The sequence below is a fragment of the Nerophis ophidion genome, linkage group LG25 (assembly GCF_033978795.1).
Source record: "Nerophis ophidion isolate RoL-2023_Sa linkage group LG25, RoL_Noph_v1.0, whole genome shotgun sequence".
Classification (NCBI taxonomy): Eukaryota; Metazoa; Chordata; class Actinopteri; order Syngnathiformes; family Syngnathidae; genus Nerophis; species Nerophis ophidion.
The window spans coordinates 21,411,041-21,540,698 of record NC_084635.1 but is presented as its reverse complement, the minus strand read 5'-3'; the positions used below and the strand labels follow the sequence as shown (position 1 = coordinate 21,540,698).

Sequence of the window (129,658 nt, the reverse complement as noted above, 5' to 3'; positions counted from 1 at the left end):
TGTCACCGATTCTGTTCATAACTTTTATGGACAGAATTTCTAGGCGCAGTCAAGGCGTTGAGGGGTTCCGGTTTGGTGACCGCAGGATTGGGTCTCTGCTTTTTGCAGATGATGTGGTCCTCATCTGACCGGGATCTTCAGCTCTCACTGGATCGGTTTGCAGCCGAGTGTGAAGCGACCGGAATGAGAATCAGCACCTCCAAGTCCGAGTCCATGGTTCTCGCCCGGAAAAGGGTGGAGTGCCATCTCCGGGTTGGGGAGGAGACCCTGCCCCAAGTGGAGGAGTTCAAGTACCTCGGAGTTTTGTTCGAGTGGGGGAAGAGTAGATCGTGAGATCGACAGGTGGATCGGTGCGGTGTCTTCAGTAATGCGGACGTTGTACCGATCTGTTGTGGTGAAGAAGGAGCTGAGCCGGAAGGCAAAGCTCTCAATTTACCGGTCGATCTACGTTCCCATCCTCACCTATGGTCATGAGCTTTGAGTCATGACCGAAAGGACAAGATCACGGGTACAAGCGGCCGAAATTAGTTTCCTCCGCCGTGTGGCGGGGCTCTCCCTTAGAGATAGGGTGAGAAGCTCTGCCATCCGGGAGGAACTCAAAGTAAAGCCGATGCTCCTCCACATCGAGAGGAGCCAGATGAGGTGGTTCGGGCATCTGGTCAGGATTCCACCCGAACGCCTCCCTAGGGAGGTGTTTAGGGCACGTCCAACCGGTAGGAGGCCACGGGGAAGACCCAGGACACGTTGGGAAGACTATGTCTCTCGGCTGGCCTGGGAACGCCTCGGGATCCCCCGGGAAGAGCTAGACGAAGTGGCTGGGGAAAGGGAAGTCTGGGTTTCCCTGCTTAGGCTGTTGCCCCCGCGACCCGACCTCGGATAAGCGGAAGAAGATGGATGGATGGATGGATGGATGTATATTAAATAAATAAATAAATAATTATAAAAAAAACATCTCCTGTAAAATTACTTCTACAAAGCTTTTGACTCGATCCAAAATGAATTTATCTCCGAAACACTTGACAAATTTGGCTTTGGAAATTTTTTCCGCAAAACAATCGAGACTTTGTACTGCAATGGTAATAGCTCGATAAAATTAAAATCTGGCACATCTCCAAAATTCGAATTAAAACATGGAATACGGCAAGGTTTTCCTATATTTCTGTATCTATTTTGTTAGCCATCCATTAATGTGGACCCAGACTTAAACAAGTTTAAAAACATATTCGGGGGTTCCCATTTAGTGGTCAATTGTACAGTTTTTGATTGATCGAGTAAAACTTGTATTAGTAGATTGCACAGTTCAGTACATATTCTGTACAGTTGACCACTAAATGGTAACCCCCGAATAAGTTTTTCAACTTGTTTAAGTCGGGGTCCACATTAATCAATTCATGGTAAAGGAATGGTAACGGAACATGTACTGTGCAATCTAATAATAAAAGTCTCAATCAATCAATCAATCCAATTGTTATCGGTTCATCAAAAACTAGTCATTTAAAGGAGATCTCTATATTAGACAGAGAAATAACTATGGCTGATGACACAACACACATTTTTTAAAGGACCATTCTCAAATTCCTTCTGCTTTGAATGTGATTCATGTATTCTCTTTGGCTTCTGGTCTTCATTTAAATGTGAATAAGTGTGAACTAATGGCTGTGAAGAGATGTGAAATGCTTTCTATATGTAACATTCCAATTAAGGAGAGTATTAATTACCTAGGAATACTTAAATTACTAAAAATCAAAGTTCTAGATCGGTCTTGAACTTAACTACAATTGTAGAAAAAAAACAAGAAAAAAATTAACCAATGGCTACAGAGTGTCAGGACTTGGACTATGGGATGGTTTGTTTTTCCGATGCAAAGGAAAGTTGGCACGAGCAAGGCGTAAATGAAGGTACATCTTTACTTATACATTAATAAACTACAAAAAAGGCAAACAAAAGGCGCGAACAATGGCAGTACAAAACTAGACTATGAAAACAAACAAAGCACAAAGGCAGGACTAAAAAATACGAAAAACTTACGTGGCACGGGCAGGAGGGATTAAACAGCATGGCATGGCATGAAGGAAGTATGTGTAAAGTTGCCAGGCTGACCACCTGGCAACTACAGGTTTAAATAATAGCTATGATAAGTGCAAACAGGTGTGAGACATGAAGACAGGGGGCATGACATGAGGACAAGGTGAAAATTAATGAGTTGGCATGGTAACAAAGCAAACAAGGAAGTGCAGGAACAGGAACTGATTGTCCAAAAAAACAAAAACAAACATGACCAAAACAAAACATGATCCCATAGACGTGACACAGAGAGATTCATCGTTAAAAGGCAGAACATTACTCTCCTAAGCAGAAAGTATCTCCGGCCAACGTATGCGGCTATTGGATAAGACACTACTAAAACGGCCTTCTTTCATCTCTGTAATATTGCTAAAATTCGCTCCATTCTGTCCACTAAAGACGCTGAGATCATTATCCATGCGTTTGTTACGTCTCGCCTCGACTACTGTAACGTATTATTTTCGGGTCCCCCCATGTCCAGCATTAAAAGATTATAGTTGGTACAAAATGCGGCTGCTAGACTTTTGACAAGAACAAGAAAGTTTGATCACATTACGCCTGTACTGGCTCACCTGCACTGGCTTCCTGTGCACTTAAGATGTGACTTTAAGGTTTTACTACTTACGTATAAAATACTACACGGTCTAGCTCCATCCTATCTTGCCGATTGTATTGTACCATATGTCCCGGCAAGAAATCTGCGTTCAAAGGACTCCGGCTTATTAGTGATTCCCAAAGCCCAAAAAAAGTCTGCGGGCTGTAGAGCTTTTTCATTTCGGGCTCCAGTACTCTGGAATGCCCTCCCGGTAACAGTTCGAGATGCCACCACAGTAGAAGCATTTAAGTCTCACCTTAAAACTCATTTGTATACTCTAGCCTTTAAATAGTCTCCCTTTTTAGACCAGTTGATCTGCAGTTTCTTTTCTTTTTCTTCTATGTCCCACTCTCCCTTGTGGAGGGCGTCCGGTCCGATCCGGTGGCCATGTACTGCTTGCCTGTGTATCGGCTGGGGACATCTCTGCGCTGCTGATCCGCCTCCGCTTGGGATGGTTTCCTGCTGGCTCCGCTGTGAACGGGACTCTCGCTGCTGTGTTGGATCCGCTTTGGACTGGACTCTCGCGACTGTGTTGGATCCATTATGGATTGAACTTTCACAGTATCATGTTAGACCCGCTCGACATCCATTGCTTTCCTCCTCTCCAAGGTTCTCATAGTCATCATTGTCACCGACGTCCCACTGGGTCATTATTGTCACCGATGTCCCACTGGGTGTGAGTTTTCCTTGCCCTTATGTGGGCCTACCGAGAATGTCGTAGTGGTTTGTGCAGCCCTTTGAGACACTAGTGATTTAGGGCTATATAAGTAAACATTGATTGATTGATTGATATTTGAAAGATCCTACCTCAATATGGAACTGCGTTTCTCACCATGTATTTTCTAATATTGGAGGCCTAAAATATTTGTTGTTGTGCAAGTACGACATTGATAGGATTCCTGTTGCTCTTTCAAACTTCCAAAAACAAGCCCTGCTGGCATGCTCGCTTTTCTAAGAAATACTTCTTCTTGAACAATAATACAAGAAAATCTCTTTTCCTCAACATTTGGTTCAAGAACGGTATTATTTTAGTGAGTGACCTTTTCAAAAAGGGAGGTCAACTTTTTAATTACCATTTAAAGGTTCCTGTGACTCCCAAACCATTTGCCATTGTATTTGATGCCATTCCAGCAGGTGTTATGTTGCACAGGGCTTACTTATTTCCTCTTTCTGCTGTAAAAAATGTGAATGATCCGCTTGACACTCCTCCTTAAAGGCCTACTGAAACCCACTACTAGCGACCACGCAGTCTTATAGTTTATACATCAATGATGAAATATTAACATTGCAACACATGCCAATACGGCTTTTTTAGTTTACTAAATTGCAATTTTAAATTTCCCGGGAGTTTCGCCTTGAAAACGTTGTGTAATGATGACGTGTACGCAAGACGTCACGGGTTTTTAGGAAGTATGAGCGCTGCACACACACACAGCTAAAAGTCGTCTGCTTTAACGGCATAATTACACAGTATTTTGGAGATCTGTATTGCTGAATCCTTTGCACTTTGTTCGATTAATATTGGAGAAGTCACAGTAGAAAGATGGAGTTGGGAAATTTTAGCCTTTAGCCACAAAAACACACGGTGATTCCTTGTTAAAAATTCCTGGAGGTGAAACTTTACTATGGATCAGAGCGCGGTCAAGCGAACATGAATCACGACGGAATGTCAACCAGCAGTTTTCGGTGAGAAAATTGTGGTTAAAAAGTCGCTTCTTACCGGAGAAAAGCTGAGCTTGTGCCGTCCATAAAGCTGCCGTCGACTCCCCTGAGACACTGCGCGTCAAGACACCCGTGGAGACACCCTTCCGACTATCAGGTACTATTAAACTCACTAAAACACTAGCAACACAATAGAAAGATAAGGGATTTCGCAGAATTATCCTAGTAAATGTGTCTAAAAACATCGTAATCCCTCCCAATGCAATCGCGTTTGTTTTTTTTCCTTCTAGTCCGTCGCTATCAATATCCTCAAACACGAATCTTTCATCCTCGCTCAAATTAATGAGGAAATTGACGTTTTCTCGGTCCGAATAGCACTTTTTGTTGGAGGCTCCCATTAAAAACAATGTGAATACGTGAGGAGCCATCAAACATGTGACGTCATCGTCTGCGACTTCCGGTAGAGGCAGGGCTTTTCTCTTAGCACCGAAAGTTGCGAATGTTATCGTGGATGTTCTCTACTAAATCCTTTCAGCAAAAATATGGCAATATCGCGAAATGATCAAGTATGACACATAGAATGGACCTGCTATCCCCGTTTAAATAAGAAAAACTCATTTCAGTAGACCTTTAAAACTTTGTTTTGATCAGAAAAATAACAGAAAAGTGTCCGACTGTATGTAATTGCGCTCTGCAATAACGTTGTGAATGACATCTGCTGGGTCAAAACATGGTCTCTTCCTAACGAAGTCAAAGAGATTGATTTCAAAATAATTCCTGGTTATTACCCTGTAAAGACTGTGATGGTTAGATATAAGAAGGACATTAATGATACCTGCTCTTTATGTAACAGGCATCCAGAGAGTGTTTACCACCTCTTTCGGACTTGTGAAAGCACTCCATGACTATGGCAGGGCATATGTCGCTTCATCCTGGACAATATTCATGACAAATGTGTGCTTTATTTTAAAGATGTTCTATTTGGACAGTATGAGAAAAAATTTGCAACTTCATTATACTATTGGCGAAGTTTTGTATTCATAAATGTGAGTTTCTCAATACCCAACCTGGTTATTTGTGCCTTCAATAAAAGAGCTATAGAACTTTACTTTAAAACGTTTTCGACCTCTAACGACCAAAAAGTTTTTGAAAACTGTGATGCTGTGCTCCAGATTTGGATTATTTACGGAACTTGCATGAGCCTATAGCTTTACGCTTTACACACACACACACACACACACACACACACACATACATATATATATATATATATATATATATATATATATATATATATATATATATATATATATATATATATATATATATATATAAATATACACATCATATTTAGTTGGTGACGAACCCCGAGATGCAGAGATGGAGGCAGGCATGGAGTGAGAAAACATGATGTAATAAAAATACTACAACAAAAACGAACAAAAGGGTACAAACAAAAAGCACGCATGAGGCGGATAACAAACTAAGAAAGCTACCATGGGAGCTAGAAAATAAAAGGAGCTTACCATGGAGGCTAGCATAAACAGAACCGGGAACAGAAGTCGTTACGTGTTGTATAAAGACAAATTGGAAGCAGAGAACAAAAAACAGTAAGCTACAAACATCTAACGAAAATATGGCTTACCGCTACGCTGCAAGGATACGACCCGACAGGTAGCAACGACAAGAGCGACATGTGGGAACGACAAGACTAGAGGACAAAAACAGACTCAGAAAGAAGCGGGCCGATTGACTCCAGGTGTGGCCAGGTGCCAATCAGCCGCAGCTGAGGGAAAACAGCACACAGGGGAAAAAAACAGGAAACAGACAAAATAAGAGCGCTGACAGGAACTAAAAACAGGAAATACTAAACAAACACAGGAAAAACTAAGAAACGGTCAGTGGCAAGCCTGACAATATATATACCATATATATATATACTGTTGGCCCTGCGATGAACTGGCGACTTGTCAAGGGTGTACACTGCCTTCCGCCTGATTGTAGCTGAGATAGGCGCTGGCGCCCCCCGCGACCCTGAAGGGAATAAGGGGTAGAAAATGGATATATATATATATATATATGTATGTAAATAAATGATAAATGGGTTGTACTTGTACAGCGCTTTTCTACCTTCAAGGTACTCAAAGCTCTTTGACACTACCTCCGCATTTACCCATTCACACACTGATGGAGGGAGCTGCCATGCAAGGCGTTAACCAGCACCCATCAGGAGCAAGGGTGAGGTGTCTTGCTCAGGACACAACGGACGTGACGAGGTTGGTACTAGGTGGGGATTGAACCAGGGAACCTAGGGTTGCGCACGGCCACTCTGCCACTGCGCCACGCCGCCCCTATATATATATATATATATATATATATATATATATATATATGTGTGTGTGTGTGTGTTTATATATAATATATATATACATATCTATATATACATATGTATATATACATATCTATATATTTATACATATATATATATATACACATATATATATATATATATATATATATATATATATATATATATATATATATATATATATATATGTTGCTTTATTGAATTTACAACCCCTTGGCGCTGTTTTGTATTGTTCTCGTACTGTTTCTGTACTTGTCTTGATTATTATTATTTCTTTGATTAATGTTGAATATTAGGAAGTTTTCGGGAGAAAAAAAAACAGCTTGTTTAAAATGGTGCTTTAAATTTTGATGTATTATTAGCATAATTAATTAGAAGTAAAGCTGTATTTTTTACGCAGATGCGTTTACTTTTTGTCCTGTTTCAAGTTGTATGTGAATTCTACACTGCGATATGGAGGGAAAAAGAAAAGAAATCCCAGGTTTATGCGCCAAAATGTGTCCTGTAAGCCAGCTTATTATAATTCAATCAATCAATCAATGTTTACTTATATAGCCCTAAATCACTGGTGTCTCAAAGGGCTGCACAAACCACAATAATTGAATATACTGTTCTAAATATCCATCCATTTCCTACCGCTTGTCCCTTTTGGGGTCGCGGGGGGTGCTGGAGCCTATCTCAGCTGCATTTGGGCGGAAGACTGTGTACACCCTGGACAAGTCGCCACCTCATCACAGGGCCAACACAAATAGACAGACAACATTCACACTCACATTCACACACTATATTTCACATATTATTATTATTATTATTGTATGTTATTTAAATTGCCAGGTTTTTCGCCCTTAATTACTCTGGAAAGCCTGACGTGACATATTTGTCAAATTCGCTTAAATGCTAAAAAGCCACTCAATACATTTCACTGTTACTATTATTTTCAAGTCATATTTTATTTTGCCCGAGTCAAAGTAAATTTCTAAAAAGTGTCAAGTTGAGTTAGTTTAGTTTAGTTTTACACAAGAAATAAGCCGAGAACAATTTAACATATATGCATCAGCACTCATTTTTTTCATAAATTAGTATTTTTAGAAAAAAAACAGGAATGGGCTCTACAGAAATAGGTCTGGGTTGTTGTAATATTGTGTATTTCATTATTTCCTCCCTGAAAATTAGGTGATATATAGGCTACGTTTTAATTGTCGGAAACTGCTAAACATTTAAAGTGTGCGCTCTGAGATCGGTAGGTTGTGAGTTCAATCCCCAGCCGAGTCATACCAAAGACTATAAAAATGGGACCCATTACCTCCCTGCTTGGCACTCAGCATCAAGGGTTGGAAATGGGGTTTAAATCAACAAAAAAGATTCCCTGGCGCGGCCACCGCTGCTGCTCACTGCTCCCCTCTCTTTTAGCGGCGTATTGATAGCAGTGAGCTAGTTCTAGTTTACACTGCTATTGTTGACACACTTTTGCTTTGTCTCAAACTTGCTGAAAGTAAATTCTAGATTATGATTAATCGATCTCTCAACCGATAGTAGACCAATGTGACCATGGACCGACGGGCTGGTCAACTTTCACGTCCCTGAGATGGCCCCAAAAGACGCTTCTGCAGCAACCTTTTTTTTAACCCTTAATGAGGATTGTGATTAATTCCTCATCTAAACTGGATTATGTGAGAGTGGAAATATTACAGTAAGTGTTTGTTTTATTTTGTTTTTCTATGTTATGTTTTGTTTGTATGTTTAGCACCTAGCAATGCTGCGGATTTTATTGCGTCACAATGAAACGGCATCCATCACATCTTATTGCTCGTCCTCTTTATGTACAGGCTCAAAAATATGAGGTCTTGGATGACAATCTTTTCCAAAAGTAATTGTTGTTGGCTTTCACAAAGTCTGGTTGATTAGCATTGTTGTTGATGGGGAAGGGCTCTGTTTGTAGCGCGATGTCACGTAATCACGTGACGGGCTTCCACAGACAACATTCACACTCACATTCACACACTCGGGCCAATTTAGTGTTGCCAATCAACCTATCCCCAGGTGCATGTCTTCTGAAGTGGGAGGAAGCCGGAGTACCAGGAGGGAACCCACGCAGTCACGAAGAGAACATGCAAACTTCACACAGAAAGATCCCGAGCCCGGGATTTAATTTAGGACTACTCAGGACCTTCGTATTGTGAGGCAGATGCACTAACCCCTGTTACACCGCGCTATTTAAAAAACATACCGTATTTCCTTGAATTGCCGCCGGGGCGCTAATTAATTTAAAACCTCTTCTCACTCCTGCGCTTACCAAAGGCATGCAGTAAAAGTAAGCATGCGCTAATTATTTTAAAACCTCTTCTCACTCCGGCACTTAACAAAGGCATGCAGTAAAAGTAAGCATGCGCTAATTATTTTAAAACCTCTTCTCACTCCGGCACTTAACAAAGGTATGCAGTAAAACTTTGAGTGTGGCGTTAGCTTGGACTTTAAATCCTACTGAATAGCTCTTAATCTTCTTCCCTTTATGCGATTTCAAATTACCGGTATTGAAATCAGCCTCCTCCATTTTGAAAATGATGACCAGGCGGTCATCAAATTATTTTGGGAAGCGAGTTTGACCCGGCAGTAATTCAAGACAGGCGCATACTATATGCCCTGCGGCAATTCAAGGAAATACGGTATATATTATTATTCAGATATTATTCATTAATAATTTAGTTAGAATGTAATTAATTTAATTTTAAATTTATTTATTTTTTGTGGCTATTTCAGTCCTTTCTTTTGCAGTATGTTTAGTTACTATTTAATTTTGTGATCACCCTGACCTAAGTTTTGATAATAATCTTAGCAGTTAAAAGATGGTTTCATATAATTTGATACTTTATCCCGTTAAACTGTAAGTAATGATTGAATATGATTCCAATCATCAGTGAGATTACGAATTCAGTCTTGAGATTTGCATGGGCCTCAAAGTCAGAAAGGTTAAAAAAAAAAAACCCTGACTTAAACCAAACACACAGTCTGCTAAAACTTTTTAATCCGGCCAGCAAAACATAACCAAACTATTTTTCCAAACCTTTGAAACTGTAGCAGGTAATAGGATATCCCATGCTATTTGTAACTGTGGCCTATAAAACCTTTTCCACTGGTTTATGATCTTAGAAGAGCATTTTTTATTAGTCAACTTAATACAAAACTAGTTACCAAATTTACCAACACGTTGTATATCCATCCATCCATTTTCTACCGCTTATTCCCTTTGGGATCATTGGTGCCTTTCTCAGCTACAATCGGGCGGAAAGCAGGGTACACCCGGGACAAGTCGCCACCTCATCGCAGGGCCAAAATAGATAGACAAACAACATTCTCACTTACTGTGAAAGAATTAAGCCGTCGTCACTCAGGTTCTATGGACCACTCAGGAAGGACATGCTTGAGCAGGTTTGACTCGTTTATTTTACTTTCAAGGAAGTCTTTTGTGCCGTCGCTGCTCCTGCTGCTCGCTTCTAATTGTCGCTCGGTTGGCTGCGTTTACTGTCGTACTTACTCTTCTCCTTGCTTCTGCTGCAGGCTCTCCTCCTTTCCTTTTGATCTCTCCTCCATTTCCCCTTTTATACATCACAAGGATATAAGTTGTGTCCCGGTGTGCGAGCCACGCACCTGATTTCACTCGTAGCGTCGCTCCGGGCACGCCCCGCCTCTCCGCTCATCCACATTCTCCGCCTCCTCTCCGCCATCTTGGGCCGAGCTCCAGCGTGCCCTGCCGCTCTTTCGGACCGTCGGCTCCGCCTCTCCACTCACATTCACACACCAGGGCCAATTTAGTGTTGCCAATCAACCTATCCCCAGGTGCATGTCTTTGGATGTTGAAAGAAGCAGGAGTACCCGGAGGGAACCCACGCGGTCACGGGGAGAACATGCAAACTACACACAGAAAGATCCCAAGCCCGGGATTGAACCCAGGACTACTCAGGACCTTCGTATTGTGAGGCACATGCGCTAACCCCTCTACCACCGTGGTGCCCACAATGTATATGTGTATCATAATATTGTGAGATTATTGCCAATAAAAAAAAAAAGCACAATACTTTTGCAATTCCAAATAGACTTTAATTAAGTAAGGACACATTCAATGGTCCAATACAGAAAGCAAGTGAGGGAAGCATTTTCGCTCAGGTTATTATCCTTGTGACATTTTCCCCAAGAATTAGTAGCCGTGCAAGCTAAAATGAGTGGCTTAGTTCAAGAAGTGAATCCCAACCACTTTATTGTGGCACATTTGTGTGCCTTGAAATTAAAAATGATCCAAATGAACTTACATTTGTCCAAACATCTCAAATTATTGTTTCCACCTATCTATACTAGCAACATGTAGTGACAGGCAAAACAATGATGCTCTTCTATTAGATGGCAGAAGGTACCTATTACTTTGTGATATTTTAGTTTGGTGGTATGCATGAGATTTCCAATGTAGATGATGTGCATTGGATCCATCAAGGTTGGGTAACATTGGGCTAGAGGACACATGTACTGTACATGACAGGAACATAGATATATTCTCACAAGCAAACAAACATCACCAAATTGTTCACGGGTACAGTAAATAAAGTGATGCATAAACTGTAGAAAATTGGATTTGTATTCAGTCTTGACGGCCAGCAAATGCATGACGCGCTGTCCATCTACAGACTTGCAAGGCCTCTGGTGAGAGATGAACAACTAGGCAAACATGGTCCATTGACAGTAACATCCCGTGCAAATAACCAAGGCTTGTCTGTTATTTGAAACATAAATACATAAGTCGAACCGTCAAAAGGTGGCTGTTAAAATAGTGAGGCTAGGCAATATGAAACAGGAATAATTACATGTAAATAACTCTAGGAAGTAAAATATATACTGGTCTAGCTGATTAGAAACCTGAGTGCGCTATCATAGCCTCAGTGCAAAATATTCTATATGAGCTAAGATTAAATGTATCATGTTATATGTTATATTTAGTCAATTTTGAGCTATGAGCATGTTTTTTTTCTAAACTCAATGATAAAGAACATAACTCTTAGGTCTTCTTCTTCAGCTCTTCAAAGCGTCTTGTCAGATCATCAAAGTCGATGTCGTCCGAAGTTGTGGTTTTCCCGCCCAAGGAGGATGACGGGAGCGTGTCCGGCACAGAAGGAAGCTCCGGGAGAGCGTTGTTGTCAAATATTTGTGGTGAAGGACCTGCAGCAAAATACAGAGTGGCTGTAAGCATCGCCGGGACTTAAATCCTATCGCCTAAATGCTTAATAAACTTGATCAAAAAAGTAAAGTACAGCAATACGAATACACTATCAACTACAACATTTTAGGTTTGCCTATATTGCTTGAACACAAATTACGTTTAATGTCACTATTGTAATTAAATGCAATATTAATGCTGTATGCAGAGCATTACTGCCTGAGTTTGTAAACACTAACAAAAACAACCACAACATTTTTTTTGTAACAAAAACAAGTAAAATAAATTATTGTGAAACTAGGGTTGGGCAATATATCAATATACTCGATATATGGCGGGTTTGTCGCTGTGCGATATAGAAAATGACAATATTGTGATATTCGAGTATACGTTCTCACGCAGTTGCTTTTAGCTGCTGGCATTACACTCCAAGCTCTTCCAACTCTTTCTTGTCTCTCCTTCTCAAAGACAGCAAGCGCACCTTCTTACATACGTCACATACTGTCATGTCATACGTCACATACGTATACGCCCTCGCGGAACAGACATGTAGCAGCAAGGGTAACGTTAGCTGTAATGCTAGTGGAGCCGTGCGAGTGGTAATACGAGAGAAAGAAGGTGTGAATCTGGTAACAAATAAAGGAAGAATTAATTCCCAAGAAAAACAGCAGGGGGTCTGGCGGTGGTTTGGCTTTAAGTGGGAATATGTCGAACAGATAACCGTAATTTGTCAAGTGTGGCGCAAAAGCGTTGCTACAAAAAGTAGCATTACTGCTAATATGTAGCATCATTTGAAAAGTCACCTGCTAAAGAATGAAGAGTGTTTACTATGCATGTCAACATCTCCATTCTGTGCCACACGACCACACCATCAAAATGCAGAGGCAAATATTTCCAGATCAACACCGTATGAAAAAAATAGTCAACAACAAAAGGAAATAATGTCCGCAGTAAACAAAGGACAGACACTATTTGATTTCCTATTATGCAGCTAATTTTCATTTGACAGTTATTGAAAGATCTTGTGTGACATCATGCACACAAGTGAACTTTATTTGTTTTAAGCTATTGTAGTGGCGTACTGTACAAAAAGTGCACTTTAATTTAGTGCTGTTTTGATATGTCATCTTGGGTGACATCATGCACAAAAGTGCACTAATAGCTTGTTTTAAAATGTCTGTGACAATCTTGCACTTTGTTTTGGAAATGACATGAATGTTTGTGCCACTGCTTAATAACTGTTTAATAAATACACTTTTGCTAAATTGACTTAGTTGTGATTTCCTTCTCTGCATGAAAGTTTAAAATGAGCAAATATCAATGCAGTATCAAGAAGAATGTTTTAATGTAGACACATAGAATCATCATATTGCTGTGATTATATGCATCAAGTGTTCATTCAAGGCTAAGGCAAAATATCGAGATATATATCGTTTATCGTGATATGGCCTAAAAATATTGAGAAATTAAAAAAAAGCTATATCGCCTAGCCCTACGTGAAACCTTTAACAGTTTTTCTCTCGTCGTTTTCCTTTGAGTAATCTCTCTTCATCATCCCTTCCTTGTACACTCCCCCCACATGCACACGCAGGCCACATCACCGGTGCTGCTCTCTATTGGAGCAGTTTTGGGCCTATTTTACTCATTCAACAAATGATCTAAGCAACACAATACAAATCAATGCTTTTTTCTAATTGAATTAATCGATTTACTCGATGAACCATTGCAGCCCTAACTGCGACACAGCTGTGCTAAAGATTGGCTGGGCTAGGCAGCTCATCAGCCAATCACCGATTAGTTAAAAAAGAAGAAACTATCTGCCCCGATCTGATCCCGATCATTTCTAATAAAAACACAACCTAGCGTGAGAACACTTTGTACCTGGTTTACGAACTTACTGGAGTGATGGCACAAATGTTATGTGGTGAAGTACTAGATATTGATCCTACATGCAATGGAAGTTAATAAAGATTTATTAAAGAAAAACACTGATGTCCTACATTTATCTAATTTATGTTTTGAAATGCTTATTCAATCATCGCATTACCTGACACACTATTTTGTCAAACATATCAATCAATCAATCAATGTTTACTTATATAGCCCTAAATCACTAGTGTCTCAAAGGGCTGCACAAACCACAACACAAACCACTACGACATCCTCGGTAGGCCATAAGGGCAAGGAAAACTCACACCCACAGTGGGGACGTCGTGATATGTGATAAGTTATAATCAGCATCTACTTACTAATATTTACATGGTGTTTATGTCAGCATAACTTTAAATGTTTTTGAAACATTTGTCTGGAAATACAACAATTAATCTGTGACCTAACTTCGTACATGTTTTGACTTGAAGGTCAACCGCTTCTTTGCACCCACTTTAGAATTACTCTCGTTAATTTGTGTAAGCCCAGAATATATATACATATGCATATATATATATATATATATATATATATATACATATATATACATACGTATGTATGTATATATATATATATATATACATACATACACATATATATATACGTATATATAGATATATACACATATATGTATGTATGTATGTATGTATATATATATATATATATACAGTGAAGAAAATAAGTATTTGAACACCGTGCTATTTTGCAAGTTCTCCTACTTAGAACTCATGGAAGGGTCTGGAATTTTCATGTTGGGTGCATGTCCACTGTATGAGCGGTAACCTAAAAAGAAAAATCTAGAAATCACAATCCATGATTTTTTAACAATTTATTTGTGTGATGAAGCTGAAAATAAGTATTTGAACTCCAATATTAGTATTTGGTAGAGTAGCCTTTGTTTGCAATTACAGAGGTCGAACGTTTCCTGTAATTCTTCCCCAGGTTTGCACAGACTGCAGGAGGGATTTTCGCCCACTCCTCCACACAGATCTTCTCTAGATCAGTCAGGTTTCTGGGCTGTCGCTGAGTAACACAGACTTTCAGCTCCCTCCAAAGATTTTCAACTGGATTTAGGTCTGGAGACTGGCTAGGCAACTCCAGAACTTTGATATGGTTCTTACAAAGCAGCTTCTAGGTTTTCCTGACTGTGTGCTTTGGGTCATTGTCATGTTGGAAGATCCAGCCACGACTCATCTTCAATGATCCGACTGAGGGAAGGAGATTTTTGGCCAATATCTTACACTACATGGCTGCAGTCATCCTCTCCTTAATACAGTTCAGTCGTCCTGTCCCATGAGCAGAAAAACACCCCCATGGCATGATGCTACCACCCCCATGCTTCACAGTAGGGATGGTGTTCTTAGAATGGTACGCATCATTCTTCTTCCTCCAAACACGCATAGTGGATTTATGACCAAAAAGGTAAATTTTGGTGTCATCTGTCCACAAAACCTTCTTCCATGAGTCCTCTGGATCATCCAAATGGTCATTGGCAATCTTAAGACGGGCCTTAACATGTGCTGGTTTAAGCAGGGGAACCTTCCGTGCCATGCATGATTTCAAAACCATGAGGTCTTAGTGTATTACCAACAGTGACCATGGAAACAGTGGTCCCAGCTCTTTTCAGGTCATTGACTAAGTCCTGCCGTGTAGTCCTGGGCTGACTCCTCACCTTTCTTAGCATCACTGAGACCCCACGAGGTGATATCTTGCATGGGGCTCCACTCCGTTTGAGCTTGACCGTCATGTTTAGCTTCTTCCATTTTCTAATGATTGCTCCAAGAGTGGACCTCTTTTCACAAAGCTGCTTGGCAATTTCTTCGTAGCTCTTTCCATTCTTGCAGAGATGTACAATGTTGTCCCTGGTGTCTTTGGATAGCTCTTTGCTCTTAGCCATGCTGAAGGTTTGGGTCTTACTGATTGTATGGGGTGGACAGGTGTCTTTATGCAGCTAACGACCTCACACAGGTTCATCTGATTCAGGATGATACAGTGGAGTTGAGGAGGACTTTTAAAGGTAAACTAACAGGTCTTTAAGGGTCAGAATTCTAGCTGATAGACAGGTGTTCAAATACTTATTTTCAGCTGTATCACACGAATAAATTGTTAAAAAAATCATAGATTGTGATTTCTGGATTTTTTCTTTTTAGCTTATCTCTCATACAGTGGACATGCACCTACCGTGTAAATTTCAGACCCCTCCATGATTTCTAAGTGGGAGAACTTGCAAAATAGCAGGGTGTTCAAATACTTATTTTCTTCACTGTGTATATATATATATATATATATATATATACACATACATACATACACAAATACATATATATGTAAATATATATATACACACACACACCCTTATTTGAATGTAAAATGTTGCCCCAATTAAATCAATACTGTAAAAACATTCTAACTTAAAAGGTTAAACGTGTCCATTAATGTCAGGCTATTTTCTTTTTGAGTTCTGCGTGGCGCACCAAGGTAGTGCACCATGACTCCATCTCTCCAACCGATTTTCACCTGTGTCTCTGTAAAGTTCCGCATTCGTAAATCACTTTACAGTTAACTTCAAGAGTGGAGTTAAGGCATGGAGAGCGTGTGACAAGTGTGGGAGATACTTGCACACACTTTCTAATTCAAATTGCATGGAGGTTTGCGTAAGCCAGGTTTTATAAGTCTGAATACTTTCTGAATACATAATTCCACGCACAGTTATATAGATGAGGCCCTTGGTCAGCCAGGGAATAAGATGACATATCAGTGTTGCCAACTTAGCAACTTTGTCCCTATATTTGGCGAGTATTCGAAGTTCCCTTAGAACACCTTTCTCTCCGTGGTGTCTCTATATTTCCACTAATTGATGACCACAAATGTCTTTGGACCTCCAGAATTTGCATTTTACATAGTATTACTACCCTTTTTTTTTACCTGTCTGGCTCTCAATGAAGGCGGTTGTATTTCCCTCATCTCTCCATTATCACTTTTGCTTTGCTTATTGTCTTGTCTTAACTTTCTCAGAGCCTCTCTTTTGCATTGTCCGAAAATTAAAAAATTTACTTTATTAACTTGATGCTCAACTCAATTGATAAGATCTTCTTGACAACAATGATGGGACATTTGCTGCTGGATAGATGAGGAACTCTTGGGAAAAGTGTCGAATCCTGTAGCTGTCAGTTCTTTCTGTTGAGAACGTGAAAGATATCTATTGTATCTATTTGGAACTGTGATAACAGGGCATCTGCTGATTGCATTGAGCAACGCCCTGGTGTACCGACAAATTCGAAAGACGACGGCAGCCGTTCAAGGAGCCCAACGGCTGCCCTTCGCGATGGATGGTATTGGTAGAGCTGTGGGCACTCCGACTTTGGTCAGCTCAGAATTTAATTGCAAATTGGATAACATCTCGGAGCTTTGCACCCAAAAATTATGATCAATTTGAAAACCAGAATGGACAATTAGATCAGACAAGTCCATTGTAATGTGTTTGCTTGCCCGAAACCAATAACAATTCTTATCTACAATTTGGCTCCCTCTGTAAATGACCTAGGCAAGGATGTGCTGTAAACATCGTAGTTCGACCAGTGCAGCAAAAGACACTCTGAAACCCTCCCCCCTTCTTCAAGAACACCTGTGATGTTGCCACTGTTTGTGGACACAGAGAGGAGTGACATCCATGCTTATAGATAAAACGTGCACCCATGGATCACTGCTACAAATACACACACACTACCCTGCCCAGGTTTTTTATCATCTTAAACCACGACCCCCGTCGCCTCCAGAGTACAGGAGGTGTTTTTTATGATCTCAAACTGAGCCCGCCCAGGGAGGTTAGTTTGGGATCTGCTTCTCCCCCTCACCACCATGTTTTACCTTTCCTAGCTATTTTACTGGGTGTTTACCATAAGTGGCGATCTATCAGTCATTCGGTCCTGTATTCCCCTGTAAGTGTTTATTGTACTGTATGTCTGCTCTTGGGCAGTTGTAGTGAAAACAATTGATTTTTTATTTCCTAAGTGGCAATGACAATAAAGTTATATTCTATTCTAAATAATATTCCATATCTAGATACAATTGTTGGTTGGACTCACCTGTGGCCTGGAAAGGAAGAACGTTTCTGTGTGTTAGGTCATCAATCTAAAACAGAAGAGGTTTGCTTGTGTGACAGTGTCCATTGCCTTATACACAGTGTAAATAATGTTATGTTATGCTAGTGCTTAAAGTAAGAATATAAGCAAAAGGCAAATGCTCCTAGGAAACCATCACCTGAGGAAGCATGAGACTGTTTTTTTATTTAGTTTAAGTCCAGTACTGTCCAATAAAATCCCAGGTCTTTGACTACTTTGTTGTTAGTGTTAGAATACAAAGAATGTATGCTGCCTACTTCAGATGGATGCTGACCATTTATATGCATAAAGAAGAGAAACCAAGCCTGCCACGGAAGAAATGCAGAAGAAGAAGCGCAAGCTAAGTGAACTGCTCTTCCCTGAGTGATGTTTTGTCCGTCTTGTCACTCTGCGGGCACTGAAAGGGGTCATGAATGTGAAGATTTTAGTCACTTACAGACTCGTATGTGGGGGGAGAAGTGGGCAGCTGAGGGGGCTGCCCTCCTCCCATGGGTTGCGTTAAGCTGAATCCAATGGGTGGATTGGGTGGTTCCTGGAGGTAAACGAACACATGACGCAAACGCAATGAATGTATTGTTCTGATTCCTGAACACAAACATGCTTGCTCAGGCTGTATGAAACACAGTGGGGACATTCAGGATATTGCTTGTATTACAGCAATAGTGCAATAATTGATTTGACATTAATTAAAATAAAACACCCAACTACAGCCCAGTTACCAGTGTGTGGGCCGGGCCAAATGTGTAATTAACTACTTTATATTTTACTTAAAGTTCAAGAACTTGTACTACAATTAGGAATTCTGTCAAGGCTGTAACACATTATTCATGTTTACATTGTTTCTCATGGAGAATATTGCTTTAATTTATGAACTTTTCTATTTATGAAACCTCTCCATGAACCAATTACGTTATTAAATTGAGGTTTTAAATTAAAAGTGCAAAGCAATTTAAGATATATCTTACTGCTCCTTTGGGAGGTGGGTAGTTGAAAGGTACAGACATAGGCATGGGCATGGCAGGAGCAGTAAAACCTCCTCCTCCTCCTCCTCCAGACTTCTTGTAATTGTTCACATCAATCAGGTCAGCTTCTTCCCCATGATTCACCTCAGGCTGTCGGGAAAAAAGTGACACAACAGTAAGTAATCACAACAAATTACATCATCCTGACCACCAAATTTTTTGATGCCTACCCGGACCATGGCATCGGGTTCATACGGCACATTATAGTTCTTGGCTATCTCAATCAGGTAGCGCTCTACCAAGATCTTGGGAGGGGCCTCCACACTCAGCTTGTGCATCAGCTGAAAACATAAAATGTTGTAGCAGATTAGATGCAATTTATTATTACAATGGCTACATACTCTGGAAAAAGATGCTTACTCTTTCATTAACTGTTCCAATTTGGTTTGACCTGCACAGCTTGCCATACTCCTTGCTATATTTTGCACATAGCTGGTCTGATACCTACAAGAAGAAATAGAAAATCTAAATTCAAATAGACAGACTGATATCAGTCAGTATTATGATCAAAAATGCATCCACGCAATTACTTTTTATACCGCTTGTCCTAGTAATCGCAGGGCACACAAAGACAAAACCATTCAACTCAGTTTCAAACCTATGTGCAATTCTGACTCTTCCATTGACTTAACATGCATTTTTTGCAACATTTAAAACATAATCGCGCGAACACAGTATGGGTGCATTTCAGGGCTTGGCGATATGTCGTGTTAGTAAGATATATCGATATGTTTTTAAACAAGATATAATAATATTGATATAATTTATTTCAGGTTAAAATGACTAAACACCGCTTATTTGTTGTGTTCTTTGTTCTCCCCCGCTTCCCACTCCCTCTCATCATTCCATGGGCTAATAAATCCCTCTCCTTCCTTCTTCCAAGACATGACTGGTTGGTTGTTTACTATGATGAGTCCCGATTGGTTGCGATTAGGGCAAAACATTAGGGACAGGCCAATCAGAGGCAAGATAGGGCGGATCATCGAACCAGGAAGGGAAATCACAAAAGACATCCCAAATGACGACGAGAGAGTCGTAGAAGAGAAGAGTGAATATTCAAGCGGGCGATTTATATATTAAAAAAACTAGTGGAAGATGCCTGAGAGATTCTATTCCTTAGATTTTTCTTTTAGGGATGTAGAAGACGTCCAGGAAACCTACAATTCGTCTACTTGGCCACATTTGGACAAATGTATGCGTCTCGATAAAACATTAATTTAAGTTGATTACCGTGTAAGCCCAAATCAAAACTGTTCTCGAGTTGCCAAGCCGGGCATATTTTGCACGAAAAATGCTTCCAAAAATGTATGCCAGGAAGATCATAGCCGCACAATTAAGTAAAGCCACTTACTTGGCCCTGATCACAACCGTACGTGTGTGTCAGTCCATTACATCGTCGAGTGGGAATTAAAAAGCGCCTGCCAGCAAATGTATTTTTTATCCGCGTTTGATACATTTTGTATTATATTCACACTCATTTTATTTGTTATACATATAATTTAGTTTATATTGTGTAATTCTGTGCGATTTAAACAGTTTATTTTCTGTGATCTTAATACCCATCTTGACTTATTGGGTTAATAAAAGTGCCACTGACTGTTTACAGTACAGTTGTCATTCACTTCAATTTAAGTGAATCTCGCACAAAAATTTGTATCTGTATTTATATTTTCACCGGAAAATATATCGAGTTATATGTTGACTTTAAGTAAAAATATATCGAGATATATTTTTTCTTCCATATCGCCCAGAACTATTGCATGTATTGAGTAACTTTCAACATTTTATGTGCATGCAGTTCTGGAGTAAAAGAGTTAACTTACATAAACAAATACATGTGAACATGTTGGTATGGGCTTTTTTTTATTTTTTTCCCCGAAGGACTACTTACAATCTTTAATTCTGCCACCTCTGACTGGAGGCGATGAGCTGCCCAGATAAGGGTGGACACCGCCTCCTGCAAGCCCGGATCCAGCTCCCTAATTATAACCACACAATTATTTAACTGGACAGATGGATATTTATAACTAAAGATCGCAAAGGCAACCATTTACTTCATTGATTGAATGAGGCCAAAGCGTGTAAGCAGCAAGTCACAGTAAAGCTCCAGGATCTCCATGGCTTCAACCAAATAGTCCTCCCTGATGATGTGCTCCACACGGATCCGCGCCCGCTCATCTTTTCCCGATGACAGGTAATCTGCAATCTCCTTGCGAGCCTTTTGAGCAAGCTCAGCTACATTGTAAAATGATTGGAGGAAAAACAGGGAAACATAAAACCACCATTTTTTATTTTTGTTTTCTTGCTCTTATTACGCCAACACTCACTTTTCTTGTTCTCAAGATGTTTGAGTCGGTTGATGACAAGCCGGAGGTTGACTCTTAACCTCTCCGATTTGAAGCCTCCGCCGAGCATCACTGGTGGATCTGCTCGGTGGACAAGAGTAAAACGTGTTGAGTCTATTCAACCTAACCTTGTCTAGTCATATCAGCTAATGTTTTATAGTCCCCATTACTCTCCAATAATGTCGTAAAAAAGTAGTTCTGTTTTTTAAAACCAATAAAATCTAGAGCAGCTGTGTCAAACTCATTTTAGATCGGGGGCTACATGGAGAATAATCTACACCTGAGTGGGCCGGACTGGCCGGGATTGAACCCAGTACTACTCAGGACCCGGGGATAGGTTGATTGGCAACACTAAAATTGGCCCTAGTGTGTGAATGTGAGTGTGAATGTTGTCTGTCTATCTGTGTTGGCCCTGCGATAAGATGGCGACTCGTCCAGGGTGTAGATTGCCTTACGCCCGAATGCAGCTGAGATAGGCTCCAGCGACCCCAAAAGGGACAAGCGGTAGTAAATGGATGGATGGAGGTGCTGCGGCTAATGTCATCTATTGTACAAGTCTACTAAATAGGAACATTCGCATACATCTGCTGGACGGAGTTATGATGACAAGCTATATTTCCAGTTTTAATTTGTTTTTTGTTTTACCATAAATTGATGTATGGAGGGGAAAAATATGTCCTTATGCCCTATTATTACTTACACTTGTTTGCACAAAATAAAGTTAGCAGCGAATAATAAGTACACAACAGCCAAAAGGGTGGAGTGCCATACCCGGGTTGGGGAGGAGATCTTGACCCAAGTGGAAGAGTTCAAGTACCTCGGAGTCTTGTTCACGAGTGAGGGAAAAGTGGATGGTGAGATCGACAGGCGGATCGGTGCAACGTCTTCAGTAATGTGGACGCTGTATCGATCCATTGTGGTGAAGAAAAAGCTGAGCCAGAAGGCAAAGCTCTCAAATTACCGATTGATCCACGTTCCCATCCTCACCTATGGTCATGAGCTTTGGGTTATGACTGAAAGGATAAGATCACAGGTACAAGCGGCCCAAATGAGTTTCCTCTGCCGGGTGGCGAGGCCCTCCCCTAGAAATAGGGTGAGAAGCTCTGTCATCCGGGAGGAACTCATAGTAAAGCCGCTGCTCCTCCACATCGAGAGGGGTCAGATGAGGTGGTTCGGGCATCTGGTCAGGATGCCACCCGAACGCCTCCCTACGGAGGTGTTTCGGGCACGTCCGACCGCTAGGAGGCCACGGGGAAGACCCAGGACACGTTGGGAAGACTACATCTCCCGGCTGGCCTGGGAACGCCTCGGGATTCTCCGGGAAGAGCTGGACGAAGTGGCTGGGGAGAGGAAAGTCTGGGTTCCCCTGCTTAGGCTGCTGCCCCCGCGACCCGACCTCAGATAAGCGGAAGAAAATGATTTGTTTATGTTTTACCATAAATGTATGTATGGAGGAAAACAAATATTTCCTTATTACCTATTATAACTTACTCTTGTTCGCGCAAAATAAGGTTAGCAGCAAATAATAAGTACACAACAGCCAAAACTACTACTGGCTGACATTTAAAAACGTTGGCTTTTGCCCCTAATTAAAGCCCACCTGTTTTTTTTCCGAGTCACACACACACACATATATATATATATATATACATATATCAAAATAGCAAAAATCTGATGTGTTTGTAAAAACTATTTAAAAAAAAGGCTTGCTACAGAATGGAAACTAAGACTAATGTTGGTAAACTCCAGCAGCTTGTGACCTAGCCTAGCTCAGTTATGCTAGCAACATTAAAGCACGGCGTTCTAAGCAGAGAGTTTACGTGGTGTTGTTACAAACTGTGGTAATATTTAATATTATATTTGACATAGAACCAGGTTTCATAAGAACGTTAAGTAAAAACACGCGGGCGTGCGTTCGATTTTGACGAAGAACAAACAACTGCCGTTGCTAGTTTATTCTTGACAGCGAGCTGCTAAGATGGCTACATAGCTCGCTCGACGCGAGAGAAGTGCTATCTAATGTTTATTTTAAGTGGTCAAATGACACTAATAAGCACCCTAAAACAATTTGCTTGATCACAAATAAGTAGAATTCGACGATTTACCTGTCAGTAGCTTCACAGTAACTCAACTGCCACTTCCGTGGTTAGCTTGTGTGACGTCATGCGTTTTTTTTCCCCAGTTGGGGTGTGTCACGTGACACCAGGATGTGGAGCAGGGTCACAAATTTTTGTGAAACCAAGAGCTACTTCTTGGGTACTGATTAATGCAAAGGGCTACCAGTTTGATACACACTTAAAAATTTGCCAGAAATAGCCAATTTGCTCAATTTACCTTTAACTCTATGTTATTATTAATAATTAATGATATTTATCTTTGTGGAAAGACTGATCATCTTAATGATTTCTCACAATAAATATATATAGAAACAGATAAATATCAATATGTAACACTTTATTTTTATATTTTCTCTAAGTGCACATTTTTCAAATTGAACATTTTCAAATGATCACTTCTAAGACAGTCTTGTGAAATCACAATATCCCATTTTAACTGGCTGGCCACTAACATTTTTTAACAAATCATGAATTACTTTGCACCATGTTTGTACAAATAATAACTCATGTAAAATACAACTCTCAAATTTTTAAATAAATCATGTAACACTTTGAACTGGACACCAAATCTGTTATCTGTTTCTTTGTCAGTTAGTGGGAAGCCTGACATTGCATGTTATTAACTATTGTGTTGTACTCTGGTGTGTAACTTGACACTGCAACTCTGAGTGAGTCTTGCAGATGTGCATCAGTGAGGCGTGTTCTGTGTTTGTTCTTGATGAAGTTCATGTCAGAAAAGGCTGATTCACAAAGATAAGTTGAACCAAACAGGCTTGCAACCTTCATAGCTGCTGCGCATACACCACTGTACTTTTCTGTGTCAACAAGGCCACCAAAAGTTTTGTGCAGCCTGGCGGGCTTTAGATTTTAAATTGTCAAGAAAGAAGAGGAAGGAATTTAAAAGGTAAAAAGTTATATGTGTTTGAAAATCCTAAAATCATTTTTAAGGTTGTAATTTTTCTCTAAAATTGCCTTTTCTGAAAGTTATAAGAAGCAAAGTAAAAAAATAAATGAATTTATTTAAACAAATAAAGACCATGTCTTTATAATTTTTTCTTGGATTTTCAAATTCTATTTGAGTTTTGTCTCTCTTAGAATTAAAAATGTCGAGCAAAGCGACACCAGCTTGCTACTAAATAAATACAATTTAAAAAATAGAGGCAGCTCACTGGTAAGTGCTGCTATTTGAGCTATTTTTAGAACAGGCCAGCAGGCTACTCATCTGGTCCTTACGGGCTACCTGGTGCCCGCGGGCACCGCGTTGGTGACCCCTGATTTAGAGCTTGGGTGTCAAACTTAAGGCCCGGGGCCCAGTTCTGCCCGCCAAATCATTCTATGTGGCCCACGTAACATCAATATTTATGGAACATGTCCACAAAAAAATCTAGCTGTCAATACTGAATATTGCCTTGTTGAAATTTTTTCACAATTTATGAACTGTTTTAAGTCTCACCTTAAAACTCATTTGTATACTCTAGCCTTTAAATAGACTCCCTTTTTAGACCAGTTGATCTGCCGTTTCTTTTCTTTTTCTTCTATGTCCCACTCTCCCTTGTGGAGGGGGTCCGGTCCGATCCGGTGGCCATGTACTGCTTGCCTGTGTATCGGCTGGGGACATCTCTGCGCTGCTGAGCCGCCTCCGCTTGGGATGGTTTCCTGCTGGCTCCGCTATGAACGGGACTCTTGCTGCTGTGTTGGATCCGCTTTGGACTGGACTCTCGCGACTGTGTTGGATCCATTATGGATTGAACTTTCACAGTATCATGTTAGACCCGCTCGACATCCATTGCTTTCCTCCTCTCCAAGGTTCTCATAGTCTTCATTGTCACCGACGTCTCACTGGGTCATCATTGTCACCGATGTCCCACTGGGTGTGAGTTTTCCTTGCCCTTATGTGGGCCTACCGAGGATGTCGTAGTGGTTTGTGCAGCCCTTTGAGACACTAGTGATTTAGGGCTATATAAGTAAACATTGATTGATTGATTGATGAACTTACATTCATATTTTGTTGAAGTATTACTCAATAAATATAATTGTAAAGGATCTTTGAATCGTTACTATTTTTAGAATATTTTTTTAAAATCTCACGTACCCCTTGGCATACCTTCAAGTACCCCCAAGCATACGCGTACCCCCATTTAAAAAGCACTGATGTAAAGCACAGGTGTCAAACTCAAGGCCCGGGGCCCAGTTCTACCCGCCGTTCTATGTGGTTCGCGAAAGCCTGGAAAAAATGGGTTTCAATAAAACTCTTTTTTTTTTTTTAACTCAGTGCATTCTTTCTTTCAATTTTGACAGAAAAAAATGCATATTTTAAACTTTAATATCTGATCATGCCAATTAAAATTATAATATACTGTATTGCAAAACGGGCAGTACGGTGGAAGAGGGGTTATTAGTGCATCTGCCTCATAATACGAAGGTCCTGAGTTCAACCCCGGGCTCGGGATCTTTCTGTGTGGAGTTTGCATGTTCTCCCCGTAACTGCGTGGGTTCCCTCCGGGTACTCCGGCTTCCTCCCACCTCCAAAGACATGCACCTGGGGATAGGTTGATTGGCAACACTAAATTGGCCCTAGTGTGTGAATGTGAGTGTGAATGTTGTCTGTCTGTGTCGGCCCTGCGATGAGGTGGCGACTTGTTCAGAGTGTACCGCACCTTCCACCCGATTGTAGCTGAGATAGGCTATAGCGACCCCAAAAGGGACAAGTGGTAGAAAATGGATGGATGTATTGCAAAACACTTTTTGTGAGATACAAAAGTAATAGTTACATATCTGCTTGTCACCTTTATTTACAATTTTTAAGCAAGTTATACATAAAAAAATTGAATAATCAAAAGCATATGCATTCCAATTAATCACGATTACTCACAGGTTAATACCCACATGCACAACGTGAACACATTTTTAAAAGGCAGCCCTCTGAAAGCAGCCATTACTGCGATGTGGCTCTCAATAAGAAAGAGTTTGACATCCCTGAAGCGTAGTGATTCGAGCAGGGGTAGGGAACCTATGGCTCGCGAGCCAGATGTGGCTCTTTTAATGACTGCATCTGGCTCTCGGATAAATCTGAGCTGACATTGCTTAACATGATAAGTAATGAATAATTCCACTTGAATAAGTGTTAAAAATAATGTTCAATACATAAAACATTCTCATGCATTTTTAGTCCATCCATCTGTTTACTACCGCACCTGTTCAAGGAGTTGCGTTAAGAAGTTATTTATTTATTATTGGTTAGTGTGGGGCTTGTCCTCCTGGGGGTTCTTCAGACCACCAAGCACCGACATGAGAGCCTGTTTCAGGGTTACACTATTGTTTTATTTTTCAATAAGTTTCTCAGGTTCTTTCCAGCAATTGTATTTTTCTTTCGTTCTCGCTCTGGTTCCAGCCCCAACCCCGTCTCTCCTCCTGGCTGTTGCTCATAACAGAGCGACAGGTTATTAGATAACAAGGTTCAGGTGGGCCATCTACGCAGCTTTCGCTGATTTCGAGGCCGGTCCTGGCACACCCCAGTTCGCTGCAGGCCTGCGGGCCACGCCCCCTCCACAGTTAGCTTCAGAATAATAATGTTATTACAAAGAATAAGAGACCCATTATACTCTAGAAATGTTGGTCTGACTTAAAAATGCATGCGTTTAGTTGTGTTCAATGTTAAAAAAAATATTATATGGCTCTTACGGAAATACATTTTAAAATATTTGGCTTTTTGGCTCTCTCAGCCAAAAAGGTTCCCGACCCCTGGATTAGAGTGTCCACCCTCAGATCAGTAAGTTGTGAGTTCAAACCCCGGTCGAGTCATACCAAAGAACATAAAAATGGGACCCGTTACCTCCCTGCTTGGCAGTCAGCATAAAGGGTTGGAATTGAGGGTTAAATCACCAAATGATTCCCGGGCACGGCCACCGCTGCTGCTCACTGCTCCCCTGTGGGGATGGGTCAAATGCATAGGATATTTTCACCGCACCTAGTGTGTGTGTGACAATCATTGGTACTTTAACTTTTTTTTTTAAGTATTGTGTACTCTACCCACCCTGAGAGGTACAAGAGGTAGAAAATTGATGGATGGATGTTTTATGTAGTATATTGTAGCCACTGCCATCCCTCTATCCTTACAGTGCAAATATTGTGAGATATTTACAAATATGTTTTTAATATATGTTCATAACCATCCATTTTCTACCGCCTGTCCCTTTCGGAGCCATGGAAGATAGAACCTATCACAGACATAATTCATAACATTTTACGCAGGTGGATTGTAACCAGTTTGTAAAAGGAGCATTAAAAAAAGCAACGAGAAAACTGGAGCAGGACGCCAAAAACTGAGTGGTCAATTAATTTGAAACAGCATTTAAACGCAACCAAGCTGTTCGTCAAATGATCAAAGGTAAAGAAAAGTCCAAATCTGCATTTTAAATCTTGCTTTAATGTAATTTCTGTTAGAAAATTACAGCATCATGAAAGTACGCAAAGGTAATCATCATGCTTTCAATGATGCCACGGTCCTACTTAAAAACCCTGCGCAGACATACGCCATGTCGCCACAGTAAGAAAAATGCATTTAAATAGATGTCATTTAAGTTCAAAGTAATTACACAGAAGTAAAGAATTCAAACATAGCTGTTTGTAATAGAAGTAATAATATGTACAACAAAACAATCCGTCATAACAGTCAGTCATTATAACTTGAGTTTGCTGGCAGAAACTTCCTTCCGTTTCTTTTTTGGAGGCTGGCCTTTTGCGCTTTTAATTTGACTTTTCACTTGATCCTGCAGCTGTGAGAAGAAGGCTTGAGAAGACCGCAGTGCCTTGTTCTTTCCCTCATCCTAAAACAAATAATCAAAATGAATCAACAGTCTCAAACAAGCAATATCTAATAACTGGACTCCCACACTCACTTTCGCTTGCCTCGGTCAATGAACAATAAACATGTTAAATATTGTGCACAGAAAGAATCGTAGATCAAGCAAGAATTGGGGACAACCTATTGTGTAACTCTTGCACAGAAAGATTTTATTTGACTGAAAACACATGGCAGCACAATTTTTAAACACCACTGTTTGATTTAAAATTTAAAACTTTTAAAATTCTAAATTTGAGAAACAATTGTTAAAAAACATGTCCGCCATTAGGAATAACATCTTTGTAGGACATAACAACTAATAATATATAGCAAAAATATATATTAGTGATGATAAATTTACAAAACCCAAAACCAGTGACGTTGGCACATTGTGTAAATGGTAAATAAAAACAGAGTACAATGATTTGCAAAACCTTTCAACTTATATTCATTTGAATAGACTGCAAAGACAAGATATTTAATTTTCAAACTGAGAAACTTAACTTTCTGTTGCAAATAATCATTAACTTAGAATTTAATAGCAGCAACACATTGCAAACAAGTTGGCACATGGGCATTTTTACCACTGTGTTACATTGCCTTTCCTTTAAACAACACTCAGTAAACGTTTGGGGACTGAGGAGACCAATTTTTCAAGCTTTTTAGGAAGAATTATTTCCCATTCTTGCTTATGTACAGCTTAAGTTGGGGTTTCCGTTGTGGTATTTTACGCTTCACAATGTGCCACACATTTTCAAGGGGAGACAGGTCTGGACTACAGGCAGGCCAGTCTCGCACTCGCACCCTTTTTCTGCGAAGACACAGTGTTGTAACACTTGCAGAATGTGGCTTGGTATTGCCTTGCTGAAATAAGCAGGGGCGTCAATGAAAAAGACGTTGCTTGGATGACAACATGTGTTGCTCCAAAACCTGTATGAAACTTTCAGTATTAATGGTGTCTTCACAGATGTGTAAGTTATCCATGCCTTGGACAGTAATACACCCCCATCAGTGGGCCCAGAGAAGCCAGTGGTGTTTGTGGGTGTTGTTGATAAATGGTTTTCGCTTTGCATAGTAAAGTTTCAACTTGCACCTACAGATGTAGCGAAGAACTGTAGTTACTGACAGTGGTTTTCTGAAGTGTTCCTGAGCCCAAGTGGTGGTATCCTTTACACAGTGATATCGGTTTTTGATGCTGTACTCCCTGAGGGATCGAAAGTCACGGGCATTCAATGTTGGTTTTTGGCCTTGCCGCATACGTGCACAGATTTATCCAGATTTTCTGAACATATTAATGATATTATGGACTGTAGATGGTGAAATCCCTAAATTCCTTGCAACAGCTCGTTGAGAAATGTTGTTCTTAAAGTGTTCGACAATTTGCTCACACATTTGTTCACAAAGTGCTGACCCTGGCCCCATCTTGGTTTGTGAATGACTGAGCATTTCATGTAAGCTGCTTTTATACCTAATCATGGCACCCACCAAATAGCATGTTCACCTGGGTCACTCCAAATAAGTGTTTGATGAGCATTCCTCAACTTTATCAGTCTTTTTTGCCAATTGTGCCAGCTTTTTTGAAACACGTTGCAGGCATCTTATTCCAAATTAGCTAATATTTGCAAAAAATAAAGTTTACCAGTTCGAACGAACGATAAGTATCTTGTCTTTGCAGTCTATTCAATTGAATATGGGTTGAAACAGATTCGCAAATAGTTGTATTCAGTTTTTATTTACGATTTACACAATGTGCCAAATTCACTGGTTTTGTGTTCTGCATATCCAGCCCATTAATAATGATAATGATTATATAATCTTAAGAAAGTCTATATTACATGTCGGGCTGTAACGATAAACACTAATAATAATAATAATAGCAATAATAATAATAATAATAATAACGACCACGGTAAAGTTCCCAACGGTTAGTTTTACTGTTTTAAATTAAAATTATCGAAAAATCGTGATTGATAACTCACAGACCAACTGGCACCAGCTCGCTAGCTTAAATGCTAACATTAAAACAAGACATTAATGTCTTTCCCTTTTGAGAAACGACATACCCCAATCAAAACTTTTATAAACACATTGTTGTCTAAGTCAGTGGTTCTCAACCTTTTTTCAGTTATGTACCCCCTGTGAATTTTTTTTTTAATTCAAGTTCACCCTAATCAGAGCAAAGCATTTTGGTTGAAGAAAAGAGATAAAGAAGTAAAATACAGCACTATGTCATCAGTTTCTGATGTATTAAACTGTATAGCAGTGCAAAATATTGCTTATTTATAGTGGTCTTTCTTGAACTATTTGGGAAAAAAGATATAAAAATAACTAAAAACTTGTTGAAAAATAAAGTGATTCAATTACAAATAAAGATTTCTACACATCATCAACTTAAAGTGCCCTCTTTGGGGATTGTAATAGAGATCCATCTGGGTTCATGAACTTGATTCTAAACATTTATTCACAAAAAAAGAAATCTTTAACATCAATATTTATGGAACATGTCCACAACAAATCGAGCTGTCAACACTGAATATTGCATTGTTGCATTTCTTTTCACAGTTTATGAACTTACATTCATATTTTGTTGAAGCATTTTTCAATAAGTATATTTATAAAGGATTTTTGAATTGTTGCTATTTTGAGAATATTTTTAAAAAATCTCACGTACCCCTTGGCATACCTTCAAGTACCCCCATTTGAGAACCACTGGTCTAAGTGCCTAAGATATTCAATGAACTTACAAGCAATGCTCTATTATAACAGAGTGATCCTTCTATAGTCATAGGAAAACAGACGCAAGTGTTTTTACGTTGCGTTCAAGGACCACTGAACAGAGTAGGACGCCAAAAACCTCTGCTCGAAATAATTTATAACTACTACTAATAGATTTTATTGTTACGCACTTTTTATTTAAATAAGTCTTAAAAGTGCTACAAAACAAACCAATGCATTCAATAACCATGAGCATCATATAATAGGGCTTAGAGCAGAGGTGCCGAAAGTGGGGCCCGTGGGCCAAGTATGGCATGCCAAAGGGTGGCTTTCCAATGTAATATTTGCACTGACCTCTTCCAAGCTCACACAACCATTGATGACATGTCTGCAAGGCTAACTACTCGTCTCCATCGACCATGATGGTTACCACTAAATTATATGTGGCTGTATGGGGCTATGATCCTCACGGCTATTTCGTATTTTGCTTCATCTAGGGTAAATAAACAGGTTACCTTGAGTATGGTAGCTTTGCCTCCTTTGGTGACTTTCTTCAGGTTTTCCTTGACTTGGGCCTTTGAAAGCCTTTGGTTGTTTCCAGCTTTACTGGCTTCTTTAAGCTTCAGTTTCTTTTCTTTTTCCTTGATTTTGAAATGTTTCACCTTCTTCTTGTGTCGTCTCTCGCGCTTCTTGTCGGTTGATGTTTTCTCCGTTACCCCTAGAACATCACCTGCTTTGTTTTTCTCCTTTTGAGTGGACAAAACATACTTTTAGAGTTTTGTATGCAGCCAGTACCAAAAAAAAAAAATTGTATTCCAAACCTTAATTTCCTCTGGTGCAAGAAGTGTGCCATCACTTGCACTGACCGGAGCAACTTCTTCCATTGTGACAGCTGGCAGGTTAGACACCACCTTCACCTCAGGCACAGACTGGGGGAACAAAAGAAAACCTGAACGTGTGACCAAGCAGAAATGTGTTTTGTTTTTTTACCTATACAATAGGGCTGCACAATTTTGAGGAAAAAAACTAATTGTGATTTTTATCTCCAAAATTGAGATTTGATATGAATGCAATCTGCGGAAATAACGAGTGAAGAAAGACATGTAACTTTTCGACTGTGGATCTACATTTTCTTGTCTCAAAGTGCCACACATTAAAACACTATGCAATAACCTACTTTTTAAAATATCTTGCTTTATGCTGATTCAGAGCTTTTGCCTACATCATGCTCTTAAACTAAAGAAATAACCGATAAAGACGATGCAGAGTTTAATATAATGTAATCGTGATATATCATAATAATGCAAGTAACCATTTAAAAGGATAGATGCTTTTATTTCTCGTTACTGTAGAATTGTTTTACCATTGTACTGTACTTGAAAGCTAAATAACTATTTGTTATCCTAAATAACAAAAAGGGCATAGCACCATGTCAAATTCCTTGTGTGTTACATACTTGACCAATAAAGATGATTCTGATAAATTAACAAACAAAAACAATAAAATAAGACTCTTCTTTCTGTAAGCAAAAATGTATAGTAAATAAATATTGAACATTTTCAAGTTAATAATTTTTCTCCAATAAAAAAGTCATAGGTCGGGTTGTCTTTTTTTTTTGGCCATTAAGGCATTCTTGCTCTTTCTTCTTTGTTGATGGGCTCACGTTGGCCATTTGGTTTGAAGCTGGAGTATTCCCACAAAGGGATATTGGGTTTTGTAATCATATTTTTTCCTCCTAATTTTTGTTACTTTGCGGTACTTCTCATCAGCAAGTCATAACGCTATCTGTATGTGCCTCCTGTGTGTGTGTAAGCTGACGCCCCCCTCTACGACGACAGAAAAAAATAGATAGTCAATGACTGAACAGAGGGCTCACTGCGTTCAGTGAATTCTACAGTTAAAAAAACTCGCTCAGGTGCTGAGAGCAATGCACAACGTGAGAAATCTTTCTCCCTATTTGAAGAGAAAAACACTTTTGATCGGCCAGGAAGCAAAGGACGAACATGTCTGTCACTCCAATGACGTTGAGGACGGAGAAAAAAAAAACTCCGCCTCTAACGATTAGGATACCGCACTAATCAAAATTGTCGATGTCGATTAATCGTGCAGCCCTAAAATACAGTGGTATATATACAGTGGTCACCCCCCTTTTTGTAGGATTCGGACTTGGACATTGTTTTCCTTCTCCGATGAGCATAACAAACTAGTCCACGTGTATCATTTGTGAAAATTGTTTTGGTTTTTGTATGACTCGATCTTCGTCAGACCTTTTAAAACAGATAACTAACAAAAACTGAGGTACAGTGCTATACTTCAATTGTATGTACAGTTTACATACTGTTAACGTTCTGTCTCAGTATTTACCATTGCAGTGGAATTTTTTACCTACAATAAACCTTTTTTTTGTTTTTGTTGCTATTTATTTAAGGGACAATGCACATGGATGAGCACAATAACCCATAGGGTGTTGTGTAAATATATTTCAAATATGACAGATTATAACAAGGATACCAATTTCCAATCGCAGTCACGCAACATAAAAAAAGATTAACAAAATAGCACAATAAAATACAAACAGATAACACATGCATGTAGTGATGTGAAGTGAACTATATTTACACAGTGCTTTTCTCAAGAAACTCAAAGTGCTTTACATAGTGAAGCCCATTATCTACATTTTTAAGCGACATTCAAACCAGTGTGGGTGGCACTGGGAGCAGGTGGGTAAAGTGTCTTGCACAAGAACACAACGGCAGTGACTAGGATGCCGGAAGCGGGGATCGAACCCGGAACCCTCAAGTTGCTGGCACGGCCAGTCTACTAACCGAGCCACGCCGCCCCAACATGTGGAATGAAATAGGTAAAAAAAAATTGTTTGCATGACAAGTTTGCTTAAAACCATTCTTTTAGTTTTACCTTGACTTTTGTCTGCTCTCTTAAAATTAAACTTACAGGTTTGGGTGTGAAGTGGAAGTTGGAGAGGGCATCCAACTTTAAGAAGAGCGTGTCCATCAGTTTTTGTATTTCTACATGAGCTGGGTTTTCCTCCTCCTCTGCCTTTTGCTGAAAGCATTATTAAAGACATCATCAGATAAGTTGCAAAGAAGTTTGCAAACGTGAAAAATGAGAACAAAGTTGCAACCTGTGTCTGCTTGAGATATTCCTGCTCATAAATTTCTGCCAGACTTTGCTTGCTCTTCTCGTGGTCTAACGTTAGCCTCTTCTTGTATTCAAACACTGCTTCTTTAGGTTTTTCCTTGCGGACCACATCATCAAATGCCTTGGAGACAAAAAGGTAATACTGAGTAGTCAGCACAAACAATCGTATAAATACCATGATGAGACACATTCTTGTAGCCTGTACACAAACCTGGTCTTTAATTCGTTGTTTAATGATGTCTTCAAGCTGTAGAGTAGTTTCTTCTGTGATTGTAGGAGCTAAAAAAGCACAAATCAAATATTTGTGTCAGAGAAAAAAAAGAAAAATGGTTTCCAGCAAGCGGTACAGATTAAGTTTTCATATATTTATTTGAAATCAGATCCACACCACACCACTGCAGCTGGTGCAGACAGCAAAAGCATTGATTTAACAAATGGTCAACTGACAATCATCACGTTCACGTGACAACAAGGAAGGAATTGTTAGGAACAAAAAAAAACAACGTATCCAGCAGAAATGAGCAAAATACAATATTTGCTCAAGAACACATTATAATGGCACTTTGTCTGCCGGAAAATAAGACCACGGAAAAGGAGGAATCCGTGTTGTCAACTCAGCAATTATATTGCTATATTTAGCATGTAATCAGTATACTTGTTTTTCAAAAATAGACTAGCTCCAAACCAAGGAGACGTTCGTAGACTCTAACATGGAAGAACAGTCTTGCGAGTGCTGGTGACGGTCCTCCGCCATATAAAAGCAGTCGCAGAAGGCTTTGTTTTGTCCATCCATCCATTTTCTACCGCTTGTCCCGTTCGGGGTCGGGGTGAAATTAAATAAAACAACAACAAAACGAATCTTGAGAAGGAAATTAATTTGTAGATCTAAAACAGGGGTGTTCAAACTCCAGCCCGTGGGCCATTTTTGGCCGACAGCTCTTTTTTTGCAAATTGGCCAGTTGCATATTGATAAGGTAAAATTAATGAATTATTAATGAGCTTTATCATTAGATCTATTACCGGTAGACATGGACATGCACCTGGGGATAGGTTGATTGGCAACACTAAATTGGCCCTAATGAGTGAATGTGTGTGAATGTTGTCCGTCTATCTGTGTGGGCTTGCGATGAGGTGGCTACTTGTCCAGGGTGTATCCCGCCTTCCGCCCGATTGTAGCTGAGATAGGCTCCTGCGCCCCCTGTGACCCCGAAGGTAATAAGCGGTAGTAAATGGATGGATGGATGGATATTACCGGTACACTAATTTGCTTAATTACCGAAATACAAAGCTAAGATGTGGATTTTTCTGTTCAGATAGCTCCACTTATATTGATGATGGTGAATTAGATTATATAGTACTTTTCTAGAGGGTCAAAGCGCTTCACAGAGAACTGAGAGCCCATCATTCATTCACCCCACACACACACACACGGTTCTCCCCTCCAAAGGCAAAACCTAGTAACTCACTTCTAGCTGATTTTGAGAAAACAAAGGAAAACCAATCTATCTGGATGCTGTCTTACAAAGATCTACAAAGTCATCAAACGTATAGATGTTTTCTTGAGCTTTCATTTTCTTGCCGATTGAGCCATGGATTGAATCTGGTCTCATGAACGTGTGTGTGCCCTTTCTCCAGATATTTTATTACAATCTCGGGTGGGCCCCATTCTGCGTTTACACATTGGGCAAGAGCCGTGTACAGTGTCCACTTTTTATTTTGACCTCCACAGTTATCTGCCCAAAAGAGTATGCAAGGGGAAGAATCAAGACCAATACATTTAATCAAGGTGCTTGCAACGTCCTGGGCCAATCTTCCAAATATCCCCTCGTGCCATAATATCACATAATCAGGTTGACCGTCGGCCCCCATTCGTGCAAATGTCTCATTAAAGACAATAACGCGACTGACAAAAAGCTCCGATTGACAGCTTTCTTACGGAAAAAATTACAATATCGCATACACTAATGTAAAGCATATCACCTAGGAACTCCAAAATTATTATCAGCTCAGTTTTGACCAAAATTGAGTTACTGGGTTTTGTCTTTGGACGGGAGAGTTGTGGTAAGCTTCATTATTAGCCACAGCTGCCCCGGGGTAGACTGACGGAAGCGTGGCTGCAATTTGCACCACTGGCCGCTGTGACTACCACCAAACACTAATTAACATTCATACACCAGTGTATTGACATACATTGGGTTGGTTTTAGCATCTTTATTGTACAAGATGTATCAAAATTGGCCCACGCATCCTTTAAATTTCAGTGCTGCCTTCCATAAAAAAAGTTTGAACACTCCTGATCTAAACAATTTTGTGTTGCTTTTTTCTTGTTTTTTTTGTACTTTATATCATAATCATTATTACATTATTATGCTCCCCCCATTGTACGTGTGATGAATAGACTTCAATTTAACTAGGTTGATTGGCAACACTAGATTGGCTCTAGTGTGTGAATGTTGTGTATCTGTGTTGGCCCTACGATGAGGTGGCGACTTGTCCAGGGTGTAACCCGCGTCCCGCCCGAATGCAGTTGAGATAGGCTCCAGCACCCCCCACGAACCAGAAAGGGATAAACGGTAGAAAATGGATGGATGGATAGATTGCAGTCCTGTAGGAAACACTACACAGCTACATGCTGTGTAGCTGTGTACTATCTACCTGATGTTTACTGCGTCAACTGTTCATTTTTTGTTCAACAAGCCAGTTGAACTCCATCATGTTGGTATGATTTCACTACATGTCAGCTTGACGTTCCAAATTGTTCCCAACTGTACTGTTCAGGGGGTTTTAAACAAACATAAACCAGGGGTGTCCAAACCCTTTGCACGGGCGGCCAAAAAGAAAAAGATTAAATGGATGCGAGGCCCACTTTGATACTTGTTCTCCACTAAAGATGTTAAAACATCTATCCTTTTTCCACCACTTTTCCCTTTTCGGTTCATGGGGTGGTGGAGCCTATCCCAGCAGCATTTGGGCAGAAGGCGGTGTACACCCTGGACAAGTCACCACCTCATTGCAGGGCCAACACAGATAGACAGACACCAATGTATGTAAATATGCGCTGAACTATGTGGACAAAACATCTTAGCTTTTTGTTATACTGTATGTGTAAGAGTTAGTGTAATGTGTACTAATATATATATATATTGTTACAATGTATGGGTTTCACCCGGTGGGATTTGAGGGGTGCACCAGGATGTTCACATTATTCTGAAGTTACCCGGTAAAATGACTGAACGGCAACTCTGTGTGTGCGTCTTCATTTAATAAGATATCTAACATTAAAACATGGTGGCAGCGGTAAATCCGAACACAACAACGCTTACGAATGTCAGATGAAGAAGTTGAGGTGAAGGAGGAAGCCGAAGACAGCATTTTACAACGAAAAAGAACGATGGATGCATTCGGTTTGAAACCTCCCGCCACATTGGACTGGAATTCTACTTGCCTGGCGAAAACATGGAAGACGTGGAAAGATGAGTTTTCACTGTATGTGGACATAACGTTAGCAGATTCTGACGACAAGACAAAGGTAAAAGTGTTCAAATACTTGATTGGAGAAACAGGCAGAGAATTGGGGAAAACATTGTGGACTACACTTAAACCAGAGGAGCAACTAGTGGAAACGCTAGACAAATTACTAACTCTGTTCGACAAACACTGCAATCCTAAACCAAACGAAACTGTTGAGAGATACAGATTTTTCTCCAGAAACCAGAATGTTAGCGAAACGATTGACAAGTACGTCACTGACCTACGAGTGCTCGCAGACACATGCAATTTCGGGACTGCAAAAGAATCCTTGATTAGGGATAGAATTGTATGCGGGATCCATGATTCGCATGTGAGAGAGCGTTTGCTGCGCGAGACAGATCTAACGTTGGAAAAAAGCATCCAAATATGCAGAGCAGCAGATCTCTCGAAGGAAAATGTGAAAACAATCGAGGGGCAAGTAGGTGAAGAGGTGCATGCAGTTAAAAGAGTGTCTGAAGCAAAGGGGGCAAGACCGAAAGAAATAAAGAACTGCAAGTACTGTGGAAAAAACCATGAGTGGAAAAAAGAGAGCTGCCCAGCTTATGGGAAAGTCTGCAGCAAATGTAACAAATACAATCACTTTGCGTCCAAATGCAAAACTTCAGATTCACAGATCAAACGAATACACAGTGTAGCAGAGACAGAGGATGAGTATCAGGAAATATTAAGCCTGCACTCAGACGGGCAGGAAAAAACACAGGAGAGACAACTGTTCGCGACAATGTTGCTGGGGGAGAGGCCAGTGAAATTTCAGCTAGACTGTGGAGCAAGCTGCAATATTATCCCAATACACCTACTGAACCCAGACACAAAACTGGAGCAGACACAGCAAGTCCTTGTCATGTACAACAAAAGCACTCTGAAGCCTTTGGGCAAATGCAGGATAAAAATAAGGAATCCGAGAAACAGGAAATTGTATAGGCTTGAATTCATGGTGATTGATGGCCAGTCATCTGTGCCATTACTTGGCAATAAAGCAGTACAGGGCATGGATATAGTGAGAATTCAAAGAGAAAATATCATGGCCATTGAGGAGATTGTCCAACACACAGGCAGTGAGGAAAATACTCCGGAGAAAGAACAGATCAGAGAACGATATCCACAGGTGTTTGAAGGAGATGGCTGCCTGTCAAGGACATATGATCTGGAAGTGGATCACAGCGTAGCTCCAGTAAAGTTACCTAAGCGAAGAGTTCCGGTGGCACTGATGAATCCACTTAGAGAGGAACTGAGCAGTCTGGTGGAAAGAGGAATCATCACACCAGTCGAAAAGAGCACAGATTGGATCAGTAGCATGGTCGTGGTTAAGAAACCAACTGGAAAATTGAGAATCTGCATTGATCCTAAACCCCTAAACAAAGCCTTAAAGAGACAACATTTCCCACTGCCAACAATCGATGATGTCCTACCAGACCTAGCAAATGCAAGAATATTCACAGTGTGTGATGTAAAGAATGGATTCTGGCATGTGAAGTTGACAGAGCAGTCCAGCTACATGACAACATTTGCCACCCCTTTCGGAAGGTACAGATGGATGAGAATGCCGATGGGGATCAGCCCGGCTCCTGAGGTGTTTCAGCACAGGCTTACGCAGGCGCTTGATGGGTTACCAGGGGTGTGCATTATAGCTGACGATATCTTGATCATCGGTGAAGGAGAAAATCAGGAAATGGCAGTGAGAGATCATGACGAAAAACTGAAAAAACTCCTTGAGAGATGCGAAACATGCAACGTTAAACTGAATTTTGACAAACTGAGGCTGAAGCAGAAGGAGGTGCCGTACATAGGTCACAGACTAACATCGGAGGGCTTGAAAATTGACCCTGAAAAGGTACGCGCAGTACAGGAAATGCCTAGACCCGCCGACATCAAGGGCCTTCAGAGATTGCTTGGAATGGTTAACTACCTTGCAAAATTTTGCCCACACCTGTCAGATAGCTGTGAGGTCCTGAGGCAACTGACTCACAAGGATGTGATATGGGAGTGGACTGACATACAGGAAACTGCCTTTGTGAAAATTAAAGAAATGATAGCCTCAGCACCAGTACTGAAGTACTACAACCCAACGGAGGACCTCACTCTCCAATGTGATTCATCAGAAACCGGACTGGGTGCAGCGCTCTTGCAGGTAGGCCAGCCGATAGCATATGCCAGCAGGGCACTCACCTCCACTGAGAGAGGATATGCACAAATAGAAAAAGAGTGCTTGGCTATATTATTTGGGATGGAAAAGTTTCACCAATACACGTATGGTAGAAAGGTGGTTGTGCACTCTGACCATAAACCTCTGGAAACAATCACAAAGAAACCACTGCTTAGCGCCCCAAAGCGTTTACAAAGAATGCTGTTGAGACTTCAAAAGTATGACATAGAAGTAGTGTTTGTTCCAGGCAGATTTATGCTGGTAGCTGATACACTGAGCAGAGCGTACCTGCCTGAATGTGCAACTGAGGGGTCAGTGGAAGCTGAAATTGAAACTGTTAACATGATTCATTATTTGCCCATTTCAGAGGAGAGACGGCAGAGAATCCAAACTGAGACAGAACGGGACCAGGCCCTTCAGGTGCTGAAACAAAGAATACTGCAGGGGTGGCCAGATGATAAAGGGCAGGTCGAGGATGAGGTGAGGCCGTATTTTGATATGCGGGATGAGCTAAGCGTACAGGACAATGTCATCTTTAGAGGACAGAGGGCAGTCATCCCGACGGCTCTAAGAAAAGAAATGAAGGAAAAGATCCATGCATCACATTTAGGGATAGAAAACTGCCTGAGGAGAGCGAGAGAATGTGTGTACTGGCCGGGTATGCATGAACAGCTAAAAACGTACATGGGAAACTGCCAAGTTTGCAGAGAAAAAGACACACGGCAACAGAAAGAACCATTACAGAGCCATGACTTCCCACTAAGGCCATGGGCAAAAGTGGGCACAGATATATTCACCTTCAATAACAAAGAGTACTTAGTGACAGTGGACTATTTTTCCAATTTTTTGGAAGTTGATTATCTACCTGATACCAGGTCCACCACGGTTATCCATAAGCTGAAAGCACATTTCGCTCGCCATGGTGTGCCTGACGTGGTGTTCTCTGATAACGGCCCACAATATAGCTCACAGGAATTCAAAAGATTTAGCCAGGCATGGGAATTCGAACACGTTACATCTTCACCTACCTATCCTCAAAGCAATGGAAAAGCAGAGTCTGCTGTCAAGACTGCTAAAAGGCTGATGGGGAAAGCACTGCAGGCAAAGTCAGACCCCTACTTGGCCATACTTGCTCACAGAAACACCCCAGCACAAGGCTTTCAGGCCAGTCCAGCTCAGAGACTAATGAGCCGTCGGACAAAGACATTGTTACCAATGTGTGAGAATCTACTGAAACCTGCTGTAGTGGACACTGACTCAGCTGTGCGAGAAAACCAACTCAGGCAGGCTCGCTACTACAACAGAGGGGCAAAGCCCCTGAGACCACTTCAGAATGGAGAACGGGTGCGAGTGCAGTCACAGGTGGCCGGACACACATACTGGGCACCTGCATCAGTGGTGCGACAGGACCGGAATAGGTCCTATGCAGTAAAAATGGAGAATGGGACTGTGCTGAGACGCAACCGTAGACACCTGAGACCATCGCCAGGGGTGTCACCAACATCAGAGTCAACTGGCAGGAATCCGCCCACCCCAACTCCGGGTGGGGTCACACCACAACCATGCTCACCTGACTACGTCACACCACAATCCTGCTCACCAGCTGAGCCGGACCCTCAGACGACACAAGCTGGTGTCACCACCAGATTCGGCAGGGTTGTTAGGAGGCCTGCACACCTCCGGGACTTTGTTTAAGGAGCTAAATGTGTTTCACTGCCGTGTTTAGTTAAAGCACGGTTGTGCTGTTCTTCCCTCATAGGTCCTTTGTTTACAATTGGGTGGGACTGTTGTTGTTTTTTTTTTTCTTCTCTGTTTTTTTGTTTTTTTTGTTTGTTTGTTTTTTTTTTTTTCAAAAAAAGGGAAGATGTTACAATGTATGGGTTTCACCCGGTGGGATTTGAGGGGTGCACCAGGATGTTCACATTATTCTGAAGTTACCCGGTAAAATGACTGAACGGCAACTCTGTGTGTGCGTCTTCATTTAATAAGATATCTAACATTAAAACATATATATATATATATTTTTTTAAATATGCAAATTGGTGCTTTCCTTAGTATGTAAAAGAAACTGATTTTCAATTTAACGTAAACTAACATGCCATGTACATGGATGATACGTTTTTGTTTTTTTAATTACATTTTTATTGCTTTACATTTGCTCTGAATACAACAGTTGTCAGTGGCTTTATGTCAATATTTACCTGGAACTATTTGACTGATGTATTTTAATTATTGTAATATTTACCTATTTTATTTACAGTCATTTTAATTTACTTAATTTTGATTTATTTTTCCCTTATTTCATTTTTATATTTTGTAGGTATCTTGTTTTTTGGGGTGGAAAGGGTACATTTGATATGTGATTGTATTTCTGGAACTTGTATCTGCCTTAAAAATGTTAAAACAAACAAAAACTAAAAAATATGCAAATACGTACGTATGTTGAAAACGGCTTACAGGCCACACATTGGACACCCTCTGACCAAAATGACCTACCCTTTCTGGATGCATGCTCAAAGTCCAAATCTTCTTCAAGCATGCTGTTCTCCGGGCGCTTTCGCGCCGTCACCTCTCCAGACAGCTGCCATGACTTCTGTCCAAGGGCGGCCTTTTCCAACTCATCAATTTTACGCGACATCTGCGCACAGCAGGTGCAAAAGTGAGCAGGAAAGTCATTTCTGTCTAAAAATACATCTAAATTATGAAATGATCAGTCCTGACTCAGCTGGCGGCTGGGACCAAGGCCAATGCGAAGTTTCCATTAAACTAGACTCATTTGGAATATTTATTTTGCTTTCTATTATGAACACTTGCGAAATAAAACTGTGGAAGAATAATTGCAATGCAGTATGTGGTACGGCACGCATGCATGCGTTTTAGAGGGATTCCCATAAACTAAAAGGCAATTTAATTTCTTACATCACAAACAAAGCTTGCCATTTTCCTCAAGTACTCGTGATGTACGTCTTTGGCATGATGGTCAACATACTCTCCTCACTCTCTCGTTCCCCAGTGCACCTCATTGGCCACAGCAGTTGAATTAACACCATGGTCTTTTATCAGTTCATTAGTCACAAGACACAATCGCATTATTCAAATGACTTTTTCTTTTGACTTGCCTTAATTGTTTGAATGGATATACTATCGAGTGAGCGAGCGAGCCATGTTTCTAACTTGATGGATTATTTTCAGTCTTTTTATTTATTTCTAATCAAGAATGTCTTTCATCCCATGAAGAACGGCACAAAGACTATTGAAAGTTTTTTTTCTTAAGGGTGTCTAACAATCATGATAATATTTTCTAGGGGCGCACAATATATTTTTAAGTTGATAGCAATACCGTCCTGCTTCTCAAGACCAATACCGATAACTTTTTTTACATTTAGGGGTGGGTAAAAATAATTGCTTTTATTCATAATGGATCGATACCTTTAACCTTTTGCTATATCGACTCACAAGACATCAAGACAACGGCCCTTGCATTGCGGCTGGCTTTGGGGCAGCTTATTTAGCACGAATGTAATGTAGCAGCCTAGTTTTGAATGGCAGGGTCCTTGCTATCACATGTTGATAAAAATATCACATTTACATAATAAAAATCAACTACAGGCTTCCCAAATGCTGTAATAAATTAAGCATGATGAGTAGACTTGAAACTGTTTAATGTTGCACTTTTTATATGTAGAAGAAAGAACAGTTTTGTCATTATATTTAATCTGAGGCACAACTTGAGGCAGTTTAATGTTGAATAATGTGGGCAGAATTATTATAGTATTCCCAATGTTAAAAGGATATAGCCACTGTTTACAAATTTGGTAAATAAATAACCCAAAAATGTATATTTTGTTGTTTTCTTACTATACTGAAAATAAACCGAACCATGACCTCTAAACCGAGGTACGTACCGAACCGATATTTTTGTGTACCGTTACACCCCTAGTTATTGGAGCTATTTTTCAATCGTATTCGATTTATCGGTGTGATGTCTTAGTTCCTAATATGGGCCCAATATTTATCAAATTGCCCTAACAATTTAAAAACATTTGGATTTCTTTTAAGTTCCATGGCCCTATACAGTGTGTGTGTTTACAAAAAATTGTGATGTAATCTCCTGATTCACTCATTATGCGCATTTTTGCAGCCCTGCCGTAAATCTGGGGTAGCCCATTATAAACTAATCTAGATCCCCCGAAGCATTTGATCTATTTAAGACATATTCTACCATTTAATGCCTGCGTTTAAAAACAATAGTGATATCCCTCCCTACAATAACAAAAATACAGCTTTGTCTTTTACTTGTCATCATTTATACACAGCACTCTTTCTTGTGCTTTATTTGCAGTTACCTTTTCTTGACACTTCTCATATGATGACTTGGATTCGGATTTTGCTGGACTTGTTCTTTTTCCTCCAAAAATGTCCTGAAGGTCCTCCCCATCACTACCCTCATCTCCAGAGAGGTTAAAGGTCACTTTTTTAAGAGACTCTCGGTTCATATTCTTGTTCCTGGTTAGAAAAGAAAAAGAAAAAAAGAAGGAAAATAGCAAATATATTGCCATCAACTCTCTTTGTCAGAGAGAGTGAAAGAGTGAAAAATAAAAATCACTTACTCGTCGAGGTCTTCTTCAAGGTCACCATCGTCATCTTCATCATCCATTTCTTCTTTACCATCTTCATCCTCACTATCTGACTTCTCATCTGCTTCCGCCACAGCCCCATCCACAGCATCAAAATACTCCTTGTACTTCAGATCCCTAGAGCTCCTCGCCTGCTAAAGTCAACAACAATTGAATACATTACATACACATTTCATGAGGTAAAAAAAAATGTATAAGTAGCAGGATACATACGGTGCTTTTTGTGTCCTTTTTCAGAGAAATCTTTTCAAGGTCGAGATCATCATCCTCATCAGAGGGCAGATCCTGAAAGTAATTGACTTCGTTTTGATCCTTGTGTTCCTTCCCTTCTTGCTTGTCCATGTCATCAAGAAATGACTCCATCTCTGACAGCTTAAAGAACATGTCATCAACTTCTGAGGGACGGCCCTTCATTTCGGAATGTTTCCCTGCAGGTTCTCTCTTTTTCTTCTCCCGCTTCTCCAGGGCATCCACATCAAAATCTAAATCGGAGTCATCGTCTGTGTAATCTTCTGCTGCACAGTCCGACAATTTTTTTAACCTACTCTGTGGTTTCTCTTCTGCTTCCTCATCCATACTTTCAACAGGCTCTCCTTCTTCCTTGTCACCTGCCTCTTCTTCAATGTACTCCTCCGGTAGTACTGAAATTGTCTCATCAGACAAAACATCGTCAACTGCATTTTCAAAGTGTTTTAGCACAGCAGAGTTCTGCAGCTCAAGCTCCTGCCAGATTTGCTCTTCGTCAAAGTTTTTCACCACCAGCTGAACCAGTGGGCTGCCATTATAAACTTTTGGCTCCTGGGCTTTGAGGAGGTCATAAAGGGTCTTAGTGAGAGATGTATAGTCTGTTGCCACAGCATCTTGAAGGCTACGATGGAAACACAGAACCATTATGTCGTGTGTAATTAGATATTCATCATTAAGCATTTTTTTTCTCTTAGTCATCAAAAATAATATACTGTCACATTGGCTTACAATTCAAAACGAACTTTTACATCAGTCTGATGGACATATAATAATCAAAAACAGTTGCCTTTGCAAATTGTGTAACAAAGCTGCTATACATTTAGATCTATATAATCCTCCCACCTCCAAAAACATGCACCTGGGGATAGGTTGATTTGCAAAACTAAATTGGCCCTAGTGTTTGAATGTGAGTGTGAATGTTGTCTGTCTATCTGTGTTGACCCTGCTTGGAGGAGGCCACTTGTCCAGGGTGTACACTGCCTTCCGCCCGAATGCAGCTGAGATAGGCTCCAGCACCCCCTGCTACCCCAAGAGGGATAAGCGGTAGAAAATGGATGGTTGGATACAAGTGTTACAAGCGGTCCTCTGTGGGCAGCCATAATTGCAAATTTGACACCACTGCTTTAGATTAGGAATACACGATCATCTGACTTATGTTAGTGTGGTAAATAACAAAAAACTTCTTTTTCAGACTATAAGTCACAGTTTTTTTCATAGTTTGGCCGGGGGTGCGACATATACGCAGGAGCGACTTATGTGTGAAATTATTAACACATTACCGTAAAATATCAAATAATATTATTTATCTCATTCGCGGAAGAGACGAAGAAAATGTCAGCAATCGTCACACAAACGTCAACCAATGAGAATTTGGCAGGGGAGGGTCATGGCAGAAGTGCAGTGTGGGTCAGGGAATGCTAACTGCTGTATGCAATATGCTACTGCCGTAGCTATTAAAATGGATCATTTCAACGTTGGCGGTAACTTAAAAAAAACTGAGAAGGGCTGAACAAAAATGGCACCGAAAAGGAAATCATGTAATGCAGATTACAAGCTGGATGTAGTGAAATATGCAGCAGAAAACGACAAGAGGAGGCGGCGCATACCTTTGGAGTTGGCAGAGTTGTTTAGAAGCGACATCGAGGAAGAAGATTTCATCGTATTTATTAATTAGGAGTGACAGATTGTTTGGTAAACATATAGCATGTTCTATATGTTATATATATTTTGGTGCCTTCACAGATGTGTAAATTACCCATGCCTTGGACACTAATGCACCCCCATACCATCACAGATGCTGGCTTTTTTGCGTCGATAACAGTCTGGATGGTTCGCTTCCCCTTTGGTCCGGATGACACGATGTCGAATATTTCCCCAAAAATTTGAAATGTGGACTTGTCAGACCACAGAACACCTTTCCACTTTGCAGCAGTCCATCCCAAATGATCTCGGGCCCAGAGAAGGCTGCTGCGTTTCTGGATGTTGTTGATAAATGGCTTTCGCTTTGCATAGTAGAGCTTTAACTCCGTCAAAGACCAAGGAGCTGGTCATTGACTTTGGGAGGTCGAGTCCACGGTCACAACCTATTGTGATCGAGGGAGTTGAGGTACAGACCGTGGACTCATTCAAGTACCTCGGGGTTTGGGTGGACAATAAGCTGGACTGGACTGTTAACACGGACCACCAGTACAAGAAAGGACAGAGCAGGCTGTACTTCCTCAGGAGACTGCACTCCTTCAACATTTGTAGAAAACTCCTGTGGATGTACTACCAGTCTGTGGTTGCCAGTGTTCTGTTCTACATGGTAGTGTGCTGGGGGGGCAGTACATCTAAGAAGTACAGCTCCAGACTTGAGAAACTGATCAGGTGGGCCGGTTCTACAATCGGAATGAAACTGGACTCCTGGTGACGGTGGCAGAGAAGAGGACTGTGGACAAACTAGTGAGCATCCTGGATGATGCCAGTCACCCTATGCATAGCGTTATCAGTAGCCAGAGGAGCCTGTTCAGTGCTAGACTGCTTCATCCCAAGTGCAGGACTAATAGACTCAAAAACTCCTTTGTCCCACACGCCATTAGACTGTACAACTCCTCTCTGGGACGGGGGACGGGGGGTATTAGGATGACAGGGGATGCAAAACATTAACAGTGCAATACGATTTCATAACATGGTCACTACTGCCTACTTTGTCTTGTTATATTCTTATTTTACTGTTATATTGTTATTCCCATTGTTTTTATTCTTTTTGTAATATTTCTCTATTTTGTTTCCTTTTAAACCCCCATTATTTACTTTTTTTTTTTTTTTTAAATTGATCTCAACTCTGTACACTGCTGCTGGAATTTTAATTTTCCTGAAGGAACTCTCCTGAAGGAATCAATAAAGTACTATCTATCTATCTATCTATCTATCTAACTTGCACTTACAGATGTAGCGACCAACTGTATTTAGTGACAGTGGTTTTCTGAAGTGTTCCTGAGCCCATGTGGTGATATATTTTAGAGATTGATGTCGGTATTTGATACAGTGCCGTCTGAGGGATCGAAGGTCATGGTCATTCAATGTTGGTCTCCGGCCATGCCGCTTACGTGGAGTGATTTCTCCAGATTCTCTGAACCTTTTGACGTTAATATGGACCGTAGATGTTGAAACCCCTAAATTTCTTGCAATTGCACTTTGAGAAACGTTGTTCTTAAACTGTTTGACTATTTGCTCACGCATTTGTGGACAAAGGGGTGTACCTCGCCCCATACTTTCTTGTGAAAGACTGAGCATTTTTTGGGAATGACTCTTACCATAATATGTTACGTTAACATACCAGGCACCTTCTCAGTTGGTTATTTATGCGTCATATAACGTACACTTATTAAGCCTGTTGTTCACTATTGTTTATCTATTTTAAATTGCCTTTCAAATGTCTATTCTTGGTGTAGGATTTTATCAAATAAATTTCCCCCAAAAATGCGACTTCTACTCCAGTGCGACGTATATATGTTTTTTTCCTTCTTTATTATGCATTTTCGGCCGGTGCGACGTATACTCCGGAGCGACTTATAATCCGAAAAAAAACCCTGAAATATTCTTGATGGCTAAAACAAAGTAGATGCGGGAAATATTCTTCAAGGGAAGACATGAAACTGCTACGGAAAAATACCAAAAAAGAGAAACAACAACTAAAATAGGAGCGCAAGACAAGAACTAAAGCACTACACATAGGAAAACAGCAAAAAACTCAAAATAAGTCACAGCGTGATATGACAGGTCGTGACAGTACACATATTTTGAGACAAGAGCTACATTGTTGCATGGTTGGTTATGGTTTAAAGGCATATCCAACCATTTACAGTTTTGTTTTTTTAATGATTTCTGCTGGTGGTGTGCCTCAGGATTTTTTCAACGCAAAAAATGTGCCTTGGCTCAACATTTATTGAAAAACACTGATCTTGTTGAGATCAGTGTTTTTCAAGTTTTAGTCCCATATGGCCTCTTTTCCCGTGTCCTCTCTTATGGGCCTGTCAGGGCTGTCCGGGTGGGGTTTCTTAAATGTCCGGCGTTTTAAGTCAAGATTGTGTGTATTGTCAATGTTAGTACAGGGTTAAGAAGGGGTTAAAGAAAACAAAACAAATTGTGAAGTTGTACGCACGCAGCAGAATTAGTGAGGGAAGGGCCGAGAGAGCGACATAGTGGATTGGTTGTTAATCAAGGCATATTCGCTCAACAGCCATACAGGTCACACTGAAGGTGGCCGTATAAACAACTTTAACACTGTGAACCCACACCAAAAAAGAGAAATAAACATATTTCGGGAGAACATCCGCACCATAACACAACATAAACACAAAATAAAAAATACCCAGAATCCTTTGCAGCACTAGCTCTTCCGGAACACTTCCGGCAGATGCACTGACCCCTCTACCACCGTACTGCCCTTTATTATTAGTATTTGCAAAAGTACAGTAGACTACAGTAGATGGAACTTGCTGCTGTTAAAGGCCTACTGAAACCCACTACTGCCGACCACGCAGTCTGATAGTTTATATATCAATGATGAAATCTTAACATTGCAACACATGCCAAATCGGCCTTTTTAGTTTACTAAATCCATCCATTTTCTACCGCTTATTCCCTTTTGGGGTCACGGGGGGCGCTGGCGCCTATCTCAGCTACAATCGGGCGGAAGGCGGGGTACACCCTGGACAAGTCGCCACCTCATCGCAGGGCTAGTTTACTAAATTGCAATTTAAAATTTCCCGCGGAGTTTCTTGTTGAAAACGTCGCGGAATGATGACGCGTGTTTGGGACGTCTCGGGTTGTAGCGGACATATTAGCCCAGCACCACACATGGCTAAAAGTCGTCTCTTTTCATCGCATAATTAAACAGTAATTTGGACATCTGTGTTGCTGAACCTTTTGCAATTTGTTCAATTAATAATAGAGACTATAAAGAATAATGCTGTTGGTGGAAAGCGGTGGATTGCAGCTGCCTTTAGCACCGAAACACAGGTGTTTCTTTGTTTGTTGTGAAGCTTTAACACAGATTGGTCAAGCGGACAAGTTTTTCTACGTCAACCAGCAAGTTTTTGGATGGGAAAATTGTGATAATAAGTCGGCTCTTACTGGAGACTTGAGTGGATTACGCGACCTCATCCTGCAGTTCAAAAAGGCAGCTATGATCTTCTCAGAGACACTGGCGTTCACCGCAGCCATCCGACTTTCAGGTTTGACTTTACAATCTCATCAAAACACTATTAAAACATTAAGCAGATAAGGGATCTTCCAGAATTATCCTAGTAAATGTGTCTAATTACATCTGAAACGGTCCCACTGCCGCCGCCTGGAGCCGTCGCCTTTTCTTTTTTTGTGCTTCACTCTAACTTTCCTCATCCACGAATCTTTCATCCTTGCTCAAATTAATTTAATGGGGAAATTGTCGCTTTCTTGGTCCGAATTAGCTCTTGCTGCTGCTGGCTATGATTATAAACAATGTGAGGATGTGAGGAACTCCACAACCAGTGACGTCACGCGCACATCGTCTGCTACTTCCGGTAAAGGCAAGGCTTTTTTTATTAGCGACCAAAAGTTGCGAACTTTATCTGCGATGTTCTCCACTAAATCCTTTCAGCAAAAATATGGCAATATCGCGAAATGATCAAGTATGACACATAGAATGGACCTGCTGTCCCCGTTTAAATAAGAATATCTTATTTCAGTAGGCCTTTAAGAGTTTAACCCTGTTATGATTTTTCACCGTCAATTACTAGCATGGCTTGCAAGCTTTGTTGTAACGGCACAATTCACATCTGCAGTCCCCTCCAAGGTTTCTCATAGTATCCCGTTGGGTTGAGTTTTTCCTTGTCCTGATGTGGGATCTAAACCGAGGATGTCGTTGTTGCTTGTGCAGCCCTTTGAAACACTCGTGATCTAAGGCTATATAAATAAACTTTGAATGCTTGATTGATTTCAGTAATATACTAAAGTTATAATTGATAGCAGGACATTAATGGATATAAAGGACATTGCCGTTGTGAGTGTAAAATAACTGCATAATAAGTTAGCATAAGTTAGCTTAGCTAGTTACACCACGAATTAGCACACGCAACGCTAAACAATAATTATAAATAACAACAATCATTTCGGGGACGTAACACTTGCCTCAGAAAGTCCTCTGGATGCTGAGTGGTGACGTTAAGTTTGTTTAAACTCTCTTCCAGCGTGTCCGTGGTAGCCATCGTTACCCACACATGTGAGGGAAATGTGTGCTGCACATAAAGGTTCCCCTTCGCGCAAAACCTCCGCGTATTTTGTTCCGCTTAATCATGGCGTCCGCGGTTGTGAAGGTTGCTGGTTGGTGTTGTTTAATACTTCTAAACTCTTCTTCTTTTCAGCCTCTGCGCAATTCTATAAGAGCCACGTTGAACCGCTAACTTGTTTACACAAAATGTTGACGCAATATGTAGTATTTGTTGTATTATTGATGGAGTACAATGCACACATACTTTGTGCTTACTGTAAACATAAGATATTTCATTAGATTAACTTTGATTAAATTACTATCTGGCTTTTCTTTTGTTTCTTTTTGCCTATTGAATTGATGAATACACTGTTAAAAGTACAAACATTTAGTTAATGCCTTCAATTGGTCATGATTATGTTATTTGTACAACAAACCCCGCTTCCATATGAGTTGGGAAATTGTGTTAGATGTAAATATAAACAGAATACATCCATCCATCCATTTTCTACCGCTTATTCCCTTTCAGCGTTGCGGGGGGTGCTGGCGCCTTTCTCAGCTACAATTGTGTTGGCCCTGCGATGAGGTGGGGACTTGTCCAGGGTATACCCTGCCTTCCGCCCTATTGTAGCTAAAACATAATACAATGATTTGCAAATTCTTTTCAACCCATATTCAGTTGAATGCACCACAAAGACAAGATATTTGAAATTCAAACTCATAGACTTTATTTTTGTATTGCAAATAATAGTCAACTTTGAATTTCATGGCTGCAACACGTGCCAAAGTAGTTGGGAAAGGGCATGTTCACCACTGTGTTACATCACCTTTTCTTTTAACAACACTCAAACGTTTGGGAACTGAGGAAACTAATTGTTGAAGCTTTGAAAGTGGAATTCTTTCCCATTCTTGTTTTATGTAGAGCTTCAGTCGTTCAACAGTCCGGGGTCTCCGCTGTCTTATTTTATGCTTTATAATGCGCCACACATTTTCGATGGGAGACAGGTCTGGACTGCGGGCGGGCCAGGAAAGTACCCGCACTTTTTTTTTTTTACGAAACCACGCTGTTGTAACATGTGCTGAAAGTGGCTTGGCATTGTCTTGCTGAAATAAGCAGGGGCTTCCATGAAAAAGACTGCGCTTGGATGGCAGCATATGCTGTTCCAAAAGCTGTATGTACCTTTCAGCATTAATGGTGCCTTCACAGATGTGTAAGTTACCCATGCCTTGGACACTAATGCACCCCCATACCATCACAGATGCTGGCTTTTTTGCGTCGATAACAGTCTGGATGGTTCGCTTCCCCTTTGGTCCGGATGACACGATGTCGAATATTTCCCAAAAAATTTGAAATGTGGACTTGTCAGACCACAGAACACCTTTCCACATTGCAGCAGTCCATCCCAGATGATCTCGGGCCCAGAGAAGCCTGCTGCGTTTCTGGATGTTGTTGATAAATGGCTTTCGCTTTGCATAGTAGAGCTTTAACTTGCACTTACAGATGTAGCGACCAACTGTATTTAGTGACAGTGGTTTTCTGAAGTGTTCCTGAGCCCATGTGGTGATATCCTTTAGAGATTGATGTCGGTATTTGATACAATGCCGTCTGAGGGATCGAAGGTCATGGTCATTCAATGTTGGTGTCTGGCCATGCCGCTTACGTGGAGTGATTTCTCCAGATTTTCATAACCTTTTGATGTTAATATGGACCGTAGATGTTGAAACCCCTAAATTTCTTGCAATTGCACTTTGAGAAACGTTGTTCTTAAACTGTTTGACTATTTGCTCACGCATTTGTGGACAAAGGGGTGTACCTCGCCCCATACTTTCTTGTGAAAGATTGAGCATTTTTTGGGAAGCTATTTTTATACCCAATCATGGCACCCACCTGTTCCCAATTAGCCTGCACACCTGTGGGATGTTCCAAATAAGTGTTTGATGAGCATTCCTCAACTTTATCAGTATTTATTGCCACCTTTCCCAACTTCTTTTTCACGTGTTGCTGGCATCAAATTCTAAAGTTGATGATTATTTGCAAAAAAAAAATGTTTATCAGTTTGGACATCAAATATGTTTTTTTTTTGTAGCATATTCAACTGAAATTGGTAGAAAATCATTTGCAAATCATTGTATTCCGTTTATATTTACATCCAACAAAATTTCCCAACTCATATGGAAGCAGGGTTTGTAGTATGAGTGTATGTACTTGGACCATAAAGCATACAGTTATAATTGACTTACTCGATAACTGCCTTAATCTCTCTGTTTATCATTTATGTCAACGCTTCACGTTCAAAATGTTCCTGTATGCCTTTTAGTTTCCAGTTTATCCAGATGTGCTGCACTCACTTTCCTGCGAGCACATTCGACCACAGCATCCCTTCATCAGAACACCCCAAGGTCGCTGTGGAACCTGGGCAAGCTCAACCATATCGCCATTGCCGTGCCAGACATGGACAAGGCCACTGCTTTGTATCGGGATGTCCTGGGGGCCACAGTAAGCGAACGGGTGGCTCTGCCCGAGCATGGTGTCTCCACCGTGTTTGTGGAGCTCGGCAACACCAAGCTGGAGCTTCTCCATCCTCTCGGGGAGAAGAGCCCCATTGCTGGATTTTTACAGAAGAACAAGGCGGGTGGGATGCACCACATTTGTATCGAGGTAAGCACAAGCACGGTACAGTGAAAGCTCCCTTATGTCCGACAATTCATCAAGTCTTGGCGAACCGTGTTTTTCTATAGCTTCCAGGCGACGGACATTTCACGAACAATTTATCTTTATGTATGTTTTTCTCCTGAAAATTATTCTGGCAGTCATTTTTCATAATTTCAAATAGTTTTTATTAGTAGATAACTAATTGATCTTGGAACGCCCCTTTCCATTGCCAAGCTCGATATGCCGCCCTTCTTGGTGTGACGTCGTCTACAGAACTGGAGCCCATTTCCCTGCATGGACAAAACCCAAAACCAGTGAAGTTGGCACATTGTGTAAATTGTAAATAAAAACAGAATAAAATAATTTGCAAATCCTTTCCAACTTAGAGTATATTCAATTGAAGAGACTGCAAAGACAAGATACCGTATTTCCTTGAATTGCCGCCGGGGCGCTAATTAATGTAAAACCTCTTCTCACTCCTGCGCTTACCAAAGGCATGCGGTAAAAGTAAGCATGCGCTAATTATTTTAAAACCTCTTCTCACTCCGGCACTTACCAAAGGTGTGCAGTAAAAATTTGAGTGTATTGTAAGCTTTGACCTTAATCTTCTTCCCTTTATGCGATTTAAAATAACCGGTATTGAAATCAGCCTCCTCCATTTTGAAAATGATGACAGGGGAAGTGTCACTCGTGACGTTACAAGTTTGACCAGGTGGTAATACTAAGCATGCGCTAATTATTTTGGGAAGCGAGTTTGACCCGGCAGTAATTCAAGGCAGGCGCATTCTTTATGCCCTGCGGCATCTCAAGGAAATACGGTATTTAATGTTGAAACTCAGAAACTAATGTTTTTTTGCAAATAATTATTAACTTAGAATTTAATGGCAGCAACACATTGCAAAAAAGTTGGCGTAGGACACGACATCCACAGTTTCCAAAAACAATTTGAAATCGTATTTTACTCTTTATAGTTCGCCACACATTTTCAATGGGAGACAGGTCCGGACGACAGCCAGGCCAGTCTAGTACCCGCACTCTTTTACTACGAAGCCATGCTGTTGTACTGTAACACGTGCTGAATGTGGCTTGGCATTGTCTTGCTGAAATAAGCAGGAGCGTCCATGAAAAAGACGGCGCTTGGATGACAACATATGTTGCACCAAAACCTGTATGTACCTTTCAGCATTAATGGTGCATTCACAGATGTGTAAGTTACCCATGCCTTGGGCACTAATGCACCCCCATACCATCACACATGCTGGCTTTTGAACTTTGCGTCGATAACAGTCTGGATGGTTCTTTTCCTCTTTGGTCCGAAGGGCACAACGTCTATAGTTTCCAAAAACTATTTGAAATGTGGACTCGTCAGACCACAGAACACTTTTCCAGTTTGTATCAGTCCATCTTAGATGAAACCGGCAGCGTTTTTGGGTGTTGTTGATAAATGGCTTTCGCTTTGCGTAGTAGAGTTTAACTTGCACTTACAGATGTAGCAACCAACTGTGTTTAGTGACAGTGGTTTTCTGAAGCTTTCCTGAGCCCATGTAATGATATCCTTTACACACTGATGTTGGTTTTTGATGCAATTCCGCCTGAGGGGTCAAAGTTCACGGGCAGTGCTGTGCAGTGATTACTTCAGATTCTCTGAACCTTTTGATGACATTACAGACCATTGATGATGAAATCCCTTTTAATTTTTTGCGGCTCCAGACAGATTTTTGTATTTTTTATTTTTTTGTCCAATATGGATCTTTCAACGTTTTTGGTTGTCGACCCCTGCGCTGATGTAACCACAGCCTGTAGAAATGTGTGTACAGCAGCTACTCGGAGTTTCCGTGAGGCAGCGCACATTTCCACGTTAACGCCAGTCTTGACACATGAAAAGGGGCTTACGGCAGCTATCTACTGTACGCCGTTGTAACAGCAAGCGACATTCCAGACAGTCCTAATATAATGTGTTTATGATGCAAGCTAAGGTGAAAAGGTAGCATCAAACATGTATAGGAAACACTGGTATGCACAGTTTGTTGTAATATAAACGCCAGCTCATCCAACTAACTGTATAACTTTCATTTTCGTACTCGTTTTTGTTGAAATGTTTTCAGTATACAATATAACAGATTGTTGAACACAACACAACAGTGTTTCTATGAGGATTATCATTATTTGTTCAAGGGTAGTGTCAGGTTCAAACACTGATGACATCTATTAAACAAGACAAAGACAAGGAATCAAACAGAGACAGAGTTAAATTTGGACTCAATCTTGAGGAGAGACACGGCCCGGTACTGTCTGTACCATTTCTGCACCATGCTCTGCCCCAAGATCGTTCTCCTGGTTCTTTGATTTTCATTCCCCTCCTTCCCACAGCTGCTTCCTCAAGGAAGTGGGTCGTGACCAGCATTGCCTTCGGTTCCCGAACGGATCAAAGAAAGTCCCATAAAATAGATCACAGAGAGCCCCATAAAATAGATCAAAGAGGGTTCGTAAAAATACTTAAAAGAGTTCCTCTGGAAGTTGGGCAGATTCCACCATCTGTCCGCCTGGAAGTCCAGCATTCTTCTTGGAAAGTTCCAGCCTTTTTTCTCCTGGTCAGGAACACAATGTAATACAACGTTTTATGTGATAATTTACACAATATTTTTCTGACAGGTAGTATGGAGTAGTTGTGGTTAATACATCTGCCTCCTGAGTGCAACCCCTTCTGGTGGCTTTGAAAACATGTTTACTGGTGGAAAACGGCTAATGCATTATCCAACTTTCATGCGTCTTCTGCAGGTTGACGACATCAGTGCTGCAATCAAAGACCTGAAGGCAAGGAACATCCGAACTCTGTCAGCAGAGCCGCGAATAGGAGCTCATGGAAAACCGGTTATGTTTCTTCATCCCAAAGACTGTGATGGCGTGCTGGTAGAGTTGGAGGAGGCATGAAGCAGATGGAAGCACTTGCTTTTTTTAATATATTGTTTTGCCAGTTTTTCATAGAGTTATGAATTAAGTCATTTTTGTGTGCCAATCAAGTCCGCCCTGGCCTAGAGTTAAGGATGTCAGGACCACAGTCTGGAGATTCGAATCTTAGCCTGTGTGGTGAATACCTACTAACCATAAGAGAAGTGCTTTATAACAATTTTTTGTCATGCCCATCCTTGGGGACATCATTTTCTTCACGCTCCCCTTAAATTGAAATAAAATTGAGAACCTGTCAGTTGCTGGCACCAGCCCCAACATGCCACCCAGCTGAAGACATGTCTGACACCTTCTCATGACTGCCCCACTATATAAGAAGTACTGGTCTATTGATTTTAACTATTTAAAGGCTGTGTGTATTTGATGTATGTAAGCCAAGGGCCCGCGAACAGGTTTTACCTGGCCCGCGGGATGAGTTTGCTAAGTCTACAAATGAACCTGAAATTTTTCAATGAAAGACACAACTGTTCCTAATGTGTCCACTGGATGTCACAATAGCAATTCTTTGTATCTTTGTAGATCAGGGGTGCCCATTACGTCGATCGCGAGCTACCAGTCGACCGCGGGGGGTGTATCAGTCGATCTCCAGCCAGGCTTTTAAAAAAAATAGACCTAAAATTTAGTGATCATCAATCTTCACCAAGACGTCACTTAAATGACATTCACGGTACCGGAGGGTCTTGTGAGATGACGCTGGCTGCTGCAAGATCATTATTATGAAAAAATGACAGAGAGGAAGGCGAGAAACACTTTTTATTTCAACAGACTCTCGCGCCGTACCTTCCGTCAAAACTCTAAAGGCCGACTGCACATTTCCTATCCTCACAATAAAAGCCCTGCTTCATGCTGCCTGCGCTAACTAAATACAGAGTCTCGGAAAACTGGCGTGCACAAGCGATCCCTCAGAAAGCTGGCGTGCACATCACTTGTGCACGCCAGCTTTCCGAGACTCTTATTTTGTTAGCGCAGGCAGCATGAAGCAGGGCTTTTATTGTGAAGATAGGAAATGTGCAGTCGGCCTTTAGAGTTTTGACGGAAGGGACTAATGCACCCCCTATATTCTTACTTCAAAAGAAAGCGATTAGAATTGTAAATTATGCGAATTATCATGACCATACCAATGCTCTGTTCATTAAATTAAAAACATTAAAACTGCACGATCTTGTTGACCTCAATACTACTATTGTGACTTACAAAGCTCATAACCACATGCTGCCTGGGTGTCTACAGGTGAGATTCAAACCCAGAGAGAAACCTTATGACCTCAGAGGCTCAGCTTTCTTTTAAAAAGCAAAATTAAGAAAGAGCTTAAAAAGTAGATGTGTTTCTGTTAGAGGAGTTCAACTGTGGAACAGCTTGGATGATTCCTTAAAATGTTCCAGTTCCATTCATCCATCCATCTTCTACCGCTTATGCCCTTTTGGGGTTGCGGGGGGCGCTGGCACCTATCTCAGCTACAATCGGGCGGAAGGCGGGGTACACCCTGGACAAGTCGCCACCTCATCGCAGGGCCAACACAGATAGACAACATTCACACTCACTTTCATTCACACATTTAAAAAACACTTTAAGACCATTGTCTTGAAAAAATATATCACTCTTGAATCAACATTGTAGTTAACAATATGATTAATGTTAATTAAAAACTAAACGTGGGATATAAATAATAATAATGGAAGTATAATAGTTTTGTATATATAGTATATAATTGGTGCAAAGGTTTAATACATGTGCAAGGATATTTCACATGCCTTTACTGTGTATATAATTGAACTACGTTCATGTTGTGTATAATGTGTATTCATAATATGTTGTGCAAAGGACATTTCATAATTTTCGGAAGTTTATTTTGTACTTGACATTGTTTATAGGGTTAGGTGCAATAAGTATTTAACTTAAGCCTAAACCCTTTCGGTCTGCAACATTTTTTCAATCTATGTACAACTGTTTGTTTGTTTTGTTGACCATTGACCGAAGAAGAACAAACTAAACTAAACTAATTAGTACATCAGTCGAGGAAAAAGATTAAACTACATATATAACATACTAATACACTAATGTGTTGACTGATGAACATTATCACATAATTCAGAAAATATAAATAACGACAAAAAAAGAAATACTATTAACAGCAACATGTAAGTGTAAAAAAAAACATGATTTGTACATTTTCAGAATCCATCCATTTCTACCGCTTATTCCCTTTCGGGGTCGCGGGGGGCGCTGGCGCCTATCTCAGCTACAATCGGGCGGAAGGCAGGGTACACCCTGGACAAGTCGCCACCTCATCGCAGGGCCAACACAGATAGACAGACAACATTCACACTCACATTCACACACTAGGGCCAATTTAGTGTTGCCAATCAACCTATCCCCAGGTGCATGTCTTTGGAAGTGGGAGGAAGCCGGAGTACCTGGAGGGAACCCACGCATTCACGGGGAGAACATGCAAACTCCACACAGAAAGATCCCGAGCCTGGATTTGAACCCAGGACTGCAGGAACTTCATATTGTGAGGCAGACGCACTAACCCATGTGCTTGTTTTATTTTTAGACAAACAAAAAAACAATCTGAAGTTGTCTTTATTTTTAAGTAATCGTGCCGTGATTTTACCAGTCTGGCTCACTTGGGAGTAGATTTTTCTCCATGTGGCCCCCGATCTAAATGAGTTTGACGCCCCTGTTTTAGCGCAAATAATATGCTTGGTCATATTTCCTGTTTGAGACTGTAGACCTGGGGTCTCAGACACGAGGACCGCTGGACGTTATTTTGCGTCCCCCACCTTAATTCCAGCCATGCATCTTCTTCCGCTTATCCAAGGTCGGGTCGCGGGGGCAGCAGCCTAAGCAGAGAACCCAGACTTTCCTCTCCCCAGCCACTTTGTCTAGCTCTTCCCGGGGGATCCCGAGGCGTTCCCAGGCCAGCCGGGAGACATAGTCTTCCCAACGTGTCCTGGGTCTTCCCCGTGGCCTCCTACCGGTTGGACGTGCCTTAAACACCTCCCTAGGGAGGCGTTCGGGTGGCATCCTGACCAGATGCCCGAACCACCTCATCTGGCTCCTCTCGATGTGGAGGAGCAGCGGCTTTACTTTGAGCTCCTCTCGGATGGCAGAGCTTCTCACCCTATCTCTAAGGAAGAGCCTCGCCACCCGGCGGAGGAAACTCATTTCGGCCGCTTGTACCCGTGATCTTATCCTTTCAGTCATGACCCAAAGCACATGACCATAGGTGAGGATGGGAACGTAGATCGACCGGTATTGACCCACCTTACTATGAAAGTTTAATGTTAGTGAGGCCTCCGTGTGTCACTTGGATGTCGCTTGACAGCGTTGTTTTATTTGGGTACAAAATGGCTCTTTCAACGTTCTGGGTTGCCTACCCCTGCATTAGTGGAAAAGCGGCAAATGAGTGAAAACCATGGAGACAAGGGTTTTCTTACGTACCTGGCCGCAGTCACATTGCGACACCTGTCCGTCAGTAATAACATCCATTCATTTCTACCGCTTATTATAGTGTCTATCTCAGCTACAATCGGGCGGAAGGCGAGGTACACCCTTGACAAGTCGCCACTTCATCGAAGGGCCAACACAGTCAGACAACATTCACACTCACATTCACACACTAGGGCCAATTTAGTGTTGCCAATCAACCTATCCCCAGGTGCATGTCTTTGGAAGTGGGAGGAAGCCAGAGTATTCGGAGGGAACCCACAAATTCATGGGGAGAACATGCAAACTCCACACAGAAAGATCCCGAGCCCAGGATTGAACCCCAGACTACTCAGGACTTTCGTATTGTGAGGCAGACGCAGGAACCCTCTTCCACCGTGAAGCCCACCAATTCAAACCGGTATTTCTTTTTTTTTATTGTTTAAGTTGCATTGCCTCACACGATAAACACTACATTTATTTCCATGACGGCGGAAAACACTCGGGAGACGTCACTTTCTTGCGCTGGCTATCCCGGTACTTTCTCGGCTATTATCCGCCGACCGCCGTGTTGCTGTAGGGAGGAAAAGCAGAACGACACACATGTGGAAATAACATTATTCTCCGTGCGTCGGCTAAATACAAATATATTCCACAACCCCAAAGATGTCTTTTTCAAAGCCTGCAGTAAAGAGAAAGGTTGGTGATGAGCAAAGGCAATTCCAGGAAAAGTGGGAGATGCAATATTTCTTTGTTGAGCACTCGGGCCCCCCGATGTGTCTTATTTGCACAGAGAAAGTTGCGTGTGCACAAGGAATACAATTTGAAACGTATTATACAACTAGACATACTGAGGAGTATGCAAAAAAAATAAAAAAATTTAAGAAATCTTTTTTGCAGCCCAGCCTCACCAAGTCTCTGTGGCCCCCCGGTAAATTAAGTTTGAGACCCCTGCTGTAAACTAACTTGAGCAGTGCTGCCACCCAGCTGGAGGTTTTTGTGTTATTCAAAAAAGAAAAGAAGACGGCAATCCTCCAAGTCTCTTGACTCAAGTGTTTATAAGTGATTTGTTTGGAAGTTCCCATGTTGCTTTAAAGATCATTTCCTTCATAAAATGTAATTCTTAAGACAATATCTCTAAAACTTGCTACCAAGACTGTACAGTTTTTGGATGGACTAAAAAAAGAAGTCAAACAATGTGATCCAGTATTGGAAACTGCTTCAACCCGCAAAGAAAGAAGAAGAATCCTGATAAACATTTTGACCTTTGTTGATAAATGAGATACTATGTAACATATTAAGTCAACCACAATTTATGGATAATCTCTTCCTGGGAACTGTTACAGATTGAGACATGAAGTGAACAAATGCGTTCGAAACAGGAAACGGGTAGGATTAAACAAACTCTGCTTCTTTTGTCTCCTTTTTGGATAGTTGGAAATATGTGAACTACACACTAACAGTATGCATGTTCAAAATAAATACCAAAAAATTTCCTTAAATCTAAGTGAATCCTGGCAAGAACTACATTTTGACCAGCACAATACACTCACTGAATATGCAAATGCAACAACTATTTTTGCTCATATTTCATGAGATGAATTTAAATTGTACCAAAAAAAAAACCTATTTCTCCCCACTAGCCTTTTGTTGACATTAAATTTGGCCAGAGAATGTTTCCAATTGCATAATCTGATTTTGAAAAAGACAATCTGATTCAGGAAGTGGTCCTCAAGCTTTTTTCACAAAGTACAACCTTAGAAAACTCTTATTTGCTCTCAAAGGACCTCCATATAACCAACATTAACACAGTAGCGTAGTTGGCCTGAATATTCAGGTTTTATTCAACAAGTACCGTATATAAAATTTTATTAGACACTATAAGGTTACACAGTTTTAACAAAAATACCTTGAATATAGAAAATAAATAACTAAATCAATTAAGTGATTTTTTTGGTGTGCCACTAGATGGAGCCAGTGTATTACAATTCGAGAATCACTAGATTCAGGTGTTTCCATATGTTGGAGGAATTACTAATTTAGTGCATGTAAACATACTAAATATTGTACAGACAACTTCTCCTTTGCAGAGTTAATCCACTTCACAGGTGTGGCATCTGTGTTAGTAGTCCAGAGTACGTATGCCCATGAGGGTATTCCATGGTAACAATGTTCGACATCAGCAAACCAGTAACCCACACGACATCATTACCGGCTACCATACAGTGGTCACTCCCAGCCCCTCAGTGCAGTAAAACTATATTTTGTAATGACATTACAGTAGTCAGCATAAGGCACACATGTGTCTAAATCAGCACTTTGATATGCCACACCTGGTGGATGGACAATTTTGGCAAATGCTCCTTAAAGGCATCCTGAAATGAGATTTTCTTATTTAAACGGGGACAGCAGGTCCATTCTATGTGTCATACTGGATCATTTCGTGATATTGCCATATTTTTGCTGAAAGGATTTAGTAGAGAACATCAACTACAAAGTTCACAACTTTTGGTTGTTAATAAAAAGCTTTGCCTGTACCGGAAGTAGCAGACGATGTGCGCGTGATGTCACTGGTTGTAGAGCTCCTCACATTGGCCACCAGCAGCTAGAGCAATTCAGACCGAGGAAAGCGACAATTTCCCCCATTAATTTGAGTGAGGATGAAAGACTTGTGGATGATAGCGAGAGCGATTCAGTTGTTATTAGACACATTTACGAGGGTAATTCTGGAAAATCCCTTATCTGCTTATTGTGTTAGTGAGATTATATAGTCATACCTGAAAGTTGGAGGGGTGTGGTGACCGCCAGTGTCTCTGAGGGAAGCCACGGAGGAGCCAAGAGAGTCACAGCTGCCCCTTGGACAGCTGCAGGAGGAACGAAACAAGCCCTGCTCAAGTCTACGGTAAGAGCAGACTTATTACCACAATTTTCTCACCGAAACCTGTTGGTTGACATTTGGTAGAGAACCATGTTCGCTTCACCGCTCTGTTCCATATTAAAGCTTCACTGTCATCTTTAGGGAATGTAAACAAAGAAACACCTGCTGCTTTTTTTTTTGCTACAGCCTGGCCGCAATACGCCGATTTCCACCAACATCTTTCTTCTTTGTAGTCTCCATTATTACGACGTCCCACTGGGTGTGAGTTTTCCTTGCCCTTATGTGGGCCTACCGAGGATGTCGTAGTGGTTTGTGTTGTGGTTTGTGCAGCCCTTTGAGACACTATTGATTTAGGGCTATATAAGCAAACATTGATTGTTTGATCATTAATTGAACAAATTGCAAAAGATTCAGCAACACAGATGTCCAGAATACTGTGTAATTATGCGATTAAAGCAGACAACTTTTAGCCGTGATCGGTGCTGGAAGAACATGTCCGCTACCACCGGGGACATCAATCGCACGCGTCATCATTCCGCGACGTTTTCAACAGGATACTTTGCAGGAAATTTAAAATTGCAATTTAGTAAACTAAACCGGCCGTATTGGCATGTGTTGCATCCATCCATCCATTTTCTACCGCTTATTCCCTTTTGGGGTCGCTGGCGCCTATCTCAGATACAATCCGGCGGAAGGCGGTGTACACCCTGGACAAGTAGTCAACTCATCGCAGGGCCAACACAGATAGACAGACAACATTCACACTCACATTCACACACTAGGGCCTATTTAGTGTTGCCAATCAACCTATCCCCAGGTGCACGTCTTTGGAAGTGGGAGGAAGCCGGAGTACCCGCAGGGAACCCACGCATTCACGGGGAGAACATGCAAACTCCACACAGAAAGATCCCGAGCCTGGATTTGAACCCAGGACTGCAGGAACTTCGTATTGTGAGGCAGACGCACTAACCCCTCTTCCACCGTGAAGCCCGCATGTGTTGCAATGTTAATATTTCATCATTGATATATAAACTATCAGACTGCGTGGTCGGTAGTAGTGGGTTTTAGTAGGCCTTTAAGAGACGAATCAAGATTTGAGAAAAGGATAATTTGTTCTGTCCATGAAAAATATGAAAAAGATAAGTGCTGCATCTCTAAGATTAGTTCTGAATAAGCGAACAAGCTCTGATTTTCCTTTGATAAAAGGAAGTAAAAACACTTGAGGTTTTGCTTCTGTGCCCATCTGAAGTTTCATTCAGCACATTTCAAACCATAGAAAACAAGACAACTATTCAAGTTAACTTCATTTATTTTTTTCTGCTGGACATTTGGTGTAAATCAGCAGTAAAAACATTACAGGTATGGGATGCAGGATACTGCAAAGCTCAAGTTGAATGAAGTGTAATGCGATAGAAGTTATTAAAAGAATAACATACTGGCCTGTAGCATGCAGGTGGCTTCCTATTTTGGCTACACAGAAAGCGGAATGCAAATAAGAGAATCAGGATGGATTTAGCTGCTTTCTTTGCCCAGAGTATGTTTGTCAAATAGGTACTCTGCCATGCCATTCTGAGGTGCGCCCATGCGACGCAGGTTGGTCACCCAGTCCCCCAGCTCTTTAATGGACTTCACCTGCTCGTCCAGGAAGTGGGTCTCAATGAAGTCGCACAACTGAAAAACATTGAAATAACATGCTTAATTTTTTATTTAAAAAATAAAATACTTTCATTGCACTAAACTGTATATCTACAATATGTTGGCACCCCATAATATGAACAAGAAATTGCCTTGAGTGAAAAGACATGGATGTTTTAGATTGGAAGGTTGCATTGACAGTGTTTGACACTCACATGTGGGTCGGTGTGCTCAGAGCACAGTTTGTGCAAGTCCAGAAGTGACTGGTTGACATTTTTTTCAAGCTGCAGGGCGCATTCAAGAGCTTCCACACCACTGCCCCACTCATCCCGCTCAGGCTTCTAGAACACAAAACACACACTTTTATTAGACATGCTGCCTATGATTAGAGGTAGACTTCTAAGTTTTAGTACAGTGGAACCTGTTTATGTTGACGCTTTTTGGACAGCATGACTGACGACATAAACAAAAACAGACCAGCCATGTTACTTTGGCCAGAGATATAAGTAGAATAGGTGATTTTAAAGTATTTTAAGCATAGTTTGTCTGGATTGTTTTTACTCCATTAAGCATAACCTTAATCTAACAGAGCTGCTGTGGTTGCATATCCTTACTACAGCAATAAAGCTGTACTCCAAGCACATTGTTTTCTTGCTGTGGCTAACAACCAAAACAAGATGTGTTTTGGTCATTGCTGTGGTAAACCAGGTTTATACCAGCATGCTTTTACTTTAAAGCTTACTTTGCATTGCACAGGAAGTCATTGTGTGTCCATCCTAATGTGTAACAAGGTTTATTAACTACATTCTGACGTACCCAAGGTCTCATTTGCAAATGTATCGACAGCTTAATTTAGTTATGTTTGCATGCAATTTTGTGGTTATTAAAGTACTGTTGATTTTGGTACATATTTGACTGAATGGCAAAGCACTATTTTAGGAGGCATGTTTTTCACTCTGTAGCCACGTAGGGAACATGTTATTTCTAAAAAGAAAACATGGATTGCCTGAATATATTTGGCTGGATAAAATTATGTTAGGAATTTAGTAAATTATTATCCTTCCATCCATTTTCTACCGCTTGTCCCTTTCGGGGTCACTGGAGTTTATCTCAGCTGCATTCGGGTGGTATTAAATCAGTCTCTTATAATAATAATAATTAATAATAAATAAGTCTCTAATCAGATTAAGATTTTAGGTGTTTATTGGGGTACTGTCTATTTAGCCAATTATCACACTCTAATATTTTATTTAAAAAACTGACAAATCTAGTGAATTGCCCTTTGATTGATTTGTAAAAGTCTTGTGATTCATCTTTTGAGTGTCTGACATTAGGCATACTTCGCTATTGTCAACATCAATCTCCCATCTAAAAGCAATCGGGGGCGGTTTTGTTATGAGAAAAATAAACTAGTTAGTCAACATATATTTTGAGTTACATGTTTTTTTTTGGTGTCCCAATTATGCACATTTTAGATTTACATAATTACCAAGACAACCAATCATACCACAAACTGCAGCCACGTGAGAAACACGGACAACCTATGTTGACGTAAACTGACTAATCTTTTATACAAGCGACCCTTTTTATGTATACAAAAACATTCAATTATACAAGTCCCTATTTCATCAGACGTTTACGGTTTAACATTTGTGGGTGTAGAAAAGATAAGCTGCAAAAAAAAGAAAAGAAAAACACTTCCACACCCTTGTTATCAGTATTTGCTCTTTGCTGCCCTCCCACCTTGGGCTTCATGATAACCCCCGAGGAGAAGTGTATGTACAACATTTAACCAAAATAACTAATGTTTCTTTGCAAACACACAAAAAAAAAAAAAAAAAAAAGAGCAGATACCCTGACGTCTTGAAGAAAGATTCTGCCTCCCCGCTCGTTCTGAAGTTTCATGAGCTTCTCCGCGTGCTCGCGCTCCTCGTGTGACTGGTTACGGAAGAACTTAGCAAAATTGTGCAAAGCTTGGTCATCCCGGTCAAAGTAGTATGACTGTAAAAAAAGTGACATAGGAATTGTAGAGGTATGCTGTATATATTAACCACAATACAAATACAATAAGTCAAAATCACTTTTTTTTGGCTGATTGTCACAAATTCCACACAAATACACTAATTACATTTAAGCTTTAGTCCCCTTCTGTTGTAAAAGAGTATAGGAAGGTGTTGGAAAAAGTATCAAGAAACAAGTTTATTTGAAAAACACAACTTTTACAGCGTTAAGGAAAAGGAAGGAATACATATTAAAATATAAACAAAAAGTAAAAAAGTAATCAGGAAAAGGAAGGAATACATATTAAAATATAAACAAAAAGTAAAAAAGTAATCAGGAGTAACAAAAAAAGCCAGATTTTTTTTACAATAGCTGAATTTATTCAATTGTATAAACGAGTATTGCATAAAACCATTTAAATTAAATAACAATGCTAGGGTGTTTTGTTCGGACGTCTTGGCAAATATCGACCTAAATTGAACTGCTTTTGGCATCTTTTATAAGGAAAATGTATTAAATGGGCCACTGTACCATTTAATTGTTCCATACGTGGACCAAAGTGGGAAAATGTTGGACACCTCTGGTTTATTACAACAATTAACTTCAAACCATGAGTAAATGACAACTCTGTACAAGCGGTTTACGGCTTCCAGGTGTTTAATGCTCCGGCAATAAACTATTCAACCTTCTTCCACCTGCAAATCCTATCTCAAATTAACTTCAGACTTTGTTAAATTACTCAGCTGCGGTCTAAACTGGTCATTGATCCAATCGATAATGTACTACCTCCATAGGGTGGCTTGAGGGTAAAACCGCACACTGCATCCATTCCACCTGCCCGAATATACTATGTTCAAACTAAATCTGGCCATCCTAGTTACTCAGTTCTTAGCTTATAGTTAGCATAAACCAGGGGTTCTTAACATTTTTGACCCCGAGTCCACCTTTTCCACAACAGTGACCCACTCAAATATTACAACTGAACTAGTAATCTTAACTTTAATCGTATTGAATATTTATCTTTAACCGATTTACAGTTTAATAGGAAAAACCTTTTCAAATTATATGAAACCATGTGCTAATCACAAAGATTATCAAGGCTTTAGTGAGGCTGATTTCAAAAATACTATTTGCAATAGAATATACTCAAAAATGGATGTAAAAATAAATCTACATATTAAATTATGCAGTGTTAAAATAAAATCTAACTATCCATCCATCCATTTCCTACTGCTTGTCCCTAACTAATTAATAATAACACATGTTAAAGTGTCAATAAAATTTTGCAAATGAAAATACAGGTTTACCACTTCAGTTATGTTTTAAAAAACATTTATTTGACTTTGACTACAGACTTCTTCCGTTTGATACGGTCATTATTGCCACAAGTGGTGGAAAGGAGTATTAAGTCTGAATACCACTGTCGCCCATATGGACCGTCACTACTCGATCAGTAACATAAGACACCAACTGTCCACGCGTCACTTCCGTCATCCTAGTTGCCATGGTTTTCTCTTTTGTAATCTTTAACTGAAAAACAATATCTTAAAAATAGATTACATGCAAAACTAATGTTAATTAAGAATACAGTGTTTATTTTGAAACCTGAACCGTGTACTCAGCACCCTTAAATGGCAGAGAAATTTTAAACATTTTTAAAAAATGTATTACGTTGTTTACACTAAATACATTAACTTAATACTGATCATTTAGAAATATTTTTGGTTACACCACAGATAGAGTAAGTGCATTGTTTAAAAAATAATAAAAAATTAGTACTTTAAAAAAAAAGTATGCGATGGGAGTGCATTATTTATTGCAATGACAGAAAAATAAGTGATCGCAAATTTGGCGATTTTAAATCTACCCCTTGTTCAAGTTTAAATTCTTGTTTCTTTTGAATCCTTGGCAAGTTATTTTTATTCAAAACTAAAGATTTAAATATCACAAAACATGACGTAGCAGAAGCTTCGTCGTAAAATATTGCAAGTCTCGGAAGTGACGTAGTCTTCGCGCATGCTTGGACCGATCGTGTTTTCCGGTCCCGATTGAGTAGTGACAAAATTATATTTTTTGCCAGCCCTCTAGAGGGCGTTCCCGGTCCAACATGGGGCCCTGGCCCTATTGTTAAGAAACATTGGTATAAATGGTAGTGAAAAGTACTTGCCTGAAGTTTTTCCCACCTATTTTATACCCAATTACACTGTGCTGTTGGAGACTCACCATGGACAGGTAGACGTAGGAGGCATACAACTCCAGGTTGATCTGCCTGTTGATGGCAGCCTCGCAGTCCTGATGGAAGTTCTGTCTAACCTGGGAACTCATGGTTCTGAGATACAATATTAAATTCAATTATAAGCACAATCAATTCAACACACAACTTTTAAATCCATTTTGTGTCTGTTTACTTATGTATCAAGAAAATACGCAGACATACCTTGTTTAAAGGCCTACTGAGACCCACTACTACAGACCGCGCAGTCTGGTAGTTTATATATCAATGATGAAATATTAACATTGCAACACATGCCAATACGGCCGGATTAGTTTACTAAATTACAATCTTAAACTTCCCGCTGAGTTTCTTGATGAAAACGTCGCGCAATGATGACGCGTGTTTGTGACATCATCGGTTGTAGTGGACATATTAGCCCAGCACCACTCACGGCTAAAAGTAGTCTCTTTTTATCGCATAATTACACAGTTATTTGGACATCTGTGTTGCTGAATCTTTTGCAATTTGTTTAATTAATAATGGGGACTATAAAGAATAATTATGTGGGTGGAAATCGGTGGATTGCAGCTGCCTTTAGCACCGAAACACAGTCGGTGTTTGTTTGTTGTGAAGCTTTAACACAGAGTGGTCAAGCGAACATGTTTCTCTACGTCAAGCACCAAGTTTTTGGATGGGAAAATTGTGATATTAAGTCAGCTCTTATCGGACACTTAAGTAGATTACGCGACCTCATCCTGCAGCTCAAAAAGGCAGCTGTGATCTTGGCTCCTCTCAGAGACACCGGCGTTCACCGCAGCCACCCAACTTTCAGGTATGACTTTACAATCTCACTAAAACACTATTAAAACAATAAGCAGATAAGGGATCTTCCAGAATTATCCTAATAAACGTGTCTAATTGCATCTGAAACTCTCACACTGCCGCTGCCCTTTTTTTTTTTTTTAGTGCCTCATTAATATTCCTCATCCACGAATCTTTCATCCTCGCTCAAATTAATGTGGAAATCGTCGCTCTTGCTACTGGAGGCTATGACTATAAAAAATGTGAGGATTTGAGGAGCCCTACAACCAGTGACGTCACAGGCACATCGTCTGCTACTTCCGGTAAAGGCAAGGCTTTTTTATTATCGACCAAAAGTTGTGAACTTTATCGTCGATGTTCTCTACTAAATCCTTTCAGCAAAAATATGGCAATATCGCGAAATGATCAAGTATGACACATAAAATGGACCTGCTATCCCCGTTTAAATAAGAAAATCTCATTTCAGTAGGCCTTTAAATGATAAATTCCACAAATGGAATGCGTAACCTTGTTTCTAGACATTTGTTGAAAAATAAATTGCACTAATGAGTACATAAGATTGTTTTTATGACATGTCACTTATAAAGATGTAGGCGGGAGAGACTGCGCAGAAGCTTACTGCGCACAGTCCACTGTTTTTATGACATGTTATTTATAAAGTTGGAGGCGGGAGAGACTGCGCAGAAGGTTACTGCGCACAGGCCCATTTAACGACATCAACAACCTCATTGTAGTCGATGATTTAAAAAATAATAAAATAGCTACGAATACAATAATAAAAACTAACAATTTATGTGAATAGAAGTGTTCTTACCTGATTCAAGAAGCAGGTCTCTCTTGCGACACGGGGGTGGCGTCGTTTTATTGACGTGCGTAGTTAGCGTAACAAATGGCTAGCTTACGAGCGAGAGGGAATTCGGACCAGCAGGCGTTTTTGTTTTTGTTGCGAAGTTCTTCTTTTATGGTCTAAACGGCGGCCGTAAAAGACAGATGAAAGGTTGCCGTTCAAGCACTGTTGAAGCAGGTAACCTTCACTGTCTGCTTACCGAGACGTGACTGTGGCTTTTTTTTATCGCCTTCGTCTTTAACAGGACACGCCGGTCGTGACGTCACTAAGCTTCCTGTTTAGGGTGGGGTGCACAAAAGTGCCTTAACGTCGCCCAACGTGTCAATTCGCACCGTTCCACTCTTAAAAAAATAAAAAAATATATAAATAAACATTTTAAAGCCTTTTTGATAAGAACATTGCAATTTAATGCTATATATATGTTTGTTATATAAAACTTTTTTTGGTCTGTTAAATATAGGAGAAGGGGCGGGATAAACTCGAGTGGTAGCAATTTACAATTACGAATTTACGAATAAAAATATGGCCATTTTTATTTTCAATAAGCGCACAACTGCCCACTGACGTTAATCAATTTGGGAAAGTGTAGTATAGCTAAAAAGGTATTTGAGACACAATTGTTGTCTGTCTATCTGTGTTGGCCCTGCTGCATGATAACATGTCAGCCACAGTGCTCAGTGGCAGTGGAGATGAAACAGAACCCTTTAGGATAGACACAGGTGTAAAACAGGGATGTGTCATCGCTCCAACACTATTCTCCATTTTTGTTGCTGCTATCCTCCATCTCACAAACATACATCTGCCCCAGGGAGTCGAAATAATGTACAGAACCGACGGTCAACTCCTCAACATCAACCGTTTCAGGGCCAAAGGTCAAACCACCACCATATCCATCATGGAGCTGCAGTATGCAGACGATAATGCCCTCGTAGCCCTCTCAGAAGAGGACCTGCAGTGCACTCTGTCTGCTTTTGCGAAGGCATGCCACCAGCTTGGTCTTGCCATCAATATAAAGAAAACCCAAATCCTCCACCAACCACCACCAAACAGTAGTGCGCCTGTCCTGCCCCCAAACCTCTCAATTGACAAAATCCGACTGGAAAATGTGGACCACTTCCCATATCTCGGGAGCCTCCTGTCATCTAAAGCTGTCATTGACGATGAAATTCACCACCGCCTCAGCTGTGCCAGCGGGACCTTCTCAAGGCTGAGGAAGCGGGTCTTCGAGAACCGTGACCTCCAAGCAAAGACCAAAATCCTGGTCTACAAAGCAGTCGTGCTCCCGACACTTATGTATGGGTCAGAAGCCTGGACCACCTACAGCAGGCACTTAAAAGCACTCGAGACCTACCATCAAAGATGTCTCAGAAAAATCCTCAAGATCAGCTGGGAGGACCGACGCACCAACACCAGCGTCCTGGAGGAGGCTGGCTTGCCCACCATCACTGCCACGATTGCCCGAAACCAACTCAGGTGGACTGGCCATGTAGTCCACATGCCTGACTCTCGCCTCCCAAAACAAGTCCTTTATTCCCAGCTTGTTGAAGGGAAACGGGCCCCGGGAGGTCAAAAGAAGATATTTAAGGATAACATCGAGGCAAACCTGACAAAGTGTCACATAGACCTTAAGTCTTGGGAAGTCAAGGCAACAGACAGGACGATGTGGAGAAACCTTGTCCGTGAGGGTGCCGCGCAATATAATGACGACCTCCGCCATGCTGCACAAGACAAGCGCAGACTAAGAAAGGAGAGAGAATCCATCAAACAGGCCCAACCCAAACCCACCACCACTACATTCCCTTGTCCACATTGCCCCAGAATAATCAGGTCCAGAATCAGCTTCCACGCCCACCTGAAGACCCACAAGGACCAGGAAGGAGGACAGTCATACTCGACCACGAGTGACCGCCGATGATGATGGTGGCGACTTGTCCAGGGTGTACCCCGCCTTCCGCCCGATTGTAGCTGAGATAGGCGCCAGCGCCCACCCGCGACCCCAAAAGGGAATAAGCGGTAGGAAATGGATGGATGGATGGATGTTTCTCCATATTTTCTCTATGGGGCAGCACGGTAGAGGGGGGTTAGTGCGTCTGGCTCACAATACGAAGGTCCTGAGTAGTCCTGGGTTCAATCCCGGGCTCGGGATCTTTATGTGTGGAGTTTTTATGTCCTTCCCTGTGACTGTGTGGGTACTCCGGCTTTCCTCCAAAGACATGCACCTGGGGATAGGTTGATTGGCAACACTAAATTGTCCCTAGTGTGTAAATGTGAGTGTGAATGTTGTCTGTCTATCTGTGTTGGCCCGGAGATGAGGTGGCAATTTGTCCACGGTGTACGACGCCTTCCGCCCGATTGCAGCTGAGATAGGCACCAGCGCCCCCCGCGACTCCAAAGGGAATAAGCGGTCGAAAATGAATGGATGGATGGATGTTTCTCTATGGCAGTGGTTCTCAGGCCCCGTTTACACTAAGGTTATCCAGGGTAAATCCCACCTAACCTTGTCCTTGTCCACACACACACAATGGTCCTTTAATACCCCCTCCCCCCTCCGTCAGCCGGCGCAACACGACCTAGTACGCATGCGCGGTAAATGCGCGCGTCATCGTCGCCTCCAGTGTTGCTTTGTGTGCAAGTTCTTGAATATAACTTATCTGAAAAATATCCAGTGGTGTGGTATTTCAATTAACTGGAATACAGTGTGCTGTGGGGCCATATTTTAGAGACTCACACCTGAGCCATCATAAATTAATACAATCTTTAATAAACACGTAAAAGACAAAAAACATTTTACATCAATCAATCTAGGGATCTAGATATCTGGTCAGGACACTCCTCACTCTTTTGCGTTCACCTTTTTGGTGACTTTATATACTCTGGACCTAGACGTTGAGTCGGCGACATACATGGCGGACAATAACTGATACAGTCTGCTTTGCCAGTCCAAAAGCATTCGCCGTTTTCCGTAGTCTTTCCTCGACGGCCAGACGCGCTACATTTTTAAAAATCACATCAACGGGAGCCCGCATTCTTGTTGTGTCTCATTTGACAAATGGACAAAGTTTTTTGGTAAGTAGAATTACAGCTGACCTAGACATTAAAAAGCTCTCTTGGCGTCTGAGATGTGTTGTATCCCAAATAGCTGCAATCGCTTTCTCTTAATGTATTCAGGTGTGTTTTCCACAAGTGTCTGTACATGTAGAGGAAGGTAAAACACGGGCATGTCTGGATGATTCGCTTCCATATTTCCAGTGGTTACCTCCGAGTCCCAAAACCGCTTTATTATGAAGTTGGCTGTGGCGCGTTCTTTGTGACGTCACCGACTTATTGCCACCTCAGTAGAAACTCGGCCTTCTAAGTACCACCATGATTACCAACATTGAATTACAGTAGCGTAATAGGCCAAAGTATTCATTAAAACAAGATTATTATATTCTAACAAATATTTTTAAAAGTTTTGGCCACTGTAATATTACACACAGTTTAATCAGCAACACTGTGTTTAAAATGTAGGAAAATAAAATGGTATGCTGATTATTAGGCATACCAAGTGTTAAACTTGCGTTGAGAATGAGCACGTTCAGTGGAAGGCTCAGACTCCCAAAATGCAACACGGAACGACACAGGAGGTCCTTCATACCGACAGCCATCAGACTGCATAATGCATATGTTTCTCCTTGACTGCACTTAAATGTAGAATATATGTAATATATATTTATATTATTCATATATTATTGTGACGTCTTGGTGGCATTGTGGTGACGAGTTGTTATCTCGTGGGTGCAGCGAAGATGGACACAATGAGGTAGGAACAATAATTTATTTTTACTAACTAAAACAGACTAAGAACCAAAAACACTTGCTCGAAGGCACTAACAAACAAAACGGAAAGCGCTAGCATGAGCTAGGGACAAACAACTGAAACAGCATGGAAGTTAATGTACACGAAGGTAGTTACCACAAGGCTGGAAAGAGCAACATCAACTGTAGCATGAAGCTAATAAGAGTCCAAGAAAGAACAAAGGCGGTCTTAAATAGGGAGATGACTACTGGGGCGGTATAGCTCAGTTGGTAGAGTGGCCGTGCCAGCAACTTTAGGGTTGCAGGTTCGATTCCCGCTTCCACCATCCTAGCCACTGCCGTTGTGTCCTTGAGCAAGACACTTTACCCACCTGCTCCCAGTGCCCCCCATACTGGTTTAAATGTAACATAGATATTTGGTTTCACTATGTAAAGTGCTTTGAGTCACTAGAGAAAAGCACTATATAAATATAATTGACTTCACTTCACAATTATGACAACGGAACAAAACCAGGAAGTGCCACAAAGAACTGAAGAAGACAAATACTAGACAAAATGTGATAACAAACAGAACCAAAACCAGAATATGCCATGATCCAAGACGTGGATCATGACAATTATATTATTTATTATTATTATTATTGTCTATTGTGAGCAAACTGTGGTGCTGAATTTCCTAGAGGGATCAATAAAGTACTTTCTATTCTGTTCTATTCTATTTAAAAACGTACCACAGTTTGAGAATCACTGCTCTATAGCTCTGAACTTTTTAACAATCATGGTTGCATACAACTATAGCTCCTAAAGAGCAAAACTGTTAAAAAATCAGCATGAAAATACCTTTCCACATCACTCTTTCACACCTACTGGTCATTTCACCCTTTGTGAATTGGAGAAGATCCCTTATAATTTCAAACCTGTGCACCCAATTAAAAAAAAATCATTAATGATTATTGTAAATGTACTCCACCCTGCAAAAATATGGTTCAAACAAATCATTGTAGTCAAAATAAACACAACATTTTTGCCCATGATGAATGCAAGTAAACTTATGACCGCAACAGTGCTAATTACTGTAACGTCTTATTTTCGGGTCTCCCCAAGTCTAGCATTAAAAGATTACAGTTGGTACAAAATGCATATATACACCTATATATATATATATATATATATATATATATATATATATATATATATATATATATATATACACCTATACTGGCTCACCTGCACTGGCTTCCTGTGCACTTAAGATGTGACTTTAAGGTTTTACTACTTTCTTATAAAATACTACACGGGCTAGCTCCAGCCTTATCTTGCTGATTGTATTGTAGCATATGTTCCGGCAAGAACTCTGCGTTCAAAGAACTCCTGCTTATTAGTGATTCCCAATACCCAAAAAAGTCTGCTGGCTATAAAGCGTTTTCTATTCGGGCTCCAGTACTCTGGAATGCCCTCCTGGTAACAGTTCGAGATGCTACCTCAGTAGAAGCTTTTAAGTCCCATCTTAAAACTCATTTGACTGGACTCTCACTATTATGTTGGATCCACTATGGACTGGACTCCCACTATTATGTTAGATCCACTATGGACTGGACTCCCACTATTATGTTAGATCCACTCTGGACTGGACTCTCACAATATTATGTTCGATCCACTATGTACTGGACTCCTACTATAATGTTAGATCCACTATGGACTGGACTCCCACTATTATGTTAGATCCACTATGGACTGGACTCCCACTATTATGTTGGATCCACTATGGACTGGACTCTCACAATATTATGTTCGATCCACTATGTACTGGACTCCTACTATAATGTTAGATCCACTATGGACTGGACTCTCCCAATATTATGTTGGATCCACTATTGACTGGACTTACACTAATATGTTGGATCCACTATGGACTGGACTCTCACTATTATGTTGGATCCACTATGGACTGGACTCACACTATTATGTTAGATCCACTATGGACTGGACTCTCACTATTATGTTAGATCAACTATGGACTGGACTCCCACTATTATGTTAGATCCACTATGGACTGGACTCTCACAATGTTATGTTAGATCCACTATGGACTGGACTCTCACACAATTATGTTATATCCACTATGGACTGGACTCTCACTATTATGTTAGATCCACTATGGACCAGACTCTCACACTATTACGTTAGATCCACTATTGACTGGACTCTCACTATTATGTTAGATCCACTATGGATTGGACTCTAACTACTATGTTAGATCCACTATGGACTGGAATCTCACTATTATGTTAGATCTATTATGGACTGGACTCTCACTATTATGTTAGATCCACTATGGACTGGACTCTCACTAGTATGTCAGATTCACTATGGATTGGACTCTCACTATTATGTTAGATCACTATGGACTGGACTCTCACGATTATGCGGACTGGACTCTCACTATTATGTTATATCCACTATGGACTGGACTCTCACAATATAATATATTAGATCCACTAGGGACTGGACTCTCACACTATTATGTTAGATCCACTATGAACTGGACTCTCAAAATATTATGTTAGATCCACTATGGACTGGACTCTCACTATTATGTTTGATCCACTATGGACTGAACTCCCACTATTATGTTAGATCCACTATGGACTGGACTCTCACAATATTATGTTGGATCCACTATGGACTGGACTCTCACTATTATGATAGATCCACTATGGACTGGAGTCTCACACTATTATGTTGGATCCACTATGCACTGGACTCCCACTATTATGTTAGATCCACTATGGACTGGAGTCTCACACTATTATGTTAGATCCACTATGGACTGGACTCCCACTATTATGTTAGATCCACTATGGACTGGACTCTCACTATTATGTTAGATCCACTATGGACTGGACTCTCACACTATTGTGTTAGATCAACTATGGACTGGACTCTCACTATTATGTTAGATCTACTATGGACTGGACTCTCACTATTATGTTAGATCTACTATGGACTGGACTCTCACTATTATGTTAGATCCACTATGGACTGGACTCTCACTCTATTATGCTAGATCCACTCGCCATCCATAGCACCGGTCGCCCAGGGGGGTCCCCACATCTGCGGTCCCCTCCAAGGTTTCTCATTGTCATCCCATTGGTTTGAGTGTTTTCTTGCCCTGATGGGAGATTTGAACCGAGAATGTCGTTGTGGCTTGTGCAGCCCTTTTAGACAATGGTGATTTAAGGCTATGGAAATACACTTTGATTGATGATTGATTGATGGTTATGACGTCAGACCGTAAAGAAAGAGAGAACAAAATGATAAAATAGAATCATTTTTTTTCTGTCGTACTTCCATGCGCAGAAAGTTTCCTCTTTTGAAATGTTGCACTTGGTGCTGCTGTAACTTGACACGTTGTCATTTTGCAAGTAAAAGAAGATGTGTGCAGTGTATCAAGCATGGAGCTGACAAATACTGTACGTTTTGTGCAGCCGGCCTTCTAACACGTGTCTGTAAAGTACACAACATGGACCCGCTGTCCACTGACTCAGCACTTTGTCGTCGGGTTTATTCTGATGTTGCAAAACATGCAATAAGGCGTTTAAGAAACAGCCTTGTGACTCACCTTCAGGACATGACTAATTGTTCCAGAATTTCCCTTCACCTCCATTTGATCCACACCAAACTTTGGAAATAAATATTTGATGCTCACTTTGGTCATTGTCAAAGAAACCAAGGCTGCATTGAATACAAAGGGCATTAAGTTGTTGTAATATAGTATTCCATAACAAAATGCTGTCTACTCTATTGAATAAGTGGCTTTTTTTATGATTTGCAAGATCCACCAGCTTAGGTTTGACAGAAACATTCTATAATATACTTTTAAAAAACTTTTGTGACCTGTTAAGTGACCATTCAGCCATCTTCTTCCGCTTATCCGAGGTCAGGTCGCAGTCGAGTGTCAAGCGACTGGGATGAGAATCAGCACCTCCAAGTCCGAGTCCATGGTTCTCGCCCGGGGAGGGGTTGAGTGCCATCTCCAGGTTGGGGAGGAGATCTTGCCCCAAGTGGAGGAGTTCAAGTACCTCTGAGTCTTGTTCACGAGTGGGAGTCCAGTCCATAGTGTATCTAACATAATAGTGAGAGTCCCGTCCATAGTGGATCTAACATAATAGTGTGAGAGTCCAGTCCATAGTGGATCTTACATAATATTGAGAGTCCAGTCCATAGTGGATCTAACATAATATTGTGATAGTCCAGTCCATAGTGGATCTAACATAATAGTGTGAGAGTCCAGTCCATAGTGGATCTAACATAATAGTGGGAGTCCAGTCCATTGTGGATCTAACATAATATTGTGATAGTCCAGTCCATAGTGGATCCAACATATTAGTGAGAGTCCAGTCCATAGTGGATCAAACATAATAGTGAGAGTCCAGTCCATAGTGGATTTAACATAATAGTGTGAGAGTCCAGTCCATTGTGGATCTAACATAATATTGTGAAAGTCCAGTCCATAGTGGATCTAACATAATAGTGAGAGTCCAGTCCATAGTGCATCTAACATAATAGTGAGAGTCCAGTCCGTAGTGGATTTAACATAATAGTGTGAGAGTCCAGTCCATAGTGGATCTAGCACAATAGTGAGAGTCCAGTCCAAAGTGGATCCAACATAATATTGGGAGAGTCTAGTCCATAGTGGAGCTAGCATAAAAGTGAGAGTCCAGTCCATAGTGGATCCAACATAATATTGTGAGAGTCCAGTCCATAGTGGATCTAACATAATAGTGGGAGTCCAATCCATAGTGGATCTAGCATAATAGTGGGAGTCCAGTCCATAGTGGATCCAACATAATATTGTGAGAGTCCAGTCCATGGTGGATCTAACATAATAGTGGGAGTCCAGTCCATAGTGGATCTAGCATAATAGTGAGAGTCCAGTCCATAGTGGATCCAACATAATATTGTGAGAGTCAAGTCCATAGTGGATCTAACATAATAGTGGGAGTCCAGTCCATAGTGGATCCAACATAATAGTGGGAGTCCAGTCCATAGTGGATCTAACATAATAGTGGGAGTCCAGTCCATAGTGGATCTAACATTATAGTAGGAGTCCAGTACATAGTGGATCGAACATAATATTGTGAGAGTCCAGTCCAGAGTGGATCTAACATAATAGTGGGAGTCCAGTCCATAGTGGATCTAACATAATAGTGAGAGTCCAGTCCATAGTGGATCTAACATAATAGTGAGAGTCCAGTCCATATTGCTTTTAACATAATAGTGTGAGAGTCCGGTCTATAGTGGATCTAACATAATAGTGGGAGTCCAGTCCATAGTGGATCTAACATAATAGTGAGAGTCCACTCCACAGTGAATCTAACATAAAAGTGTGAGAGTCCAGTCCATAGTGGATCTAACATAATAGTGAGAGTCCAGTCAAATGAGTTTTAAGATGGGACTTTAAAGCTTCTACTGAGGTAGCATCTCTAACTGCAGAGGATGGGAACGTAGATCGAAGGGTAAATTGAGAGTTTTGCCTTCTGGCTCAGCTCCTTCAACACCACAACGGATCGATACAGCTTCCGCATTACTGAAGACGCCACACCGATCCTCCTGTTGATCTCACAATCCACTCTTCCCTCACTCGTGAACAAGACTCCAAGGTACTTGAATTCCTCCACTTGGGGCAGGATCTCCTCCCCAACCTGGAGATGGCACTCCACCCTTTACCGGGCGAGAACCATGGACTGAGACTTGGAGGTTCTGATTCTCATCCCAGTCGCTTGGCACTCGACTGCGAACCGATCCAGTGAGAGCTGAAGATCTTGGCCGGATGAAGCCATCGGGACCACATCATCTGCAAATAGCAAAGACCTAGTCCTGCAGCCACCAAACCAGATCCCCTCAACGCCCTGACCCCACCTAGAAATTCTGTCCATAAAAGTTATGAACAGAATCGTTGACAAAGGGCAGCCTTGGCGGAGTTCAACCCTCACTGGAAACGTGTCCGACTTACTGCTGGCGATGCGGACCAAGCTCTGACACTGATCATACAGGAAGCGGACCGCCACAATCAGACAGTCCGATACCCCATACTCTCTGAGCACTCCCCACAGGACTTCCCAGGGTGTCATGATCCACGAATTGGATTATGTCATGTTCTGTTTGTATATTCACATCCTGTTATTTGACGTCCTTAGTTCCTGGTGGCACTTCCTGTTTTGTTCGGTTGTCATAGTTACCCATTTAGTGTCACCTGCCTTCTGTTAGTCACGGGCAACTCATTTGTGATTATCTCCTTATTTAAGACTGCCTTTGTTTGCTATTTGCTCTCGGACTCTCATTTGCTATGTTTATTTCCCTACCTCACATGCTAGTGTCCTTTGTTCTTTCTGGCTCATATGTTAGTTCTGTTGGTTTCTGTTAGTGCCTTCATGCAAGTGTTTTTGTTCGTAGTTTGTTCTTTAGTATAAATAAATCATCATTCTTACCCTCACGCTGTGTTCCATTCCGCTTGCATCCACAAGAGAACGCAAACACGCACCACGATGCCAGCAAAGCGTCACACAGGGGACACGGTCGATTGCCTTCTCCAAGTCCACAAAGCACATTAATTTACCATGAATTGATTAATGTGGACCCCGACTTAAACAAGTTGAAAAACTTATTCGGGTGTTACCATTTAGTGGTCAATAGTACGGAATACAGTTGTGATTAAAATTATTCAACCCCCACACAATTTTGGTGTTTTAGCAAGTTGGACATTTATTCCGTATTTTGCTTATAGTCATATCAAATATAGATGCATTAAATAGACAAATGCAACTTGAATTACAACATCATATTTTGTAAAATACCAAACAATGTCATTTCTCTTAATATTTAATTGACAAAATTATTCAACCCCTTGAAGATCATAACTCTTAAGAACAGAATTTGAATAAGGTCTTTTCAAACAAGTGTTGAAAACACCTGTAGATGTGATTAGAACCATAACGAGCAACAATTAAACGGATTGAAAAAGACGGTGACGCTCAGCTTCTTGTAGATGGTCAGTGGTGTATTTGAAACATGGTGAAGTCCAGGGAGTGGTCAAAGAAGTCAAGAGAGGAAGTAATTTCTCTTCATAGGAAAAGATATGGATATAAGAAAATAGCAAAGACATTACACATTCCAAGAGACACAGTTGGGAGCATAATTCGCAAGTTTAAAGCCAAAGGCACAATGGAAACACTACCTGGCCGTGGTAGAAAGAGGATGCTGTGTGCAACTGCTGTCCGGTATTTGAAGCGTAGTGGTGAAAAACCCCCGGGTAACAGCTGAGGAACTACAACAGGACATTGCAGAGGGCGGAATGCAGGTTTTGTCCCAGACAATAAGGCGCGCACTAAGAGATGAAGGCCTCCATGCCAGAACTCCCAGGCGTACCCCACTTCTGACTACCAGGCACAAGAAAAATAGACTCCAGTATGCCAAAAATCATCTGGAAAAACCCCAAAGGTTTTGGGAAACTGTTCTATGGAGTCATGAGACAAAACTGGAACTCTTTGGGCCTATGAATCCACGTTATGTCTGGAGGAGAAAAAATGAAGCTTACAAATAGAAGGACACCCTGCCTACTGTTAAGCATGGTGGGGGGGTCAATCATGCTCTGGGGCTGTTTCTCTGCCTCAGGTACCGGGAATCTCCAGCGCGTTCAAGGCATTATGAATTCTATTTTCTACCAGGATATATTAGCTGCAAATGTCATGAAGTCAGTGACGAAGCTGAGGCTTGGGAGACGTTGGACCTTCCAACAGGACAACGATCCCAAGCATACCTCCAAATCAACATCAGAGTGGTTGCAGAAGAAGGGCTGGAAGACTCTGGAGTGGCCTTCACATTCACCAGACCTAAATCTTATAGAAAAGCTGTGGTGGGACTTGAAGAAGGCAGTTGCAGCACGCAAGCCCAAGAATATGAATGAACTGGAGGACTTTGCCCAAGAGGAATGGGCTAAAATACATGTAGATGGTTGCAAGAAGCTTGTGTCCGGTTATGTATCACGTTTGAAGGATGTCATTACTGCCAAAGGGTGTTCTACTAAGTACTAAAGATGCATGTAACTAGGGGGTTGAATCATTTTGTCAATGAGATATCAAGAAAAATGTCCTTTTTTGGTATTTTGTAAAATACAGTGTTACAATTTAAGTTGCATTTGTCTATTTGACACATGTTTATTTTATATGACTATAAACAAAATACGGAATACATTTCCAACTTGCTAAAACACCAAAATTGTGTGGGGGTTGAATAATTTTGATCACAACTGTATGTACTGTACTGTGCAATCTATTAATCAAAGTTTCAATCAATCAATCAATGTAGAAAAGGGCATTAAGTTTTTGTAAAATGCTGTCTACTCCATTGAATAAGTGCGTTATTTTTATGATTTGCTAGATCCACCATCTTAGATCTGACAGAAACCTTCCATAATATACTTTTAAAAAGCTTCCGTGACCTGTCAAGTGATGTCACTCAAAAATTCCAAAACAAAATGTCGTCCACCGGGTTGAATACGTAGGTCGTTTTTTTTATTATTACTCTATGGCAGGGGTCACCGACGCGCGGCTTGGCTCTTTAGCGCCGCCCTAGTGGCTCCCTGGAGCATTTTTGAAAAAAGGATTGAAAAATGGAAAAAAATGGGTGGATATTATTTTTTTGTTTGTTTTAGTATGGTTTTTGTTTGAGGACAAACATTACACAAACCTTCCCAGTTGTTAGAAAGCCCACTGCTTAATATGAGTATTTAGTGAACATCGTTTTGTCCTACTAATTTGGACGGTTCAGGAACTCACCATTGTGCGGACTGTTACGCAACAGTTGGTTAAAAGTAAAATCTTCCACTCCTTTGTCTCATTTTGTCCACCAAATGTTTTATGCTGTGTGTGAATGCACAAAGGTGCACTTTTTTTTATGTCACTGACTTGTTGGAGTGCTAATCAGGCTATTTAGGCTACCTGCATGTACGTATTTCCTCATTATGCCTCATTTGTATATTTGAGCTCATTTAATTTCCTTTACTTTTTCCCTTTGTATATAATTTATATTTGCATGTCTTATGACACATTATCTGTATGCAATATTGGCCGTATTTCAGATAGTTGTTTGTGTGCCATGTTGATCCAGACCACAGCAAACGTTACCCAGCTCGCAACGATTTTAATAAATCTATTAAAAGAAGACTTAACTTGGACACACACAACTATACCTTTGGCCATTAAAAGCCAGTCATTCCCAGGAGTTATCTCACCTTGTAAGTAGCCTTTTTATCTACTAATGGTTTGTAATGTAAAAATGTGTAGAATAAATATAAATTTCAAAATTTTTCTGTCAACGAAGATTTGCTTTATTTTGATAGTAGGCTATTATAGCTAATATAGACACTTTTGCATGTGTTGCCTTCATTATAAGACTTACAGTGTGTAATGACGACTATGACTGGTTAAATATGGATTAGAAATCACTTCAGAGTGTCGGGTCAGGACAGCGATTATTCGTTCAGGAGAAATAATAGATTGTCCAAGTCCAGATTTGCAGGTTCAATTGTATATTGAAGACATGCATGAGTTGTTCGTTTGCGTTTGTGTGTGTGGTTTCCTGTACAAACAAATACAATTATTATAAATCAACTAAAGTGACCACAATGCAATGAAATATAGGTACAAGCCTGCAACAGGGCTGTTAAATATACATCACTTAGCTGTGTATACACAGTTTACATAAATGCACAGAATTTGAACATCCCAGCCCTAAGTAATGTAATAATTATTAGAATGTAAATAGCATCACAACAATAATTCTAAATTGTCAATTGGGGCTAACAGCGGTCCGCTCCCTGTATGATCAGTGTCAGAGCTTGGTCCGCATTGCTGGCAGTAAGTCGGACTCGTTTCCAGTGAGGGTTGGACTCCGCCAAGGCTGTCCTTTGTCACCGATTCTGTTCATAACTTTTATGGACAGAATTTCTAGGCGCAGTCAAGGCGTTGAGGGGTTCCGGTTTGGTGGCCGCGGGATTAAGTCTCTGCTTTTTGCAGTTGATGTGGTCCTGATGGCTTCATCTGGCCGGGATCTTCAGCTCTCACTGAGAATCAGCACCTCCAAGTCAGAGTCCATGGTTCTCGCCCGGAAAAGGGTGGAGTGCCATCTCCAGGTTGGGGAGGAGACACTGCCCCAAGTGGAGGAGTTCAAGTACTTAGGAGTCTTGTTCACGAGTGGGGGAAGAGTGGATCGTGAGATCGACAGGCGGATCGGTGCGGCGTCTTCAGTAATGCGGACGTTGTACCGATCCGTTGTGGTGAAGAAGGAGCTGAGCCGGAAGGCAAAGCTCTCAATTTACCGGTCGATCTACGTTCCCATCCTCACCTATGGTCATGAGCTTTGGGTCATGACCGAAAGGACAAGATCACGGGTACAAGCGGCCGAAATGAGTTTCCTCCGCCGTGTGGCGGGGCTCTCCCTTAGAGATAGGGTGAGAAGCTCTGCCATCCGGGAGGAACTCGAAGTAAAGCCGCTGCTGCTCCACATCGAGAGGAGCCAGATGAGGTGGCTCGGGCATCTGGTCAGGATGCCACCTGAACGCCTCCCTAGGGAGGTGTTTAGGGCACGTCCAACCGGTAGGAGGCCACGGGGAAGACCCAGGACACATTGGGAAGACTATGTCTCCCGGCTGGCCTGGGAACGCCTCGGGATCCCCCGGGAAGAGCTGGACGAAGTGGCTGGGGAGAGGGAAGTCTGGGCTTCCCTGCTTAGGCTGCTGCCCCCGCGACCCGACCTCGGATAAGCGAAAGATGATGGATGGATGGATGGAGAGCTAACAAACATGTCCAATGCTACAAACAGGCCCCAATCAGGGTATGATATTTAGCTAGCAGTTAGCTTGTGAACCTGATGCCAAACAGCCATTAGACTACAATAAAACTGACCAAATGAGTTGCAATATAGTTTTAAGCACAAAACAGGTTATATTAAAGTGTATATAAAGTAACTCACTTTGTATTGATGCACACTGCCAATCAAACAAATGACATCGAAGTTCACCGTAACTTTCAGAGATTGCTGATGTAATGATGTGTTCAATGCCCCCTCCAGTGTCGTAAAGGTGAACTACACTCAACAAAAAGAAAACAAGCGTTTCAGAGACAGTCTTTTGTACACAGTGGGGCAAAAAAGTATTTAGTCAGTCACCGATTGTGCAAGTTCTCCCACGTAAAATGATGAAAGAGGTCTGTAATTTTCATCATAGTTATACTTATTTTCCACCATAATTTACAAATAATTCTTCAAAATTCCTACAATGTGAATTCCTGGATTTTTGTTCACATTCTGTCTCTCACAGTTGAATTGTACCTATGATGAAAATTACAGACCTCTGTCATCATTTTAAGTGGGAGAACTTGTACAATCGGTGACTGACTAAATACTTTTTTTGCCCCATTGTATATGCGGCTTTTCATTTTTTGCAGCTCCAGACATTCGTTTTTTTGTTTCGGGTTGTCGTGCTGTGCAATGGTCATCAGCTTACATTTTACAAAAAGCTTCTAGAATATACTTCTAAATAGTTTTGGTAACTTTTAACATCAATCCCTGCATAACACAAACATTCCAAACCAAAATGTCATTGAATGTGTCGGTTATTTTTACAGCCTGCCATGTAGAGCTTAGATTTCCACAAAAGCTGCTAAAAAATATACCTTTAAAGAGCATTTAGGACCTGTTACGTGATGCAACTCAAATATTCCAAACATAAATGCTGTTTGCTGGGTTGAATAGTTAGGTCATTTTTATGTTTATCAGCTTGGATGTCATGAAAAGCTTCTAAAATATACTTTAAAAGAACGTTCATGACTTAAAAAGTGATGTAACTCAATTATTTCAAACAAAATTGCCATGTGCTGGGTTTATATATATATATATATATATATATATATATATACATATATACATATATATATATATATATATATATATGTATAAAAGTCATTTTGCCATGTGCTGGGTTTTATATATATATATATAAAAGTCATTTTTATATTCTGCTATATTTATCAGCTTAGATTTGACAAAAAGCTTCTGAAATATATTTTTGGTGACATATTACACGACTTAACTCAAATATTCCAAACCAAAATGTCTTCTACTATAGGTTGACTGTAGGTTATTTTATATTCTGCAGTAATTAGCACAATATTCAATACAATATACATTTCAAGAAACACTTCTAAAATATACTTTTCAAGAATGTTCATGTCTTATCCAGCGATGTGTTTTTGTTTTGTGTTATTGTTCGTCTATGCATAGTGCAATCTTATGTGCGTATTGTTTATTGCATTTTGGGGGGGGGGGGGGGGGTTTATCGTTGTGTTTTAATTTTGTTGCTAAACGGCAGCTGGTTGCATCAGCTCTGTTCTTTCTGTTTTTTTACGTCATTGGATTAGAGATGTCCGATAATATCGGACTGCCGGTATTATCAGCCCAATGTTTTAAAATGTGATATGGGAAATTATCGGTGTCGGTTTCAAAAATTAAAATGTATGACTTTCTAAAACGCCGCAATACGGGGTGGTACACGGACGTAGGGAGAAGTACAGAGCGCCAATAAACCTTAAAGGCACTGCCTTTGTAGGCCGGCTCAATCACATAATATATACGGCTTTTCACACACACACAAGTGAATGCAAGGCATACTTGGTCAACAGCCATACAGGCCACTGAGGGTGGTCATATAAACAACTTTAACACTGTTACAAATATGCGCCACACTGTGAACCCACACCAAATAAGAATGACGAACACAACAGAACAAATACCCGGAACCCCTTGCAGCACTAACTCTTGTGGGACGCTACAATATACACCCCCCTTATCTCAACCTCCTCGTGCTCTCTCAGGGAGAGCATGTCCCAAACTCCAAGCTGCTGTTTTGAGGCAGGTTAAAAGAAATAATGCACTTTGTGACTTCAATAATGAATATGGCAGTGCCATGTTGGCATTTTTTTCCCCATAACTTGAATTGATTTCTTTTGGAAAACCTTGTTACATTTTTTAATGGATCCAGCAGGGCATCACAACAAAATTAGGCATAATAATGTGTTAATTCCAAGACTGTATATATCGGTATCGGTTGATATCGAAATCGGTCCTTAAGAGTTGGACAACATCGGAATATCTGCAAAAAAGCCATTATCGGACATCTCTACATTTGATGTTTCCTCCTGTTCTGTGTTTTTACCTTATTGGACTTTTTGTACTGCAACCACATAATTTCTCTATTGTGGAAAAAATAAAGTATATCCTACTGTTGCTCAAATATTCCAAAACAAAATGCTGTCCAACTGTTCCAATATGTAGAGGTCATTTTTATATTCTGCTATATATATATATATATATATACACCAGCTTAAATTTCACGTAAGTTTTTTAAAATTTTCAGAAACATGTTCATGACTTTGTTTCATGATTTATTATGCGACCTAGTTCTAATTTTTTAAACGATAATGCTGTTTGTGAAGTTACTTTTGGCCTATTTCCTCACTGCAGATAGATTTCCAGGGCCTTAATTACCCTCGCAGATTGCTACTAAGGCACATCACAAAAATCACTGAAAAACCAACATTCAGTCTCTAAGATAATGTGAATATCATTTAAGATCAATAAGAGAATTAAACTTATAAACAGCCATGTCAGACTTTTAAAGTATGTGCGTGCAATTCAAGTCCTCCTTTTGCATATACTGTATCAATGCAGGTTTGCATGGACACAAGCTGTTGTAAAAGATTTTGGCAGCAGTTTGAGCACGGGACAAATCCAGCAGAAAAATGTTCGAAGAAAACATGAAGGTCTGAGAAAAACTGTCCTTGTTGATGGATGTTAGAATACTTAATGGACCAACACCATCAGCTAACGTCGTGGCTCAAATCTTCATGCCTGCGAGTCAGCTTTACATGTTCAGTATATGCTTTGATATGGACTGTCATGAAAGTAATCACTTGGGTCCTCTGTGGACAGCTGTTGCACCTGCTTTTTAGGGCCCTTGAAAATGTCCACCCCCCCAAATGGCAAGTAGACTGCTTACGGACCCAGACAGAGCACATTTGGAGGCTCAGCAAACCTTCTAAACATTTTGAGTCGATTACAGTGCGATACCATTCTTTTCAAATATTGAGCTTTTTTTTTTAATATTTAAATGTGTTCAAACCGAATTTGGGGTTTTTATATTCACTTGAAATATTACAGTCTATGTGTAATCACTCTACGTAGCAAATGGGGTTCACTCTGATTGACAAAAACATTGAACCTCTTAATTGTATTGTTTTTTTTTAAAAACACAAATGTCATTTTTTCAGACTTAAAGCCATAAATTAGATGCAACTTTTCTCCTACAAAACCAACTAAAACATCAACTGAGGCAAATTTGTACACAAATTTTATTCCATACAAAGAGCTTAGTCGAACAGACCGAATCCCATGTCGTCATCGGATTCTTCAGACTCTTCCTTCTTCTCTTCTTTCTTTTCCACAGCTAGAAGAGAAAAAACAAATCATAAAGGCATTCAATATAAAGGCAGCTTGTGTAATCTGACTGCTAACGCCCAAAGACAGACGCTCGGGCTGCCAAGTAAACAAACAAGGCCGTAAATCTAAATCTCACCTGCTGCTGCAGCAGGGGCTGCGGCTCCTCCTGAGCCAGCAGCTGCAGAGCTGGCGACAGCAACAGCCACAGCACCTCCTGCTGGCATGCTGGCAAGTTTACTGAAACCTGAGGAGACAGGTTGGCAGATGTCAAACCTAAGTTCCACACAATTGAGGTCAGAAGGAGAGTATTGACACACACAAATAATGACACATTTGGGTCACAACAACAGACATAAGCGAGGTAGGTAGTTAAGTGATGGCATTTGAAATGCACACAGGAAGCATTTTAATTTAGGTACAGATCCACAATCCTTCTAGATTTCATTTGACAAACCCTATAAACCACATTTTAATGTATATTACTGCCCCATCTCTTCAAAAGTGTATATTCTTACTCCTAATAGTAGGTAGTTTCACGCTTCAGATTCCATCGCTAAATGATGTAACAAATGCCAGTGAACACAGTTCAGTGTCACTCACTAGCATTAGCTAACAGACATACTGTATTTTTCACACATAAGTCGGGGTGCGACTTATGTGTGAAATTATTAACACATTACTTTAAAATATCAAATATTATTATTTAGCTCATTCACGCAAGAGACTAGACGTATAAGATTTCATACGATTTAGCAATTAGGAGTGACAGATTGTTTGGTAAACGTATAGGATGTTCTATATGTTATAGTTATTTGAATGACTCTTACCATAATATGTTACGTTAACATACCAGGCACCTTCTCAGTTGGTTATTTATGCCTCATATAACGTACACTTATTCAGCCTGTTGTTCACTATTCTTTATTTATTTTAATTTGCCTTTCAAATGTCTGTTCTTGGTGTGGGGGTTTATCAAATAAATTTCCCCAAAAAATGTGACTTATACTCGAGTGCAACTTATATATGTTTTTTTTCTTATTTATTATGAATTTTCAGCAGGTGCGACTGATAATCGGGGGAAAAAAACACGACAACAGTGTGTATAGCCGACTTACACCAGTACAAGCGTTGCCAAAGGTTAAAATATTTTCTCAACGGAGGACATTTATCCATGAAATTATGGAGAAGATGTTATGTATGAAAGAGAAGCAGCTTGTAGAAGATACCGTAGAAGTCGACTTTCCAAGAAGGCTGTACAAAATTGTTACATTACTCCACAAAACTACGGCAGTTGTAGGGAACTAACGCTGTGAAAATTTCAAAATACTGTTATTGTAGCCATAATCAGTAATTATTACAGTATTGTTAAATGTGCTCAAAAAGTAATTGTATACACACACACTAAAACCAAGTTTTATTTAAAAACTAACAATTTACTTTTCTTGGTAGGAGCAACATTCAATATTGTTCTGACTTAAGAGCCATTAGGGGGTGGCGCTATGGCTAGAAACTATTACAATATACAAAAGTGTTTTATACATATATGTGACAGCGTGGTGCAGTTGGGAGAGTGGCCGTACCAGCAAACTGAGGATTGCCTTTGTTCATGCAACCAACCTTGATTCACAACTTAGTTTTTTACTATGGACAAAAAATATTTATAACGTTTTATTACACACATTTTTATTGATATTACGTGTCTATCACGATATATTCAGTGCTCAACCCTTAGAGCCATACTGTTGTAATTCTAGTGTTTATCTTCTTCCATTTTAATTTGTAAAGGCTTTAAAATGTTTCTTATTGACGAAGGCAAAACAGGTGTTTAAGCTAGCTCACGGTTAGAGTGCTAGCTTCTTCAGGAAATGAGCAGAATCACCTTGAGTTTCTCAAAGTGCTGTAATTAAACACGGTTTTATAAAGGTAATTGTTAAAATTAATTTGTAGCTGTTTCTAGCACATTCTATTGTTTTGTTACTGATACCATGTTATTTATCTAAAAGCTTGTTTTTCTTATGAAAAACATTTCACATGTTAAAATTGTGTTTTGGAGGGCTTAGTAAGTCTTCATTGAATTTAAATTAATTTCAAAGGGAACATTTATTTGAGATGCGAATATTTTAAGTTACGAGCTATGTCAGACCTTGTTAAAATCATACTTTTGGGCACCATTGTTGGAATCAACATTATTTTTGTTAGTAACGGACTCCAACAGGTGGGTCACCGCGGCCTGTTGATGTACACAGTTTAGCTAGCTACGTAATTATGAAATTCTGAATAGATTTGGGGGCTAAATTAGTCAATGTAAGCTACATACATTATGAGCTCTTTAAAATTATCTTGCTTCATACTGCTGTGAGCTAAGACCATGCCATCTCCTTTTCTAGATAGAGAAAACTTCCTAAAATCAGAAGTGTTTAGATAAATGGGTGGGACGCTCACCTGCAGCGATCACATCATTTACTTTTTTGCCTTTGAGCTCAGAGAGGACCTGTTGGAACGGAAATGACATTGGTTAATATGAAGTCCTGTGAAAATCAAATGGGAGTAAAGTAGTAAGAAAGGACCAAATCATCACGTAAGAACATGGACCTTTTCCAAACGGGTATCATCAGCCTCAATGCCAACACTGTCCAAGATCTTCTTGATACTTTTGGCGTCCGGTGTTTCATTGCTGGCGAGGGAAGCGAGCAGGTAAGCGGCAACGTAACGCATTCTGAAAGTAACAAAATGTACATAAGACACTAAAAGCAGAGCTTTTTGACAGTGAACATATATACAGCAGTAAACCGTTTTTTGTACGCCCCCCATTTCATATTAACACATTTTTGACGTAATATGCCAATTGCATGTGTTTCACATGTTTATCCACAAACTATTTCATATTAGTTTTCATCAGACCTACTGTACTTGAAAATTACTGCATCATCTCAATGCTGTGTCAAATATGGTTGTTGACTAGACATTTCAAAAGGCAGTTTGAAGCATTAGTTATTAACTGCTAATTAGGGGCAAATCGAGCCATTTAACGATAGTATCAATACCAAGGGCGGTAGCAGTATCGTATTGATACTAGTGTGATGAGATCAATACTGTTTAGTACTGTCCTGTGGGCATTAAAGTTCCACTGATTGTCACACAAACACTAGGTGTGGTGAAATTATTCTCCGCATTTGACCAATCACCCTTGATCACCCTCTGGGAGGTGAGGGGAACAGTGAGCAGCATCGGTGGCCGCGCCCGGGAATAATTTTTGGTGATTTAGCCCTCAATTCCAACCCTTAATGCTGAGTGCCAAGCAGGGAGGTAATGGGTCCCACTTTTATAGTCTTTGGTATGTTTTAGATACACTTACTGTATATAATGTTCAATAATATAAACGGGCTGAGTTAAAATAGCCAAATTATTTGAACAAAAGTGAAAACATTAGCTTATGCCATTTTCAATGTCACACTAATAACTTTATTTTTCTGTAATATATGGTTGTTGGCTTGACATTTCAAAAGGCAGTTTGAGTCATTAGTTATTAACTGCTAATTAGGGGCAAATCGAGCCATATAGCGACAATATCAATACCAAGGAAGGTGGCAGTATTGGATCGATACTTGTGTGCTGAGATCAATATTATTTAGTGCTGTCCTGTGGATGTTATTGATACACTTACTGTATATAGTGTTCATTACTATACATAGGCTTTGGGGTAAAATAGCCAAATTATTTGAACCAAAGTCAATACAATAGCTTATGTCATTTTCAATGTAACACCATCCATCCATTTTCTACCGCTTATTCCCTTTCGGGGTCGCGGGGGGCGCTGGCGCCTATCTCAGCTACAATCGGGCGGAAGGCGGGGTACACCCTGGACAAGTCGCCACCTCATCGCAGGGCCAACACAGATAGACAGACAACACTAAGATTTTTATTTGGATCTACAATATGGTTGTTGACGAGACATTTCAAAAGGCAGTTTGAGTAATTAGTTCTTAACTGCTAATTAGGGGCAGATCAAGCCGTATAGCGACATATCAATACCAAGGGCGATATAAGTATTGGACCGATACTTGTGTGCTGAGGTCAATATTGTTAAGTACTGTCCTGTGGGTGTTTTTGATACACTTACTGCATATAGTGTTCATTAACATTCACAGGCTTTGGGGTAAAATAACCAAATTATTTGACCAAAAGTCAATACGATAGATTGTGCCATTTTCATTTTTACACTCATAACTTTATTTGGCTCTACAATATCTAATTGAGGGGGATTGCAAAAATGGTCAGAATTTGTTGATTCTGATGGCTCGTTTAGTTTATTTTTATGTTGAATTTCTTTGTTGGCAAATTGTTCACAAATAAAATTATTTGCCTTAAGTCGGCCTGAATTTACTATGTATCGGATCAATGTTAATAGATCATAAAATGAACTGGAAATCCCATATACAAAACATACAACATAAGGTGGCAAAAAACATTTCAATAATAAATAAAGCAAAATACGTCCTGGGCCAAAAATCACTTCATATTGTTTACTGCTCGCTAGTGTTACCATATCTGGGTTATTGTGCAGAAATAACTACAAATGTGCGCTACATTTGTTAACTGTTACAAAAAAGATAAATTAGAATAATGCATAATGTTGGATATAGAGAACATACAAACCCTTTATTTATTGAGTCGAAAATATTAAACTTCAGTGATTTGGTAAAATTGCAAACAGCTAAAATGATGTATAAAGCAAATTATAACCTGCTACCAAAGAATGTACAACAATACTTCTCAACTAAAGAGGAGAAATTTAACCTTAGAGAAGTGGTTTTCAAATGGTGTACTTGACGGTATGCCAAGGGGTACTTCTGATTTTTCTTTTTTAATATTCTAAAAATATCAACAATTCAAAAATACTTCATATATATATTTATTGAATAATACTTAAACAAAAAATGAATGTAAGTTCATAAACTGTGAGGAAAAAAATGCAACAATACAATATTCAGCGTTGACAGCTAGATTTTTTGTGGACATGTTCCATAAATATTGATGTTAAAGATTTATTTTTTTGTGAAAAATTGTTTAGAATTAAGGTTATGAATCCAGATGGGTCTCTATTACAATCCCCAAAGAGGGCACTTTAAGTTGATGATTACTTCTGTGTGTAGAAATATTAATTTATAATTGAATCCCTTGTTTATTTTGATTGATTGAGGCTTTTATTAGTAGATTGCACAGTACAGAACAATTTCTGTACAGTTGACCACTGAATGCTAACACCCCAATAAGTTTTTCAACTTTTTTCATCAACACCGCCCGGCATTTTTTGTGGACATGTTCCATAAATCCATCCATCCATTTCCTACCGCTTATTCCTTTTGGGGTCACTGGTGCCTATCTCAGCTAAAATCGGGCGGAAGGCGGTGTACACCCTGGACAAGGTGCCACCTCAAAGTTACATATCAAACCAATTGAGATACAAATCCAGTACCCGTGCATTGGGAGCCCACAGTGTTCACCATTGAGCTAACCTGGGTTGTTCCATAAATATTAATGTTGTTGATTTCTTTTTTTGTGAAGAAATTTTTATAATTAAGTTCATGAATTCAGATGGTTCTCTATTACAATCCCCAAAGAGGGCACTTTAAGTTGATGATTACTTCTATGTGTAGAAATCTTTATTTATAATTGAATCAATCGTTTATTTTTGAACAAGTTTTTAGTTAGTTTTAGATCTAATTTTCCAAATATTTTAAGACGGACAAGTACAAATGAGCAATATTTTGCACTGTTAAGCAATTTAATAAATCAGAAACTGATGACATAGTGCTGTATTTTACTTCTTTATCTCCTTTTTGCAACCAAAAATGCTTTGCTCTGATTAGGGGGTACTTGAATAAAAAAAATGTTCACAAGGAGTACATCACTGAAAAAGGGTTGAGAACCACTGTTTTACACTGTAAGTGTGATCATGTTCGACATAAAGAAGGAAAGAAATCCTGCAGTATCGGCCCATATATAACGAGTAAACGATATCAGACCAATAACTATCGGAACTATCATTAAAATGGAATGAGCATAATTCAATGTATCACTCATGGTTTGCAACGTTATCTTCGCATACTGACAATCACAAATTAAACTTAACAGTCACTATAATATTGCGTGATGTAATAATTTATGCTACCATGTGTCGACTCTGCGGGTGCCGTGATACCAGGTAGCCGCTAGCGAGCCACGTTAAAACTTCCACACCAGTAAAAAGGGCACCGTGGAGGTTTTAATCGACCACAGTTTTGTTAACTGTATCTTTACGGAGTGCCGGGCCGCTATTTAACCACATAATAGACATTTCAAATGGTTTATAAAAGCCACTCACTTGAGCAAGAAAGAGGAGCGCGTGTTCACGAGAAGGTTAGCGCGGACAGAAAGGAAGTTACGTTACACAACGAAACCGGAAGCAAAAGCGTTTCTTCTTCGCTTTCATTTAATGCACAGTAGCAGGTTAAGCGCTCCCTGTTGTATGGGGGTGATAACAGAATGAAGTTATGGTAGTGGAGTCGACGAGTTTAAGTCAGTGTTTCTCCACCTTAATTGAGCTTATGCACATATTTGGAACCAGAAAAATGTAGCAGCATCAAGTGTGCCATGACTTTTGAACTAATGGAAACTATGACAGTAGATACCCACGTTATTTTTTTTAATATTCTGCCATCTAGTGGAAAAACGTTGAACTGTCCAATACGTCACTGCATAGCTAAATATTTAAAAGTAGACAAAAATACTAAATCTATCGCTTCATCGTGGACAATATTCATGACAAATGTAAGCTTTGTTTTAAAGATGTCATATTTGGTTTCACACTGTATGAACAAAAATTTGAAAAGGAATTTTACCTTTGCAACCTCATTATTTTATTGGCTAAGTTTTATATTAATGAATGTAAGTTTCTCAATAACCAACCTGTCTATTGTGCCTTTAAAAAGATTTAGAACTCTACATAAAATACTCTCTACCTCTAACCACATTAAAACTGTGAAAACGATGATGCTGTGTTCCAAATTTAAGTTATTTACTAAAATTGAGTGAGCCTATGGCTTTGCACTTTGTTTATATATATATATATCTATATATATATATATATATATATATATATATATATATATATATATACAAAAAAGTATTTAGTCAGCCACCGATTGTGCAAGTTCTCCCACTTAAAATGATGACAGAGGTCTGTAATTTTCATCATAGGTACACTTCAATCAATCAATCAATCAATGTTTACTTATATAGCCCTAAATCACTAGTGTCTCAAAGGGCTGCACAAACCACCACGACATCCTCGGTAGGCCCACATAAGGGCAAGGAAAACTCACACCCAGTGGGACATCGGTGACAATAATGATCCAGTGGGACGTCGGTGACAATAATGATTATGAGAACCTTAGAGAGGAGGAAAGCAATGGATGTCGAGCGGGTCTAACATGATACTGTGAAAGTTCAATCCACAATGGATCCAACACAGTCGCGAGAGTCCAGTCCAAAGCGGGTCCAACTCAGCAGCGAGAGTCCCGTTCACAGCGGAGCCAGCAGGAAACCATCCCAAGCGGAGGCGGATCAGCAGCGCAGAGATGTCGAGGCGGATCAGCAGCGCAGAGATGTCCCCAGCCGATACACAGGCAAGCAGTATATGGCCACCGGATCGGACCGGACCCCCTCCACAGGGGAGAGTGGGACATAGAAGAAAAAGAAAAGAAACAGCAGATCAACTGGTCTAAAAAGGGAGTCTATTTAAAGGCTACAGTATACAAATGAGTTTTAAGGTGAGACTTAAATGCTTCAACTGTGAGAGACAGAATGTGAAAAAAAAATCCAGGAATTCACATTGTAGGAATTTTAAAGAATTCATTTGTAAATTATGGTGGAAAATAAGTATTTGGTCACTTCAAACAAGGAAGATCTCTGGCTCTCACAGACCTGTAACTTCTTCTTTAAGAAGCTCTTCTGTCCTCCACTCGTTATCTGTATTAATGGCACTTGTTTGAACTCGTTATCTGTATAAGAGACACCTGTCCACAGCCTCAAACAGTCAGACTCCAAACTCCACTATGGCCAAGACCAAAGAGCTGTCTAAGGACACCAGGAAAAGGATTGTAGACCTGCACCAGACTGGGAAGAGTGAATCTACAATAGGCAAGCAGCTTGGTGTGAAAAAATCAACTGTGGGAGCAATTATCAGAAAATGGAAGACATACAAGACCACTGATAATCTCCCTCAATCTGGGGCTCCACGCAAGATCTAAACCCGTGTGGTCAAAATGATCATGAGAACGGTGAGCAAAAATCCCAGAACCACACGGGGGGATCTAGTGAATGACCTGCAGAGAGCTGGGACCAAAGTAACAAAGGAAGGTTGCCATCAGTAACACACTACGCCGACAGGGAATCAAATCCTGCAAGTGCCTGCTCAAGCCGGTGCATGTCCAGGCCCGTCTGAAGTTTGCCAGAGAGCACATGTATGATACAGCAGAGGATTGGGAGAATGTCATGTGGTCAGATGAAACCAAAATAGAACTTTTTGGAATAAACTCAACTCGTCATGTTTGGGGGAAGAAAAATACTGAGTTGCATTCCAAGAACACCACACCTACTGTGAAGCATGGGGGTGGAAACATCATGCTTTGGAGCTGTTTTTCTGCTAAGGGGACAGGACGAATGATCTGTGTTAAGGAAAAAATGAATGGGGCCATGTATCGTGAGATTTTGAGCCAAAACCTCCTTCCATCAGTGAGAGCTTTGAATGGTTGAACAAGTACTTCTTTTCCACCATAATTTACAAATAAATTCTTGAAAATTCCTACAATGTGAATTTTTTCACATTCTGTCTCTCACAGTCTAAGTGTACCTATGATGAAAATTACAGACCTCTGTCATCATTTTAAGTGGGAGAACTTGCACAATCGGTGGCTGACTAAATACTTTTTTGCCCCACTGTATATGTATATATAATATATATATTGTATTCTACTTTAGTTACTTTGAATTTACCACCCCCTGGTTTTATTTTTTACTGTTTTTATACTTATTTTGAATATTGTTTATTGTCTTTTTGATTGTAAATGTTGAAATTTATAAATAAAAGTAAAATAAAAAAAATAAAAAAAACTGTAGATAAAAATACATTTTTGGACCAGATATGTAAAATTATAGGATTTTTCAGCATATTTATTTGATCAAAAATGTAATTATATTAAAGCTCATTTGGTCAATGTGAACGACACTTTGCTTATAAAATACACATATTTATTTATTCATTTGATAGGGAAATCATAATACATCTTTTTCATGACCCCCCCCCCCCAAAATAAATAAATAAAATAAATCCATCCATCCATCCATCTTCTTCCGCTTATCTGAGGTCGGGTCGCGGGGGCAACAGCCTAAGCAGGGAAGCCCAGACTTCCCTCTCCCCAGCCACTTCGTCTAGCTCTTCCCGGGGGATCCCGAGGCGTTCCCAGGCCAGCCGGGAAACAGTCTTCCCAACGTGTCCTGGGTCTTCCCCGTGGCCTCCTACCGGTTGGACGTGCCCTAAACACCTCCCTAGGGAGGCGTTCGGGTGGCATCCTGACCAGATGCCCGAACCACCTCATCTGGCTCCTCTCGATGTGGAGGAGCAGCGGCTTTACTTTGAGTTCCTTCCGGATGGCAGAACTTCTCACCCTATCTCTAAGGGAGAGCACCGCCACCCGGCGGAGGAAACTCTTTTGGGCCGCTTGTACCCGTGATCTTATCCTTTCGGTCATGACCCAAAGCTCATGACCATAGGTGAGGATGGGAACGTAGATCGACCGGTAAATTGAGAGCTTTGCCTTCCAGCTCAGCTCCTTCACCACAACGGATCGGTACAACGTCCGCATTACTGAAGACGCCGCACCGATCCGCCTGTCGATCTCACGATCCACTCTTCCCCCACTCGTGAACAAGACTCCTAGCTACTTGAACTCCTCCACTTGGGGCAGGGTCTCCTCCCCAACCCGTGGAATGCCACCCAAAAAGGGTGGCTGTGAACCGATCCAGCGAGAGCTGAAGATCCCGGTCAGATGAAGCCATCAGGACCACATCATCTGCAAAAAGCATGAAGACCTAATCCCGCGGCCACCAAACCGGAACCCCTCAACGCCTTGACTGCGCCTAGAAATTCTGTCCATAAAGGCAAATAAAATAAAATTACATAAAAATCATATAAGTAAAATAATAACACCCCCTCCCACGTATCAGTCACAGTGGGTAGCAATGTGTGTGAGTGAATTATATTTATATAGCACTTTTCTCAAGTGACTCAAAACACTTTTACGTAGTGAAACCCAATATCTAAGTTACATTTTAAACCAATGTGGGTGGCACTGGGATTAGGTGGGTAAGGTGTCTTGCCCAAGGACACAACGGCAGTCACTAGGATGCAGAAGCAGGGATCAAACCTGGAACCCTCAAGTTGCAGGCACGGTCGCTCTACCAACCGATCTATAACGCCCCAATTTTTATCGTTTTTCTCTCCACCACAAGCAGATAAAGAATCACAATAACTGACTAGAAGGGGAAAAAAAGGTGACAGCAAAAACAAAAATCACAAACATACAGAGAAATGTCACTGAATAAAAACAACAAAGAAAAAAAGTTGAGTTAAGTGACAAGGTTCATTGTCAACATTGAGTGTCACATTTATCCTATTGTGTCTTTAATTTAGCTATGTACCTAATTATGCAGCCCCACGTCAAGTCAAATTGTTTTGGTGTACCCCTCTGATAATATTACATTTTCTCTAAATCTAAGAAAAAAATTAATGTATTTTACACTTATACAAATTCATTTCCTGTCGCTGGCATAGATAAATAAGTGAAGTGAAGTGAATTATATTTATATAGCGCTTTTCTCAAGTGACTCAAAGCGCTTTACATTGTAACACTCAATATCTAAGTTACATTTAAACCAGTGTGGGTGGCACTGGGAGCAGGTGGGTAAAGTGTCTTGCCCAAGGACACAACGGCAGTAACTAGGATGGCACAAGCAGGAATCGAACCTGCAACCCTCAAGTTGCTGACACGGCCACTCTACCAACCGAGCTATGTGCCCCAAATAAAAGTAGATAAATACAAATCTTTGGACATATGATGTAACATCAGTTAATTTACCTGCACATTTTCACATCACATATTTTGCATTACTTATATTAAAGCCCATCTAATTAACGTTAATGACGCTTTGCTTAAATAATACATGTATTTTTCTGTTAATGTGCATTTATACTATTTCATTTCCTGACAATGCAAACGGCACCGATTGAGTAAATTGTCTCTATAAGTACCCCACTAATTGGAATGAGATTGAAGTTACAGAATGAAGCCATATTTTCCAGACTATCTTATAAGCCGCTACTTTTTCCCAAACTTTGACCCTGCGGGTTATACCCGCGGCTAATCTATGGATTTTTCTTTACTAATGGCCATCATGTTTTCTTTGCTCAAAAAATAGTTTTCATATTACACCAACAGAGATGCTAAAAAAAATATTGAAAATGCACTTCCTGTTTCATGCCTTGAACCAGAAGTATAACCACCCATAATGTTTCTGCTTGAAAGGATTCTTCATTCATCACTCCAAGCAATGTTTTGTAAGTTTTAAAGGATAAGTAAAATAATTTGTACTTACTAAACTGTGCCATGTGTGATGTCTGTATGAGTGTTATCATGCATATTTGTGCGAGCTATCGTAATGTAATCAAGCTAGCATTGTTAGCATGAGCAAATATGCTAACATGTTTACGAGCGTTTGTGTAAGTATAATTAACTTAAAATGTTATTCTTTTTGTATTGTTTCAGTTATGTAAATTCACCAAAATGTTATCGTATCCTCTCTGAGCTGTCACCAACGTGGGTCACCCTCCAATGGGCTCACCACCCATAGTAGGGGGCAATGTGAGCTGGGCGGCAGCCGAAGGCAGGGATCTTGGTGGTCCGATCCTCCGCTACATAAACTAGCTCTTGGGATGTGGAACGTCACCTCACTGGGGGGGGGGGGGGGGGGAGCCTGAGCTAGTGCGCGAAGTAGAGAAATTCCGGCTGTATGTAGTCGGACTCACTTTGACGCACAGCAAGGACTCTGGAACCACTTCTCTCGAGAGGGACTGGACTCTCTTCCACTCTGGCGTGGCCAGCAGTGAGAGGCGACGGGCTGTGGTGGCAATTCTCGTTGCCCCCCGGCTCAAAGCCTGCACATTGGAGTTCAACCCAGTGGACGAAAGGGTAGCCTCCATCCGCCTTCGGGTGGGGGGACGGGTCCTGACTGTTGTTTGTGCTTATGCACCAAACAACAGTTCAGAGTACCCACCCTTTTTGGGTACACTCGAGGGAGTACTGGAGAGTGCTCCCCCGGGTGATACCCTTGTTCTGCTGGGGGGCTTCAACGCTCATGTTGGCAACGACAGTGAAACCTGGAGAGGCGTGATTGGGAAGAATGGCCCCCGGATCTAAACCCGAGTGGTGTTTTGTTACTGGACTTTTGTGCTAGTCACAGTTTGTCCATAATAAACACCATGTTCAAAAATAAGGGTGTCCACATGTGCACTTGGCACCAGGACACCCTAGGCCGCAGTTCCATGATCGACTTTGTAGTTGTGTCATCGGATTTGCGGCCTCATGTTTTGGACACTCGGGTGAAGAGAGGGGCGGAGCTTTCTACCAATCACCACCTGGTGGTGAGTTGGCTGCGATGGTGGGGGAGGATGCCGGACAGACCTGGGAGGCCCAAACGCATTGTGAGGGTTTGCTGGGAACGTCTGGCAGAGTCTCCTGTCAGAGAAAATTTCAATTCCCACCTCCGGAAGAACTTTGAACATGTCACGAGGGAAGTGCTGGACATTGAGTCCGAGTGGACCATGTTCCGTACCTCTATTGTCGGGCGGCTGAATGAAGCTTTGGTGACAGTTGGTGCCTGTCGGGGCGGTAATCCCCGAACCCGTTGGTGGACACCGGCGGTGAGGGATGCCATCAATCTAAAGGAGTCCTATTGGGTTCTTTTGGCTCATAGGATTCCGGAGGCAGTGGACAGGTACCGACAGGCCATGCGGTGTGCAGCTTCAGCGGTCGCTGACGCATAAACTCGGACATGGGAGGAGTTCGGGGAAGCCATGGAAAACAACTTCCGGACGACTTTGAAGCCATTCTGGACCACCATCCGCCGTCTCAGGAAGGGGAAGCAGTACACTGTCAACACCGTGTATGGTGCGGATGGTGTTCTACTGACCTCAACTGCGGATGTTGGGGCGGCATAGCTCGGTTGGTAGAGCGGCCGTGCCAGCAACTTGAGGGTTCCAGGTTCGATCCCCGCTTCCGCCATCCTAGTCACTGCTGCTGTGTCCTTGGGCAAGACACTTGCTCCAAGTGCCACCCACATTGGTTTAAATGTAACCTAGATATTGGGTTTCACTATGTAAAAAAGCACTTTGGGTCACTCGGGAAAAGCGCTATACAAATATAATTTACTTCACTTATTATCTGGTGCATCTAATATATGTAGATTTATTAGATGCTGAATTTCCCCCAGGGATCAATAAAGTACTTTCTATTCTATTGTATTCTAAAAGTATGTAGTTCTTCTCAAATTCAGTGGGTGCGGCATAAATATCGCCCGGAAATCGGATGCATTTTTTTTGCAATAAAAGAGAAAAAAGGTGTGACACTTAAATTAGGTTTATTTAGCTTTCACTTTTATTACTTACTACATTTTACATTCCACATGAACAACAACAAAAACAAAACAAAATGAACAGCACGATCTACAGATAAAGAAAGAAAAAACAAGCACAGACTAAAATAGCTTTTAAAACATTATCAAAAGCTTCAAAGATGCTGCATGTTTGGTCTTGGAGTTAAAAGGAGCACAAAAATCAGTCAAGATCTCAGGAGGGAGCCTTGATGTAGGCCAGTTTGTCTGCACAGTCTTACCAACCAAAAACGCCTCATGCGGCCCTGCTAAGCACTCAGCACAAACTCACATCGCCCCTTGGATTTTTGTTTTCTTAGCAAAAAACACTTAGAAAAATTGAAAAAGAAAGCTATTATAAAAAATACTCTATTGACCATCCCAACACGAAGACTTGAAGGGTGATTCGCAACATTTTGCAACCACGTCAGATGATGCACGGAGACATTCAGTGGGTTACAATTCGTGCGAGCATGAAATCTAACATGTTGCTAAGCTAAAAATATATTAGGATATCCCAAAAGATTATGTACATGTCTGATGCCTCATGAACATGGCTTGTAATCAACACGGATATTGCAGTTAATTAACGAACGTTAAAAGTGAAGGCCCAAGCATTTTTAAAGTTACTTGTATTGAACTGTGCTTGTTGGACGTGTGTCGACTTCACACAGGCCATGACACATTCTGCTTGACATTCTTATTTCGACAATCTATTTTGCAGCAATTGAGGTTACATGCCCCAGTTTTTTTTTTTTTAAATACTTTGCATAGTAACTTTTTATTATGTTTTTCACGTTGACACTTAATCAACATTTGTACATCTTGTGACGTTCTTTGCACGACATTGGGAAATATTCAAGTAAGACAACGTGTTACAATGGTTTTCCTTCATGTCACATTGTGTCTTTGATAACTAACCTCCTGAGACCCAACACTACATTTTTATAACCATATTTCTAGTGCTACAAACAACACATACAGGCATAAAAAGGGTTGTGCTGAGCACAGGGTTCGTTCAATGAAATGGTCTTCCCAAAATGTCTGCTAGCATGACTTACGGCCACTAGAGAAGTAAGATAGTTAACGCCACAAATGCAACCAAGACGAAAAGCTGCTTTATAATTTTCAAATGTGACTGAAAAAGTGTGGCACAATATTTATAAAACGCCAAACCCAAGAAAAGTTGAAGTTCAAGCGACATTTTTCTACATTTAATACAATTATCCTTAAAAATATATTGGCAAGTGTAAATAATTTCAGATTGTTTTATTAAAATGTTTTTCCCTGTTGTATAAACACAAAATAAGATGATTACAAAAATATCATTACCGCAGATATTGTAGTCCACTGTGAAAGTAGATATTGCATAAAAAGTGAGCAAACACATTTCTGACCCCCCCCTCAAAAAAACGTATTTATATATTTATTTTTGAGAAATGTAACATTTACTAGGTCTGAGGAGGTTAAGGTATTTGACTGAAAGGTCACATGGTAGCACTGAGTTGTTAACATATCGTCATGACGGGGATTTTCTAAGCACGTACAGAAAAGACAGCAATTGAGTACAACTGTGTACCGTATTTTTCGGTCTATAAGTCGCAGTTTTTTTCATAGTTTGGCCAGGGGTGCGACATATACTACTATGTGTGGAATTATTAACACATTACCGTAAAATATCAAATAACATTATTTATCACATTCACGGAAGAGGCGAAGAAAATGTCAGCAATCGTCACACACACGTCAACCAATAAGAATTCGGCGGGGGAGGGTCATGGCAGAAGTGCATTGTGGGTCATGGGATGCTTACTGCTATATGCTACTGCCGTAACTAATACAATAGATCATTTCAACGTTGGCGGTAATTTATAAAAACTGAGAAGGGCTGAACAAAAATTGGACCGAGAGGAAATCATGTACTGCAGATTACAACCTGGACATAGTGAAATATGCAGCAGAAAACGACAAGAGGAAGCGCCGCATACCTTTGGAGTTGGCAGAGTTGTTTAGAAGCGACATCCAGGAAGAAGATTTCATCGGATTTATCAATTAGGAGTGATAGATTGTTTGGAAAACATATAGCATGTTCTATATGTTATAGTTATTTGAATGACTCTTACCATAATATGTTACGTTAACATACCAGGCACCTTCTCAGTTGGTTATTTATGCGTCATATAACGTACACTTATTCAGCCTGTTGTTCACTATTCTTTATTTATTTTAAATTGCCTTTAAAATGTCTGTTATTGGTGTTGGGTTTTATCAAATAAATTTCCCCCCAAAATGCAACTTCTACTCCAGTGTTTTTTTCCTTCTTTATTATGCATTTTCGGCCGGTGCGACATATACTCCGGAGCGACTTATAATCCGAAAAATATAGTATTCTTACACAAAATATTACATTACAAAGTACTCCCAAGACAGGTTCATATTAAGTTCAATTCCCAAATACATCTCACTAAATGAAACTTTGATATCAACTCTTGCCTTGCAGCGGTTTGTGCACTTTTTGAGAATGGCGTTATCTTGCGATGCCACACGTCTGTTAAAATGAGGAAGTCAGAGAATGAATAATTGAACGCTGCATTTTACACACAGTGAGCCTAAAACAAAGTGTAAACAAACATGCTACTATGGTGCAGCTGTTAAATGTGTGTGTGCATGATGGATGTTTTGTGCTTGGTATAGGGCATTTTTTAACTGCTGGGAACAAAAGAACCATCTTTTATATTCAGTTGAATGTGTCTCCCCACTGCTGTAGTGCGGCACAGCAAAACTTCCACACGGAAAACCCGCTGCTTTCATTGTGCACATTTATAGTGTTAAAAATGTTTTTTTTTTAATGTACTATTTCTAATGAGATGAACTGAAAAGAGTAGTAACAAGCTTTGTAAAAGCTTGTAATTAAAAAAAAATTGCAAACACCATTTCTTGTTAAAAGACCTTTGCGGAAGATCATATTCAAGTTGCCTTTTGATTTTAAAGTAATAAACAATGTGCGAGTGAAGTGGAATCTCAGCAAACCAAACTGTGAACCCCTTCAATCACTGCTTAAAGAGGCAGGTAAGCATGTCACAGTTGTAATACTGGACAACCCAGCAAGAGGAAGAAAGTGTTTTCTGATTGGTGGCCATATTTAGACTTTGGGTACAGTAACCATCGGTGAATATTTATAACGCTGCAAAACATGGTAGAAGTACAACATATAGCACGCGTGGATGTACTAAAACTATGTGTGTGTGTAGGTTAAAATGTTTTTTTTGAGTGAGAATATAGAAAAACAGACCAGAACAGATGGCCTGAAGGCTGGAGGAGGAGAGTCATAAGAGCTGGCGTCGACATGAAACAACCCTACTGGAGATAGTTGTTCTGCTGCCGACGTTTTGCCGACCTCATTTTCTCAAAGCGTGACTCCATTTCCTCGAGGACTTTGGGTGTGTACCTCACGACCAGCTTCACCGTGCCCTGAGCTGCTTTGAGGAGTTCCACGGCTTTCTCGTGGTGCTCACCTTCCACGCTCTAGAAAAAAAGAAAACCATTATAAGGGACACCGTACACAGACTGTGATAGAGTAATAAATGTCTTCTCGCATTCGCACCTGACATTTTATGAAAGCCAGCTTTGAGTCCTGATATCAGGAATTTCTATGAACCTCTACAGTTGCTACATAAAGATCATACGTAAGAAAAAAATGGTTGACTTCTTACTTTTTTCCAAAAACCATTATATTTGTGACTTCATGCTGCCTGCTGATCACAAGCTCATCTGGTACAGTTCTCCAATAATGCTGGCTGTCCAATCATTATGTTGTTACTGTCAAGTCCAGATGTGTGATTGGCTAAACCAAATAAAAGTAGACTGAGTAAAGATGGGAATCTTTGGCCACCTCACGATTCAATTACGATTAAAATTCAGGAGCTACGATTTGATTAAAAATCGATTATTGATGTATCTTTAATTTGTGTATATTGATGCAGTTTTACACTTCTTTTTGTTTCACTAAACAAGCGTCTATCATTTGCAACTTTGAAAAACAATGCATTTCTAATAAGAAATCCCCATCAGATTTATTAAACTCATGGAAATGTGTGCAAAAAGAGTGGTTCCGATCTCTCAGTGAGGTGGCCTGCTGCAGTCAGCCAAACTTTAGAACTGTCTGCATTACTTTATGTACAAAAAAATAAATCGATTATTGACGTTTACAAAGTGATTTTATAGTTGTCCATGTCCGAATTGCGATGCATCTAAAAATTTCTCCGACCTCTAAGACTGAGGCTGTGTTCTTACTTGTCTATTTTGGTTTGTCAAACTTTGGTACGCGTGCAGTTTGTATGATCAGGTGTAAACACTGCATGGACCCTCGTTGCTATTAGCCAATGCATCTCAATACTTTAGAATATCTTTGAAAAATGAATTTATTTCAGTAGTTCAATTGCAAAAGCCCAACTCTCGTATTCTACAGCCAAATCGTTTTGTATGGTGCGGCAAAGGGTTGTTTTCCATATTTAATACATACTCATACTGATATTTTTCAAGCTCACACAATTGATGGCTAACTAGTTGCCATTTATCCAGGGCCGCCCCGGCCTATAATTTCCAATCTCTCAGTCCATGCACGACATTGGAGGCTTTGTAGTAATGTTTTGGGGAGCTGTGTGTGCTTGTAGGGTTAAAGCGAGGTGCTGGTTTGTCAATACGTATACAGGAAGTATTTAAAGGACTAACATTCACCTGTGCACAGAAGGAAATAGAAAAGATGGTAGGACTGAATTGCCATACCTTTGTTGACCACTTATTTATAAGCTCTGTTTACGCCACAATATCCTAATGCTCTGTTTAATACAAAAGAGTGTTTTCTAATAAATACACAAACGCAGTCTGGATCTTGGCGTCTTTGTACAGCGGGCGCGTCATACAAGCTCCAAGAACGTGTTCCACCTCACACCACCAGAAGGAAAGGTTGCTCCTTCAGCATTGGACTGTTACAGCGACAGAGCGCAACCGCATGTTTTTTCTACCCAAAGCCATAAGACTTTACAACACACTTATGTAATTACTGTGATCTGCTTTATTTCTTGTTGTGCAAAACTTACTTTTTTATTTACTGCCCTATATGCAATAGTTATTACAAGGGATTTAACAGTATTGTAGATACCGTGGTATTGCGGTTTCAAAATTCTCACAAAAACTCAGTGACATGTGACGGTTTAACACTAAAACTTAGTGAGTGCGTTTTTTTTCTGGCACTTTTACATTGGCCAGTATGAAAATAAACGACATTGCAGAATGCTGTATCCAGTGCAGAGGTAATAAAGTCTGTGTACTACAAAGCGCACCACCTACCGTATTTTTCGGACTATAAGTCGCAGTTTTTTTTCATAGTTTTGCCGGGGGTGCGACTAATACTCAGGAGCGACTTATGTGTGAAATTATTAACACATTACTGTAAAATATCAAATAATATTATTTAGCTCATTCACATAAGAGACTAAATGTATACGATTTCATTGGATTTAGCAAATAGGAGTGACAGATTGTTTGGTAAACGTATAGAATTTTCTATTTGTTATAGTTATTTGAATGACTCTTAAAATAATATGTTACGTTAACATACCAGGCACCTTCTCAGTTGGTTATTTATGCCTCATATAACATACACTTATTCAGCCTGTTGTTAACTATTCTTTAATTATTTTAAATTGCCTTTCAAATGTCTATTCTTAGTTTTGGTTTTTATCAAATACATTTCCCCCAAAAATGCGACTTAATATATTTTTTTCCTTCTTTAATATGCATTTTCGGCAGGTTCGACTTATATTCCGGAGCGACTTATACTCCAAAAAATACAGTACATCTCAAACGCAGACACATGCCCGGAAGGAAAGCTTTCGGTGAGAGAACAACCACTGCATGCCGCGGGGAATGTGAGTAATCTAATTGATAAATCATCACCCGGAAAATATATTTGACGCCAGCGACGCTATCAGTTTGTAAAGTATTTACGTTATTAAAAGTTAAACTGATAGGAAACTTTTCTGCGAAACAGCATTTTTCAAACAGAAAAGTAAAAAATGTTGGTAATAATAAATATGATTAGAGCATACAGTATGTTTGTGTTCAATTAGATTAATTCTGTTTTCTGCCACTTCATTTTACACCTTATGGCATTTTACAAAGCCTTTTTTGGGGGAGAGAATACAACAATATTATGGTATTGTGACCAGCACCCCCCGCAACCCAAAAAGGGATAAGCAGTAGAAAATGGATGGTTGGATGGACCTTAATACCATGACAATATCGTATCGTGAGATTTTGATATCTTTACATCCCCAGTTATATCTATTTTTTGGTTTGGCATTACGGTTTAATTTTGTTACTGTATGTAAAAGATCTGCACTGCAACCACATCATTTCCCTATTGTGGAGTGAATAAGATCTTCTTGCCAGGTCTCCCTTGGAAAAGAGATATTTGATCTCCATGGGATTTTACCTGGTTAAGTAAAGGCTAAATAGAAAATAAAATAAATAAAAGTCTATCTTATCCGAATTCACTCGTCTTGCATGGTGGTGGCAAGAAGCTAGGTTTGCAAATTTATGCTACAAATTTGTGATGAGGTGTTTAGGGCACGTCCAACCGGTAGGAGGCCACGTAGAAGACCCAGGACACGTTGGGAAGACTATGTCTCCCGGGTGGCCTGGGAACGCCTTGGGATTCCCCGGGAAGAGCTGGACGAAGTGGCTGGGGAGAGGGAAGTCTGGGCCTCCCTGCTTAGGCTGCTGCCCCCGCGACCCGACCTCGGATAAGCGGAAGATGATGGATGAAATTTGTGATGTTGAACTGAGGAATGAATTATTAAACAACTATTTTATTTCAATAAATACTTTTAGTCCAAAACATGCTATAAATTAAATTCCAAGTTTGAGAAAAATTTTATAAACATCTTTCATATAAATAAAAAAAAGCGTGAAAAAATGCTTGTGGGGAGGGTGGTGCACAAAATAAAATTCTGTTTAGAGCTCCAATTTAGCGAGAGGCAGCCTTTCATTGTTCATTGCTATTTGCACAAATTAAAGGAACTTTGTCATTTACATTTCGGCTATTTGTGTTTTACGCTTAAAATGGCTGTTTGGCATACGGCCCATTAGCACACTTTTTCGTTGGCCCTTTGAGGTAAAATATTTGGACACCACAGTTCAATAGATTCATGACATGGAGTAAAATATTAAAAAATGTGTTTCTTAATTTCTTCATAATTTTGATGATTAGAACTCACAACTAATGAACAAAAAAAAATTCAGGATTTCATAAAATGTGAAAAATTGACAGTTGAATATTGTAAACTGGAGGTTTGAGCTCCAATCAGCAAATTACCTTAAAACTTGCTGAACCTTTAATTGTTTAGTCTAAATTGAACTCCTGGAATCAAATAACACTTGCACAATATTCAACTTTTTTGACACGTATGGTGGTACATAGATTTTTTTGCACATCCCACTTTTCATATGATAGGATTTTAAACAAAACTTTTGGGCAAAAATTTGACAAGGCTTTCGTATACTGTCTTGGTTCTCATAAGGCCAAACATTGCACGTGACAAACGAGTCAGTCAGAATGGCAAAACAGAGTAAAACACATAATGTAATGAGAAAAAGCTAAAATACAAACAACGACTCCAAATTTTCTCTTGAAATAATTGCAGAACGTTTTTGTTGCCTTGCTAAAAAATTACATGCACAAGCGTCATAAGGAAAAAGACAACTTACGACACCGTTGACAGACAAAAGCTGATCGCCTCTCTTCAGGCCACCATGTCGGTCGGCAATGCCACCCGGGATGATCCGTGAGATGTAAATGGGAGAGTTTTGTTCCTTTCCACCCATGATGTTGAATCCCAGGCCTTCTTCTGTTTTGGGCAGTTCTACAACACGCGGGTGCGAGTGTCCTTCACTGGCTGCAAATGCTGCCACGGTCGCCTATAAAGTATAAAGTCAATCTCAAACTGAAATAACAAATATGGGGTTTAAGACAAAAAACATCATTATTATTATTCCATTTGTATACTTTGATAGTACCTTTGCTGTAGCGTTGGCTCTGACTTCAGGACTGCTGTTAATGTCCACTGTCTCATACACATGCTCATACACCTAAGGAAATAAGTTTGATAAATGTCATAGGATTCAGAAACCAAAATAACTATCAAAAGCAGTGTTTTCCATACTTATTTATTTGTGATGACTTGACACAAATAAATCTGATACTACCTGTCCTCCATTGCTCATAAAAGCATTATAAGTACGCTCCTGGTACAGATGAAACAGTATGAAAATGACTTACAATACTAAAGTTATCAACGTATTGTTTAAGAAAAAAAAAAAATACAGGTCACCATGCTAAAATCAATATACAAAAGTTGCATTGAGAAAACCAAAACAGGTAAACAAAGCCTTTAAATGTTTAAATAGGAAAACCATGATATTTCCACCCTAATAGCCAAGTTCCCATAAAACATACATAAACTTTGGTCAACATAAATTTAGCATAAGGGCACCATATGCCAAAATTAACCTCCATATCCTGCAAAAAATGGAATCACAGTGAAGCATTTGTAGGGTAGGGCATCATTTGAATTTGAACAGTTCTAGTTCCGAATCTCAATTTTGTTTTGAATAAGCAGGGTCTTAATAAAAGTTAACATGGTTTAAATAAGAGCGTTGACAATAGTTCTTTTTTGATGAATTTTACCCTTTATTGCCTCGACAAGATGTCCCCTTAAAAGATAATAGATGGCAACTATTTCTTCTTCGTTGTACGGCGCATATTTGGCACATACTCGGCGGATATTTCTTCCTGTCAACCATCGAAATTGAAATTAAAAATGTAATGATTCTGGCAGAATCAAAACGATGCTCTTGCTCAACCCTCATCATTTGTCCATCCAAGCACAAAATTGCAACTGTCAATAACTACTTTAAATGGCATGTCCTTACTAGGCAGTGGACACACACATGTGCATATTGATTTTTGGATTACTTTTAGTTTTTGTATTTTACTTCTGTTATACAATCATGTGTGCCAATGTTGAATAACTTTTATAAGTTTGCTAGCTTCCTTCATAAAGAGCGAACAATTGTAATAACAGAGATGAGAGTGTTGTTGCAGTTGGAACTAATCAGTGTTAGAGCAGTCATTTTTATTGCAAATGATGCGAAATCAGAGGAAAAGGCATTTGTGAAAGTGGGCTGATGGCCCTCTGAAGAAGTCATACATGCACAGGAAATAACCTTCTACAAGCCGACCAATCAGACAGCTTTTGACTGTTTGCCTAAATGTTTTGGGGGGTGCACGGTTGAACGGCTGCACGCCACGCTAGGGATGTAACGGCAAACAGGTAATGATAAACTGCGGTAACACTACCCACGGCCGGTATTACTGTTTTAAATTAAAATGATCATAAAACTGTAATTTATATCACTGATAAAGTGAAGAACTACTGACACTGCTCATTTGTTGTGGAAGCAAGCTAGCGCTAGCCAGCTGACATGCTAACATGAAAACAGGAGACATTAATGTCTTTCCCCATTAAGAAACAACATTCCAAAATCTAAACTTGCATAAACACATTGTTCTTTGACAACTAAGATATTTAATTGTGTACACTGTACCTGACAAGCTGTGCTCTCTTAAAGAGATCGATCGTTACTGGAAAGAATAAGACAAGAAGAAGTGAATTTTATGTGATGTCACATAATCCAGACGTGACGCACCCACGTTATTTTTTTTATAATTAAAAAAACCCCACTAAAAACGTGTACAAATTCGAATGGAATAAGATAAACATATTCAAACACTAAAATGAAAATAACATAGATAGATAAATAGTACTTTACGGGTTCCTTCAGGAGAGTTCCTTCAGGTTTTAAAAATCCAGCAGCAGTGTACAGAGTTGAGATCAATTTAAAAAGTAAAAAGTAAATAATGGGGTTATAAATGGAAACAAAATAGAAAAATATTACAAGAACAAAAATAAAAAGCATCAATGGGAATACAAATATAACAGTAAAATAAGAATAAAACAAGAGAAACTAGGCAGTAGTGAACCTTTTATGAAAAAGTATTGCACTGTTATTCTTTTGCATCCCCTGTCATCCTAGTACCCCCCTCCCCCCTCCCCAGAGAGGAGTTGTACAGTCCAAAAGATAAAAGATAAGTTTAGAAGATGTAGAACTACAGAGCTACTGGAGATGCAGTCGCCTTCCACAGCAAAACAAAATGTGGTTCCGAAGTAGCCTGAACAGTAACATAACATGTCTCTTCTGCCAAGAAAGAGTATTGAGTAGTTATTTATTTATTGTATTAAAAAAAAAAGATTTTAAGTGTGTATGAGTACTTTTTGAGCAAATTCAACAACAACCTGATAATGTTAGATGTGTACAAGAGGTTTTGCAGGGGAAGGAGTAAGCCTGTGTTGCGTAGAGTATACAATGTTAGAGACTACATTCAAAAGTAAAACCAGTGTAATAAAGTAAACTGCATACCTTGAGTGCAGCAAAGCGTATTTAAGGGCTGGTCTCTGAAACGATTATAATTTTAGTATATTACACCAGCGCGACCCTGAGAGGGACAAGCGGTAGTAAACGGATGGATAGATATTTGAAATCGTCCACTGCACTGGCGTCTAACAACTGTGCTAGAGGACTGGAAGTGTACAGTGTTTTGACACGGATCAGCGTGCTAACTCTGGCCAAACGTGCCGTGCTATAGGCGTGAAGTGGGCCAAAGCACGGTGCAATTAAACATACTTCATATGATTGAAAAAAAATATATATATATATTAACATAGAATGTCTTACTTCTCTGACAGCATTACAGAATTCACTTTGTAAGACCTTCTGCAAGGCTTGCAGCTTCTGAGGAGGAACTTCCCCCGTTCTCTGGAGCTTGTCAAGCAGTTCAATGGCCCTGTTAATATCTGTCAAAAACACAAAACAAAACACACATCAAAACAAACTAATGATAAATTTAAACATCTTCATTTGGGGTTCAATATTATGAATGAGGGAAATAATGCTCCATGCTAGTAGCTAACCATTACTGGCAGAAGCTGGCTGGTCAAATGGTTAACTTTCTACAGCTCTTACCTGCAGTTTGTGACATTTCACTGTGACTGTTTTGGCGCTTGTGGTTATGAAATGTATACTAAACGTTTGCTGCTACTTGAAACTACAAAGTATGAGTACATAAAAATGTATAGACAAATGTGGGTAAGAAAGGAGTAATAACAATGAAGAGTGAAAACAGTTTTTGACCGAAGCAGAGGGGTAAAGGAGATGGACAGCGACAACGTTTTGACTTCAATAGCATTATAAATAATTAAAAACAACCAGGAATGAGAATCAGCACCTCCAAGTCCGAGTCCATGGTTCTCTCCCGGAAAAGGCTGGAGTGCCATCTCCGGGTTGGGGAGGAGACCCTGCCCCAAGTGGAGGAGTTCAAGTACCTAGAAGTCTTGTTCACGAGTGAGGTAAGAGTGGATCGTGAGATCGACAGGCGGATCGGTGCGGCGTCTTCAGTAATGCGGACGTTGTACCGATCCGTTGTGGTGAAGAAGGAGCTGAGCCGGAAGGCAAAGCTCTCAATTTACCGGTCGATCTACGTTCCCATCCTTACCTATGGTCATGAGCTTTGGGTCATGACCGAAAGGATAAGATCACGGGTACAAGCGGCCGAAATGAGTTTCCTCCGCTGGGTGGCGGGGCTCTCCCTGAGAGATAGGGTGAGAAGCTCTGTCATCCGGGAAGAACTCAAAGTAAAGCCGCTGCTCCTCCACATCGAGAGGAGCCAGATGAGGTGGTTCGGGCATCTGGTCAGGATGCCACCCGAATGCCTCCCAAGGGAGGTGTTTAGGGCACGTCCAACCGGTAGGAGGCCACGGGGAAGACCCAGGACACATTGGGAAGACTATGTCTCCCGGCTGGCCTGGGAACGCCTCGGGATCCCCTGGGAAGAGCTAGACGAAGTGGCTGGGGAGAGGGAAGTCTGGGCTTCCCTGCTTAAGCTGCTGCCCCCGCGACCCGACCTTGGATAAGCGGAAGAAGATGGCGTGGAACACCGCAGAGGCCACCACAGTTTGTATATTTTTGTTATTTATGTTGTTTTACTTTTGTAGCTGTGTGTAGAAGTGGCTGGTTGCATCAGCTCAGCTCTTTTAATGTCTTTAATGTCCTCTGTGTTCTTTGATGTTTCCCTCTTACACACATTTATGTGTGCTATGGCTATGATGTTTTTTTCCCCCCTTGGCTTCAGTCTGTACCCGCTCTCCAGGGGCCCAGGCTTAGTCTGATGTTTTTCTCTCACCTCCCCGGTGTTTACCTGTCGCTCACCTTTTTTGTATTGGGCGCCGGAAGCTGGCAGACCCGTCAGCGATCCTGTTCTGTCTCCCTGTAATGTTTGTCTGAAATTAAATGGGATCGTGCTGAAAAATCTTAATTTCCCTTTGGGGATTATAAAAGTATTTCTGATCTGTCCCTTCACTGTTCTTAGACTTCCTTTTATTGTCATTCAAAAATGAACTTTACAGTACAGTTCAGTACAGTGCAGCACGGTGACACAGGGGTTAGTGCATGTGCCTCACAATACAAAGGTCCTGAGCAGTCTTGGGTTCAATCCCTGGCTCGGGATCTTTCTGTGTGGAGTTTGCATGTTCTCCCCGTGACTGCGTGGGTTCCCACCGGGTACTCCAGCTTCCTCCCACCACCAAAGACACGCACCAGGGGATAGGTTAATTGGCAACACTAAATTGGCCAGTGTGTGAATGTGAGAGTGGATGTTGTCTGTCTATCTGTGTTGGCCCTGTAATGAAGAGGCGACTTGTCCAGGGTGTTCCCCGCCTTCCACCCGAATGCAGCTGAGATAGGCAGGTAGAAAATGGATGGATGCATAGTACAGATAAGAATGAAATTTCATTGCATTAACTCATTGGAGTGCAGGATAAAAGAGCAATAAGGTGCAGATATAAATAAATAAATTACTGTACAGATAAATATATTACACTTGTTAATATGCATCCACGTTAATGAATGTATGTTATATAGTCTTCATATTCCAGCGAGTTAAACTTATTTTTGGGAGTGAATTTTGCACTTTAAAAATAACTTTTGGTAACTATAAATAGGATTACACAGGTTTATATTTATTTGCAGATCGTCTGTTTACCCTTAATTTTCCACACTAAGGCATTTTTTGAAATACATTACTGCAATAACTATTGTACCGTGGCCTCGATACCGTGATGATATCCTGCCGTGAGATTTGCATACAGTTACAACCCTACTATAAGGCTGAGAGATATATCGCGGGTTTGTCTCTGTGTGATATAGAAAATGACTATATCGTGATATTCGAGTACACGTTCTCACGCAGTTGCTTTTAGCTGCGGGCATTACACTACAAGCTCTTCCAATTCTGTTGTCTCTCCTTCTCACATACAAGCGCACCTTACACACATCACATACTGTCACATCATACGTCACATACGTATACACCCTTGCGGAGCAGAGAGGTAGCAGACTGGGTAACGTTAGCTGTAATGCTAGCAAAGCTGTGCGAGTGGTAATACGAGAGAAAGAAGGTGCGAATGAAGGAAGAATTAATTCCCAAGAAAAACAGCAGGGGCTCCATCCTCTGCCGGCGTTTGGCTTCAAGTGGAAATATGTCGAACAGACAACCATAATTTGTCAAGTGTGGGCCAAAAGCGTTGCTACAAAAAGTAGCTTTACTGCTAATATGAAGCATCATTTGAAAAGTCACCCGCTAGAGAATGAAGAGTGCTTGAAACTGCATGTCAGCATCTCTGTTCGGTGCTACATCCACAAAATGCCGGAGCAACAATTTCCAAATCAACACTATATGAAAAAAAAAAAATCAACAACAGAAGGAGATAATGTCCGCAGTAAACTACCACATTGCAAACGACATACATTATTTGATTTCCTATTATGTAGCTCATTTTTATTTGACAATTATTTAAATATCTTGTGTGACATCATGCACTAAAGTGCACTTTATTTGTTTTAAACTAATGTAGTGGCGTTCTGTACAAAAAGTGCACTTTAATTTACTGTTGTTTTGATATGTCATCTTAGTGACATCATGTGCAAAATTGCACTAATAGCTTGTTTTAAAAATTTTCTGACAATATTGTACTTTATGTTTTGAAATGACATGAATGTTTGTGCCACTGCTTAATAACTGTTTAATAAATACAGTTTTGGTCAATTGACTTAGTTGTTATTTCCTTCTCTGCATGAAAGTTTAAAATGAGCATATATTAAACAAGAATGTTTAATGTACACCAGTGGTTCTTAACCTGGGTTCGATCGAACCCTAGGGGTTCGGTGAGTCGGCCTCAGGGGTTTGGCGGAGGTCAAAACACACTCGACTCATCTTGTAAATAAAAACTTCTCCCTATCGGCGTATTATGAATACGGCAACAGCAGAAGTCACACTGATTTGCAGGTGTGTAACTTGTTGTGAGTTTATGCACTGTGTTGGTTTTGTTCTTTGAACAAAGTGATGTTCATGCACGGTTCATTTTGTGCACCAGTAAAAAAAAACATGGTAACACTTAAGTTCTCTTTCATGTATTTTAAAATGTATGTCTTAATGTATTACTTTTTTGAAACTGCTGTTGACCTCTTGGCCAGGTCACCCTTGTGAAAGAGATCTTGATCTCAATGGGTTTCTTATCTGGTTAAATAAAGGTTCTATTCTATAAGTATGGGGAACATATTCCCAATAATTAGTTGCTTATGAACATGCAAATTAGTAACATATTGGCTCTTAACTAGTCATTATTAAGTACTTATTAATGCCTTATTCGGCATGGCCTTATTATAACCCTAACCCTTTTAAATTAAGTCTTTGTTACTTAGAATATATTCCCCATACTAAAGTGTTACCAAAAACATATAACTTTGTATTGAATTTGAAAAAAAAACAACATTTTATTTAGTGTGTGAATGTGAGTGTGAATGTTGTCTGTCTATCTGTGTTGGCCCTGTGATGAGGTGGCGACTTTTCCAGGGTGTACACCGCCTTCCGCCCGATTGTAGCTGAGATAGGCACCAGCGTTCCCCGCCACCCCAAAGGGAATAAGCGGTAGAAAATGGATGGATGGACTAAAGAAGGGTTTGGTGAATGTGCTTAAGAAACTGGTGGGGTTCGGTATCTCCAACAAGGTTACGAACCACTGATGTAGACACATAAAATCATCATACTGCTTTGATTATATGTATTAAAGGCCTATTGAAATGAGATTTTCTTATTTAAACGGGTATAGCAGGTCCATTCTATGTGTCATACTTGATCATTTCGCGATATTGCCATATTTTTGCTGAAAGGATTTAGTAGAGAACATCCACGATAAAGTTCGCAACTTTCGGTGCTAAGACGTAAGCCCTGCCTCTACCGGAAGTCGCAGACGATGACGTCACAAGTGTGGGGCTCCTCACATACTCACTTTGATTTTAATGGGAGCCTCCAACAAAAAGTGCTGTTCGGACCGAGAAAACGACAATTTCCCCATTAATTTGAGCGAGGATGAAAGATTTGTGTTTGAAGATATTGATACTGAGGGACTAGGAAAAAAAATAACTAAAATAAAAAGTTTAAAAAAAAAAGCGATTGCATTGGGACAGATTCCGATGTTTTTAGACACATTTAGGTGGATAATTCTGGGAAATCTCTTTTCTTTCTATTGTGTTACTAGTGTTTTAGTGAGTTAAATAGTACCTGATAGTCGGAGGTGTACGTCCACGGGTGTCTTGACGCGCAGTGTCTCAGGGGAGTCGATGGCAGCTATGGACGGGGCAAGCTCAGCTTTTCTCCAGTAAGAAGCGACTTTTTAACCACAATTTTCTCACCTAAACCTGGTGGTTGACATTCCGTAGTGTTTCATGTTTGCTTGACCGCGCTCTGATCCAGGGGCGCCGCTAGGGATTTTGGGCCCCATGAAAAGAATCTTTACAGGACCCCTCTGTATTATAATTTAATCATCATTAGGGGACTCTCTGGGCCCCCCTCCATCATGGGCCCCTAGAATCCGTCTCCTTTACCCCCCCTTTTCGGCGCCCCTGCTCTGATCCATTGTAAATTTTCACCTCCAGGAATTTGAAACAAGGAATCACCGTGTGTTTGTGTGGCTAAAGGCTAAAGCTTCCCAACTCCATCTTTCTTCTTTGTCTTCTCCAATATTAATTGAACAAATTGCAAAAGATTCAGCAACACAGTTCCCCAAAATACTGTGTAATTATGCCGTTAAAGCAGACGACTTTTAGCTGTGTGTGTGCGCAGCGCTCACACTTCCTAAAAGCCTGTGACGTCTTGCGACGTTACACGACGTTTTCAAGACGAAACTCCCGGGAAATTTAAAATTGCAATTTAGTAAACTAAAAAGGCCGTATTGGCATGTGTTGCAATGTTAATATTTCATCATTGATATATAAACTATCAGACTGCGTGGTGGGTGGTAGTGGGTTTCAGTAGGCCTTTAAGTGTTAATTCAAGGCTAAGGCTAAATATAGAGATATATATCGTGTATCGCGATATGGCCTAAAAATATCGAGATATTAAGAATAGGCCATATCGCCCAGCCCTACTTACTATCTTGTATGTGTTTACTAATGTGCTGTCCCCAACCATATAGCAACCAGGTCTAACAATGGCTAATGTCGGCGTTTGAATGCCAGACAAGACATTGCAAGTGTTCTTCTGGAGTTGTGTTGAGTTCATCCAAGCTAACAGACAAGTAAATAACGCAGAGGTGTGCTAAATATGACGTTGGTGTTAGCATTGAGCAAATGAGAGAGCTAGCAAACGGGAGCTAATTAGCTAGGTTTCAATGTTCGTGTTGGTGTGTACCGGATAATAAAGTACTTTTCGCACTCACTATCTTAATCAATGGATGCCAACACCGCCCAGCATACGCCGTCATAAACCGCAGTTACGTCATTAATTAACCGTAAAGAGATATTCACTAAAAGCCTCCGTACGTGGCTAATGCTAGTGGAAGCTAGGTGTCGCCACACAACGTTGCGAAGCTAGCACAGGCTAGCCAATTAACTTTTACCTCTTTCCAAACGCACAGGCTCCCCAAGCGACGCCATTCTCCGAACAAGAGGCTCTCCGGCGCCGGGCAGATATGGCGTGAATCTGTAAAGAGGCGAGGGAGTCAAGTTGTTAAGCCTCGGCCGACGTTACGTGCGCTCGGACCAGACGATAAATCAGATTAGCCAAATTAGCAGGCTAGGCTATAGCGACCGGTGACATGGTGCGTTCACGGAGTACTGAAGAAAAACGGACAAATAGCCAGAACACTCAAAATTAATCAAACTGTGTAAAACTATGCCGGAATCATAGTTTAACTTGTTGGCGTTAGAATTGTTAGTTGAATACAATGTTATTTTGGATAATATTGGATTAATAAATGTATTTTGTTCGGGGAAAAAGGTACATTTAATGTTCCCGCTAATTCAGAACCATGGACAACACCTGGAATTGACAGATTATGTTTGATTTTCTTTATATCTCCACAAATATGTTTTGTGATACTATATATATATATATATATATATATATATTATAGAGAGAGAGAGAGAGAGAGAGAGAGAGAGAGAGAGATGTGTGTGTGTGTGTGTGCGTGTATTTATATACAAATATATAAAGTTAATTTATTGTTTATTGTACGATTATATTCGCTTTATTTTCTTAAATCGTTGTATTTATATAATGTTTAATATTTTATCCGTGAAAATATTAACATTACATAAATACAACAATTTAAGAAAATAAAGCAAATATAATTGTACTCTCAATTCACTTAATATACATGTAAATAAAATACAAACATATATATATATATATACACATACATACATATTTACACACACACACATATACGATTATATTCGCTTTATTTCCTTAAATTTTTGTATTTATATAATATACATTTTTTTCACAGATAGGTTTGGTGATACTATACATACATACATACATACATATATATATATATATATATATATGTATACATATACACATCTGTATATAAACTCACACACAGAAATATATAGTATCACAAAAAATTGACATTATATAAATACAACAATTTAAAAAAATAAAGTGAATATAATTGTACTATTAATTCACTTTATATATATATTTATATGAAATACACACACACACACACATATATATATATATACGTGTATATATATATATATATATATATATATATATATATATATATAATACACACACACACATATATATACACGTGTATATATATATATATATATATATATATATATATATATATATATATATATATATATATTAGGGCTGCGATTCGATTCAATATCGATTCTTGAGGTCACGATTCGATAATTTATCGATTTTTTCGATTCAATGCGATTCTCGATTCTGTGTTCATTTCAGCAGGATCTACCCAGTCTGCTGACATGCTAGCAGAGTAGTATCCATCCATCCATCCATTTTCTACCGTTTAGTAGTTAAAAAAAAAAAAGCTTTAATAATTGTAAAGGACAATGTTTTATCAACTGATTGCAATAATGTAAATTTGTTTTAACTATTAATTGAACCAAAAATATGACTTATTTTAGCTTTGTAAAAATATTGGACACAGTGTGTTGTCATGCTTATGAGATGCGATGCAAGTGCAAGCCACTGTGACACTATTGTTCTTTTTTTAAATTTTTTATAAATGTCTAATGATAATGTCAGTGAGGGATTTTTAATCACTGCTATGCTGAAATTATACCTAATATTGATACTGTTGTTGATAAAATTCATTTTTGTTTCACTACTTTTGGTTTGTTCTGTGTCTTGTTTGTGTCTCCTCAATTCCTCTGTTTATTGCAGTTCTGAGTGTTGCTGCGTTAGGTTCTGTTTTGGAATTGGATGGCATTGTTATGGTATTGCTATGTAGTGGTTTGTTGGATTGATTAAAAAAATAAAATAAAATAAAAAATTTATTTAAAAAAAAAACGAAAATCGATTCTGAATCGCACAATGTATTCGAATCGATTTTTTACCACACCCCTAATATATATATATATATATATATATATATATATATATATGTATATATATATATATATATATATATATATATATATATATATATATATGTATATATATATGTATATATATATATATATATATATATATATATATATATATATATATATATATATATATATATATAAATATATATATATATATATATATGCAAATAAATAAAATGCTTAATATGTTGCCCTGTGTATTATAATGATTATCATCATGAAAGTATGGGAAAAATTACTAAATCATTCATTAAGTTTGAAAATGTTTGAGTAAAAAGAAAATATATCGCTATTGGAAATATTGGTATCGGACATTTGCGGTATCACCCAACCTTAGTGACATGCCAGAGTGGGAGGGTTGTGGGTTACAAACACAGCAAACACACAAACACTGAGTGAGAGACTGGAAGAGACAATATAAATAAAAGGTGAGAAAATGAAATTAAATACTTGTAATTACACAAAGAGTGGTGATTTGGTTTTTGTATGCCCAACCTCTGCTTAAATTTTTCCCTGTTTTCATATATTGTCTCAGTTATCATATGGCTAAATATTGCACATAACAAACTTGTCCCGCGCGTATAATTCCATGGAATGAAGTGCCGTAACTAAGAATCTCATGCATTGTGGAATGCAATCTCTCAATTATTGTGCTCAACTGAAAAATAAGACTATATGGGGCGACAGAAAGTTGTGAGTGCCAGCAGTTTATTAAACAAGTTAAGAAACACTACTGAATTCCAAAAATATTCATAGCAAAGTATACAGGCTGTGTGTCTTGTGTTTATATTTTTGAGTGTCTGAAACAGGTAATTAAATTTACATTATGTCTCAAACGTAAACATTGCTTCGGTTTTTATATGATTCTATTTTTTTCTGACCTTTTGGATCAGATTACTAACGAAAACCTGTGTGATGATTGAAAGCATATTATGACGAGAACCCTTGCATCCTGTAATATATATATATATATATATATATATATATATATATATATATATATATATATATATATATATATATATATATATATATATATATATATATGTATATATATATATATATACATATATATTTTGTGTGTGTGTGAATTATATATATATATATATATAATTCACCAAAAAATATATATATATTTTTTGTGTGTGTGAATAACATATATATATATATATATGTATATATATATATATATATATAATTCACACAAAAAAATATATATATATATTTTTTGTGTGTGTGAATAACATATATATATATATATATATGTATATATATATATATATATAATTCACACAAAAAAATATATATATATATTTTTTGTGTGTGTGAATAACATATATATATATATATATATATATATATATTATATATATATATATATATATATATATATATATATATATATATAAATATATATATAATATATATATATACATTTTCTACCGCTTATTGTCTTTGAGGTCGCTGGTGCATATATATAATATATATATATATATATATATATATATATATACATTTTCGACCGCTTATTGTCTTTGGGGTCGCTGGTGCCTATCTCAGCTACACTTCATCGCAGTATATATATATATATATATACTTATATGTAATGTATTATTACCTTAATTAGTTAGTTTGTTATCAAAACATTTTAAAAAGTTATGTGCAGATTTTCATGAAATTTTCAGAAAATGTCTAAAATGGGAAAAGAGGAAGCTGAGTTGATTTTGATCTTGATCGAGTCATTTCTACTACATTTTCTTACGATAGATCTTTGTGTGTGTATACTTGCGACCCTGCCTCCACCCACAGAGACAGGATAGACTGACGAGTGTTCACAACTTTTTTGTAAGTCTGCGATAGCTCATAATGTTATGGGCGAATTTTGATTCAACTTTAAGGAAATGTCACAAATGGTAAAAGGAACAGGTGATTAGATTTTGAGAGTGATCCGGATCACCGTCTTTATTCAGGATTTTTTTACTATGTTAAATATAGTGCTTGGTGGAGGGAGTTCTGCACTCTCCAGGTGCTTTTGTAGTTCGATAATGCATTTGTGTTTGTAATTCTGTGTGGTCGCATAAATCTGTCCTCACCTTTTGATGGAAGATTATCGTCAGGTTCTTGGTTGCAAATGTGGAAAATCTTTTCTCTTCTTCTGCAGCAGCTTGTTTGAGCAGATTCCCAAATGATAAAAAAAAGAAAATCTTAACTTACCTTCAAGAATATATCACACGCAACACAAACGTGAACTTTTCTCTTTTTTTTTCTTAACCTTTTTTTTTTTTTTTTTTTTTTTTGGTGTATGAAAAATCCTTCGTCTGGATAATGGAAAGAAAACAAACCGAGGGGAATGAAGCTGTCGCAACCTTTCAAGCCAGATACAAGTCGGGTGTTTCCTTCAGATCTTTGTGGCTGTATGGACCGCCGCATGAAAGCCCGGATGAAGGATCTTTTGTTGAAGACTTCATGACGGGATTTACTCCTCGTCAGCTGCTGGTTTTAATGTACAAAGACATACAGGTGGGTGAAGCCTTCAAGCATGTGTCAAGAGAAGCCATTGCCAACTTGCACTCGTCTAAACTTGTAAGTGCAGACGTTTAACTGGGAATGACTGCAAGCACACTTGATGTTTTTTTTTGGATTGAAATACTGTGGTTCCCCGCATTTTCAAGATTCAATGGAAATTTGTAGATTTAAAAAAATGATGAATGATTCATAATAAATGTATTACTTTTAAATGTTTTGTTTGCTTCCCATTAGAAATAGGCAATGTGTTTTTTTTTTGTTGGAAGAAAAGAACTCATTAGCCATGATTTATAAGTAGTAAAGCATGAAACAAAGTAATCACGTGTCATGAATGCAGATTTGACTCACTTCAACTGTCAACTTTGTTTCAATCCGCCTCAAAACTTGCAGCAAAGTAAACACGATTTAATGTATGATTGTGAGTTGTGAATGCAATTACGACAGGCAAAGCAGTGTGCATTATGTAGACCCCTATCCGGGAAAACCCGGCGGCATCCGGAGCCACATACTATATAGCTGCGGTTCTAGCGTTAGCTGACTAACCAGGCTAAAAGCCTTGTCATTATTATTTATTAGTGGTAAGTAGCTATACATTAGGAGTATTCAACTAAGTTGTTTGGGAGGGGGCACATTTCCAGAAAGCTAAGGAATGAGGGACCAGACCTCTTCCATCGCTGTTAAGTCTTATTTTGTGTATTACGGAAAACCAGCGGTGGACATTTGAATTTGGTCTATTTGTTTTTTGTCAGAGTCACAGGAGCTTCTGCATGAATGCTAGTCAAAGCTCATGTCAGTGACAGCACTCTTATTATTTCAATGATCTGCTGCAAAAGGTGATAGGGTTAGGGTTACAGGGTTAGGGTTAGAGGATTAGGGTTAGGGGATAGAGGGTTAGGAGTTAGGGTTAGAGGGTTAGGGTTGGGGTTTTGGTTAGGGTGAGTCTCTTGCAAGTTTTTTTAACTGAACCTGCAGGCCAAAAATCGGATAGCCCAAATCACAAAAAAAGAGGACCTAAAACAGAACCCTAAGGAACACTACTAGTATAAATAAAAACATTGAACAGATGAATACTGATTGCATTAATCACAGTACGAAAAAAAGTGTTAACTGACAAAAAAGGAGGGGACTTGAAGGGGTGACTTGAGTAACACCTCAGTTGTGTAATTTACAAGTTTGGATCCGAGTGTTCAATGTGTGCTGGCAAGGTTAAAATGTCAATTCAAGATACTGCTAAAGCAGGGGTCCCCAAACTTTTTGACTTGAGGGGCCACATTGGGTTAAAAAATTTTAGCCGAGGGCCTGGCTGTAAATATGTATCAGGTCAGGAAATAACACAGAGGCTATTTCATCCCTACAAGCCTGTTTTGCAGGTTTCCCTGTTCTTCGGGGGATTTTATAATAACATAGGCTCCAGCACCCCCGCCACCCCGAAAGGGATAAGTGGTAGAAAATAGATGCATATACTGTACAATTAAATCGTTTGAAGAGCAGGGAAACTTGCGAAACAGGGGATTTTATAATAACACATATAACGAAATCCCCTGAAAAGCAGGAAAACCTGCAAAACAGGCTTGTAGGGATGAAATAGCCTCTGTGTCTTTTCCTGACCTAACGTATATTCCGCTCTACCCTGGCATATATATATATATATATATATATATATATATATATATATATATATATATATATATATATATATATATATATATATACTGTATATTCCGAGCGCAATGATGTCACATTATCAATGGGAAAATGCATTTTTAAACAATATGATTTGCCATCGAGAGTAACAAGCAGTATAAAATGGTTTTGAAAAGACAGATTTATAAAAATGGAAAATACAAAAATAAAATTCGAATTCAAATATTTTAACTTGGGACTTCCCGCGGGCCGGATTTTGGACGCTGGCGGGCCGAATGCGTAGTTAGGGGACCCCTGTGCTAAAGCATGTGGAACAGTAACACTCCAAAGTTTTTAAGAATTTGCAACAAAAATCTTTGTCTATGGTGTCATTCCCGGGGCCAGATTTGGCCCTTGGATAGCCCCACCTTACATGTTATAATTAAAAATGTGTTCAAGAATTGTCTGAGCCATATTTAGGGATTAAACCTGGACTGTGTTGCTGTCCGTCCAGCGGGCGGACAATCAGAGAGACTGGGAGGGTTCCTGGCCTGAATGTAATCTAAAAATAACAAGTCACCTTTATTAGAAATGTTGATACGAAATCAGAGGAGAACGTCGAGTTAGCAGGAGGGCTAAGAATGTACATATTGTCTATTACCTGCATTTATTTGCGATTTGCGTGTCTGGGACAGTAACCCCTGCAACTACAGCAGGAATCTACTGTCCTCCATGTATCTGCTCTCTTGGTCAGTTTTGTCTCTTTTATGTGCGTCAGCGTTTGTGCAAATATACACCTAAAAGTGGAGGTTTGAAACATCGGTTTCGTTTTTCAGTTGCCTATAGTCATTTTTATTTCTTCAAATATTTCAGTTTAATATTGCAAACAACTTCACAACATACAAAATGAATAATATTAACCCAGAAACATGTCTCATTTTATATATATATATATATAGATATATACATTTCTTTTGTAATATATATATCTTTCTCTGGTGGGAATAAAAAAATAAACAGCAAAGCTTTGACAACAGCACCTTGACATAGTATGTACTCCCAACATTATATACCTTGAGAAGTTTAGAACAGTAAACAGATAAATTACTTGAGAGGAAACTTGTTCTTCACCGAGTATTGAAACGTAAAGTTTTTTAATCGGCGTCCTATTTTTTATAGATTTTTTTTCATAAGTGGAGAATTTCGCGATTCACAATTGAAGCAGCATGCAAGCTTTTGACGATGGAACTGTCCTCTCTCGCTCTCTCTTTCTCTCTCTCACTCTCATATCTGTTGTTTTTTTCCCCTCTTCTTCCTTCCTTTTGTAAATCTTGGCAAAAGAAACACGTTTGGAGGAATGTGACATGGTAATTTAAAGTGGGCGCAAGTGACTGATCAGATTTTTTTTAATCGTTTACAAGGTCATGAATATGTTCAATAAATAGACTGTTATATCACTTTTACTGTATAAACTTCATTTTTTGTTTTTTTTTACATGCAGTCCATAAAATTCTCATTTGACGGAATAATTTACCCTGTTATGTATATATACAAATAGATATTTTCTCTGTATTCTCTTTTTTAAACTCTTCAATAAAATCTATACATTTCATACACTATCTCCCTCTTTTAATGGTCAATGTGCATACACATGAAGTGTCTATCCTTATAAACCGCCAGCCAATCTTCTTTTTGCTATCCATGGTGAGCGCTCGCACGTAGGACTGGGTTGTCCTGCATTGGGAATTATAATGCCGCTTGTCTATTCCTCGGCAGCCGTCCTTCGTGTACCCCATGGGGTTGCATTTGGTCTCGTAAAAGTATTGCTTCAGTTGGCCATTGGGGACAGGGACCTTTTCCATGACGGTAACTGTCTGCCCGGACATGTCTATTGCCGTCTTTTTATCCACAGCTGTCACCCACTGGCTAATACTGTCACACACGCTGAGCTCTCCACGCCGCGAGGGATCCGAGTGTCGCCGCACCCTCATGGACATGTTCGCAGCGTCCAGGTAGTTTTTGTATTCCTCCAGAAGAAAGTGCAACGGCGGCTCCAAAGGCACTTGGTTGCTGATCATCACCCTGGCGTCGTACATGTCGACATCCTTGGCGCCGTCGGCCGCCGCCGAAGCCGGGCCCCCGCCGGCCCCCGGTCCCAGCTGCGCCGCCTCTGCCTCTCCCTCCACCTCCAGCAGCTCCTCTATCACCTGCTCAAAGGTGTCTGTGAGCGAGGGCAGCCCCCCGCGCTGGCCTGGCCCCCCGCCGCTCTGCGGAGTCCCCTGGCCCCTAGCGGCTGCGCCCAAGTAGCCCTCCGTTCGATGGCCCTGCATGCCCGGGGCGTCTCTCAGGGGCGCGGCTCTCATGCAACTGAAGTATGAAATAACCATAGTAAGGAACAGGATGGTCATCACTCTTCTAACCTGGTGGAACTGACGAGACAAGAGGGGAAAGGGAGAGACACAGAGAGAGAGAGAGAGACATCCAGTTGGTTAATTATGTTTATTGTCATTTCCTGCAGCTTTGGAAAAGGACTTTTGTCATTGGCAGTGTGTTTTCAAAACGTTTGCACACTGTGATCACCCCGCCTTTGATTTTTATTTGTTGGCAGCGATTCACAAAAGCTGTGCTGTGTTAAAAATAGCGAGGGGCTGCAGATAACAGGCAGGCAGAACTCGCCGAGGCAGGGGTGTACAAACTTTGTCTAATTCGGTCCATGTGTGCTAAGCCAGCGTTTCCCAACCTTGGAAAAATATTCATTCATTCATACTTAAAGGCCTACTGAAACTCACTACTACCGACCACGCAGTCTGATAGTTTATATATCAATGAGGAAATATTAACATTGCAACACATGCCAATACGGCCTTTTTAGTTTACTAAATTGCAATTTTAAATTTCCCGCGAAGTGTCGTGTTGAAAACGTCGCTGTATTACAACGCGTGCGTTTGACGTCTCGGGTTGTAGCGGACATTATTTTCCAGCCCGATCCAAGCTTTAAGTGGTCTGCATTAATTGCATAATTACACAGTATTCTGCACATCTGTGTTGCTGAATCGTTTGCAATTTGTTCAATTAATAACGGAGTCAAAGTAGAAAGATGGAGGTGGGAAGCTTTTAGCCTTTAGCCACACAAACACAGCCTGTGTTTCCTTGTTTGAAATTCCCGAAGGCGAAGCTTTACTATGGATCAGAGCGGTCAAGCGAACATGGATCCCGACCACATGTCAACCGGCAGTTTTCGGTGAGGAAATTGTGGTAGTAAGTCGGCTCTTACCGGAGACATCAGCGGAGCTTCCGTCCTGCTACAGCTGCGTGACTTTCCTCAGAGACATTCGGTCAACACACCCGTGGCCACACCCCTCCGACTTTCAGGTACTATTTAATCTCACTAAAACACCAGCAACACAATAGGCAGATAAGGGATTTTCCAGAATTATCCTAGTAAATGTGTCTAATAACATCTAAATCGCTCCCACTGCAATCACCTTTTTTTTCCTAGTCCTTCACTCTGAATTTCCTCATCCACAAATCTTTCATCCTCACTCAAATTAATGGGGAACTTGTCGCTTTCTTGGTCCGAATTGCACTTGCTGCTGGTGGCTATGTTTAGAAACAATGTGAGGATGTGAGGAGCCCTACAACCAGTGACGTCACGCGCACATCGTCTGCTACTTCCGGTACAGGCAAGGCTTTTTTATTAGCGACCAAAAGTTGCGAACTTTATCGTCGATGTTCTCTACCAAATCCTTTCAACAAAAATATGGCAATATCGCGAAATGATCAAGTATGACACATAGAATGGACCTGCTATCCCCGTTTTAATAAGACAATCTATTTTCAGTAGGCCTTTAACTGCACTGTTAGGTATGGGTACTTTTCACATTTGAATT

The 129,658-nt window shown here is 40.0% G+C and overlaps 7 protein-coding genes and 1 long non-coding RNA gene across 13 annotated transcripts in view; 1 reads left to right on the top strand and 7 right to left on the bottom strand.

The window, feature by feature from the left end:
• Positions 1 to 10,762: 10,762 nt before the first annotated feature.
• On the bottom strand, positions 10,763 to 23,549 carry ist1 (IST1 factor associated with ESCRT-III). Its single transcript, XM_061887029.1, has 10 exons — positions 23,412 to 23,549; positions 21,289 to 21,387; positions 21,016 to 21,196; positions 20,853 to 20,940; positions 19,322 to 19,405; positions 19,132 to 19,242; positions 18,905 to 19,051; positions 18,376 to 18,471; positions 17,904 to 17,949; positions 10,763 to 11,891 (listed from the first exon to the last, which is right to left on the bottom strand). Exons 2-10 carry the CDS (start codon positions 21,374 to 21,376, stop codon positions 11,731 to 11,733), a joined length of 1,002 nt encoding a protein of 333 aa, XP_061743013.1. The 5' UTR covers positions 21,377 to 21,387; positions 23,412 to 23,549; the 3' UTR covers positions 10,763 to 11,730.
• A 4,280-nt stretch (positions 23,550 to 27,829) lies between these two features.
• mphosph10 (M-phase phosphoprotein 10 (U3 small nucleolar ribonucleoprotein)) lies at positions 27,830 to 51,010 on the bottom strand. 2 transcript variants are annotated; one of them, XM_061887156.1, is made up of 11 exons: positions 50,851 to 51,010; positions 44,665 to 45,319; positions 44,425 to 44,585; positions 44,161 to 44,320; positions 42,311 to 42,452; positions 34,352 to 34,419; positions 34,124 to 34,261; positions 33,934 to 34,044; positions 31,803 to 31,910; positions 31,497 to 31,727; positions 27,830 to 28,249 (listed from the first exon to the last, which is right to left on the bottom strand). In XM_061887156.1, the coding sequence occupies exons 1-11, from the start codon at positions 50,925 to 50,927 to the stop codon at positions 28,103 to 28,105; spliced, it is 1,998 nt and encodes a 665-aa protein (XP_061743140.1). In that variant the 5' UTR covers positions 50,928 to 51,010; the 3' UTR covers positions 27,830 to 28,102. The 2 variants fall into 2 exon arrangements, with proteins under 2 accessions (XP_061743140.1, XP_061743141.1); XM_061887157.1 differs by having other exon boundaries at positions 44,425 to 44,582.
• mcee (methylmalonyl CoA epimerase) lies at positions 50,924 to 57,706 on the top strand. The gene is made up of 3 exons (XM_061887159.1): positions 50,924 to 51,042; positions 53,248 to 53,588; positions 56,361 to 57,706. Exons 1-3 carry the CDS (start codon positions 51,015 to 51,017, stop codon positions 56,511 to 56,513), a joined length of 522 nt encoding a protein of 173 aa, XP_061743143.1. The 5' UTR covers positions 50,924 to 51,014; the 3' UTR covers positions 56,514 to 57,706.
• Positions 53,255 to 85,320, bottom strand: LOC133542906 (uncharacterized). Of its 3 annotated transcripts, XR_009804243.1 has the most exons (5): positions 85,206 to 85,320; positions 77,797 to 77,909; positions 62,756 to 62,842; positions 56,079 to 56,170; positions 53,255 to 53,872 (listed from the first exon to the last, which is right to left on the bottom strand). It is a non-coding gene; the product is annotated as an uncharacterized LOC133542906 (long non-coding RNA). The 3 variants fall into 3 exon arrangements; XR_009804242.1 differs by having other exon boundaries at positions 53,255 to 56,170; XR_009804244.1 differs by lacking the exon at positions 56,079 to 56,170.
• fth1a (ferritin, heavy polypeptide 1a) lies at positions 64,148 to 70,632 on the bottom strand. Its single transcript, XM_061887158.1, has 5 exons — positions 70,344 to 70,632; positions 68,716 to 68,821; positions 66,346 to 66,492; positions 64,707 to 64,832; positions 64,148 to 64,527 (listed from the first exon to the last, which is right to left on the bottom strand). The coding sequence occupies exons 2-5, from the start codon at positions 68,815 to 68,817 to the stop codon at positions 64,369 to 64,371; spliced, it is 534 nt and encodes a 177-aa protein (XP_061743142.1). The 5' UTR covers positions 68,818 to 68,821; positions 70,344 to 70,632; the 3' UTR covers positions 64,148 to 64,368.
• A 3,301-nt stretch (positions 85,321 to 88,621) lies between the features above and the next one.
• On the bottom strand, positions 88,622 to 95,223 carry LOC133542927 (large ribosomal subunit protein P2-like). The gene is made up of 5 exons (XM_061887199.1): positions 95,092 to 95,223; positions 91,320 to 91,443; positions 91,170 to 91,218; positions 88,864 to 88,971; positions 88,622 to 88,734 (listed from the first exon to the last, which is right to left on the bottom strand). Exons 2-5 carry the CDS (start codon positions 91,440 to 91,442, stop codon positions 88,658 to 88,660), a joined length of 357 nt encoding a protein of 118 aa, XP_061743183.1. The 5' UTR covers position 91,443; positions 95,092 to 95,223; the 3' UTR covers positions 88,622 to 88,657.
• Positions 95,224 to 102,455: 7,232 nt separating this feature from the next.
• On the bottom strand, positions 102,456 to 119,818 carry lin7c (lin-7 homolog C (C. elegans)). The gene is made up of 5 exons (XM_061887505.1): positions 119,606 to 119,818; positions 113,331 to 113,449; positions 110,553 to 110,624; positions 110,244 to 110,453; positions 102,456 to 105,998 (listed from the first exon to the last, which is right to left on the bottom strand). The coding sequence occupies exons 1-5, from the start codon at positions 119,640 to 119,642 to the stop codon at positions 105,831 to 105,833; spliced, it is 606 nt and encodes a 201-aa protein (XP_061743489.1). The 5' UTR covers positions 119,643 to 119,818; the 3' UTR covers positions 102,456 to 105,830.
• Positions 119,819 to 127,375: 7,557 nt separating this feature from the next.
• Positions 127,376 to 129,658, bottom strand: part of bdnf (brain-derived neurotrophic factor) — a 21,340-nt gene continuing 19,057 nt past the window's right edge. For all 3 annotated transcript variants that reach the window (XM_061886936.1, XM_061886938.1, XM_061886937.1), the window contains exon 2: positions 127,376 to 128,197. In XM_061886936.1, the coding sequence (XP_061742920.1) occupies positions 127,385 to 128,197 (813 nt within the window). In that variant the 3' untranslated portion in view covers positions 127,376 to 127,384. The remainder of the gene's footprint in view (positions 128,198 to 129,658) is intronic.

Coding starts and splice junctions, on each gene's coding strand:
- fth1a (XM_061887158.1), bottom strand. CDS start 68,817: ATGAGTTCCCAGGTTAGACAGAACTTCCATCAGGACTGCGAGGCTGCC. Junction 64,833..66,345: donor TCTTTCTTCAAGACGTCAGG/GTATCTGCTCTT, acceptor TTTGTGTTCTAG/AAGCCTGAGCGGGATGAGTG. Junction 64,528..64,706: donor CTGAGCACACCGACCCACAT/GTGAGTGTCAAA, acceptor AATGTTTTTCAG/TTGTGCGACTTCATTGAGAC.
- mphosph10 (XM_061887156.1), bottom strand. CDS start 50,927: ATGGCTACCACGGACACGCTGGAAGAGAGTTTAAACAAACTTAACGTC. Junction 45,320..50,850: donor CATCCAGAGGACTTTCTGAG/GCAAGTGTTACG, acceptor TTTCCATCGTAG/CCTTCAAGATGCTGTGGCAA. Junction 31,728..31,802: donor TTGCACCAGAGGAAATTAAG/GTTTGGAATACA, acceptor TCCACTCAAAAG/GAGAAAAACAAAGCAGGTGA.
- LOC133542927 (XM_061887199.1), bottom strand. CDS start 91,442: ATGCGTTACGTTGCCGCTTACCTGCTCGCTTCCCTCGCCAGCAATGAA. Junction 91,219..91,319: donor ATGATACCCGTTTGGAAAAG/GTCCATGTTCTT, acceptor CCGTTCCAACAG/GTCCTCTCTGAGCTCAAAGG. Junction 88,735..88,863: donor AGCCCCTGCTGCAGCAGCAG/GTGAGATTTAGA, acceptor TTTCTCTTCTAG/CTGTGGAAAAGAAAGAAGAG.
- lin7c (XM_061887505.1), bottom strand. CDS start 119,642: ATGGCGTCGCTTGGGGAGCCTGTGCGTTTGGAAAGAG. Junction 110,625..113,330: donor TCTGTAATGCTGTCAGAGAA/GTAAGACATTCT, acceptor TTATTTCCTTAG/GTGTATGAGCATGTGTATGA. Junction 110,454..110,552: donor GAGCCAACGCTACAGCAAAG/GTACTATCAAAG, acceptor TATACTTTATAG/GCGACCGTGGCAGCATTTGC.
- ist1 (XM_061887029.1), bottom strand. CDS start 21,376: ATGCTCGGCGGAGGCTTCAAATCGGAGAGGTTAAGAGTCAACCTCCGG. Junction 21,197..21,288: donor ACATCTTGAGAACAAGAAAA/GTGAGTGTTGGC, acceptor TTTACAATGTAG/CTGAGCTTGCTCAAAAGGCT. Junction 11,892..17,903: donor TCTTCCTTTCCAGGCCACAG/GTGAGTCCAACC, acceptor ATTTTGCTGCAG/GTCCTTCACCACAAATATTT.
- mcee (XM_061887159.1), top strand. CDS start 51,015: ATGGCGTCCGCGGTTGTGAAGGTTGCTG. Junction 51,043..53,247: donor CGCGGTTGTGAAGGTTGCTG/GTTGGTGTTGTT, acceptor TATGCCTTTTAG/TTTCCAGTTTATCCAGATGT. Junction 53,589..56,360: donor TGCACCACATTTGTATCGAG/GTAAGCACAAGC, acceptor CGTCTTCTGCAG/GTTGACGACATCAGTGCTGC.